The sequence below is a fragment of the Cyprinus carpio genome, chromosome A12 (genome assembly GCF_018340385.1).
Source record: "Cyprinus carpio isolate SPL01 chromosome A12, ASM1834038v1, whole genome shotgun sequence".
NCBI classification, from domain to species: Eukaryota; Metazoa; Chordata; class Actinopteri; order Cypriniformes; family Cyprinidae; genus Cyprinus; species Cyprinus carpio.
The window spans coordinates 10,950,678-11,094,856 of NC_056583.1; the positions used below are offsets into that span (position 1 = coordinate 10,950,678).

At 36.5% G+C, this 144,179-nt stretch overlaps 1 protein-coding gene across 3 annotated transcripts; it reads right to left on the bottom strand.

Annotated features, from left to right (window-relative positions):
• Nucleotides 1-14,860: 14,860 nt before the first annotated feature.
• On the bottom strand, nucleotides 14,861-112,638 carry LOC109075612 (sorting nexin-29-like). Of its 3 annotated transcripts, none has more exons than XM_042767497.1 (10): nucleotides 112,538-112,637; nucleotides 111,348-111,476; nucleotides 105,921-106,006; nucleotides 78,022-78,128; nucleotides 67,622-67,738; nucleotides 62,290-62,345; nucleotides 61,809-61,890; nucleotides 39,899-40,039; nucleotides 25,073-25,212; nucleotides 14,861-15,518 (listed from the first exon to the last, which is right to left on the bottom strand). In XM_042767497.1, the coding sequence occupies exons 2-10, from the start codon at nucleotides 111,446-111,448 to the stop codon at nucleotides 15,509-15,511; spliced, it is 840 nt and encodes a 279-aa protein (XP_042623431.1). In that variant the 5' UTR covers nucleotides 111,449-111,476; nucleotides 112,538-112,637; the 3' UTR covers nucleotides 14,861-15,508. The 3 variants fall into 3 exon arrangements, with proteins under 3 accessions (XP_042623431.1, XP_042623429.1, XP_042623430.1); XM_042767495.1 differs by lacking the exon at nucleotides 14,861-15,518 and adding an exon at nucleotides 18,365-19,072 and having other exon boundaries at nucleotides 112,538-112,636; XM_042767496.1 differs by lacking the exon at nucleotides 14,861-15,518 and adding an exon at nucleotides 23,910-24,242 and having other exon boundaries at nucleotides 112,538-112,638.
• Between the last annotated feature and the right edge of the window lie 31,541 nt (nucleotides 112,639-144,179).

Sequence of the window (144,179 nt, forward strand, 5' to 3'; positions counted from 1 at the left end):
TTAGGAGGGGGCTATGTCCCAGTCCCTGTCTGTGTTTCTTATGTCTCTGTTTGTGGACTCTTAATTTGTAGCTCTTTCTTTATTGTTGCCTTGTTCCCCTCATGTTTGCTGCTCTGCTCCCTTGTTTGTTGCCATGAACACTCATTGGATCACACCCATCTGCTTGTTAGTTTCCATAGTAACTCTTTAGTTCAGCTTAATATATATACCCCTGTATATAACTACTTGCATTTGGATCCACCTCGTCTCATCTCTGTCCCAGCATAATGGATTATGGATTGCTATTTTAGCCAGAAGCAAAAGCTTGAAGTTAAAAGGCCTTAATGATGGATTTGTTTCTTACAAGCACTAAGCTTTTCACTTCACAAGACATTCACTGATGTACTGGAGTCATGTTGTGGATTACTGTAATGTTTTTATCAGCTGTTTGAACACTCATTCTGACAGCACCCATTCACTGCACCATTGGTAAGCAAGTGATGTAATGCTAGTGAACTAGCCCTGCGTTAGACTGTGCCCTGCTATCTCCTACCATATGCTACATACTGTATGTGGACCAGACTTTATGCTGAATGCATGAGAACACTCAGTGGTTAAACTCTGTATTTTCTGCATTAAAACCATCTGCATAATTTGCTTAATGGTCATTTGTTGCGTCAGAGAAAAATCTAGAGAGCAACTGTGTTCAAAAATTATGTAAAGGAATTCAGGAATGATCTTCAACTGGTATTATCCTTAATTGATGTGTCAAACATATGACCTTCAATGAATTATGTGAAGTTTGTTGTAAACCTATTGACTTCACCTTTTTTTCCCCCCAAAAAAGCCAAAAGTCATTTCCATATTTATGGTCTTTAAGTGCTATGAATAAATCACAGACAGCTAATGGCCTTTGTGCGATGTAGTAAAACATGTTTTAATGAGCTTCATTAAGTTTCCTATTTGTGGTTGCAGGAAATGCCAGGAGTAATTCTTTTTTATTTGTATCACAATGTGCTTTTTTGCTCACCATTTTTTCTGAATTTTTTTTTGTACTTTGTCTTGCCAGAGGGCAACATACTAACCACCTTACAAGACTTGATCAAGAAGTAAAAACTTCAGAGAGGTACTGTACCATGTGATGACTTTTGTAAAGATATTCCTTCATCTAATCTCTCCAAATCTTGTCTGACAGTGAAATATGTAGACATAAAACTTTCAACAAAACTAGGTGCTTTATGGAAGTGGAGCAGCACATGAAGTACATCGCTCAACCGTGAAGAAAACGATGTATTCATTTGCCATGCCTCATGGGTCATTATTTTTAAAGTCTACATTACAGGGTGCAGTATGTGCAAAATCATTGAAACAGAAATGATCGGATTACATTTGTATCTGCGTTAAGGAAACTGACGGATTATACAAAAATGTAGAGGAAAGAGGCAGTGATGAGGACACACCTTTTGTACTGGCAGTAAGATGGGAAGTGGTGCTGTGTATTGTTGGAAAATAGAATGCCTCAGTGGACAGAGTGGCACAGACCAGCCCAGGTTTCAAAAGAGGCACAAGTTTCCCAGTCTTCGCTTCTGCATTCAAATGATCAAATGGAGAGCTGAGGAAGACAGGGAGAGAGAATAGAAAATATGAGGACAACTAAAGGACAGACAGAGATGAGAAGCAGTACATAAAAATTTGAGCTAGATGATAGTGGAACCTCCCCAGAAAAGATCATATTTTTCACTGATTGTAGATGGTAATGATTACTTGCAGTTAAAATGAGATACTGGAGTTTTCTGGAAAAGTGAGGCTCTGATACAATGGAAAACTTTTCGAAACTTTTTTAGAAAACTAAAATTAAAAAAAAAAATATATATATATATATATATATATATATATATATATATATATATATATAGATATATATATATATATATATATATATAACTACACTGTACTCTCTGGCTTTAGGTGCACAGAAGATATTTTTTCAGTTATTCATGAAATGTTTATTTCAGCAATGTTAGATAAACAAGAGTGTTTACATGCTGAAAACAGTTGTGCTGCTTAATTTTTTTGTGGAAACTGTGATTTTTCAGGATTCTTTAAGTTAAAAAAAACAGCATTTATTTTAAAACTAAAAAAAATAGCTTGAGTAGCTTTTATAATAAAGTTTCATTTGTACACATTAGTTAACCACATTAGTTAACATTAACTAATAATAAAAATTATTCTAAAGCATTTATTAATCTTAGTTAATGTTAATTTCAACATTTACTAATGCATTTTTAAAATGAAAACTTGTATCTGTTAATATTATTTAATGGACATGAGCTAACATGAACTAACAATGAACAGTTTTATTTTTATTAACTAATGCCAACGAAGAATAATAAATACAGTAGCAAATGTCTTGCTCATTGTTAGTTAATGCATTAACTAATATTAACTAATGGGACCTTACAGTAAAGTGTTACCGAATGTTTTCTCCAGTTAGTTCAAATATTTTTCTTCTACAATGAAAACAGCTCTGCTTCCTCTCTGCACCGCTCACATACTCTGGTTTAGAATTCTGCAAACACAGACAAGCAGACTGCTAAAAACAGTGAAGCGTTATATCAACACTCTTGCTATTTGACCAATCAGCATAGCACCTGTTTTATAATTAAAGAGGGTTCGTTGCTCCTCATTCATGGTCATTGTGTATCAAAAAGGTATATTCTGAGTCTGACACAGTTGAAGAATCCTCAGAAAGCAGAGGGCAATCCTACACAATGACTCACTCAGTGCTTCCATCCTCAGTGTCTGTGTCCTTCCAGGTCAGCTGTTCTGCTCCATTAGGTGGACATACAAAAGCTGTCATTTCTCAAACACATAATTACTTCAAGCCACAAATGGAACATTTCAGGTGCGAGTGGAATGACATGGTTTCATTTACCGATCTAATGTGCCGCTTCAGTAAACTAGACGCTTGAAAATCACAATGGATGTGGTTTGTTGGATAAAATTTTGTTGCAATAAAAAAACTTTCAACCAACCCAATTGTGGCCTTGGCCCACTCTGGGCAACCACCCACTAGCAAAACAAGTTTATCATGAATTTAAAAATTGTAATCACTATCGGTTGTTCATATATTAAAATTAAACAAATGTTGTAACTCTGGAAAGGAAATTGTGTTTTTTTTTTCTACTGTATGTTCAATAATATCTGATTCAATGAGGAGAAGAAGAGCTCTTAACATTCTTCAATAATGCACAAAAAAGAAACTACCCAAAGGGAGCAATTTAATGATCACTAAGGTGTTTCTTTTTTTCTTTCTTTCTTTCTTTTTTTTTGAAACAGGAACCGAGCAGAAGAATCTTAATGAAAATGTTCTGTACTCTCTGGAAAACCATCTGAAGAAAGCAGAACATCAAAGCTTGCAATTACACTGAAATGAGAATTATTTGCAATGATCTTATCAGACATAATAGGCACAAATATCAGTCTGCGTAAATAATGGTTTGCATTTACTGACAGTGTCTTATTCATGACTGAGCTTTGAACATGAACTACCCAGGAAAATCGCTGTATAGCTCTCTAACAGCTCAAGAGTTTCACTATAGTAAATATATTTTGACCTTTCTGTGACTGCTGATGTCATCTCAGTTGATCATATAGTGTACATAAGCTGTGAAACGTACAAAACTCTGATGGTCACCAAACGGTCAGCTTCCTACTGTATGTTATTGGACTCATTTTCTCCAGAGTAAATGGTACTTTAAAGCCACAGTGCCAAACAAATGACTGCCATACATTTAGTCTGTGCAGAGTGTAATGGTGTGCAATTGAATCTCAGGGTCCATCAGTGATTTGTGCTGAAAAATATATTATTGCCAATGTTTTTTTTTTTCATATCCCTTATCTTTCCTCATATGCGCCCTCAGATTTTGAGGCAAATGCAACTTGTCTCAAATGCTATGGCAGGATTCACTTGGCCAGTCCACTGAATCCAAGACCATTTGTTTTAAACAGAAAATTCAGTCATGCACCTTCATTTGTAATTTTGCATGTTATTTTAGATAAATAAAATAATAAATTATGCAGTTGTTTTCATACACTATAAACAAATGTGCCAATACACTGTCTTGTTGTACACTCACAGTACAAGTTGTTAAAAAGTATTTTCCCCTTTTATCATGTCTTATCTGACCATGGCATCAAGTGAGTCAAGACTACCACTAGTGGTCCCTATAAAAATTGAGAAAATTCTTTCAGATATATCTATACAATGGCAGACTACTTGAAACCTTATCCACATTAACAAGATCAGTGTAAAATGCAGTTTGGTATTTTTCTTTCTCTCTCCTATTTTCCCACAATGTAGAATCTTTGCATCTTTTCACATACAGCACGACAGTTGTAAAGTGTGGAAGATCACAAACAGATCGATGTTATGGACCTGTCTAAAATGGCACACTTGATGCTGACTTGCAATTCTAGCAAATCTAGTGATGTTTGCAAAGCCTGCACTAATCTATCAGGGATATGATAATTTTCGTCATAGTTGAAAGTAACCTCTGTATGTGAACAAAGAAATTACTTGTAGGTGAACTTCTATAGTGGTGAACCCAAACTACAACAAATATATTTTTTTGCATTCATATTCACTCCAATAGCAAAAGAAAAAAAATCCATGATAGTGTTTCTATGACTTTCTGTGAGGAAAAAAATATCAAGAGATTGATTTTGTTCAGAAGATGTCAAATTTGCCATCAATCCCTTAGCGGTTGCATCTCACACACCAGTGTTAACTAGTTTTCTGTAATTTAATACCAAGGAAATACAACCCAAAGTATTTTGTTAACATAAAAATCATGTGACCAAAGACAAACAAAGCCTCACTTCCTGTCCAATCACACGCTTGATTCACTTTGTGTCGGAATGTTCGAACCCCCAGATCTTACTTTATGAGTAAGTTTTCATTCAGACTTATTCAATTTTTAAATACCTAGTCATACAATTAACATGAAGAATACAAACTATTTCAGGAAAATAATATAGTGCAATTCATATAGCCTATGTCTACATTATTATTCTATTACATCATATTGATATTCATACTGGCATTAAATACCACAGTTTAATGGGTAAATGATCACAGAGAGAAATTCAACACACTGTTAGGCTTTTATTTGTGGGCGAAACATGAAATTTTCTATGAAATGTGTGGTGGATGCTTCATCTGACAAAATTTCTTTAACAGGTTTTTGGCTGCCAACCACTAGTTGAGACACTCTCAAAGCTTAGAATCATTTCTCAGAGCAATCAGGGAAAAGCATCAGTGCTTCTTGAGGCTTCATTTGCCCATCCCTACTTTAATGGGAATGCAGAAGTAGAACAACACATTACACAAGACAATAACAGACAAAGGACAGAACCAAATAGGGTGTATATATATATATATACACATAGTACATGAGGGAACTAAACAGGAACAGCTGGACAAGGAATAACTAATCAGTAACCAAAGAAACTAATGAGAACTCATAACAGACATAACAGAAACATGACAGAAGTAGACGGACAGGAGAAGAGAGGGTGGCGGCTTCGGTGGAGGATGTGGTGCTGGTGAAGGACAGGAACCTGGAGGAGTTGGAGGAGACCAACACCATGGTGGAACCAATGGTGGGAGGAACCAGGGTGGAGCTTTGGCCGAAGGACTGGGCGGCACCCGGAAGCCGATCAGTGGAGGCATAACCAGGGTGAGTGGAGGAAACGGCAGAGCAGAGATGCCGACGGTACAGGGCAACATACAGTAGAAGGTGGAGTGGCTGGCTCATATGACTGAGGCGGAGATGGAGATTCGGCTGACTGGGGTGACAGTGAGAGAGGACGATGAGACCTGGAAGAAGGAAGGAGCCCGGTGGAGCCAAAGGGGTGGTGGGTCGAGGTGTAGCCGGAGACCCGGATGTCTGTGGCTGAAGCTGAGTGATGTCTGACCGAGGCTTTTCCGGATGGACGAGGGTGCCCAGAGGAGTCCTAGGGCAGATGGGCCTCAGTGGAGATGAGGAAATGCAGAGCTGGAGCGGAGTTGGCGGGCTGACAGGCCGAGGTGCAGACATGGGCCTGGAGGCCTGAGGTGCGGCCAGGGACTCAGTGTTATACCGAGCTGGTGGAGGGGAAGTCCAAGACTAAGCTGACAAACCGCATGGAGCTAGAGGCGGAGGCAGAGATGAGGAGCTGGACAACACCAGCAGGGTAGACAGATCCAGGGAACTGGCCAAAACCAGGGGAGGAGAAGGGACCAGGAAATCAGAGAGAAGCATTGGAGGAGGAAGGTCTCTGGACAAGACCAGAACATCTAAAAATCTGGACAGGACCGGCAAAGAAGACAAGGGTTTGAGGGTAGATACTTAGGGTGTATTCTAGGAATACAGAGTGGACTGATCAGCACGCTTTGTCTCCGGGGCCTTGGTGGTATCCGGCTCTGGTTCCTGGACGAGCTTTTGACTATCTCAGGCTCACTGGCTGTAAGGGAGATGCCACCATTCTGGAGCATCCAGCCCAAATACCAGAACACCTTGGGTTCTCAAGCAGGATGAGGAGACATATCACTGGTGAGTCCATATTTTTCCCTGTTTTAGTGTGGTCGGTTATTTTATAATGTGTAGACACAAAATAAGTAATGTAAACATTGAATGCATTTACATGCACCCTCATAATGCGATTATAATGGGATTTTGGCAATATTGCGATTAAATTGCGTATTATTACAGCTCTGGCCAAAGTGTGCATGCTCAAACACACACTGATGTCATGTAGGCTATTCTTCACACTATTTCATGAATGAACTCCGTGACATTATTTTGAAGCAGTCCTGGTTCTACGGGTGTTTTAGGGTGCTAAGCACTCTCAAATGAAAGCAAGAGCACTCTCAGTTGAGGCTGCAAAAGTAGGATATTAACAGATTTGGCAAATGGTCCAAATGCGTATTTGTGTTTGCACTCAGGAGAGCTTCCTACATGTTTTTGCAACATTGAGCAGTGTATACAATCACAGACATATCTGTTGATTTCTCGAATGCAACGGCCAATCAGAGGTGTTTAAGTTTATGCGTCCTCTCACAGCTCAAAACACCGAAGTTTTGTTCAGTGCTGAGTGTGCAAGCTCTCGAATTCTCTCATTATAACAAACAAAGTACAGACACAATGTACAGTAAATAATAGATTCAATGATTATAACAGAACCTTGTGAGAATGCGATGTTCATCATGGTGCCATTTAACCTTCCAATACGTCTATAGTCATGTTTAGCATTTGATGTAAATGAATAGTGGCCAGTAACACGCCTAAATATGTGAGTTCAACATTTGTGCTGTGAAGTATGTGAATAATGATGGTAAAAATAATCATACTTCTTAGCGAATAATCAGAATAATGAAAATTGTATATAAACTGGAATGAAGAAATTCTTGTGTCATATAAACATCTAACTGCGATTAAGTCCTCACTCTGAAAATTGGAAATAATCACATTATTCGTGCTCATGTTAATGTAGTAAATGATTATTAACACTTCAGTAGAACAACACATTACAGAAGACAACCAACAAAGGACAGAACCGAATAGGATCTATACACATAGTAAATAAAGGAACTAAACAGGAACAGCTGGACAAGGAATAACCAACCAGTAACCATAGAAACTAATGAGAACTCATAACAGACATGACAGGAACTGAACTAAACTGAACTGTGACTACCTCAAGGCTGAGCTCATTATTTGGGTCAGGACATCCCGATGTTTCTTCCTCACATAGCAGGTCCTCAGCTGGGCTGTGTGTGTAGTCAGGGTGAAATAGATATTATTATTCTCATGGGTGAATCTGAGCAGACATGAAGTCTAACCTCTGGAAGAACGCAGATGTGATGATTTTTAACACCTGTGTGATCTGGACTATCCATGGTGCAGATGCATAGAAGTGGCATATTACTTTACTTATGCTGCACCATATGGCCATTTAAACAAATGCTCTAAAAAACTCTTATAATTAAATAAAACTTGAAGTAAAACTAAAACCATAAAAAACATTTTCTTTACATAAAATAAAAAACTTAAAATAAAATATATTAAAAAAACTTTTATTTCAGCTAGTTGACAAGCAACATTTCTAATTTTAGTTTAACTTGTACTAAATTAACTAAAACTGAAATAAAAATAATTATACAAACTATATAGACATTAAGTACAAACAACAAAAAGACCAAAACTTTAATCAGTTCATCAAACTATATTCACAACATTCACAAACAAGAACAATGCAAATAAGATTAGGATAACTAGAATAACCATAGCAGAAGAAAGCTTTATCTCGATGAGGGTTTGATCTTGGAGATTTTGAGGCAAAGAAAATATGAAGGATCTCTTGGTACAGTCGAGTGTGTACGGAATGTGGATGATTTTGATGAAGCTGTTTATTTCTTTGGTTAGAGGCATTTTTCTGCAAATTTTTATTCTACTGAAATATTTTTTCTTCTTCTTCTTTTTGTTGCTGCTGTATGTGTGGCTTGATGATAATCATGCAGAGACTCATCTGATTTTACATTCCTCACATACGCCCTCATACAAAAGAAAAATCACAGCATGAGATGTTTCCATGGTGACATACAGCAGCATGCAACATTGAGCCTGAATGTGATGCACATACATGCTAGACAGAGACCTGCATTCTATTTATCTTGGAAAATCTGTTAACATGACACAGCATAAAAATTATGCATGATCAAAACAAACTCTTTTCATTCACGTAAATCTATTATATCAAAGTGTTAATGTCTATAAAACACCTCGTGCTTGACAAGAGATGCATTAATGCACTCTAGAGAAACAATGAAGTATTCAAGAGGAAGAATTGAAGGGCTATCATGTAAATGCTCTTTGACTATGCAGGCATGTCAATGAAACGTGATGTGCACTACAAAAACAACAAAATGCCCAGCTTCCTGTGTCCCTATAGAGAGGATTACACTGAGATCTCACAGCCTCTGGAATATATCATGCAACTGGCCTTCAAGGACAAAGCAATCATGCACTTACAGGGAGTCCAGTCTGTCATCTGCTTGAAACTCCTACAGCAGGCACAGGACCAGATCAGAAACTCTGTGGGGTCTTAACATAAAAAATAAATTAAAAAAAACTTCATTTCAGTAAATCATGGCTGATTTAACTTAATGTTCAGGTACATCCGCTTGCATAGGCAATTAATCTGTTTACTGTTATCACAACATACAGATCTCAAAATAAATAGAGTGATTAAAGTTATACTTTAGAGAAAGTAACTTGCTACATTACAAGCTACATGATAAATACTTTTTATATTAAAAGTTTAGGACTTGATTTAAACCTAATGTTCAAGTGCATCTGCTTGCATAAGAAATGTGTTTATTGTTATCAGAACATAGACTATTGTCAAGGCCTTTAGAGAGCTACATTATAAGCTGATTTATAAGTGTTGGGGAAAGTTACTTTTAAAAGTAATGCATAACAATATTGCATTCCTCCATAAAAAAACAAAACAAAAAAACATTGTTACTTGGGCTTGTCTTTGTTTTGCCTGTAAGGCCCTTTCACACAAAAAGTACAATTGATATAATTCCAGCCTGAAGAAAGTGCCTCTGTACCTCACTCCAATTTATCTCAACCAGGAGAGGTTTCAGTGAACAAATGGCTAAACAGAGTAACTTGCGTTATGTATTTGAAAAAGTAACTCTCATATTTTGTTGTAAATTTAAAAGTAATGTTACTAGTGTCTTGGAAAAAGTAATCTGAAGCTACATGACAAATACTTAGCAAAGAACAGAAAGAAATATATTTGTTCAAAACATAGTAATAACACTTTTGGTCCGTTTTGGTATGTTTGTATAGTGCTTTGATTAAAACTGGTCTGGTCTTTACCTGTAGTCCAAAGTCATTCACTTGCTGTACGTGCAGACTGTTGAATGTGATGAAGAACTTCTTTGTCGCTTGTAAATGATATGTGCAGGATTGAATGCAGTGGATTGTAAAAAAAACAAAGTTGCTCTTTGTGTTCCCCGTTTTCTGAAGTACTGTAAACGTTAATGTTTTAAGTGTTTGAAAAGCCACTGTAAACAAATGAGTATGAGTGAGCTGTTTGAATGATTCTGACTGAATCGCGAATCATACGGTTACTAACCCATTTGACCAATTCATTAAAAAGAACTGAATAATTTGCTACTGGAAAGCTAAAAAAGATTTAAACTTGTAAAAACATTTTTTTTATTATTATTATTCCACAAATTTAAAAACACAAATGTATCCACAAATACCTTATTAACAAGACACAAAATCATTGTGATAATCAATATAATACAATGTCACAGTTCACTATTTTTCAGACACATCTGATTTCATTTTTAATTAATTCACTTTTTCTCTTCACCAAATATGGCTCAAACTCTCTTGTTGTCATGTCAACCGAACTGAATATCAACATTTGTGAGATTTACTCAGCCTGAACAGTTTTGAGGATAAAGTAATATCTTTGCTACTTGTAGCAACACTGCTTACACGTGGCTCTCAAACTAGGTTTGAAGAAAGTATTATAATTGAAAACCTGACACCTTTAAGAACACTTTCAACACCCTGAATACATACACAGTAACAGTATACCATTACTGCCTGTACAGCAGTTAGACATTAATAATGTCTCTTTGGTTTTAGGCTGTTTCTTCTTGATGATAATATATTGCCAGGGAATATGACCTGTGAGAGCTCTTATTACTGGCCCAGCTGTTCTGAACTGATTAGCACAACCTCACACTGCTACGAAGAACACAGAAGATTACAATCTGCTCCAAAAGTGCCAAAACTAACAGCCTGACATATTGCTACTGTTGACAGAAATCAAAATGTTGGCTTGTTCGTCTTTATTTACACATCCTTATTTGTCATCAGGGGTTTGATTTCACTAATAAAGTGGTGCGAGAGAGATGACAGTTTAAAGTGTTCCAGTAAGGTATCAGTATTCAGTGCCAATAAAAACATGCTCCTGCTAAGAGGAGACAGAGATGGTGTGATGCTGTAGAGACTGAAAAGAAAGTACCTTTTGTTTCATGCGCATTGAGAAGTGTGAGGAATCGTCCGCGCTGTGTAAGGACGGGAAAGTCCACGGTAAATGAGTGTGAAATGTAACACGTTTGTGTAACAATGCATGACTGCAGAGATGAGGGAACAGAACTTTGTTGGGCAAAACTTAGAATTTCTCTGAACTTTCGTCATGAAGACACAACCTACGGACCCCTGCGTTGCAAGCCTCGTTTAGCAAGGAAACATCCAAGAGCATCAATCTAAGGGCTGAAGGGAGATAAAAATAGAAGGGGGAAAAAGTAAACCTCTGTCGACTTGCACATCATCGTTCATGTGTCCTTTGCCATCAGACCAGGCACAAAGTGTTTGAAGTGCTAGATAAATGAAGTTTACCTCCATTTCTCAGATGAGTTCATACTGACAGCATTCTTGGAGTGTTGGTGGTTGACCTTCCCTGTCGTGGTTGTATTTCACAGCAAATGTAACATGTTTTAGGACGTGATGTGTTTGAGAAAGATGCAATCTACTCAAAAAGTATTTTAGGTTTTGTAAGTTGGCTTAGCAAGTGATATGTTATTAGGCTTTTAATGTAAAATCACAGAAAACTTGTGTTGTGGTTGACTTTCCTCCCAACTCTCTCTTCTTCTAGGGGTTTCAGCTTCCACCATCAGTCACTATTTGATGTGATTAAAAAAAGTCAGTTAGACCACAGGCTAAATGAAGAGCAAAGTGTCTTTTCATGACAGGAGAACTTTTATTATGGAGATGAATATGAAGAAATAACACTACATACCTCTCAAAACACTTCTAGACTTCCAGAACTGTAGTGTGTAAAAGAAAGCATCAGGGCAGAGTGGAGAAGTTGTCATACTTTTCACTCCAGTGACACTTTCTCATTTTGGAACATCAGTTTCTGGATAGACATTTGTGACTTTAAATCTATTAAACATTTCTATCATTATTGCTCAGGGGAAAAGATACAGTTTTACATACAGTATTACAAACTTAAAGGGATACTCCATCCCAAAATGAAAATTTTGTCATTAATCACTTACCCCCGTGTCGTTCCAAACCCGTAAAAGCTCCGTTCGTCTTCAGAACACAATTTAAGATTTTTTGGATGAAAACCTGGAGGCTTGAGACTGTCCCATAGACTGCCAAGAAAATAACAGTGTCAAGGTCCATAAAAGGTATGAAAGTCGTCATCAGAATACTCCATCTGCCATCAGACGTGCAATCTGGGTTATATGCGACGGGAACACTTTTTATAAGCGAAGAAAACAAAAATACAGAGACAACCCAATAATTCCTTTGTCAGCAGTCTCCTCTGTGTCTCTTCCTATCACCGTATGCTGTGTATGCTCTTCTGTGTCATCTGCACCACAAGGATGTGCTGTTTTATTTCATATCAAAGCTAAATACATGTAGAAACAGGAAAATCACTGTTTTGGTCAACTGAAGTTGAATATAACAGGTTGTATAAAATTACAAACAAACATTGTGACTACTTGCCCCAAATTGATGTTTATGAAAAATACCCTTGTCTGGAGAACAGTTCAACCATTCAGTTTAAATATACAGGACTTTATATAGATGCCTCTTGACCAAATGTACAGTATATGTCAGTGCTGTTTTAGTGTGTTCATTTGTTTCCTTATAGATATAGTCAAAATATATTTTAATGTATAGTTTTAGTTTATCGGCCAGAGTTAAAATGAAAGGTTCTTTTTTGGCAACTATTGTTTCATGAAGAAGCTTCAACAGCCATTAAACTTTTCCAATGCACAAAAGGTTCTTGACCACAGAAAAGGTTATTTTGATTTTAAAAATGTTCTTCACACTAAGAAACTTATTCTAAAAACTGGTCACTTTAAAGTTTTTTTGGGGAACCTAAAAAGGTTCTTCATTGGCTTCACTGTGAAAACCCCTTTAGGAACCTTTATTTTTAAGTACAGGTAGACTTTTGAAACAAACAGACAATAAAAAACAATAAAGTGATTGGACTATTGACTCAAAACCTTAAAGTTACTGAGATACAACCCTTCTGTAATGTGACATGTCTATTTGAGATATTATGAGGTTGGTTTAAAGAAAAGGGGCCTAAAGCAGTATTCTGGATTCATGGCAGGTTAATCTGGTGTGGTCATTCCGCCATATGTGTGAATAAATGGAAGCAGCATGTGCTGTGTGCTGCCATAAATCATCTCCATATCAGAGCTCTAGAGCTCACCTAGCAAGTCACTTCCTGTCTAGGTATATGGAAGGTGCTGGAGAATCCACTTGTAATTGCCAAATTAGACCCAGTTCATTTGCTTTCCTTCTTCAAGTACCTGTTGTTTGTTGTTGAGTGTTTGAGTGTGTGTGTGTGTGTCTCGATAAGACTTGTACACTCTAGATTAGCATAATCACAATAATTAAATCATAATTACATTTGCAATAAACACAAAGCCTCCATGCAAAACAGCATAGAAATAGCATGTTTCTAATGGGGCCAATCTCCTTGTGCTGCTACCTCCAGTTTCCGTTCTCAATCTTGATAGACTTGTAGGATAGGGACTCGATTGGGATGTTGGGTGACTGATGTTGTTTGTGTTCCTAAGATAAAATGACATATTGTGCCATGTTTTCTTATACGCAAGGCCCTTCTCTCTTACCTCGCTCCCAGATGGGCCAGATATGACGTCTCCTGCCAGCTTTTCCATCAAAGCAAACAGAGCCAACAGCAACAGATCATCCCCAAGCAATGCTGAATTACCATCTAAATCTGGTTTGTATTCCAGCCCCAACTGTTTATGGAAGCGACACATGTTGTATTTAAAACCTGTTGGCTGCTTCTGCTCATTAAGCATTTGATTTGGAATTGGGTGTGAATTTTGCGGGTGGTTAGTGAATGACAGCATGTTTCCTCCTGTTTTATCGACTGTTCCGCTTATGTGTTCACAGTAGGTGGATCCACAGTTTATATATATATATATATATATATATATATATATATATATATATATATATATATATATACTATATATATATACTGTACATATACTGTATATATATATATATATATATATATATATACATATATAGTCTATTGTTTTCTGACAAAAATATCCTTCCAATTTGTTCAATATTTTTTAGTCAGTTTTACTCAGAATAAAATGCCGTCTTATTTTAAATATGCCATTCAAAAAATGTAGTTGACAGAATGTGCTAAATTAATTATACATGAAACCATCTTATATTAACTGTTCTTATTGTGAAAACTTAATCTTCTGAAATAATGTTACAATAAACTATTGTCAAAATATAGTGAATTCTTCACGTCATTTATTTAGTTGTTGTTAAAAAGCATACCACATATTTTGATGAGCAAGTTTACATGCACATGTATTTTGTCAGTTGACATTATTGGTGTCATGAACTGCACTGAGACACTAAGGTATAGGATCCAAATGCAATAGTTTATTGAAGGGATAATCCACAAACATAATCCAACAGCAGGCACAGGTCATGCACAAACAGGCAATCTAAAACAACGACAAAGTATGGAGCCCCGCACATGACATGCAAGAAAAAATAAATAAATTGTGCACACGATTTACTAATTCATTCCCTCAATGTACTAAAACGTGCACACAATTACTATTGTGTTCCCTCGATTTACTAAATCATGCACACGATTTAGCAAATCGAGGGAACGAATTAGTAAATCGTGCGCACAATTTATAAATCGAGTGAACGAAATAGTAAATCGAGGGAACGCAATAGTAATCATGTGCACGTTTTAGTACATTGAGGGAACGAATTAGTAAATCGTGCGCATGATTTAGCCTACTATTTTTTCTGCATGCCATGTGCGGGGCTCCGTAACAAAGTAAGGGGCTAAGGCAAACGTAGTAATCCAGAAAACAGGCAGAATAACAAGACCAGGAACCAAGATACGGGAGAACCAGGATACCATTAGAATTGCAGTAATGACAAATACAATACTTAGCAAAGAATGACAGTAAGAATCGGGCTTATATAGGGTGAGCTAACCATGCTGAGACACAGGAGCAAACAATGAGTGCTGATGAGACCGGGTAAAGGATTATGGGGAATGAAATCCTTGCGGAGCCAGCAGAGCAGAAGACCACCAGGGTGGAGCCGGCAGAGCAGGAGACCACCAGAGTGGAGCCGGCAGAGCAGGAGACCAAGAGGGTGGAGCTGGAGACCACCAGGGCAGAGCAGGTGGAGCTGAAGACCCCCACAGCAGAGCAAATGGGACCAAAGATCACCACGGTGGAGCAGAAGGCCACCACAGCAGAGCAGACAGGACTGAAGATCCCCATGATGGAGCAGAAGACCACTTCAGCAGAGCTGATTGTGCAAGGGACCACCATGATGGCCCAAGCTGAGCAGATGTCCACCAAAGTGGAGCTTTCGAGGCAGATGACTACCAAGGTGGATCAGGCTGGACTGCAATAGAAAGCACAGAAAGGTTAACAACGGCCCCTGCGGCCATAACAAGACAGGCAGACAGTTCAGAGATGGCATCTTTGACCGTGACAGGACAGGTGATGAGTCCAGGGACTGCCTTCTTGGCCATGACAGGACAGGCAGGGAGCTCAACGGTGCTTGAGACAGGTCATGCAGGGAACTTACAGGCTGGCACCAACACAGGACTGAGCTCTAAGGCCTGAGTGCGGACTAGACTAGAGCAGGCTCTGGAGCGGAGCTTGGTGTACAGTGTATGGTGTCCAGGAACCAAGATACGGAAGAACCAAGATACAAGGATAAGAACTGCAGTAATGACAAAAACAAGACTTAGCAAAGAATGACAGTAAGAACTGGGCTTATATAGGGTGAGCTAACCATGCTAATGAGACACAGGTGCAAACAATGAGTGCTGATGAGACCGGGCAGAGAATTATGGGAAATAAAGTGTTTGATAGAGTGGCAGAAGTCTGGGATGAAGCGCTCTCTAGTGGACAACCAGTGGACTACAGCCAGTGATTGTGACAACTGGTTATAATTGGATTATATGAAACATTATTACTGTACTGTTAATATCTTGTGGCATCATTCTGTCTTGTCATTTTCAATAACAGTACAATTCAAGTAGCCTTAATTCTTTATCATCACGATTGCATCACGTCTCATTAAAATAAAATCTTTGATAACGATTAACTGTCAGTAATTTGATTGACAAGATTAACACTTTGTAAATCTTAAATGTCATTCAGGTTGAAAGTAAAAGTACACTCATGAATGTTCATACTACATAGACAAAAATAAATTAAGAAAACTAAGAACACCACAGAGGTCTTTGAATGAAGCAAAATAAAAATAAAAATAAAAAAAATAATTTAAACATCCATTTCTTAAAAGATATTTCAATAGTTTAAAATCCCTCCTTTATACATTGACAGCCAGAGTTTTGAGATACAAATCAAATCAACCATATAAAAAGAAAAGAGAAGAATACATGGCTGTTGTATTTGAATTCCCACTAAAATACTCAGGACTGTTTATACAACAGCCTCGACTTAAGTAAGGTCACTGCGCTCTGCAGAGAAATTCATGGAAATCATATTCAGCAGAACAATAAATGTTAGGAATGTATCACATGAATAAAACAGCTTATTTAAACGTAACAACTACACAGAGTGCTAAAGGTAAGTATTTTAATGTTTAGCTCACAGAATGACTACATCTTTGTAATGTAGATTTGACAGGGGCTTTTATAGTGCCTCCTATACAGTGAAATAAATTACTGTACCTGTGTTTTTCTGTTTTAAATGCTGCTAAGCTATGACCAGAAGCACAAGTAACATTATCTATATGTTCATCCAAGTGGAAGTGCACAGATTGTCTGGCCTGTATTCACTCAGCTGTGAATTTACTCTCTGTGCTAGACTGTGACGAGCAGTGATCTACTTCTGACTGCCAGCAAGGGACACCGGTGTTAGTTGACACAAGGACTGTAACTCAGTAATTATAAGGTTTGTGGCAAATTCTTTAGTTCTCTAAAATAGTTTTATATGTTGGTCTTAAATTAAAAAAAAAAAAAAAAAATTCCATATAGTGTGACAACATACCCCAGTATTGGGGGAAGTCATGGCCTAATGGTTAGAGAGTTTGACTCCTAACCCTAAGGTTGTGGGTTCGAGTCTTGGGCTCCGGGTGTGTGTTCACTGCTGTGTGTGTGCCCTTTGGATGGGTTAAATGAAGAGCACGAATTCTGAGTATGGGTCACCATACTTGGCTTTTTTTCACTTTCATTAGTCAATGCCTACCAGCAATGTGTTACCCACATTTGTCAAAATATCTTCTTTTGTGTAATACAGAAGAAAGAAACTCATACAGGTTTAGAACAACTTGAAAGTGAGTAAATTATGACAGAATTTTCAATTTTGGGTGAACTATTCCTAACACTATTCTTTTGCTGCCTTTCAAGCAACCATTTTTGGAATAAAAACCACATGTGACAGACACTTTGTATCACTTAAGGTGACAGAAATGACCAATAATTAGAGACAACCCATTTATTTCTTAGTGACCTGGAGGTGTCGTGTAAAATTCTTACCAGTTACCATGGCAACACAGCTCACAAGCTCACAATTACCAATGTTGACCACTTTTTTTTTAAAGTACATTAAGCCTTTAAAACACTTATTTTCTTTACTCGAAATGGAGCAAAATCAATCTTGTAGCATTGTGCTAATCTCAAGTTACCTTACAAATCTGACACAAAAACAGATTGTATGTTGGAACTTGAATTTATTTATGTATTAATTAAGCTCATGTATTCTTAAGGCTGCAAAACAGCTGCGTCCTGTCACATTTAGGACAAAAGATACACTGTTTAAGAAAAACCATAAAATACAGTTGCTTACTACTGTAGTACAAAAGGTTGCAAACAGACAAATATGCAAAGCACACAACAGATCTGCTACTGTATGTGTTACAGCTGAACAGAATCTCATGGCAATTATACATCACATTCAGTTTGATAGTGGACTATTTATTCATTTAAACACATCATGGTTCCTCTCTTTGACATTACAACATGTTAAAACCATAAATACTATTTATTAGTAATGAATCCCAATCATTATTGTGCTTGTATTTAAAATAGGCCAAAATGATCTCTCAGTGGAACCTCAGTGGAGGTTCCCCTGCAATGAAATTCTCTTCTGTTCAGTCCACACAATGCAATACGCCCCATCCGCGCCGGTTTCTGTGTAACAGGACTCTTGAGGACATACAGGATAATGGCAGCCTGGGAAATTTCCAATGAAAGGTTTTTTTAGGAACAGAAGACAAGGGCTCTGGAGCGCGAGAGCACAGACCCGACTAACGCATAATATTCTGACCATCACCGGACATTCATCTAAAATCTGAAATATGTTTTTCGGGTTTATTGTGAACAGGACAGAACTGAAAAGCGATTGTTTTATATATCTATTATATAAGTGCAGTCATAATAAAATTACATCTAACTTTGTGCCTCATACATAGCAGAGCGTGGCAACACAATGTATACAGACAGAAAGATAAAATTGAGTCCCATGTGTCAAATAATAAGATGATGTGCAAATTATTTCCAGACAATCGCACAATTCTCATCACAGTCTCATAAAAGTTTCATGTCACTGCTGTTAGTCAAAATGACATCCCGACTTTTCCCAAAAACAACATCTGTTATAAATCACTAGGCACAATAGTAACTGAAACTTCTGCCACTAAACCGATACACGCCACATTTTCTTGCTGATTTGTTCGTCATTTCTAGACCCAGCTAGTCTCCAAAAGTGGCGCTATGTACATCCATAATAGAAGAGAAGGTCCTTGGCTTGGTACATCCATACTGATGAGTTCTGAGGATTGCGCTCAGGGGTTAAAGGTCACCGCTCTGGGGTTCGGGGTTCCGGGCTTCACGGCCTGAGTTGCGGCCTAATCTGGGGAAGCGGCTGGAGGCTTTGGATCGGGCAGTTTTGGCACCACTCTCATTAGCTGTCGGGTTGTCCCTGTTAGAGAACAAACGCAAACATCTGTAAACCCCCTGGGCACTTTGGTCTTTCTTCTCCTGCCTGACTCCAGGTGTTCATTTGTGTTGTAATACCTTTGGAAAACAGATAGTTCCCACCAGGCACCTAAATGCTTAAACGGAGCAGGAAAGCATGGTTCGGAGATGTTCTCTATGCATTTACAATAACTAAATGCTACTGTGTGTCAGAGTCCCCACTGCAGGTAAATAAACAATGAAACAAGCTCTTTGCAAGAACATTTTTTCCTTACATCCTCACAGACCGCATACTGACATCACCCATAACTCAAGGCTAACAAACTGTAATTGAAAGATGTCTGTGAGTTGAGCCCCGAGCGGGAAGCCCCCGAGGCTGAATGTGTGTCAGAGACAGTGTGTGAGTCCTGAGGGAGGGCTGTATAGACATCAGCTGCTGTTGAGGGTTAGACACTATACATACACAGCTGCGGCTCACCGTACAGAGACAACTCCAGCCTGGATACCATGACAACTATGCCACTCATGAGCTGGAGGAGTCTAGGAGCCAGTGCCTGCTCCCAAACTACATATAAATATAAATAAACAATGTAAATAATTTAATAATGTACTGTAGACCTCTGTGTGCTATAAATTAAAATAATGATTAATTAAAAGCATTTAAAGATAAAATAATATAATTAAATACAAAATTAAATAAAAGAGTAAAAATGTAATTAAATTAAAAAGTTCCATGTTTTTGTAAAAAACAATTAAAATTGCAAATAACTATTAGTAAGTAACAGGGCAACATTTTCATTTGAAACTTGACTAAATTAACATTAAATAGAGTGCTTCAGGGATGACGTATTTTTGTCTGCCAAAACCAGGTAACAAGGCATTTCAGCACTTCCTGTTCCATCGTCCTGAAACTCAATGCGTTTTTTTTAAACTTAAAAAATACAAAATAAAATAAACAAATCCTTTATTTAACAAAATATCAATATAATTTGTCTTTAAAAATTAAAACAAAAACAGAAAAAGCTTTCAATTGTCTTGAAAAAAGATCTTGGCTCTGTGGTTAAATGAGACTACAGTGGTTGTTGGACATTAAACATCATCATGCCAAGCAGGTAAACTCATTCATTTATAGCCTACGTTTAGATGTTTACTTCTGCCGACTGTATTTATGCTTCAAAATTCATAAAAGTTGTGTTCATTTGTGAAGATCATAATGTATAAAATGAGTAAGAATTGTACATTTTTGTTGGTCACAGAGATTATTTTCTGCAATCTAAAAAAAATGGGTCTTCCTGTCGAGGTAACCAGGGTGATGCTACTGTAACTTCTGGGTTGGCCTAAAAATGACATCATCACTGTCGCACTATATAGATGAGGAGTGTTTTTTTTTTTTCAATTTTATTCTACAGCTTATTTTAATTTGCCTTGTTTTTATGGTGCCGATGGTGAGCAGAAAGTTGCACAAGGAAAAAATACACATTGGGTCACAATTAAAGGTGTCAGGTGAGAAGGATGTCAGTTGCAATGTCATGAGACTGCCATAGATGAGTGACAGAGAAGTGGTGTGTGTGTCTGAGTGCTGTGTGCCTGTATCAGTGATGTCAAAATCCAGAGCTGCACTAAGAATCATGGTTTTTGTGTGATTGTGGCTAAAGGAAAAAGCCAAGGAATCATAAACTTTGGACATATGGGATGGAAAGGGTGCGACTGCATCCAATCTAATTCACACAATGAAAGACAAAAAATAGCCTTATAATATATTTGTACATTTGATACGATCACACCGGTGTGATTATCATCAGCTCCTCAACTGAAATCTGCATTTGCGCTTTGGCTGGCGCTGAGCCAGAAACAGACTTGCTCATTTGTCATCTATCAAAACTTTTCACTGTTTTCAACCATATAATGTTTATTTTATGGTTCTCACGCTGTCGCAAATAAAGTAAAAAATGAAATGAAAAAGTGTTGATTGAGCAATGCAGCTTCTGTATTTCCTCTGTATGGAAAGATGGAGTTTGATACTGATTTCATTTGAATGGTAAACCATACAGTGTCTTATTATGCTAACTGAATGTATTGATAAAATTTAAGAATTTGACAAATGACGACACGATAAGGTTAGGAAAATATTGCCCTTCATAAAGTTAAAAAGTGTCCTAGAAATAAGTTTAAGGCGAATATCACAAATATGCTGATTAAAATAAGACCAGATAGAACACTGATGAGACTATTGCTTCAGAATAAATTACATTTATGCAAAAAAAAAAAAAAAAAAAAAACTTGGGTCTTGTGGCACACAGCAGCCACAATAGTGCTGTATAACTGATGTAGGCCTATTGGTTTTATTTCATTTCTCCTTTTTTTAATTTGAAATATTCCCCAACTTGTTAACTTCATGAATATCTTATAAGTAAATGAATTTTGCATCTATAACGAGCCCTGGGTTAATGACTAACTTAATTGGAGTCAACCGGAGTCAGAGCTTAAAAAAAAGAAGAAAAAAAATATTGAATCTAATCTATCTAATCTAATTGAATAATTATAATATGTTTAATATTAATATTCACTTTTTAATAAAATAAAATGCAATTTAATACATCCATAGGAAATGCACATCTTTTTTTTTCTTGAAAATGTAGGTGCATCAGATGAGAAAAGCAATTACTTGCTCTGTGCTGTGGTTCTTTATCACTAATGTCTGGCACTCACTTTGCATAAAACACAAAATAACTGTGTGAATTTGACTGGATACAGTCACACTCATTCTATCCCACAAGGCATCAAATTTTAATGACCAAATTATGCAAAAATCTATGGTTCACATACTTTTTCCTGCAACTGGATAATCTTAAAGTGGGGAGGAAAATATGAATTTCCTTCTCTGTTCTCAAAAAGGACCAAAAACAAGAGTTTCAAAGTAACTTTGTGAGAGTATGATGGAACAGCCACTTATGAAGCCGTTGGTCTGAGAGCAGGCTAATCTAGCTGTACTGATTACATATAACTAATAACGTTCAAGAGGTTTCAAAGGAAATGAAATTTGAACAGTAAGCCAGAAGTGTGGTTATGCAACACACAACACACCATGATCGGCTTCTCCTCTGCTGTATTGCTGCTGTCAGATTGGCACAGGGCTGTGAGAGAAAAGACGAGAACTGGGCGAGGGGAAAGAATGAGGGAGAGAGCTAAAAAAACATTAAAGAATGAAGTGCTGAGCAGCTTTCAATCAGGCTGGAGCAGCAGGGAAGAAGCTGGAAGCAGGTAAATGGGGTGCTGCGATGCCCCCCACCAGTAAATCTATCCATCTCTCCATCCATCCATTCTCAGCTCCTCAAAAAGCAACACACACACTCTCCCTCACGCAGATACTATTGAATGGGTCCATGCAGCAGGAGGCTGATCTGCAGTCTAAACAGTAGCTGCTGAAAGAGTGTCCACGTGTTACATAACCTCTAAGAACAGAGATTCAGCTCTTCATTTATCTATGGAACAAGCCCTCCTTATCTGTCTATCCCCTGCCCCTCTGCTGGAGAGGCTTCTTGTTATGGATTTAGGTGGGTAATATCTATAAAGGAAATTTTAAAATGGCTCAATCACATTGAAACTGAATCTAGCCTTACTTGAAGTGGCCCCTCTAAATAGGAAAAACACTGAGATAGTCAATAATTCTCTGTGTGAGACTAGAAGCAATGTCCAATCAACCTCTTCCCTAAGATTTTTGGGCCAGGTGGATTTTAAACAATACATAATAAATAAATGAATAAATAATCTATCTAAAAATATTATATGTATACTGTATACTGTATATGCATATATCTATATCTGTATGTGTATATATATATATATATATATATATATATATATATATATATATATATACACACACACACACACAGACACACACACACACAATAATGTACAAAATTATATGTACTGTACACTAATGTTTTTTTGAAAGACACCAAACTTTTAACTAAACTTTTATTTCAGCAAGGATGCAATAAATTAATCAAAAGTGACAGTAAAGGCATTTCTAAGATTTTACATTACATTCAAAATAATTTTATTTCAAATGAATAATAAATCCAGTAAAATTTCACTTTATCAACAAGTACACAATTTCACTTTATCAACTTTATCACAAAGTATCTATCTACATAAGGTACACACACTTACACAATAACCTGATTGTACCTGTATCCTAAACTTCAAGTTGCTAAAAAGTGTTTTTGTCTTTGGTCATGTCTGATATTGCCTAGAGCACCAAGTGAGTCAAGACTGCCACTAGAGCCCCATCAAAACCAAAACGATGACCCAGGGTGAGACCACCTTTGCTGGAAACTCTTTGAAGCAGCCCTGCACTGTAAAGATGTATAGACTTCAAGTGTCTTCCATTTCAGAGCTGATGTCTCTCAAAAGTCTGAAAACGTTTTTTGTTCTACAGAAACCTTCTCACAAGATTGTCTTTCAAAAGACCTTCGTCATCCTCACTCAAAACTGACAGTGACAGACAGGAGATGCCAGGAAAGGGCACACAAGAGCTGTTTTAACATGAAAGGATTCCCTAGTTGGCAAAGCGAGCTCACTATAACCTCTGTGTGACAGCTTTCCACTCTGTCTGTTTGCCAGGAGGCGGCTTTATTGGCATGGAATGGATATGTAATCACTAATGTGTTTAAAATGACTGTGAGCAGCTACTCCAGGTCTGAGTGCCGCTTCCAGACCACAAGAACAGAACTGTTAATCACATAAATCACACTGTTTATTATTGAGAATAAACACATTTCCTAGACAGCATTGCAGAAACATAACTGGTGAACGGTGAACTGTATCTACACAAAGGAAATCCAATCTACATAGAGTTTGTTCTCCTCAACTAAAAAGTAGCTGGACTCATCTGTCTGTAGCACTCAAATTATCTCCAGTCATGCCAAGCAAAGAGCCATTATCTTCTCACAATGTGACAAGGGTCTCTTTTAATTAAATCAGATTTGATGTGAGGGTAATTTTTTTTTATTTTTATGAATTTCCTGTATGTAATCGTGTCACGCTGCCAGACCCAGTGCTAACAATAAACCAATGAGATGCAGCATGTGAAAGGAAATCTGACCTGATAAATCAATGAGCCAATCAGAACAGACAATTGGCCGGTAAAATGCAGGATGTGAGTGGTCCTGTAAGCAAATCAAATTTCCTGTAAAAGAACAGCTGTGAGATGATTGGTGATGCAATTTGTTCTGTGTAAAATTGGCAGTGTGGGATTTCAGTGAAGAAACGCATGTCATATTCACAAACCATCGTAATCTAGCTTAACCAGGTGCTGCAATAGAGCCATGGGTATTTAAAATAAAGTCACTGTCATTCTTTTCAGCACAAACACACCTGTCTATGCAAATAAGGCTTTAGGAAGTTTGTAAAAGTGAGCGTTATATGCTTGCCGTAATTAACGGTATGCTATTACCGCCCACTGAAACCAGGCGGTAAATAGGGTTTATTAAAAAGTCATATTTGTGTACATTTCCTACTCATCATGGCAGTAGTAATTCATCAAATGATGATCAAATAATGGGGAATAGCATCATAATGGGGCATATATCCAGACAGCATGCAGTCGAGTACTCCTTCTGCATTTTATGCAAAACACTAAAATTGTGAATTTTAGCATGCAAACTGCATTCAATACAAACTTTTCACAGTCTTATTTGCTTAATTCCTCCTTTAGTGAATCATGTGCAGCACAAATGGCGAGTGTGAATGTGGCACTATAAGTGGATGCAATTCATTCTTGGTGAATTCCCCTTTGTATGTCATTTCTTTATTCAGCATGCATTTGTGGCATTTGCAAGTTTGACTGGATTGGCCTACTTGAGTGACAACTCAAAATGCCATGTATCATCCATCGAGGCACTTAAATACAGTGTCATATAGAGTTCAAGGAGCTGAATTACACAGAGTTGATGTTTATTGCATGTGAATTATTGTGTCAGTGTGTGTATGTACTCACTGGCAGAAAGGCAGCAACTGCAGTAAAGTTTCCTTTGTGGGCTGGGCAGTGAATTCAGGGAGTGCCTGGATCAGTTTATTCATCACCATACGCAGGTATGACTGCAGTTGTTTCCTCCTCTCCTCTACAAACTTTGCATCCTACAAATTGAAACAAATACATAATTCAAGTGTCTAAAATGGATAGTTCAGCTATAAAATCATCGTTCACTTCTCCTCATGTCATTCCAACCCTTGTGAAAAAGTCAAAACTCCAAACTTCAACTTCAAATCTTAAAAGTATATTTAAAAAAACAAACAAAAAAAAAACATTACTTGCAGACAACATATTAATTAAATAAAACGCCACTTAAATATACTCTCGGAGTGCACCTTCATGAATATGTTTCTTAACAATCTTAAGAACATCATTTAAAAAGTGCACTTTATAGTAATGCCAAATTAAAAGTTAAATCATTGTTTTAATAATCTTCAGTCATGCTTTAAAGACGTACTGTACATTTATTTTGATGTGGTTGTAAAGTACTTGATCATTTTAACTGCAGTGTTATTTTATATTACATTTAAAGTTAAAATATTTTACATGTACTAAATTTAAATTTAATCATTAGAAAGGTGTAATTACAAATTTATTTAAATGCATAACATACAAGTATCAATAGAAATTACATTAAAGTATATTTTAGTTCATCATAAAACCTGTTTTGTCAGTACATTCGACAGTACACTTTAACCATATTTCAAAGACAATAGAAGCAATTATGAAATTACATATAAAAATGAACTGAAGTCCTACTAAAGTGGGTCAAAAAGCACTAAGTTCAATTAATTGCATTAAATAATAATTGCCATATGAATATGCAAGCTTAAATGAGATTTGAGAGCTTTGGTGTAAATGAAGATTATGAGAGTCAAATATAGGTCTATACATAACAAAGATATTGTATGACTTCTGAAGATATCCATTATGTATATACACAATTTGTGTACACACACACACACACACACACACACACACACACACACACACACATATATATATTTATTAGAGTAGCATGAATAGTCTGCTAAATTTCTCCATGATTATATAGTTCATCCAAACATGATAATATCCCTCTAAAAACCTGTTTCATCAGGACTTGCTTTGAATTTACAGCATCAAAACATCAGCATCAACACTGTACCCAGCATCTCCAGCTGATGGATAACCAGATCAAAGTCAGCGCTGTGGCGGGGGTTACATCAAAAGCAAATGAGATAGAACAAGGGACAGTGGGAGAAAGATTGAAATGTTATTAACGTCCCCTTGATGGCTGATTAATTGGCCTTGATACTCAAGTTCATGCATCTGTACGCATGTGACATCAGTCATGTCTCACGTGCTGAGGGGAAGTGGACTACTCCAAATCCTCTGGCGTCACCCACTTCATCAGAGGGCAACGGCTCAATCACCCAACAATAATAAAGAGTATTAGGAAGTGTGTGAGTGTTGGCATGCCATCTAAACCACTGCCACCCTGCATTTCAGCATTAGTGTGTCACCAGGGCATGAAGTTCTAATAGTGATCTATCTCCAACAGGCATGAAAAGGCATAAAAGTTGATTATGATACGGGATATGTGGAGGAGATCACTGCTGTCAGATTAGCTTACCCATGAGGGCTGTGCCTGCCAGGGCTAATTTAATGCTCCGGCCCACGTCATGCCAGAACCCTCTTTAAAAGCGAGAACCATAACACCAAGTACAAATATTTGCTCTTTGTGCACTTTACAACAATAACATCAAGTAATATTCACTATAAAGTATATTAGAGGGTCTTCAAAAGGACAGAGACGAAGAGACGTAGTAGTGATTCCCCGTTTCATTATATATTAAAATTGGGATTTGAATTTTAGGCCTGACCTGTAGAAACATAAATATAGTACCAAATATATATATTTGCACACTTGATGCTCACATTGCAAAAACATTAAAACAATCACATCTAATAGGAAAACTACAACTAATAAGATAAACCGGCTCAAATATGATACAGTTTCCTTGAATAGAAATAGTTTGATATGACAGGCAAAAGAAACCCAAAGCCTTTGGTTTTCTTAGGAAAAGGCTTATTTCTAACACATTCTTAGTTTGACGAAGTATTATGCTACAAATTGGATTCTATCAGGATAACAAGATACTGAAACACCTTTTCACTGAGGGACCATTAAGGGCCAAACACCTTTATAAACAAGCCAAGCACACGGATGCACAGCATTATGGCAAGTGCATCTAATAACTGATGTTTTAAGCTGTTTATGCATGGAGCTTCAGTAGGACCTTCAGACAATCTGTTAACACAAACACCCGACTGCAATTCACACAAACAATTTGTGACAAAACCAACAAAGCACTTTGCAATCTCTTAAGAAAACAAGAGTGTTTCTCTGCAAATTATTTTCTCAGGCTTCTGTCTTTGGGCCAGTTTTGTTTCTTTCCTTAAACGACAGGCTCCTCTCCAAATTCCTCAAAGCACAGTTCTGCTGATCGTCTGTGTCTGACAGCGACAGGCAGTGAGACTGAGAAAATCACTGCCAGACGCTGCTATTATAGCCAGTAAAGACTTGCTGGAGTGCTTCTCCATCTTCACAGGCTACTGTCTGGACTAGGAGTTGGCTTTAACCAGCTGGTGCTACACAATGAGTTGTGTTTGTGTTCACTTTTGTCCAATCACACGTGCAGCATGTATGGACACGTGTGCAGATCTGAATGGAGGAGACACGTCGTCAAAATGACAAAGTGTGAGGGTGATTCAAGCTGGTACAGTGAAGCGCAGCACAACCCATCATACTCTGCCTGGGAATTAAACCGTTATGACTGAAAGAGGTGATTTATCACGCTGACCGTCCCACTGAAGGTTGCTGTAAAAGTGGTTGTACATTGCTTTTCGAATGGGGAAATAACCTCATTCATCCTAAAAACAAAACTGATGGTACATATTTACTCTAGTTTATCACCTTCTGTAGCCACTGCCCGCAACTGTCTGACAAATTGGATTTACTGTACCAAACAACATCAAGCCAATCAATCACTCTAGGCATATCTGCAGTAATTAATCAGGCATGATGTGAAAAGTTGCCTGATTGTTTAATCCAAAATGATTTACAAAGCATTCAGGATATAATCCTGTGACTCCATCTTTTGATGGAATCATTGCACAAGCCATGTTACAAAACCAGGGTTGTGCAAAATTCAGAATTGAGGATTGAACTGAACTGGCCAGGGGAGAAGAGATCCTCCACTGAGCCTGGTTTCTCCCAAGGTTTTCTTCACCATTTCTATCACCTGATGAAATCTGGATTCCTTGTGACTGTTTCTTTTGCCTTGCTTAGTTAGAGTTTAATATTCAGTTAATATTCAGTAATATTATCGATTCACTGCACCAGCACTATTGGATGAGAACAAAACTTGAATTGAGTTGAATAATAACAGTATTGTCTTCCTTAGAGCTGTTTTATAGCCCAAATTTGTTCAGAACTGACACATTTTGTGACTCTGTTATTGAACCAAACTGAATCAACATTGAACTGACTTGAGTTGAATAACGATGCTACTGTCTACAGTTGAGCTCCTATTCACGGAATTAAACTTGTTTGAAACTGACTGGAGCTGAATAATGACACTGTATTGTTTGAGCTACTTTACAGCAGAACATGTATTTAAAGTTTGCATCACCGATTATGCCACTTTCCTGTTTAATCCTGTTAAGCTGCTTTGAAGCAATTGCTATTGAATAAAGTGCTACAAAAATAAAGATGACTTGACATCCTACAAGAAGATGAACTGGAATTTATTGAATTGTAATTTACAGAAATTTAACAATGTTTTTTTCACCCTGGAACACAAAAGCAAATTTATTAGACAATATTAAATTCATTAGACAGTGAAACACATATTGTGCTTTATCAGAAAAGACAATTGAATTAATCAGTACTTATATGGTTGAAGAAGCAGAAAAGGTCTGAAGCCAGAAGATGACGAAAAATGAGTGTAAACATTTGTTTGTTATGAAGAAATTTGATTCAGCTACAGGATACACAAGATGGGAAGATCTAATGATGGATGAAAATCCTGAGTAGTGTTGCCTCTTTGTTGTTGGAAAGTTACTGATCATCTCTTTATCATTCTCTCTGTCCGCAAGGCCTATAAAGCTTCAAACTGTAAGCCTTTTAAACTTATTTTCGAAAGCCTTCAAACAAGGCTTTGTGAAGCTAATATTCAAATTTTGTCTTTACAAACTTTAGTATAAATTTACTTTCTTACATTCCCATTAAAAATGCATTTTGTGTGCTACCTCATTTCGAATTCAATTCTAATTTAGGAATTGAACTGGAATTCACAAGACATTTTTAATGCAATCCTGAATGGCACACAATCATTTACACAGTATTAATGCAACGACAAGCAATTTATCTGACTGCACTGAACACTGAACTCGTCACAGCTGGGCATTAAATTTTTACTGCCATTTTTTTTATTTGTCCTATCAGGATTGTTTAGGATATGGTCTAACAGTATAAGGTATCACACACTGACACCTTTTCATTAGGAAAGTTTACATAGGAACCAAGCAAATTATGAGAGATCACATGTGTTTCCTGTGTGTTCTCTGCACGTTTGGCACAAGAAACAACTGACACACGCATTAGCCATGTTGCATATGCATACAAAATACAGGAGTCATAATTTATTCACTTTGACTAGTGAAAGCAGAAATGGCAAACACTGCATTAATGAGAACAGGGCAGATCCTCCTGGGGCTGTCATCTTTAATGCAAAGATAATGTGGAGTTCAATTAAAGCTGCACCCAAGAAGCCCAAAGAGACAACAGACTGTCTTCTATTTCTGCACCTCCCTCAACCCTTTTTTAAGCCAAATGGTGGGAAATCAATAATGTATGATGCAGGTAGCCGGTCACACAATGACCATGTGTTATGAACCATAAAGAATCTTCCAGACTCTTGCACTCAAGAAAATATGGATACAAATGTCTCAAACCAGGTGTTGGGAAAAGCCAATGATGAGAACAAATGGGTCAGTAAATGTACAAGAACCTGCAGAGAGTCAGTGAATAATTCAGCACACACAGCAGACGGTGGGTCAGAAGAGGAAGTCTCAACCTCCACTCGAAGTCTGAATACGCGGGTCCAATGAATATAATATAATATAATATAATATAATATAATATAATATAATATAATATAATATAATATAATATAATATAATATAATATAATATAATATAATAAAAATTAGGGCTGTCAAGCAATTACCGTTTTTAATCTAATAATGTAATGTCCCGATTAGATAGGAATAGCATTAAAGAGGCATTACAAATATGTGTTTCCAAAAATATCTTAATTCAGATTTTCATAAATGAAAACAAAAACAAATAAATGAACTTGACCGAAAAAAAAAAATACTTTCAATAATCCCCTGCCTGGCCCCACCAGTTACGGAGGTCTAGAATCACCACTGAACTCCATATTTGCAATCATGCAGATATTCAGGAAAAACTACAGTCTTGCTTTTGTGTGATATTTCTAAAATATCATATAAAAAAAAAAAATCATCAGACAAAAATCCATACAGGCGCATTTTTCACCCTCATATCCTGAATTTTAGAGGCATATAACTGCATTCTAATAAGCTACATCATGCAGTCAGTCATTGTCCTGCATTGTGTTCATCAGGAAATGTATAATGCAGTGTGTAATGACATACAGGTCTGGGGGTGGGACAGGGTGCGCCTAATGTGTTCATTATTTTAACACATTATTTTTCCGTAATTAATCATACCAAATTAACATGTTAAATCCACAGCCCTACTCAAAATAAATGTAAATATATATATATATTATACCACAAGGTATACATTTTATCTTCAATATTTTTTGCCATCCAGACCATCTGACATACTGTTTTTGCATCCTGTGTAATAGGGAAGAAAGTATATTTGGACATGGGCTGTGCAACATCTAAGTATTCCCTCAAACTACCTCTGAATCTCTGCTCTCTTTCTGGCCTGTGGCTATTTAGTACAGTATCATCTCTCTCTACATCTGTGCAACCCAGCTGCAGTGAAGATCACACTGTATGTACCAAAGCGTTAAATAAAAAAAAAACATGAACATTTGCTCATTTTAATCATGGTAAATGTGGGTCACAGGGATGGTCAAAGGTCTGTAATTGTTCCCCATGGAGACAAGAGATGTGATGAACAATATGAGTAAAATGTGAGTGCACAGATAATCTAGATAAAGGTTATTAATTCGTAATGTGATGCTAGCAAGGTCCTCTAAGAAATAGTGCAACTAGACTTCCCAGCTTTGCCCTTTTATAGAACTCATTATTCTAATCAGATTAATATTCATAACCAGTGTTAGATTCATTCATTGACCACATTTACATACATTTTTCAGATTAAAGTCCATATTCTCATTAAACCTTTAATCTGAAAAGAGGTTTACATGTTCACTAGTGTATAACTACTTTATATTTCTGCATACATGGAAAACATTATATTTTAAATAAACTAAGACAAGCACTCCTTCCATGCTATTAATCTTTTCTACATCTCTAGCCACTTATTACTCCACATTTGAATAATTTATTCAAACAAATCATTTACATTCATATTTAATAGGATAAATTAAAAAGGTTTTCTTTTTGTTTCGTTTTTTTAAATAAAGTCGGTGCACCCTGGCATGCGAGTACATTAGCACAGAAAGGTTCTCTCATATTTTTCTTGTACATGTGTCTGTACATGAACATTTTTACATCAGTTTCTGCACTGATAAATTGCAATCCTCTTGCTTGTAAGTTTGGGGTGGTATGGAGTAGTGGTAATATATTTAGGCAGTGAAGTTAAAGATTGTAGATTTGAATACCGTAAGCGGAAATCAATGAACTAACGCCATTGCACCCTTGAGCAAAGCACATAAGAGATATTGTCCCTGTGAGAAGTGTACTGTAATAACTGTACCTTTAGATTAAAGCATCAGCTTAATAACTACTACTGTTGTAGAAATCACCTCCGCCACTTTCTGACAAGGAGTTTTTAAATGGCAATGAGTCATAATAGCAGAATAAATAAATGGTTCAATTACACAGTCTATAGCGCCGTGTTCTTAATACACAGAGCTGGGTTAAACGTGTGACAAGGAAGCATATTATACTCCAAACATCAATATATGCCTTTACTACAAAACACCCAGGAAAAAGCAATACATCGCTACACTTATCTGTCTGCATAAGCGAGCAGGTATTACACACTGGCATTGTCCTGTTTTGTTGTGAGGCTATCAGCTGAGAGCAGGGACAGCGAGCACGGTGCCTGGGGAGGATGTGCACATTATCTCTGTACTCACACCCTCTAAACAGCCAATCCCCAGACCGCAACAGGCCTCAGACAGACTCAATAAATCCCTCCATCAGCCTCTCAACCTATGAGTGGATGAAATAAACCTACCGCACAAGCACACACACGAAACAACACAGTCGCTTGGACGAACACTCAAATGATTGGAAATGAGCAATCTGGAACCAAACACAGACGCACAGACTTATACAAGAACACTAAAACTCTAGTGAGGGGCATAGAGAAAGCTTATTTTATTATATTACTAATATATTAAGAACATGTTAATTAAACAATTTAATATTTGATTAACAACTGAAAAGATGAAAGAGGCAACGACAAAAAGGAAGATGAACAAAAAGACAAAAACGAAGACGAAGACAAAGAACAAAAACTAGCACAACAACAGTTTATTTTATTGTATCTCTATAAATTTAGCAAGAAAAGCATATTAGTCTGGAAAAATCAATCATCATCATCATATAACTTATTTAATATATTAAATTGATATTATTATTATTAAATTACTTTGCATTTTACTAATGAATAATAGTAATTTTATAGTATCATATTTAATAATAATTGCCAAGTTATTATTAATATTTATTTATTATTACATTATTTTATTTTAATATCAAATAAAATATTTTTTACAAAAATTGGTAAATTATTTTAAAAAATGTTTTTGGCTGCATCCACAATAACAGCAAATTATACAACTATAAACAACAGCTAGCTAAAAAATGTTCCCTTGATGACATATTTCCATTGGTAAATAAAAAAGGAGGGGGGGGGTGAAAATCCCAGCAAAAAATGGTTTAAGTTTATAAGGACAGCAAAAGTGGACAACTGACTAAAATCCGTGTTACTCCAGCCCTGAACCTCTGGACCATCCCAGAGCTCTGAGAGTTTGACTTAAAGGTGCTGTATGTAAGATTTTGACTCTACTAAAGCATAAAAATACCATAATATGTTTGCAGATATTTAAGAAACATGCTACATTAACATACTTGTTTATCTGAAAAACAATGCTACAGTCAGTTATTCTCCTTTGAAAACATGCGTTCTGGGCCGGAATGTCTGTGTTTGTTTTGGTTTGTGAAACCCGCCCACTGCCAGTTTACCCAATTGTATTTCAGCACCCCGGGTTGCCAGTTGGCGGAAAACACAGCGTATTTCATTTCATTCATTGTCAAGTGCGCTCGTTCCTGTTTGTGTCATCAATCTGAGAACCTACGTGTGCATCAAGTCTGAGGAGGAGGGACCAGGTGGGAAAAAAACCCTCTCAAATATTTTGAATTTGGACTGCAATACCTAGTTCAACCACTCGGTGTCAATCCTACATACAGCACCTTTAAAACTATTTAAGAAAATCAGTGTGAATACAACTACTCATCCCAAGAGTTTTTAACAGGATAACACTGGCTACTTTACATGATCTCTCTATTACTAAAACAGCTCCCTAAAGATTTACCCCCCTTTAAAGTTCTGAAGCATGAACAAAAAAATGCAGACTCAAAATGGAGCCTATAAATGTGATCCTGATTAAAAAAAAAAAAAAAAAAAAAAACCTCAGCCATAAAAATGTAAATAAATAAATAAATCAAAACAGCTGAGGAGCTTATGAGGTGACAGTTTGACTGGAGTGCTGACAGTCGCCTCTCTTTGATGTCATCATTCTTCTTGTGATTGGCTGGGTTCAGCGCGGCTCTGCTTGGTATTCAGGACACATTTGACAGGTAGGCTGAGGAGCGTTTAGAGTGTTTGCCCGGCAAGCCTCTGACAAATCAGCTGTTTAGGAGCTGTCAGTATGGCTGATCAGCAATTGCAGATGGAGTCATGGACACAACAAGACACCAAATTCATATTCCACTCCAAAACACAGAGAGCTTCAAGACAATCCAGAAGGAATTAAAGAAAGTTACAGTCTCAGAGACTGAAGGATATTATACACACTAACACAATGTATGGAAGCTATGAGGAATCTTTTACATTTCAATTTTTCCCAAAGTGTCAGATTTTTATGCCCGGTGAATGAACAAAAGGACTAAAAAAAGTGTTATCTAGATTATTTAACATTGCATGGTTGGAATTTTTGTGCAATCACCAAAGTATCAAATCTATTTGATTCACTCAGTAGTGGAAAACAAAGCAACAGTTGAAAGAAAATTCAAGATCTTTAGACCAAATGTCAGAGGAGACGCTTGAGCAGGCCTAGTGTTGCACTGGTTTGAACGAGGCACATGAAAGGTAATTGCACAAGCTGCTGTCTCAAGATGAATGATGAGACTAGCAATGAGAGACTCACAGATGCAGATTAGACAAGGCTTGTTCATCCAGCAAGTGAAGATAACAAGCAGCACACACTTTCAAAGGGGCATAAGTTTTCTCAACCGAGGCATTATTTGCATTTCCTTATCATTACTCTTCTCATTGTAACTAGTGGCAGAGATTCAGGCCTGAAGAGAACACAACTATGTTACACAGTTCAAAGTTAGCTTTCAGTTCAAGCATGATATGGACTCTTACCACCAAGAGACATCAAGCAACATGGCTTAATGAGAGAGAGAGAGAGAGAAAGTCTTTATATGTTGTACATGCAATATAGTACAGTTAAATTAATACTGTGAAATATTTTTACAATTTTTACAATAACTGTTATATATTTGAATATACTTTAAAATGTAATTTATTTCTGTGATGGCTGAATTTCGTTACTCCAGTCTTCAGTGTCACATGATCATTCAGAATTAATTTGAATAGGCTGATTTGGTGCTCAGGAAACTTTTATTATTATTATTATTATTATTATTATTATTATTATTGTCACATTCTCACATTCAATAATAATAATAATGCAGAAATCTGCTTAATATTTTTTTTGTGGAAACCATGATACTTTTCCACAAAAAGAACAGCATTTATTTAAAAATATAATATTTTTGTAAAAATGTAAAAGTCTTAACTTTGATAAATTTGATGCAGCCTTGCTGAATAAAAGTTTCATTAATGTATAAAAATGTATATATTTAAAAACATATTTTCATATAAATATATAGAAAAAGAACAGTTTATTTTTTAATGAAATACATGAATTTTTTTTAAACCATTATTGATGATGTTAGTGAATATTTAAATTTTATTACATACAATTAAGAATTTTACTTACCACAAACACACATATAAGATATTAGAATAAAAATAAGCATACTCTGAATCTGCCTGTCTGTGACATGCAGACAAAAATATATTTATCGTGGCCACAAATTAAAAATTAATTCCCACTTCTTAATTCGTTCTCTCGTTTTAGTTAAATTGTGTTCACTAATTAAGAATTCATTCCCCCATTTGAGTAAATTGTGTCCATGTTAACTAAATAAATAAAAAAAAAAACATAAAGAATAACCACATAACAAATACTTAACAAACTCGAAATAATATACAATGATTTATCCAAAACGAGGGAACAAATTTCTAATTTGTGGGAACGATAGATATATTTTTGTCAGCATGGCATGTGCAGAGCTCTGTATTTCTGATAAGGAGAAGCCAATTAATAAAAGGAATAGTCCACCCAAAAATTTGAATTACCCCATGATTTACTCCCTCAAGCCATCCTAGGTGTACAGTGTATGACTTTCTTCTTTTAGACGAATACAATCAAAGTTACATTAAAAAATGTCCTGGCTATTCTAAGCTTTATAATGGCAGTGAATGGGGGTCGAGATTTTGAAGCAAAATAAAGTGCATCCATCCATCATAAAAAAGTGCTCCATACGGCTCCTAATAAAGACCTTCTGAAGTGAATTGATGTGTTTGTGTAAGAAAAATATCCATATTTAAAACTCTATAAACTGTAATGTCTAGCTTCCGCTAACTCCGTCTTATGCACGTTCACGAGAGAGTGGGATCCCTTTAATAAATCTGAAGTACCCTGCTAACCTTTGATTAAGTGGATCCAGGAAAAATGATTCTACAGGCCCTGTTTGAGCTCACAGCTCAGGACTGAGAAAGATCAGATATCATATTTGCATACGTGTGCAATGGCCTGTATCGCAAGGAAATAGAACGGAGCCCCTTTTTGACAATCTGCCACCGAGCTCCAGTAAAATAATAACAGAATTAACAATTACATGAAAGCTAATCACAACGGGCCAATGATTACCAACAAAAGCCCTGTCGCCATCAAAACCCTCCACAGTTGCAGTCATTTCGACTTTAAAAGTCTGCTCTCAACGCACCCTTTTCTCCCTGCTTTCTTGTTCTAACTGAGCCCTGAGGGTTTCCACACTCCAGTTGAATTTGCATGTCAAAGTTTCAGCTAAAACTTCATCGGAAGGCAGTTAGCAGCTCTCGGCTCTGAAAAAAACAAGAACAGAGAGGCTCCTTCTGTCATGTATATGTGCGCAGCTTCTGTACAGCACAAAAACGAAACCCGCTTCCCTGAGAGGTCAGGAACTTATAACTGAGCAGAGCGAGTTACTCGAGGACAGATGCAGACACATCTCCTAATTGACAATTGCTCAGCTGTTTTCACTCCTTGGTGATATGTTAAGAGCAAGATGGCAAAATGTGGCGCAGGGTTAAAAATAACTCTTTTTGAAGTCCAGAGCAACAACCGATTGCTGGTAGTGCAAAACTAATGTGCTTAGAGCAGGTACAAAGCGTGCTGTCTTCACGCCAGCACCGGGGTTGATTGACTCTTTTGATTGGCCGTCCTTGAGGTGGGACGCAGGCTGGCAGTCCCTGTCTGGGTCCTGGTAAATCAGGTCTGTCTTTCACGCTCTAAAAAGTCTACCTTTGAAGGGCCGCGCTGGGGCCAGTGGCTCTGCCTGGCACACTCTCAAAAATCACAGGCAGCGAGAGGAAGTGGTGTCACAAGCCAATTATCTGCCCCTCGGTGAACAGAGGGGGAAAAAAGGAAGGAAAATGAAAAGACAGGTGGGGGATCAGAGTGCTGTCAGAGTGGACTCTCCACAATAGTGCATACAGTGCTGCCCCGCAGATGATGCTGATGGGCACTGAGGCAGAGGGCAGGAACATATGACATAGCAATCTTGCCCTTATACTCACTGCACAGCAGCCTTGTAGATAAACTAGGAAAAAGTGTCAACACCTCCAAAGTGGCAAAATCAGTGGTGATAGAACTGAAGTTGGCCACCAAAACTCTATGTATCAATACATTACAGGGTCAAAAAAGGGGGCAAAAAATAACTCTGCACAGTTAAACTAAATCTATTACTGCATTTTTTATTAAAATGAAAGCTGAAAACGAATTGCAAGTGTCAATTGTGTTTACATCACACTTAAATCTGCTTATATTGCAATAGATTTCTTTTTTGGCAGCGCTGAGTATTATAACCAATCCAACCCTCAACATTGCGAGTAAATCACTCGCATATGCGACAAAATTTTCACTCTTGGCGATAAAAGGATGTCTGATATTAGCCTCTGGCTAATAAATTCTTAGATTTTACTCGCCAGTATGTGAGTGGGAGCCTAGTTATAAGTTTAGCACAGATATATTTTTACTCGTCGAAAACACTGACTAAGCACTTCGGACTTTGTCTCTCTGTCAAGCGATCTGTGATATATTTCAGTTCATCTGAATGGATGCATAGCACACCTGTGTTTGACGTACCGTAAACTCTAGTGCAACTGCACACGACTCGCCATCACTTTGTCTCACACACACGCAAAGAGAGAGCAAGCGAGAGGGTCTTGCATACCATGCAGAATTGACACGCTACATGTAAACGATATACTTTGTTGTTTTCCTGTCAAAATAACGGATTTCCTTAGGAATTCTTCAGCTTTAAGAACTGCCGGGTTTTCCGGTAGTGGGTGGAACTAATGCGCAAACGGTAATCTCATTGGCTGGCGCTGACTTATTATCATCCTTGTTTTGATTTCAGCAAATCAATTCAAGTGAACACACACAACCTGATTAATATTCAAGAATCCAGCAGCTTGTTAATCCTCAGTGTATTTTATATTGCTCTAATTAGTAGAATTCTAAGTATTATTATTACTATTATTATTATCTTATCAGTTTTAATGTTAGTTTCCCCATTTTTTTTTAACCAATGTGTAAAAAAAAAAAAAAAAAAAAAAAAAAAAAAAAAAAAAAAGGTCTTTGTCTTCTTGTGTTTGTGTAGCAAGAAAGTGCTGTGGCACTCCATATTTTATGTATACAATTAATCAACATTAATATTAAATATTACAACATCAAAAGCAGTAATCAACAATAATGATTTTTGTTGCAGCCCTACCCTGTAATGAGGTCCTGTTTTTTCTTATTAATGTACTTTATGTAGGTTGTTTACACAACTGTTGTGTAAATACATGTATGCCACCTTTGAGCAGCATTCAACATAAATGCTGCTGTTCCACCTTTGCAGTGCAAGGACGGCTTTTGTTGATGCTGATAAAATTTTATTGGACTGTCTTCTGTAGTATTCTGATTGATTGAAATAATTGCTTAAATTTAAATATTTGTCATAAAAGACTACACATTTAATAAGGCAATTTCCCTAACAAAGGTAAAACTAAAAGGAAAATCTTGCCCCTTAATGAAAAAGTTTATTTCTGCCCCTGGTACTGTGAGATCTTGTTGTGTGGTTCAGTCAGACCAGCCAGTCAGTGAACAGAGAACGATCAGTCCAGGAAGTGCTGAAGAAATAGCCAAAAACAGCAGATTACAGTATTGCAGCTTTGCAACACGTTTTGTTGCAAAACTACCTTTGTGAAATACTTCACAAAAATTGTGAGGGCTGAGATGTGGGCCCAGCCACTAACAGTGAAGTCATGCATGCTGGTAAGTAGCAGGTGGTGACAGTGGCACTGATGGAAAGTGTTTTTGGGGTGGCTCTGGTTCTCTTGTCAGTAGCATTCTCCTTAATTTGCCTTTTTGTGCTCTGCTGACATGTTTTCGTCTCATATTTTTGGATTACTGTCATTTAAAAAGTTTAAATGTTGCGGCCTACAAACTTTGCCATTGCCAATGTTTTCTGCCAGCTGTGCACAGAATCAACAATCAACTTTCGAGTGCATGATACACTGTTTCCCAAAACTGTGAATTCTTTGAAAATACATTTACATCAGATTAAAAGTTTGTAGATGCACCTTGTCATGCTGTTCTGGATGCAATTTTCTTTGCAGTGTAGAGTTGTGCCAAATTCTAAATTTAAGAAATGGATTCACAAGTGTGAATCTGGATTTCAACTTTCACACAAGGCTTTGTCAAGTTAACATTCAAAGTACGTCACTTACAGGAATTATAGAAATTTCTATTGAATATCAACACTTTTTAACTCATAATTACTACTAACCTGCCTACTAATCCTGTATTTTCAGGTGAGCCAGAAAATAGAAGGACAAGGAAAAACCTGAGAACCTGTCATTATAGAGAAAACCCGCATTACATACCTTGTTGCCGATGGCTTTTTTAGGTGGGAAATTGAATGTGTCGACTTGTGGGAATTGCGGCCGCAGGTAATTGTGCAGTGCCCTAAACTCAGCATAGCGCCGGTACACATTCCACTCATTGTCCAAGATTCTAATGTACACCTGAAAAAAATAAAATGCATAAAATGTCACGGGTTACAGTGATGAGTATCTGATGTGTCATTTTGCTGTTGTTGGTCTCATTATTATTTGCATCTGTTATAAACCAGGTTTCCCATGGTGCCATAGCCAGACAGACATAAGGGACTGCATCTAGAAGTGCACTGCAGGGACAACAACACAAGGAAGAGGAGGGAGATAGGAGGAGAGGGATGCTATTTTCACACCTCGCTTCCTCCTTCAGAGCAGGACAGAGGAGCCTGGCTCGAATTACCCAAGCAAGACCTCTGATCACAGCAAAGCGCATGCTTAAGTCTCTTGAACAGACAGCAGTGAGTCCACCAGGGATGCAAGGCAGAGTGTGTGCACGTCTGGCTTTAGTAACAGGATCTCATGAGAGGTTAGCCTGTAACAGCACGTTAGCACCTGTGAGGCCACGCTGACAGTGTCAAACTCAGGCTGTTAATAACAGCTGTGCAATAACCTAAAAAAATCATGCATGCAAACCAGACACCAAAATAACTTAAACGGCTTTAAAGACTAAAACAGTGTTCTACAGGCTATTGCAAATTTCCAATGTAATTCTTATATTGTTCATGCAACAGCATACAGCCAGTACCCATAGTAACAGTGACGAAAGGGTGACACTTTAGTTTAGGGACCTATTCTCACTATTAACTAGTTGCTTATTAGCAGGCATATTAATAGCATACAGGCTGATTATTATTACTTATAAATAGGGATGGCTCAGAACCGATCCCGATCCGATACCAGAAATTCTGAGTATCGGCCGATACCAATCCGATACCAGCGCAGTTTTTTTTTTTTTTTGAATCGGTGTAGAATTACTATACCTCAATGTGTTAACCGGATCATCACTCTTTTGTGTTTAAAACACAATCTACCACATATAAACAACTTAATTGTAAAGAAGAACAACAAACGAATAATCATCATCTATGACAAAATTACTACTATAAACAAGATTAGTGGATAATTCAGTAGCAAAAGTTACTCTAGAAAAATCATGAGTGCACATTAATTTTATAAAATAGAAAATTTAATGTGAAAAAAATCATTATTTAGTGGGGAACAAATAAAAGTGAATAAGTGTAGGGCTAAATCTGGTAAAATGTTACATATTGCTCTTTGCATTGTTGCAAAATACATTCATGAAAAACAAGAAATATATTTATATATTAATTAATATAGCCTATTATACAATTAAAAGACATTTCTTTTAAATGTATAGCACAGTAATGAGGCAGCAACATATGATAGATAAGACAACAAGAAAGGCTATTAATAATCTTTCATTACGCAAAAGTATTATAACATGAAAGGTTCCGTATTGTATACGGAGCAACACAAAGCGCTTATGCGCATCTCGTGTTCTTTGATAAATGGAAAGTTCAAAAGAACAGCATTTTATTTGAAACAGAAATCTTTTAACGTTATAAATGCCTTCACTGTCACTTTTGATCAATTTAATTTGTCCTTGCTGAATAAAAGTATGAATTTGTTTAAAATGATCTTTTAACGTTGGTGTATAAATCAAAGATGGTGACTTCTAAAACAATGAACACGATGTTCATTAATTAACTTTTCCATATGAACTACAAACGAGAGTTTATTCATCACAGGTTATAAATTTTGAATCGTTTTGAATTTTGCAGCATTCAAAAACACATTAACAAATACGTTGATGAAAAAACATCACTCGTGATCCATGACCCAGAAAAAAAATCCAGAAGTGTACCCACTCTTTCCCATAGTGCACTGGGAGAACAGACATGTAAAAAGCGCAGTGACTCTAAAAATCACATTGGAAGGTCTTGGGTGTTGAAGATAAGAGTGAGCAGAATAACAAATAAGGCTTAGTCACAAGCAGCAGGCCATTACAGTTTCACTCATAGCCATTATCTTTAATAGCTTGTGCTCTGTCTGGTTTGGCGATTTCATGAATATAGGATGTTGACGCTTTATAAAGTTTAATTTAATTCTCATTACAAATAAGCTCGATAGCAACTGGTTTATTCAAATCTTATTTATGATTAAACCTTGAAATTCTATAAACCTATTAATCAGAGGGATATTTCAAAGAAGCTGCCACAATCATATTAAGACACACAGAATGATGAACAGACACACTTAATCACACAAACACACACAAGAGAGGTTTCATAGCCTTAACTAAAGGAAATCAAAATGACGGTGTATTAAAGCTATCATAATCTTATAGAGGCGTTTTCATTAGCACACATATTTATGGAAACAAATCATTCTCTAAAGAGCAATCACTTCCCCCTCAATAATTGCAAATTAATACCAAGAAAAAGTGTTTCAGTAAATCCAGCTCTCACTTAAGACTCTTTCTTGACAAAAATAAAACCAACCTCAATTAAAATGAAAGCTTATGGCAACATGTCAAGAAATTTTGGAATTAGCCAAATCAAACAAAACAACATTCCCCCCATTCGGTTGCTAGGGTGATCTGAGTGGTTGCTATGCAGTGTTCCAAGTGGTTTTAGCATGCTGCTAAAGTGTTCTGAGAAGAACATTGCTATGAAGTTGATAGGGTGTTCTAAGTGGTTTAAGCAGAACACTGTTAAAGTGTTCTGACAAGTAAATTGACACATACAAAGAAAAAAGTGAAAGTGACGTGACATTCAGCCAAGTATGGTGACCCATACTCAGAATTAGTGCTCTGCATTTAACCCATCCGAAGTGCACACACACAGAGCAGTGAACACACACACACACTGTGAACACACACCCCGGAGCAGTGGGCAGCCATTTTATGCTGCGGCGCCCGGGGAGCAGTTGGGGGTTCGATGCCTTGCTCAAGGGCACCTAAGTCGTGGTATTGAAGGTGGAGAGAGAACTGTACATGCACTCCCCCCACCCACAATTCCTGCCGGCCCGAGACTCGAACTCACAACCCTACAATTACTATAAATACCAAATAAAAATAAAAAAAACACCCCAAAATAATGGTTGCTAGGGTGCTCTGAGTTAGAGGTCTTCACAGTGCACCCGAGACCCGTCGACCCGGGACCCGACCCGGGACCCGTACGGGTTCGGGTCTATATTTTAAATGATCAGCCGTGTCTGGGTCGGGTCCGAATCTATTACTTCGGGTCCCGGGTCTGTTTAACATTGTGTGTAATACCGGTGCGATCGGAGTCATCGGACTCGGAGAACACCCGGCCGTGATCAGACACTGCTTGTGTTTTTTGTGACACGCAACTTGTAAAATTAGGAAAAGAAAAGTGTGAGCCAAAAAAAAAAAAAAAAAAAAAAACGATCTCTCTCTCTCTCTCTCTGCCGTTAGAAGCAGAGAGCGCAGACTCAGAGTTAATGCAAGTGCACGCACGGTAATAATGAATATGTTCAAGAGCTATGTGCGTAAAAAGCTTCAAAACAACGAGTATAAAGAGATAAAACCTACGGGCACCTCTTCTGCCTGGGCATCCTTCAGCACCACTTTATTAAAGATAAAGACAAACACAGCTTAGCGAGCTGATGTTTTTTTTTTTATTGCATTGCATTGCATATTTAGCATTTAATATTAAATTTCTATTTTTTTGCAAGGCACAGATTGCACACTTCAAGAAGTTTTATGTTTATTTAATTAAGTCAGATAGCTTGCCATGCATGGTTTTGTGTGCAGTGGGGAATCAGATCATTATTTTCTATATAAGTTTATTTTATTTCTATGTTTTATGTTTTAAGTGTCATTTTCAGTTCCTGTTCCTACTATGTGAGATAGTAGTAAATAAAAGTGCAAATCTCAAAAACGCTTGCAGACTCGACACACTCATATTTAATATATTTCAAATCAGTAACAAAATCTGAGGTGAACTGTCACATGAATGTTTTCGATGACGCTCAAATTGCGTTAAAAAGCATATTTTAGGTTGATCCAGCTAGCACGCATGTGCAGTCTCAAGCGCGTGTCATGTTTCTATGGCAACCAGTGATGACTTCGACCGCCAAAGCACGCTTTACATTTTCTCCCATTTGTATAATAATATAAATGAACCGTTTAATCTTAAAGTTTTAGTGGTCAGATTCAGACTCCACACAGAGCAGAGAGCACAGAGATGATAGCAAATAAATAACGTCAGCGGCCATGGCACTGAACGAGCAGTCGTTATTATAGTTCAAAAGGGCAAACAGTCGAAGTTATTATGCGAGTTAACTCGAGTCATCCGTCACCGTGACATCAAGAGGACTTTTGAAGCTGAAATAATGAGTGGATTAAGCTTGGACTTGGAATAACGGGCAGGAAAAAGTGGAAAAGCCTCGATTGCTCGATCAACATCAGCCATCTTGCAAACAGACAACCGCCTAGCACTTGCCCCTCCCACAAGAAGCAGATTTCGCCTCGGACGCGCGTCAATTTCGCTTCAAACTCTTGCTTTCTACGGCGCGTCTATTTCACTCTAGACGCGCGAATGCATTCAAAATGTTCAAGCGGCAAACTAGACGCGGTAGACACTAATTTGACGCTCTATTCGCGTTTGGTATGAACACAGCATTAAAGTGTTCTGATTGGTGGAAGTACATTGCTAAGCTGTTGCTATAAGGTGTTTTGAGTTATTGCTATGTGATTTGTAGAGTGTTATGATTGGTGTTAGTACATTGCTACATTGAGCGTGTGCTCACTGGTGTTAGCATATTGCTATGCGGCTGCTAGGGTCTTCTGTCTGGTGTAAGAACATTGCTACATGGTCGATAAGGTGTTCTAAGTGCACCACCAGGGTTGGGAAGTAATGAAATTATATTATAGCCTACAACACAGTGCTGTTTGGTTCCTGAATGAATCCGCATTTTGAATGAATCAGTACAAATTCAGTTACATTCATAAAATCACTTCACGTCTTTTAGAACTGAATGATTCCATGACTCATTCATTAAGACTGTTATTTGCCAGCACCTACTGGCAGTTTTATTTAGAGGGGCTTAACATAAAAACAAGACATCAAAATGTTCCAAAGTATTTAGATTAAGTTACTAAAACTGAGTAATCTAATGAAATACATTACAAATTACTTTTTAAAGCATGTATTTTGTAATCTGGAGTGAAATACATTTTAAAAGTAACCTTCCCAACCCTGTTTAGCACACAGCTAAAGTGTTCTGATTGGTGTTTGCACAGTGCTATACGTTTGCAAGGTGTTGCTATTTGTTTTTCTAGCAACAAACTGTACTTTAAGTCCCAGTCAAAAGGTAAATAGGAGGGAAATTAAAAACAACTACATTAATCTGCTCTAATTAATCTAGCACTGTAATAACACTGTGGATAATTCATAATAATTTGCAAGTGTCACTAGGACACACTCACTGGTCATTGGTCAATTCATTTGTGCATTACTGTAAGGAGGAAATATGTTTTGATTGTGTACCTTTGGCAGATGTGTATTACTTCCACTATGGACAGTATAATGGAAAAGCCATTTATCTTTTTTGAGAAACAATGAAAGTAGAAAGAAAAGAGCAGCCAGTATATGATTCATACTAAAAGCAAATGTCAGCCGGGGGAGGATGCTAATATTTAGCCCTGCTATAAAAGCATTTACAATATCTCATTATATTCATATTGAGAGAAGAAGTGTTCCTTATGGAGAGACGACAAGATGCAGAAAAAAGGCATTTTCTGGCGATTTACCAATTACACACACACACACACACACACACAAACACTCGTCTGTGTTCCAGCTCAGATACCTCACACCATATTCTTCACCGCTGTAGCAGCGGGCAAGCATGCAATCTTGTCTGAAGGTAAAATGCAGCGAATTAATGTTGGTTTGGCAGCATGTCTAATTGGTGGTGCCCAGCTGTGGTAAAAGCTGCGGTTTGACCCCTTCTATTTTGGGTGGAATCATATAAGGAGACCTCCTCCTCATCTCACGAAGAGAGCAGCACCCTCTTTCTACCTACAGAGACTTACCTACAGAGAGCTTAACTGCAGTTGTCAGTGCACAAATAACTGGCTGCCGGAGTGCCGAGGTCTCTTCCTGGTGAGGGCTCCCCAGAGAGATTTGTCTTTTAGTCGATCCTAAAATTATGTGCATTATTCTAATTTGCCCACTAGGGACATTTTGAGCAAAAATGGAAATTCACAAACCACCCGCAGGGTTCATTTCACTCATTTTCCATCAACAAGCTTCAACCCTGCCATTCATGATGCTCTAACTGGCCTCAACCCACATCTAACTGATAGCGATGCAATATCATAGGAGCAAATGTGCTGTTGTATTTAATATTAGAGCTGCTGTGAATCGCCCACAGACAGGGTCATCTTTTGGGTGGGACAACAAGGAATACTGGGAGGACCACTAATGTTTTTGGCAACAATATTCAGTACAACTGCAAGACTTTGAGTGTGATCTAGCACAACAGTTCAGTAAGAAAAAAAAAAAAACACTTTACATGTATTCACTATAGAAACAGCAGTACATTATACATAATTACAAGCAACTACCACCAAACCTAATGGTAACCCTATAGTACATCTTGTTAATATTAGTCATTATTTTATTTATTGTTGAAAAGTTCATTTATTTCAGTAATTCAACTCAAATTGTGAAACTTGTGTATTAAATAAATTTAATGCACACAGACTGAAGTAGTTTAAGTCTTTGGTTATTTTAATTGTAATGATTTTGGCTCACATTTAACAAAAACCCACCCAATTGAATTGTTGTGAATTGTTGGCATTCTGGAAAGTATGTTCATTTACTGTACATGTACTCAATACTTGGTAGGGGCTCCTTTTGCTTTAATTACTGCCTCAATTTGGCGTGGCATGGAGGTGATCAGTTTGTGTCACTGCTGAGGTGGTATGGAAGCCCAGGTTTCTTTGACAGTGGCCTTTAGCTCATCTGGATTTTTTGGTCTCTTGTTTCTCATTTTCCTCTTGACAATACCCCATAGATTCTCTATGGGGTTCAGGTGTGGTGAGTTTGCTGGCTAGTCAAGCACACCAACACCATGGTCATTTAACCAACATTTGGTGCTTTTGGCAGTGTGGACAGGTGCCAAATCCTGCTGGAAAATGAATTCAGCATCTTCAAAAAGCTGGTCAGCAGAAGGAAGCATGAAGTGCTTCAAAATGTCTTGGTAAACGTGTGCAGTGACTTTGGTTTTCAAAAAACACAATGGACCAACACCAGCAGATGACATTGCACCCCAAATCATCACAGACTGTGGAAACTTAACACTGGACTTCAAGTTACTTGGGCTATGACCTTCTCCACCCTTCTTCCAGACTCTAGGACCTTGGTTTCCAAATGAAATACAAAACTTGCTCTCATCTGAAAAAGAGGACTTTGGACCACTGGGCAATAGTCCAGTTCTTCTTCTCCTTAGCCCAGGTAAGACGCCTCAGGAGTGGCTTAACAAGTGGAATACGACAACTGTCCTTGACACGTCTGTGTATGGTGGCTCTTGATGCCTTGACCCCAGCCTCAGTCCATTCCTTATGAAGTTCACTTAAATTCTTGAATCGATTTTGCTTGACAATCCTCATAAGGCTGCGGTTCTCTCAGTTGGTTGTTCTGGTTGATCTTTTTGTTCCACACTTTTTCCTTCCACTCATCTCTCTGTGAACAGCCAGCTTCTTTGGCAATGAATGTTTGTGGTTTACCCTCCTTGTGAAGGGTGTCAATGATTGTCTTCTGAACAACTGTCAGATCAGCAGTCTTCCCCATGATTGTTTAGCCTAGTGAACCAAACTGAGAGACCATTTTGAAGGCTCAGGAGACCTTTGCAGGTGTTTTGAGTTGATTAGCTGATTGGCATGTCACCATATTCTAATTTGTTGAGATTGGTGGGTTTTTGTTAAATGTGAGCCAAAATCATCACAATTAAAAGAACCAAAGACTTAAACTACTTCAGTCTGTGTGCATTGAATTTATTTAATACACAAGTTACACAATTTGAGTTGAATTACTGAAATAAATGAACTTTTCCACGACATTCTAATTTACTGAGATGCACCTGTATATAGTTACCCTTTTTTTTTACTTCTTTATTATTATTATTATTATTATTATTTTACTTGTTACTTTATAAAAAGAAAAAAAAATGTTGTATTTTCATACAATTTAACAAATTTTGAGTATAATTATATATTTAAAACTCATTAGGTAATTGTACATGTCTATATGTGACCCTGGACCACAAAACCAGTCTTAAGTGTAATTTTTTCTAAATAAATAAGCTTTTTATTATTGAATAAATAAGCTTTCCATTGATGTATGGTTTTGGGATCTGAAAATATTTGGCCAAGATATAACTATTGGAAAAATCTGGAATTAAAATTAAAATACTGAGAAAATCGCCTGTAAAGTTATCCAAATAAATTTTTAACAATGCATATTACTAATCAAAAATGAAGTTTTGATATATTTATGGTAGAAAATTAACAAAATATCTTCATGGAACATGATCTTTAATTAATATCCTAATAATTTTTGGCATAAAAGAAAAATCAATAATTTTGACCCATACAATGTTTTTTTTTGGCTATTGCTAAAAATACACCCCAGCAACTTAAAGCTGGTTTTGTGCTCCAGGGTCACATGTATTGTATAGACACTTGGATGCATGGATGTAAAAAAGCCAAGATGTAAAAGCCCTGTGTGACAAAGTTAGGACACCCTTACTGTTAACATGGGAATTAAGAGGGTAAGTAACAGTAAGACACTACTAATCAAATACCTTTGATTAACTGATCATCAGCCAGTGTGAGCAGCTCTATAAAAGCCGAAGTTTTTGGCAGCTGCTCTGGAGCCTTCAGGTGCATTTTAACAATGCCAAAGAGGAAAGACATCAGCAATAATCTTAGAGAAGCAATTGTTGCTGCCATCAATCTGGGAAGAGTAATATGGCCATTTCCAAACAATCTGAAGTCCATCATTCCACAGTGAGGAAGATTATTCACAAGTGGAAGACATTCAAAGCAGACATCAATCCTCCCAGAAGTGTAACGCTCAGAAAAATGGCAGACAACCCAAGAACCTCACCGCAGACTCTACAGGCCTCAGTTAACATGTTAAATGATAAAGTTCATGGCAGTTCAATTAGAAAAATATGGGACAAGTATGGCACATTTGGAAGGCTTGCCACAAGAAAGCCTCTTCTATCTAAAGAAACATGGCAGCAAGGTTTAGGTTTGCAAAGTTGCATCTGAACAAACCATAAGACTTCTAGAACGATGTCCTTTGACCAGATGAGACCAAAGTGGAGATGTTTGGCCATGTTTGGTGAAAGCCTAAAGAGCATATCAGCACAAACACCTCAAACCAAAAGTCACACATGCTGGTGAAGGGCTGATGATTTTAGGCTTGTTTTGTAGCCACAAGAACTGGGCACCTCATAGTCATTGAGTCGACCATAAACTCCTCAGTATACCAAAGTATTCTAGGCCATCAGTCCGACAGCTAAAGCTTGCCCAAGATTGGGTCATGCAACAGGACAATGATCCCAAGCACACCAGCAAATCTGAAGCAGCTGAAGCAGAAAATAATCAAGGTGTTGCTGCAGTCCAGTCAAAGTGCACCAGTCATCCTGACTGAAATGTTGTGGTGAGAGCTGTGCATAAATGCCCACAAACCTCAATAAACCTGAGCAACGCTGTAAAGAAGAGTGAGCCAAAATTCCTCCCGAACGATGTGAGAGACTGATAGTCATACAGAAAATGATTACTTCAAGTTATTGCTGCTAAAAGTGGATCTACAGGCAGCTGAATCATAGAGTGTCCTAACTTTGTCACACATGGCTTTTCCATCTTGGCTTAATTTTTGGTAAATAAATAATGGCACGGTGTGATATTTCATGTGATGTTGTTTTAAATAAAATGGTGAGAGTGTGAAAAGTGCATTTTAAGAGCATTTCTAAAAGTCCAACAGGGTCAAAAGTGATCAAATTAGAGGACCGGAACTAATTGTTGTATTATACTGAACTGAATTTTGATGGTGTGTCCAAAACCAGGTTGCACTAAGTAATGCATCTTTAATAACTCCATTCACAAGTAAAAATCTAATTATACAGTTTTGAGCACTGATTCTGGAAAGCACACTCATCATGGTACACGGCCGTACAATTTGACACCCACCCCCAAGTTCACTCTACACTCCAGTTCTACCGAGACAAAACATTTGCCAAATTAGGCAGAAAATAGAATCCATTTGGAAGATTGCTGTGCCAGAGTCATGGTGTAAAAGGAATTACAGAGCCAGAGAGAGAAATGAAAAGAGGAAGGAAAGGAGGAGAGGGAGCCATAAGGAGGGGTGAGAAGAGTTTTTCATTAGGAACATTCAGCCGCAACATCTGTCACCTGTGTGCAGAGTGCAAGCAGGTGTGTGTGTGTGTGTGTGTGTGTGTGTGTGTGTGTGTGTGTGTGTGTGTGCATGTCATGTTCAAAGTGTAACAATTATCCTTCCAGTAGACATTCAAGAAGTTAAACCCAGTAAGCACTGGTTACATGTATGAATGGTCAAATTCTCTTAGCTTTAATATGCTCTCTACAATCAAACAGGAAAATAGTCCTAATGCAACAAAGACCAAGTAGAGCAGCTAAAAGGTAGAAAGCACTGAATCAGTATTAATGTTATATCATACCTTTACACTGCCATTTTAAAGTTTGGGGTCAGTAATTAGTAATTACATAATTTTATTCAGCAAAGATGCATTAAATTGTTTAAAAAGTGACAGTAAAGACATCTGTAATGTTACGAAATGTTTCTATTTCAAAAAATGTTTCCTTTTTAATTTTTTATTAATCAAAGAGGCCTGAAAAAAATGTATCACCGTTTCAAACATAAATATTAAGCAGAGCAACTGTTTTCAACATTGATAATAAGAAATTTGCAGCACATCAGCACATTAGAATGATTTCTAAAAGATCATGTGACACTGAAGTCTGGAGTAACGATGCTGAAAATTCAGCTTTACATCGCAGGAATAAATTACATTTTAAAATTCATTCAAATAGAAAACAGTTATTTAAAACACTGTAATAATATTTTATAATATGACTGTTCTTACTGTATTTTTAATATAAAAAAAATATATAAAATATAGCATAAGAGACTTTAAACAATTCTTACCAACCCCAAAGTTTTGAACGTTAGTCTGTATGTAATAATCAGCAGTGAATAGAAATAATTACATAAAATAACTGAGAAAAAATATATAATTTTATTATTGTGATAAATCTAATACAATGAATGATCTGACCTTATCTGTCACCTTGAAAAATAATCAAAACAGCATACTACTAACCGTTGAAGGCTGCTGAAATAAAAAAGGCAAAAGGCAAAAATAATGTAGGCATGGAGCTGGTGTGCCATCCTCAGCCTGACCTTTCTTTCCAACATACATCGATCTTATTTGGTGTAAGATCTGAGGCGTGATGCCCTCTAAAACTCTGGCCACTATGGGTCGAGTCAAACAATGCCGAGAGTCAGCGTAGGCGCGAGGGAGCGATGTAGGCAAGACTGAGAAGACAGCGGCAGATGGGCCCATAAATACTGTTAGTCTGTGTTAGCGCGATCACACAGCAGCATGCGAGGAGGGCAATTACTGCTTGAGCTCTACTAAGAAGTTTATTAAAGGTAAGATTGCAGCTGATCACAGCTGGATTTCCAGGGAGATGTAAAAGATTCAATAGGAGAAATAACAGATGGGGAATAGTGGAAATAAGGCAGTGATTCACAACCAATGGGTCACGGGTCTATTCCGATTGGACAGCAAAAGTGGAAAAAAAAAAAAAAAAGCTACATGCAAATATAAACTGTAACAAACCAGAAGATCATGTATGGTTAGTACAGCAAAGTAAATTCCCTTATCAACTTTTTAAAAAGGAGATGAAATTCATCCCAGAAACCAAAGTTGTTGATGTCAAAGTTCATAGTCTCAATCAAACTGTAAGGCAGTGTTTTCCAACCTTTTTTCTGCCACGGCACAGTTCTGATATATATTAAAAAATCCCATAGCAGACCACTAAGCATGGAAATATATCAAAAAAAACATTGTTTTTTTAAATATTTTATACAATACTATATATATATATATATATATATATATATATATATATATATATATATATATATATATATATACACGTTTTCATCAACTTACAGGTTATAAAGTTTATTGTAGCTATATGGGAGCTCAGATTTTCTTGTTGTTTACTACACTTGGCCAAAACCACATGATATAAAAGATGAAGCACTATGCACAGGATATTTAAAACGTACAAAAGTAAACTGGTTACAACTAGACGGCAAAAGACTCTTCTCTCTTCAAACACACACAAAAAAACATTAGCCTTTACAGTCTTACCCCCGGTTTCACAGACAATGTTTAAGCCTAATCCCAGACTATAATGCATGTCTGGGCTGTTTTAACTGAAAGAAACTTGCACTGACTGATCTTAAAATCTGTCAGTGCCATTGATTTGTCTCAAGATGCACATCAGTAGTGTTTTTATCTAAGGCACATTTATAAAAGCTACTTAAATGTCCTATCTGACCTGTGGCCTAATCCTGGTTTAACCTAAGCCCTGTCTGTGAAATCAGGCCCTAGTGTTTACTGAGTAAAGAAAATGCTGTATTTATTCAAATATCAGTTCTTTATTGACTCTTGCATTGTGAACGATTCTGAATGGAGCCGGATGGGGATGCAAGGTTTTGCTGACAGTTTGAGGATCCAATGGAGTTACGAGGTTTAGTCATAAGCTCTTCTGAATGCTTTTCATTGGTACATTTTTTGTAAAACCCTCAAACAGATCTAAGGAAGACCAATAGCACTGATTTAAAATAGTAATAATGAAATATAATAGAGGAAGTTTGGATAATTTCCCAAGGCACACCTGACAAACTGTCACAGCACACTAGCATGTCGCAGCACAGTGGTAGGGAAACACTGCTCTAAAGTAACCAGATTTAGCCTACAGTTAGATGCCAATATGGACAGGTTGCTTGACCCATATTCACTGCAGTCTGGGTTGTTTTTTCTTTAAACATGAGGGGATCATCTTAAATATGGGTTCACTTACGTGGTCTTTGCTAGACTAAATATGTTTAGTGTGGTCAATTAATGGCTGCCGAAAGCATAAAACTATGAAAATTCAACCATGAAACCACAATCTTTCAATTTTTCCATTAATATATCCAGTTCCTGGTAATATTAATAAATGTCAATGCTTGATTGTTTACTTTTATATGATAACAGCATTAGGTGCAATATATAATCTGGGTCATGAAGCAAGACTAGTTGAGAGCCACTAAATAAGAAACAAGGTTATATTAGAAACAAAATATATTCATATATTCAAACAGAGAAGAACTTTCTACCACTGTCAAAAACCTGGACCAACACTGACCATACAGCCCATTCATACCCAGATTCATTCAGCAAGAAATGCAGACAGGTCATTTCACCTGTTGGTATTGACCATTTTCCTAAATTAGCTTGCTTCTGATATGCTACTATGCATCTCATATAGATTTCTTTCAATTCCCCGAGCCCCATCCTAGTTTATAGGCAATCTGCTCTGGGTGCACTGCCTTAAAGGTTAAGAGAGTGTGATAACTATAAAGATGCAATCTGGACTAGATGAGCACACAAACCATAAAAAACTCAAAAACAGCCAAAAACATTTAGATTCTTGTCCATTTAAATGTAGCTATATATATACACATACACACAAACACACACACACTTAGTATATATGGCATTTCCATCTTCATTCCGTCTTCATGTTTTAATGAGGAAGTTGCAATTACATTATATGGATTTTTGTGTCTCAACTGAAGCACAGAAAACTATATCCATGCAAATGCAGTTAAAAATGGCAAACGCAGATTCGATATTTCTCAAACACAGAGAAAATGCAAACACCAAACTCAATGCAAATCTGCAGTTATGGAATAATATCACATTTTTCCCAACATTTTCCATACAACAAAGATGTTTCTGTTCTGAGAGTGGTCCTCTCATTAAAGTTTGTACAAATGATGCCATCTTTCACTTATAGATTACATGTTATGCTTGTTGAGCCTCAATGATACTCCAATTGTGATTCGTTTTTCTCAAGCGTCCCATCTGGACTTCATTTATAATTAGCTGTCAGGTCTTTCTGCTCACAAAACACTCAAAACTTGTAATAGACAAACAAGCAATAATAAGGGCGAGGCAGCTACTTATTGGCAAGTTTGTTTGTTTTTACCCACAGTATTGATTGCATTTAAAAGGGCATCGCTGCAATAATTGGCCAATTTAGATCAAGCTAAAAAGATCTGCAGTGATATTTGATACTTTTTATATCGTAAAATGAACACATCTGGTTTTGTGTTGATTATGAGGTATGGTTAAAGGTATAGTATGGTTAAATACGACAAAAAAAGGCTTTGGGCTTTGGATACGCTGGTTTAGGACAACATACAAATATAGAGTGTATAAAAAGGTCCCTTTTGAAATGAAATACCCAACAATGTGAAATGAAATGAAAAAGGTCTCTTTTGAAATGAAATATCCAACAATGTGACACACATTGCTCGGGGCTCAAATCAAGCATCCGTGAAATACTGATAGCCACAATATTGCTATCAAATTTATTATATTTGTGAAAGGATTCGAAACTGCATTTGAGCAGCCAAGAGAGAAAAGCAGAGGAGGGAAAGGCAGGGGAAACTGAAAAAAGGGAGTTTCAGGGAACTGACATCTTGTCTCCTCAGCAAGCTATGATAAAGTCATTGAGGCTACCCAGTGTTCAGTGAGGTTCTGGACCCTGTGAACTCCAGCGGTCCGTTCTGTATGAATTAGTCATGAGTGCAGCTCCACAGCTGCCATAATGAGGATGAGTAGGAGATCAGTTCTGCTTTGTAACAAGCACCGTTCTAAAGGTTAAACATACATTCTCACACCTTCTCCCACTATTCAGACATGAGCAAATACCACAGGAAAAAGTGACCTGCCATAAACTCCTGGAAAACTCTCAGTATGATTGATAACACATGAAATAATGTAATGTCTCCACTCAAAAAATGTAGGCCTACATTTAAGATTTATGTATTTAAATTGCATATTAAATGTCCATCCATTTGGCTTATATTTCTTTAACATAAACTAATAAGCTTAATGTGATGCATATATAAAGCAAAAAAGATATAAAAACAGGTAAGATTTGTGCACTAAAAAATGACCGCATACAGCAGTTTATTATGAACTATTTCCATCTTTTTGCTTTTATTTAATAAATCTCATTTTCAAAATGCATTCCTTCAAATAGCTTAGACCCAGCAGAAATCTGTTGACTGTGATAACAATTAAATATATACATTTAAAAAGTATGAACACGGTTCAAATTGATAGCTGTGGAATAAGCTATATTAAATTAGTTCAAATGTATAAGATTGAAACAAATTGGATTTATTGACTGGTTATTGTGTATTTAAAACTCAACCAGTTTACTGGTATATCATTACAAAATCTTAACCGTTTCATTTCTGTATGGCTGACAAATATGCATCAAATTAAGCATATTACACTAGTTTATGTGAAAACTATATGTATATATATATATCTATCTATCTATATATATATATATATATGTGTATATATATATATATTATACATATATATATATATATATATCTATATCTATATCTATACACACACAAACACACATACATACACAAATATATATATATATAAAAAAAAAAAAAAAAAACATACAAAATACACTGTATGTGTGTGTGTGTGTGTGTGTGTGTGTGTGATAAATCACTAAAATCCAGTCCAGTGTTAATCATCTAAATCCAAATCCCAAAAAATTTCTCCTCATTCACAATTGTTTGCCTGAGGCTATGGACTACAGGTATAATGTTGTAAATAACATTCAGTTTCTTGAACAGACCAAACGTTTCACTTCATATGATGTCAATTTCCTGTACCTACTTTTTTAAATATCAAAGAGACAGAACCCATTGACATTTTATAAACTGCCAAGCACCATGGATTCAGTTAAAAAACGTCTTGAAGAATAGAAAAAAAATCACCAACATCTTCCATGGCCTAAGGGGGAGTAAATAAAAAAAAAATTATTTTCGGATGAACTATTCATTTAAATTTAGGCCTAAACATTTTTCTGAGTGTAATTTGCTGCATGAAAATGAGAAAACGTCAGAACAGCTGAATACTTTTCCGTAATACATCTAAGATGTCTCGTAAGATACAACCAAGAAAAATGAGCAACGATCCATTCATCACGAGTGCCCTCGCTGCCAGATTTCAATCAAATGGAGTGGCACAATAGCCGGCGGGCAATTTTTAATGTCGACGTGCAAAGTACTTTGCAATTAATAACAGCCCAGCGATGTTCTGACTGCAATGAGAATCATTATCTTAACCGTCATCGTGATTCTCATTATAATCATAATCACCGGCTTCACCATCCTGATCATCATTACACTATAATCAGCGTAATATCCTTCAAAATACATATGCAGGGTTCAGCTTTGCACATTGCGCCGTGCTCATGCATGCAGCATCTGTCATTTTCTTTTTTAAGTCAGGCAAGATTCATTTTAAATAAGACTCTTTTAATGGGCAGGAGACTGGAGGCTGTGATATTGATATTAGAGACTTCACTACATCCTCTCTGGGAAGAGACGGATGACATGAATTATGGAGATGTCCACTCTTCTACAGATTTCTACTAATTCAATAGTCACTTATGTGTGCATATTCAATGCTATCACTAGAGAAGTCATTTAGCATGAACTTACATAATAAGTTATTGTAGAGCATTCAGGTTAGAAGACACAAGTACAGGCACATCATTTGGTTGTGTTCTCACCCTGATCATTAGCTATAGGAAATATCCAGAATGGAAATAAAAGGGAGAGAAAAAAAAATCAAGAGTTATCAAAACTTATTAGTTCATAAAAACAAGAACTTTGTAGAGTTCAGAGGCACTGGGCTCAGCTGGTTTTGCTGATCAAAGGGAATAACTCATTTAAAAAAAAAAAAACTGAATTCTGACCGTCACTGAGGAGTTCAGTGCTTGTATATGTGCACTTCAGAAAGCTAAGAGCAAACCCAGAGCACTGGAACAGGAAAACGCACAGCAACATCAGGGAAAGCCTTGAAAAGCAAGCTATTCTAGCCCCTTTTTAAGTACTGAGGCAAAAGCACTATTACTTTGTAGAAGCCATCAGCGTGACAGGGCAGTCTACACTTAGAGTCTGTGCCAGGAGTATCTTAACATAATATAACACTTCTAAATAAGTAAAATGAAATGTACAGCTTGTTATACATACATATGTATACTTTTTAAGACAAACTGTTCAAAACACAAATTTATATATTTCAGATCACATTCCACAAAATCATCTGGAAGATAAACGGACACCAAAATGATGGACTTAAAAGCATCATAGAGGACTGTGAAGATACAGTATTTCACTGGTGTTCATCACATCTATTTTGTGTTTCTATTTTGTGTTTTACTTCATGTATTTATTCATGTCCAGTGTTAATTTTATTGATCAATGTATTCAGCTAGTTGAAAACAAAATATTTTTTTTATGTAAATCCTAATGGAGAGTTATTATAAGGCCAGGCAGATATAGAGGTTATAAAAAAAAATTTAAAAAGGGAATATATAATAGTTTGGTCAAAGCATTTTGGCTGACAACAGTGTGAGAAGCAGCCCTTGGAGGGTCCCCCATAGCGCTGTCTCTGTCTACTGTACATGTATGGAGCAATGTGAGGTTGCACTCCTTTCGTCTCCACCTCTGATGTCTTTGAAGAAAGGAGATATGAGGGAAGGATAAGGAGAAAAAAACAAGATGAAAAGAGAGAAAGGTGCATCCTGGAACCACGTGACCACTGATGAGAGCTGTGATCGCTGCCTGCCACCATAAAAAGTCCCTTTATAAGAGCAACACTGATTCACAGTGGACATTTACAAAAGCAGAGCAGCACCATTAACACTTGAGAATGAGACTACAGATCACACATACATCAACGTGCACAACCGTACACAAAATACTTCTGTGAGATATCACCAAGAAAACAGGAAAACAGCAGAATAACACAGCCCCTGTAAATCCACATTATAACAGTCATTACATTCGCTTTTTTAATAACCTTTTCTGGCTAAATTGTATAAGCTTGAATAAGTTGTTTTATGCAGCTGTTATATTTTTTCATTATGTGACACGAAACAGAGGCAGAATTCTTCACAGCAAAACAAAGCTCTGGTAATATTAGTGAAGATCAATAACATTCTTTCTATGGAATCCAACAGCAGTCTGATTTATTTAATAAATGGTAATTTGAAGCACAGACGAGAGGCAGAAACACAAAAGTGGGAAATGGAGTAGCTGCAATTTTGGACGGTGGTGGTAATGTGCCATAATCTGCTGCCAGGAGATGCCTGATGCAGGACTCCAGACATAAAAATTGACTCTGGAGCCATTAAATGAAACATTCAGGAGCCAGATGACTTTTTTTTTGTTGCTGAATAATAGAATCACTCAATATAGATCAGAAAGTACTGTCATCCGTGCTGATGTTCAGTTATGTCATTGAATTTTGATGATCTATTGCAGTGCATTCACACGGAGGTACATCACACTCTGTACTTTTTCCACTTTGACATTGACATCGAAGACCAGTTAGCATGTAGAATGGCTGTATATTTATAAAAATATGGTTTCATCAAATAATCCCGGAAAATCCATGTATCACAATGTCTGAAGGATCATGCAACACTGAAGACTTGAGAACTATTTAACAATATTTTACTGTATTTTGCGTAGTCTGTATTTTTACTGTATTTTAAATGAAGCCTTGGTAAGCTTATGAGACTTCTTTCAAAAACAAAAAAAATTGCTGACCAGAAACTTGGCAGTGCATATTTATTCAATAGAATAGAATAGAATAGAATAGAATAGAATTTGTAATTACATTAATATATACATAAATATAAATAAATGTATAAATATAGAGAAAGATGCTTACAGAGTGTGTATGCCATCTAATAGCAGGGGTTATCAGGTTAACCTTGGCTCCTTGGTGTACTCACCCTCACTCAACCTTATTTTTTCCCTGCCATCTCTATTTCTATGCACAAAAGGCTTGGGTAATGAACAGAACCCTGAAAACAGCAGTAAGGGTTGCCTTGACCCCTAAAACTACACTCTTCTGTTACTTTTCATGAATACATTGTAGACAAATGCCATATCTGGTTAGTACCTTGTTTCCCTGTGCTATTCCAATAATAAAACCACAATTGGAAATCTAATTGTTTGAACAATGGCTTACTAGACAGTAAGAAAAATCATGACAGGCTCTTAAAAAATTACACAGGTTTGTTACATGTAGCCGCTAGTGGACTCCTCTGTGCATGAAAGATTAGACGAATGCGGATATATTAAAATAAATATAAACATGCCAATGTCATTAGTGCTCACGTGGGAAGCACTCCACCTGCAGTCATCAATCATATCAGAAAATGAGAAGCCCTGATATACTGGGTTAAATCTGAAATAATGGAAAGCATTATCCATCAGTCATGCCTTGAAAAAACAATGGATCCGTTTCCATAGATATCCATTTCCAGGCCAGTCTTAAGCGAGCACTCAAGAGAAAATTGAAAAACACTGTCAAAACCAATTCACTCAGCAAAATCAACTAATATGTGGGGGCACTAGCACTACTTAGTAGGGTCTCTTGGTAATACTGCTACAGAAAGTGCATGGGTCACTATCGTATCAAAAAAACAAAATTACAAAGGTGTCATATCACCCGTTTAAACTATGACAACATTCCAGGTAAATTTTTTCAAGCCAAACACTGGGTTGAGACTGTTGGGCAAAGAGGCTTTGTTAATGTGACCCAATTTAGGTTGATAATTGTTCATAATCAGTAACCCAACAATGCTGGGATGGGAATGCGAAAGTGAAAGAGACCATGTATGTCACACTCAAATGCAAGCGATTCAGTTTGTGGGAACTGAACAAGTGGGAATGGCACTTAAGGGAACTGATTAAGCCTTAGTGTGTTCACTGACAACAGAAAAAAAAAAGAATTAAATAACTGGACAAATTTATTCGAAAACAAACTATTCAGTGATTAATGTGTGGTGTGTTTGTTTAACAGCATAAGCTGTATAACTGTCGAGTTACCTCACATACATGCAGTTTTAATTTTGCATATGCGTTTGTACATTTGTAGATGTTCTTGCTTATCAATAAATTTTCACCTTTTGATATTATTGTTTCCTGTGTTGCTGCTGTAGTGATTTAATCACACAGATTTTCATTTCTATTTAATTTCCCATTTCGGGTTCATTTGAACTCATTACAGTAATTTTTCAACAATAGTTGAGTTAAATAAAACAGCCCAACATGATGGGTCAAACATTTAACCTAACACTTTTTGACCCAGTGCTGGGTTGCCAAAAAAACGAACAACAATCAAACAAAATAATAAAACAAACAAAAAAAAAAAAAAGACCGAACTAAAAAAAAAACCAACACTCATTCAAAAAGAAAAGCACTGAACTCTTCTGTTTCAGATGTACTTTTCTATTTACTGTGTTTACGTGTACAGTGTATTTTCTCACTATAAACCATAGCTATCGCTTTACAGTAACTTTCAATTAACATTAATAAACATTGTAAGTTTATATAACACTTAACAGATCAGTACAATACTATGCCAACACTAAAACTTGCTTGTCTGAACAATCCAGAAGCGCAGTTTATGCATGTGTGACATCACAGTAAATTTCAACACATAAAACTGTAAATATTCTAACAGTCAATAGTAATATGACAAAAAGATAAAACTTATTCTCAAAGTAAGTTTGGTTCCGATTTTCAAATTCATTCTTACAAAAAAGAAAAACTGTCATGCAGTGGTTCTTGCCCTTTTTTACTCAAATGACCCGCATTGTTCTATACAGTATTCCCTCTCACCCTACAGTATACAGGCTATGGTATATCAACTGTAATTTTGACAAATTAATTAATTAATGTAATTATGACTACTTTTTTAACAGAAACCAGAAGTATTGATATTATATTAAATTAATCAACTATGATTTATTTTGTGATTGCAGAAATTTCTAGGAATGCTATGTTCCTTAATAAAAACAATACTTACTGACGATGGGAAAATATATGAATGCAGTTTAGATTTGATGTGTTTTGTAGCATTTACATTAAGGTTAGTGTTTGATTTTTATAATACATTTATAATAATCTATTAACTTAAATACTTTTAAGTCATCCTGAGACCCTCTGGTTAAGAACCACCAGGGACTTGGCTTAAGTCAGCTAACTTTCTGTAATAATAATTACAAAAAAATAACAAAAAAAACAACAACAACAAAAATATTGTCAGCTTAAAATGTCAAAGACAGAGGCTTTTTTACTCAAATGAGCTGCATTATTCAACACAATATTCCCTCTCCCTCCACACAGGCCTATGGTATTTTGGGTATTTCATCTGTAAGTATGACAAAGCTACTTTTTTTAACTAACAGAAACCGAGAGTGTTGATGTTATGTTAAATTAATTAATCATAAATCCTACAAGTTTGCTTAAGTCAGCTAACTTTCCGTCCAGTCCAGCTGACAGAGCATTTTAATTACATACTGTGAGGAAAAAGGTGGTTAAGAGAAGATTATTAATTTTCAGGAGTACATGGTAGATTAAATTCTGATTAAAAGAACTACCTGATATACGTGATAGGCGTTGGCAGCCCGACCTTGAAGGAACACAGAGGGGATCCACACGTTGACAAGCGCACGTTGAGTTCTTAGAGAGACAAGGAAGGAGAAAACAAATGAGGAAAGTCTAATTAGAGGACCTCAACAGAAGAGTAATTTAGCAATAGATTAATATTGCCCAGGGGTATGAAAAAGCACTGCTTTGACAAACAGAGGGGAAAAAATTACAAAATATTGACACCATTAGCCATCTTCTCATGTACAAAGGTTATAGCTGTGTGATAGAGGTGCATTATGGCTCTAAATATAAAAACAGAAGCAGCATTCAACCTCCCTATTCTTAGCACAGTCTTCTTCGTCAGATCACGGATATCGCTTTATGGAATTGAATACCATTGATTTGATTCTCAAAAGAGACTCGCTGTACACCACCTCCAATATAAATACATACAAATATAAAAAGAACAGCGAGTAGGAAGCCACTTACGTCTCGAAGTCAGATAGGCTGGGATCGTCAGAGGTCTGGCTCAGGTCCCCTGGCACCTGTCCAAAAGCAGAGCGCATGTGGCCATAGTGAGCGTTTCCTTTTGCATCCAGCTGAGTTTGCTGATTAACACTGTACTATTACATAAACTTCCAAACCAGCTACATTCTGTAGTTTACTTTCCTTTCTGTTAACAGCGTGACAGTCCAGTAATATTTACTGGGGAAAAAATGCATTTGGAACTGTATTTTTGCAACACATTTTGCAACACATTTTACTTTCATAATATACTGCAACATATTTCTGAATGAAACAAGATATTCAACTTGTTTCATTTATTCACTGTATGCATCAGGAATTGAATTGAATTTAATTGAATGGTGAAAAGTAAAAAACAAAAAAACATACTCATTAGGGCTGTGCGATTTGGGGAAAATATCTGATTGTGATTTTTTTTTATATTGCGATTTGATTTGCAATTTGATTTTTGCAAAGTCAAGCTTCAGCTTAATTTGTCAAAAGTGTGCAGCACAGTATGTGTATCATTACCCTGCTGAAAAAAAGACAAAACAATAGAAACCATCACAGAAATTCTTATGGTTTCCATTAAAACAAGTACAAAATTCCTTTTTGTAGTGTGTTTTGGCCATTATTCCAATAGGAATTACTGTTGTTCTGTTGTTTCCCATCTGCCAGATTATATCCCACCAATAGAATCCATCAAATACCATATAGTTTACATTAAAGCCAATATATTTCCTATTATAACCGTAAAATCCATTAAATAATCTATTGTGTTTTGGGAGGGGTTCTATTGTTTTTTTGTTTTTTTTTTTTTGGTGGGGGGGGGGGGTTCAGCAGGGTTTATAATGCCATAACTACTTTTACAGAATTTACTTAATTACTGAATTTCACAGAAAAGATTAGTTTATTTTGTGCAAATGAACTGTATTACTACATTCAGTTATTAAAGTATTACAAACATAGGATGATTTATTAATTTTTAAGCATTTGGGATTTTAAGAACAAGTGTGCTAAATGTTTCATTTCATCCAAGTGAAATTAGCAAAGCAGTTAGACTAAATTTACAATTATTTTAAACGTGGAGCCAGGCGCGAGTTGCCACAGGTTGCACGCGTGCATCAGCCTCGTCCTTATTGCCAGATGCGCTCGTGGAGACGTGTGTTGTGGAGCCACACGCGAGTATAACAGAGCATTACGAGACAGGTTGCATGTGTGCGGTGAGTGTAAACGGCTCCTCCATGAGATGCGGCAGAGAGGAGCGAGTGTGAGAATCATTCAGAGACAAAGGCTGTGTGTGCGGTCTTCTGAATTGGAAATAGCGAACATGCATTATAAACTTCTTTCAAATTAGAATCTGTTGGTAGATAAAATGTGCAAGATAACATTCATGTACTAATAAAACATCTTAGAATGTATCTTTTATTCTCCAGTACTGAAAGCAGAATCGATAAGGGAGCTCTTGATATGTGTTGTGATGCAGCTCTTGCTATTAACGTTACCTTTTTGGTATCTGTCATTTCGAAGCTGAAGTAATCTCATATTACATTAGTTTTTCTATAGCATTAATTTACCAACTATCAATCTGACCATGTAGACGCCATAATCACATACTCTCTCTCTCCTGCTTTCTGGTTTTTTTTTTTTATGGTGGGCATTTACGCAGTTTGTTAGAGCAGAGCTGATTGGGGACAACAGAGGTGCGCTCACTCTATTGGTTAGTAAGAATGTCACTCAAGGCTGGCAGTCATGCAAATGCTTTGGAACAGAGTAATATCGCATCCACATCGCAGGCTTTGCGATTAGAAAAACCTCAAAGTCTCAAATCGAGATTGCGATTCGATTGCGATTAATCACACAGCCCTAATACTCATTATAACAATGAACATGCCTTGATAGACTGATTTAATTGATGTGTCTTAATAAAACAGATATAAATAGAATCCATTACTTCTGGATTGTGTGACAATGAATATTGGAGCAATGGCTGCTGAAAATTCAGCTTTGCCGTCACAGAAATAAATTACATTTTAAAATATATTAAAATAGAAAAGTTATTTTAAATTGTAATATTATTTCACAATATTACGCTATCTATTGTATGTTTGATGAAATAAATGCAGCCTTGATAAACAAAAAAAATACCTTTTTCAAAAACAGGTTTTTACTTATCAACCTCAAATTTTATATAACCTATAAAATTTAGTAAAATATAAAATCACAAAGCTATTTTAGTGTACTGCAATGCTGATGGAAAATTACTGTGCTACTCAGATAACCTATATAAAGCTCTCAATGACTGGACATTTAGCCCTCATTCCTGAAAACACTCAAGCACAAACAGGAACAACGCACTAATCCTATTTGAGAGTGTTTCTTATCTCTTGGTGAAACTGTGGTAATGTCAGCATTTACAGGGGCCACAGGCTACTGCATCTTGGCAGGCAGTGGCACCAGAGAGGAACAGGCACATGAGCCATGGAGGCTAGATAAACCATCCAAAGTATACAGTTCAGCACAGTTACAGAAGGCCATGGTTCAATGCCACTGCCATCAGATGTATCAAAAAGTAATCAGTGGCCAACAGATAAGCAGTGAACAGGAAAGAGCACAATGTGACCGAGTGTGCCACTAGAGACAGCCTGGTCAAATTAAATGGATACTTCATCTAAAAAAACAAAAGCTTTGTGGAAGGAAAATTTTTAATAGTTATTCACTGAACATTTTCCCCTGCCAAGGCTCTTAAATCTACATTGAAACTAAAAAAAAAAATCTGTCCTGTTTTTCACACAAAGCTTGGCTTCAGAAGACTTGGACTTGGTTCTCTCATGAACACAACATGGAAGAGAAAAAACTGTTGAATTAAGTCATTATTTTTGTCTTCTTTGTTTACACTAAGTACTCTCGTAGCTTCATATCATTACGGTTGAACCACTGATGTCACATGGACTATTTTGTCAATGTCCTTACTACTTTTCTGGGCCTTAAATGTGCTAGTTATGTTGCTGTCTATGCAGGGTTAAAAAGCTCTCGGATTTCATCAAAAATATCTTAATTTGTGATATTGAATCACACCAAGACCTTGCGAATCAGAATCAGAATTTAATCAAATTTTAATTTTGGCCAAGAGTTAACCCTCTGGAGTCGATTAACGCGTATACGCGTTTTGGGGTATTTTCTCCTGATAACCCCGAAAAGAACTTAAATTACACTTTCAGTTTTGATCGTACAGATAAGTGCAATACATCAATCGAATCTGTAAAGGGTCTACTTTTTTTTGTATACAGACATAATAACAACAAAACTTTGTGCACTTATAAAATAAAGATAACAAACAAGGAGTGCTGTCTGCAGCCTTTGTCTGCGCTGATCTTCAGATACAAATGCGTCATTAAAATGAACTGTAACTCAGTGAATACTCAAGGAAGAGACATGAGAGAGATATCTATAGAAAGCCTGACATGTCTACTTTTAAACTAAACAAGTGCTGCTGAAAACAAATATTCTGTGATAAAGTAATCCATATGAAAACAACGCGATGTCCGTTTTTCACGTCTCCCTTAATTATCTTCTAATGCGACCACGCCCCCGCGCCGAGCGCGCTTTTGAGATTCAAATGTTTCACTGAAGCGCGCGGCTTTTGAATACGCCCACACAACAGAAGACAACGCAGCGAGATTGTTCTTCAAGTTTTTTTTTATTTTACTGTTTTCTTCGCGATGAGAGGAATAAGACATAATTCACCCCAAAAAGATGTGATGTGGTTGAGGATCTGAGATTTGGATTTCCTCAGAAAAAAGAATGAAGCACTTTATTCAGCAGAGTTCATAAACATGAGTAAGTCTCTTTTTATTTATATACTTGTACTAGTTTTCACATAACGTGTAAACATTTTTACTAGTTAGACTTTTTCCAAAGACTTTTTCCAAACTATAATTCCTGACTAAATGTATAATCAAGTGAAATATTATGAAGTTTCAATAACAATATACACTACTATACCATTCTAAAAAGCTTGATGTAAATAATATAAATGTACCAATAAATGTAACTGTAACAAATGTAACAATCATTGCTGTTCTTTAAATTTATCCCCCCCTAAAAAACCTAAAAAAAATATTCTCAGCTCTTTTCAACATTAATAATAATAATAATAATAATAATAATGATGATGATAATAATAACAATAATTGTTTTTTTGTAGAAAATAAGATTGTTAAAAGTATTTCTGAAGGATTGTGTGACTGGAGTAATGATGCAAAAAATTTCAATTTGAAAGTCAGCTTTGATTGTTCCTAATAAACTGTTTAACTGCACTCACAAGTGAATATTAAATTATGTTGTGGGATAATTAAATATATTCTAAATAAACTACAAACATAAAATTATATAGATTTATTTTGTCCTCACATTCTTTCTTGTAACTCATCCCTCTCAGTGACACAGCTGACTGAATGGCTCATTATGCAGCTCATTATGCAGGCCTTTGTCTTCTCAGGTGTGAATTCATGATAGTTGACGCCTACTCGCATATGACTTTTACCAACAAAAAGTGTCTTAGAAAATTTAAATCAATATATTGTTTTCTGTAAGTGAGTAAACAAGATGATTTTCACATCATTTAGAAAAACAAAATTCTAGGCTACAAGCTCCAGTTCTCAAAATTCCTGGGAACCAATGTTCTGTATGTGTTTTATTGCCTTTTTTCAAGTGATTTAACATTTTTAGTTTTTCACTAACCACGCATAACATTTTTTTTCTCAAAAACACAATCATGTACATACATGCTGCTCACATATTATTATAGCCTAGTTTGTGCTGATTACAGTGAGATTAGACTTTAGCCATTTAGATATTTATAAGAAACTGAAAAAAGCACAAATGTCAGGGCATGACAAAACTTCTCCAGGCCCCAAAAATACCCTTAGACTCCAGAGGGTTAAAAAAGAGTAAAAACTCCTTTTAAAAAATTAGTTCACATAAAAACAAATCATCATTTTGTCAACTTGATATAAAACCACAAACAATGTTTTATTTTATTTGAAAACAGCTCTATCTAAAATGCAAAAAAAGATTTGTAGTGTGCCCTTGTTTATCTAGCTAGGTAAATGTGTGCGTCTGAGAAACGGGAAGGTAATGGTGTATTGGCACAGACAGACACTTAAAGATGGAAGAGTGGGCAGACCTATGGAAGCAGACAGCGATCTGCCCAGAGAGCCTGGACTGCAGAGATAGAGAAGAGAGAACAACCACTCGATGAAGGTACGGTTTCACACACCCACAGAGAGGAGTGTGTGTGCTTGCATGTGCTTACCGGGCCACGCAGGTCGATGAGTTCCTGTCTCATCTGTCCGATCAGGTTGTCTTTGGCCATGAGGGAGCGGTACAGCCTCTCGTTAAACTCTATCAGCTCTCCGTGCATCTCAGCAACCTAAAAAAACACACATTGACAAACTCGCATCAAACTTTAAGAAGCATGTTTAAAAAGCACTAGTGCTCGGCAGCTGTCGTGAAGCAGGTTGTAGTATGTGACATTTCTTAAAGGCATGTGAATATGAGTTAGCTTGGTTTTGACTCTCAGGTGTGAAAGTGTTCAGCTGCTCGTTACAGTGAGTCCCACACCTGCCCGGCGACTCGTCAGCTGTCACTTAGAGTAAGCGACACAGACATGGAGGCAGGCTCCAGTCTGCTATTCAGAACTTGCATTCATTTGTTTATGGAAATCATATGTCAGGGTATATTTGGGTTAGCGGCGGTTTGCCTGACAGACGCATCATGTCACTTTTTGACATGTTTGTCCTGGTTGCAAGGCCGCACCTGGCCAGAAAAACAGGCATGAATGAGTCAAAAAAAAATTTAATGCAAAATCCTGACCTTGAAAGTGAATGCAAATGCCGTAAGACTGCAAATTCAAATGCATTTTTGGAAAAGGATGGACCCAAAAGAAAAAAATCTATATAAATAAAGTAAAGTTTGTGTTTTAGGATACTCTACTTACATGTGGTAATGCAACCAAAATTAAATTAAACTCCATTAACCGTCCTGATTGCTTGAACTAAACTTGTACGGTGAATCATATCCAGATGCAACTGTTGTTAAGTCTCATGTATTTAAAATTTTTTTTGTTTTGTTTTGTCCTGACAATTTGTCAGTGGCAGGTTTCTATTCTGACTCTCACTGGTCCAATATCCTGCTCCACATAAAAAAAATATAAAAAAAATTATATATATATATATATATATATAAATATAAATCTATTTTTTGTGAAAAGACAAAAAAGATAAATTATGTTGCATTAGTGCTGTCTCCAAGTACACCAAGTGTAGTATTTCAGAGTTAGACATTTGTTATTATGACATGTATTGCATTCAAGTTGAAATAAATAGCACAATTTCTATATCATTTTTTTCCTATACCATTTTTTTATATTTCCAGATCTTTCTCTAATTTAGGCATGCTATCTTTCACAAACATTTATTTTTCATAATTTATTCATTTTTATTTTTTTACAATTTATAATCATTTTTATCATTTTCATTTCTACTACTTTTTTATGCATGGCATCTAACAAAATATTAATTTAGCATGTTTTATATTTTACTTTTATTGCTTTTGCATTTTAATTTCTCTCTTTTGCATGCAAAACATTTTTACATATTATACATTTTATACATACAGGATTTTATCATTTTTATAGCATTTTAATTTCTACATCTTATGCATGGTATCTTACAAAAAAATGTATTTAGCATATTTTACATTTTATATTTTACATGTATTTAATGTCATTTAGCAAACTGTGAAAGTGGGTGATTAACTTTACATTTGTTGTGTGTTCATCAGTGCATATTCCCATAGTACCAAGTTCTTAGCAGCATTACTTCACATTAAAAATACATCACATTGCATCTGATGTAGACATGGTGCTTAGGCATTCCAAAAAAAAATGTAATAAAATTAATTTCAAACAGTGCTGAACGAGTGGGTAGCAGTCTCAAAGATTCTCACAAAGCAGTTTGAACTCCAGAAATAGCAAAAACTTGTCAGACACGGTCCTCAATCTGGCTACTTCACTGCCTAATGCAGTGCTTTATATAGCACCTAACTGTTTGACAGCATAAAATTCATTTCTTTAAGTCTTTTTTTAGTAGCTTGTGTGACAACTTCAAAAATAGTGACCCTTTCAACTTGTTAAAAGAGCGTCAAGCTTCAAAACACATATAATACAAAAAACATCTCTTGTCATGAAAGTGATCGCGGGTACTGAAACACAAGCACGTACAACAATCAATCAAGCAAGCACAAACATACACAACACTCCATCAAGCTGGATACAAACAGGGGAAATTACGCCACTTCTGCCATATTTACACACCCAGATCGATACACACCCTGTGAGACCATCCACGGTTTCAGGTTTCATTCATCTCGCCGCGGCTCCGGATGGCACACCGCTCGTAGTATTCTCATTCATCACATTTATTTATCTGTGGCCCAGCTTTCGAACAGGACATTAAAAAATGGAAATTAATTTTAAGCGTCAAGGAACCCAATTAATTCTCTGCTAGGAAGCGAGCTTATCAGTTTGTTGTTCAGTAAGCAATACGCTGTTTGCGTCCTTCCAGCTCGCTGGGTGAATTTTCCGACCTGCCATGGCGGGTGTTAGCACTTTGGATTTATCTAAACAGGTGACAGGTTCACGCACTTCAGACAACGTATCAAACCTCGTTACTGGGCCTTAGCAGAAATCCGAGTGTGTGACTGTATCTGTATTCACTCATTGTAATTACAGGCCGCCCTAGTGCTCCAGTACAGATATCAAAAACAGTGTATTCCCAATTATCCCTAGTCATTAATTCCATGAAGGAAAAGAAAACAATTGTGCAGAACACAAACAACACACAAGCACAGCATCACTGAAATAAGCCAAGGTGAAAGTGAATTAATGTCAAGAAGGATGAAACGCACGTGTGTGTTTTCATAACACGCTCATAAGCAGTATCCCAAATAGATGGGAGCATATTAATGAGAGGAGAGTTAGAGGCGTCGATTTTTCATTTTTTAGATGCACAACGAGAGAGAAGGATTTGCAACTGGACTTGGTTCATAAAACTGCAAAAAATACGAATTTTAAGGAATGGATGAAAGCAGCAAATTTATTTATAAAGGTTCGTTTTTTTTTTTTTTTTTTTTACTTATGACTTCTACTGAGAAAAAAAAAAATACATTTAATATTCACTTGGCTATCTCCAAACTCAAACTTGAATTTGCTTTAGATCATTAGACATGAAGGTGCTCTGGAAGCCTTCTGAAACCAGGAGGAACCTTCATACATAGTCATTGACTAACAGCAGCGAGACAGCACGGCTTCTTTTGGATTCAAATTCAATGCTTTGTGTATGGGAAGCTTCGAGACACCCAATGGGTCTTGGGGTTACGTGAGACCCAAAAAATAAAATAAAATAAAATATTCCCAAAACCGGCATGTTATATTGCAGGTCTCTGGTCTTCTGAGGTAAAGCTGTTGCTAGCTTTTTGGAGCAGTGCTGCTTTCAGAAGCAGGTGCTGCTGACAGCTCGTCTGCATGGCTGTCAGTGCGTTCAGAAACGAGTGCTGAGCCAGGTGTCCTGAATGAAAAAGACTTGGTCAAAGCAGAACGGGGGATGGGGGAGCGTGGCACGCTGAAGCACTAATGCTCGTAATTGGATGTGAAACAAGTTTGAGAAGTGAGCTTAGAAGACAGGCTTAGCAAACACAAACAGACTTGAAGTGTCAGAGGAAGAGCGAGGGACTGGGGAGGGTGTAGAGATGGAGGAAGGGGGATAAGTGTGACAGTGAATGTGCTGCTATCACTTTCTTCCCCAGGCACTCGCTGACAGAGGGAGAGTTCGGCCACCTCCAAACTTATGGGTAAAAATGCAGCGGGGATAAAACAAGGATGGAAAAACCAATAGGACAAAGCCAGAATAAAAGAACTAGAGAGTATAAAAAGATTTGAACTTTAAAATCTGTTAAGTGAGAGAATGATCATTATTATTATTTGATATTGGAGTTCATCACACAAAGTACATCAAACTAAGTAAATGAACCTCACATCCAACACTAAAACATCTATACCACTTCTCTTCTCTATCTGGGTTCTGTCATTCAGAAACATGGTTTTTCATATCACTGCTATGCTGATGACACTCAACTCTACCTCTCATTGCATCCTGATGATCATCATGTCTAACAGACGTTTCTTGCTGGATGAAGAACTATCACCTTCAACTCAACCTTGCCAAGACAGAACTGCTTGTGGTTCCATCAAACCCATCGTTTCATCACAATTTCACCATCCAGTTAGGCACATCAAACATATCTCCTTCAAAAACAGCCAGAAACCTTGGAATTGTGCTTGATGATCAGATGACTTTCTCAGACCACGTTGCTAAAACTGCCCGATCCTGCAGATTTGCTTTATTCAACATCAAAAACATCAGGCCCTTTCTTTTGGAACATGCTTCACAACTCCTTGTTCAAGCTCTTGATCTGTCCAGTCTGGACTATTGAAATGTTCTCTTGGCGGGTCTTCCAGCTAGTTCTGTCAAACCTTTACAATTAATCCAGAACGCTGCAGCAAGATTAATTTTTAATGAGACAAAAAGAATGCACGTCACACCTCTGTTTATCAGTTTGCACTGGCTACCAATAGCTGCTCGCATAAAATTCAAGGCATTACTATTTCCCTACAAAACTACCAGTGGCTCTGCACCCCTTTACCTAAATTCATTACTTCAGACTTATCTGCCCTCTAGAAGCTTGCGTTCTGCAAGTGAACGTTGCTTTATTGTGCCATCCCAAAGGACTTTTAAATTAAATGTTCCCTCCTGGTGGAATGACCTGCCCAACTCAACCCCATCTTGGCTAAAAACACATCTCTTCCATCTTTATTTGAACCTCTAACTCTAGCACTCTCTATTCTTATTCTATTCTTTAAAAAAACTTTTTAACCCTTTTAGACTTGCACTCTATTCATTTACTAACTGCTTGTTTTCTTAAAAAAAAAAAAACACTTGCTTCTCTATTTTTGTATTCTATCAAGCGGTTTTCTTTTTATTTATTATACAATTAACAAAAGCAAAAAAGGCCTCTAACACCAGCTTGCTCTATTATTTTTCTATTCTATCTGTTTTCTTTTTATTTATTATATAATTAAAACAAACCTTGCTATGTGCACTGCGTTAAGCTAACAGAGACTTGCTATAGCACTTGTGTATTATTGCTCTCTTGTTGATTTTGATTGCTTCCATTGTCCTCATTTGTAAGTAGCTTTGGAAAAAAACGTCTGCTAAATGACTAAATGTAAATGTAATTACTGTACATATATATGTGTGTGTGTGTGTGTGTGTGTGTGTGTGTGTGTGTGTGTGTGTGTGTGTGTGTGTGTGTGTGTGTGTATTCAAAGTCATTGTATACATAGATACATAGAATGAGTACATATACTCATACATAAATACATAGATATAATAATACATAAATACATAGATATAATCTTGAAAAGTTGTTCTAAACTTTTAACTTGTTTTCAACATTGGTATTGGTAATAAGAAGAAATGATTCTTGAGCACCAAATCAGCATTAGAATGATTTCTAAAGGATCATATAACACTGAATACTGAAGTGATGGCTACTGAAAATCACAGGAATAAAAGACATTTTAAAATATTATAATTATTATATTAAAATAGAAAAAACATTATTTTAAATTGTAATAATATTTCACAATATTATTGTTTTACTGTATTTTTGATCAAATATAGCTTTGGTGAGCGCAACAGACTTCTTTCAAAACGTTAAACTAATCTTACCAACTCCAAACATTTGATAGTTTATTATTGTGTTTGCGTATGTATATATATTTACATAATAATATGGTTAGAACCAAAGACAACTCAAATTATAATACCAAAGACCAGATACACAATAAAATAAAAATTCAGATGAATAGAAAAAATTATGTAGCTCTGGAGTGTGTCAGGAGCTTTAAGTGTAGACGGTTCTGTTGATTATAATGGAAGCAATCTAGTTTGATCACATCACAATGTCTGATTGCAAGTACTTTACATATATCATGTCTAAATGGCATGACACACAGCATCCAAATTTCAACAACATTATGACCAGAGTCTGCCTAAAGTCGGCCTAGTGACAGAATCAGATGCATTTACCAGTGCAGAGAACTTTGCCAACAAAACATCAACATATTATATTATTCCTAATGCGTTTCTCATAATATGGTCAATGTCATGACCGACCTATTGTCCCAAATCCAGACAGTATAATGTGAGCAGGTGGTGCTACGAGGTAGGTCACAGCTATGAAGTTCTTAAGTCTGGTCTCCTCCGAGCACAAGGTGTCCTGATGGACACAGGTGGCCACTAAACAGATGTAACACCTCCATAGCAATGACCTCCTGATTCAGTGTCTCTGGACCTACTGCACTCAGCATGGCACAAACTGTAGTTCCATCACCACTCAAGGACGCCACACCACATGGACACATAAATCCCTTTTAATTTGCATTTAAAATAAAAGACCCTGAGAGTCACATACACTCCTTTCCCACTCTATCCATCCACATGTCAGTACTTAGAACTGGCAAAATGACAACAGACCTTTTTCACAGACTGTGCTTAGGTTTTTCCATTGTTACCACTGTTGTAAATGTAGAAAAAAAATGTGTTATTGTGTTTTTTTTTTATTATTTTATTGTTTTATTATTATTTAATGTAAATTTATAATACTATACTTTGTGTTTTCTTAATTTAATGTCAAGTGTTTCTAATACAACAGCTAAGGGAGTGAATGCAGATTTGATATCTTTCTCTCATCTGACCAACATAATCAATCTCTCGATATTTTATCCCCTTTTGGAAAGTCATAGAAAGGCTATTGTGGACTTATTTTTTGTTTTTGTTTTTGCTATTGGGGCCATTCGCCAGAAATTTACCCAACTATAACAACTTCTGCCTCTGAGAAACTGGGAGATGTGAAAAAGGTCCATACAAAGGCAAGGGTTATGACTGGGCAGCCATTTCTTTATTAATGTGCATTTAGAATAGTAGAATTGCTGTTTTGGTTGCCTCTGATTGATAAAAAACTTCATTATATATATATATATTTACTGTAAGCATTTTTAACTATAATCGCCAAGCCCTAATGACAAATTACTTAATTATTAATGTGCCACACGGTGCTCTAAAATGCCATCAGTGAAAGCTTCCAAAAATAAAACCACAAACAAAGCATGAATGAGAATCAAATGCATAAAGAATGAGAAAGAGAGAGCGAGCAAGTGAAAAACAAGCAGATCTGCTTGAACTATGTGAGCCAGTGGAACAGTGAAGCGGCTTTAATGTAATGCCTCTGACAGTCTGACGTGACGCTGGTTGAAATTCCCACAGTCCTTTAATCACTCTAACCACCTGACTGGAGTCATTAGCCTGTACTCACCTGGAGTGGTAAAGCAACTTTAAGAGACCTTCAGGTGTGAAGACTGTAGACCAGAGGTTCAGTAATCATGCTAACCCTGCAGTGATCATACATCACATCCCTAATAAAGACTCAGATCAAAGAGATTTTCAGCAGCTCTCACCATTACTAGGACCTTTCCTGCTCGAAACAGAACAGTTCTCCAGACTTCAAAGGACCTCCAAGAGGTGGGGATCATCTTATTCATCACTGGTTTTCAATTCAAAATTGTTGAGCCATGAAGAAAAAAAAAACAGTTGAGGCTGGACACTCCAAAAACTCTCAATTTTCTTCTTAATGGTTTTCTTGAAGTTGGCATTAAAGGCAAGTAGTGACAGATATTTTCTTCCACATTGTGACATACATCTGAGTGTAACAGAATGTTTAAAAAGTGGTTGGTTCTATACATCAGTTGCTGATTGGATTTTGAGATACAAGCATTGCACCCAATAATTACCTTTTTTACATTTCCAAGGTTCTCAGAAGAATAAGTCGTTATAGTTGGGTACATTTCTGGTGAATGGAAACTACAGCATGTTTGTTGTTCTTTTCTACTACTACTATGACAATGTCAGAAACTGTTATGGCTGAAAAAATTACAACCTTAAGCATTTTTCAAAAATTGCACTTAATTATGAACTTCTCACAGTTTATCCTAAGAACTGTCATTTCTGTCTCAAGACTTCTGTGAAATGGGAAGTGAATCTATAGCACTAAAGTTATGAGTTATAAGTCACAGTACTAAAGAATGGGAACCTGAACTGCTTGGTTAGCAACATTTTTCAAAATACTGTATCTTTTTTTTTTTTGCACCTCTATCGGTGCTTTTTCTACCCAAGTATAGTGGCTTTCTTTACTTAGGGCCCATTTATAGAGTTCATGATTGTCTTTCTTCCTGATCTTGGAAATACAGGATATAGGCCAGCTTGTTTTTCCAAAAAACTTACACTACTATAAATTAAACTTTAAGAAGAACTCATCAACCTTGGGAAGTTGGTCACTGGTATATACACGATAAGATAATAAAAGACCATTATAAAACGCATTTACTTTCCAAATGTTTTTAGGAACTTGCTTGCATGTATGTCAAACTACGTCCTGCAGTACGTTTCATTCTTTTCCACAGTCCATCTGAGGTTACAGTGCAAGAGCTCACAGCAAAACAGGCAGTCTGAACACTTTCTGTGCCTGAAGTCCCACAGGGCTATTAACTGGTGTGTGATAGTATTACAACAGCTTCCAAGATAGAGGAAGAGTATTCCAGTGATAATTTGAAGGAAGACTGGGAGAGGAAGTGTGTGGGTTGCAGAGAGAGAGAAGATGCGAGGATCCTTTGGTGTTACTTCAAAGGAATGATGGCATCTTCAAATCATCTGATGCATTTAGGACGATGCAAGTACACACTTACAGTGCTTCTGGCATACGTGAAACACCAGTACACTCAACTGTACACTCATAGCGGAACCAGATTATAGAAGTTTAAACAGCCTTGTAGATGTACATGTAGGTCTTTACAGTATAGCATTTCATGCAATGACTCACAACTGCAGTCGAGATCCCATTGCTTTTACTTTGTGTAGCAGCAGAACTTATAAATGAAAATATTAATTTAGCCACATAAATACACCACAAATGTAATAAAACTTCCATATGGTCCATATTCATTGCTGCTCTTGTAGAAACTGAAATAAATATGCTAAATTTGTCAGCAGAGAAAAATTGCAACTCCTTTACATATCTGGGCAGGAGCAAAAAGGGATTCCTGCTTGCCAACCAAAGAGCTCTGTATGTAAATTTAAAACTATAAGGAGGCAGCCCTGGCACCCATTTTTGAAAAACCCTATTGAGGCAGACAGCTAAGCAAAAGAGTCCATAAATAAATGACATGCTCAAAAATACACACTACTGTAAATACATAAATAAGTTAAAAGATACTCCCCCCAAAGCATAAGCAGAATATGAAGTTATTACAGCATAGAGACCTACATATGAATTATTCCTACTTCCTCCATTATATATTGTCCAGCCTCTTCTGTAGATGTTTGACAAATCAATATGAGCTCACTGCACATATACACCAATTCAAGATGTCTTTCAAAATGTCAGTACCTTTTTAAAATGATCCTAAACAGCATATAAAGTATGTAATGTTGAATCTACACATTTCACCTTTCATAGAAATCACACACAAAATGCCGCAAGAAATCTAAATCTAGTCATCAGTGATGTTATACTGAACCTGTTTGCTGAAATTTGGAATGGTAAATGTAGGGCCCTATGAAATCAGTTTTATTTTTTCCCAAATTCCATTTAATTTTTTTTCTAAATTCCGTTTTTTCTGTTTTAACTGTTTAATTAAATGTTATTAATCAAAAGCATGTCTAATTCATTGAAATCATGTAACTTACACAATTTAACAGCAATTTGTTAAATATTTAACAAAAATTAAATTTTTTCTAAAAAATCATTTCATATTTTACTTTTTTACCAAATTCTATGTTTTTATTTTTATTTTTTTCCAGAAATACTCTGTTTTTTTATTTTTCTGGTAAATAATTTCTAGGGTAAAAATTATGTTTTAATAATAATTTTATTATTATTAGTAGTAGTAGTAGTAGTATCATTACATTAAGAAATATATTTCTGTCACAGTTTCTTCAAGTTAAACCAAACTTTTTATTTTGATGGGTTGCTGTGAAGACCTTAAAGTTTCTTTTAGTACATGTATATGATATAACGAAAGGTAAAATTTTCTCAAAATGGTAAAAGGCTCATGAATGACTCTCAGAGCAGCTCTGGAGATTATGTTCATGTACTCATATACTGAGGTGGCAAAGGCTGAATACACTGCGTGCATCACGTGCACTTCAGTATGTGTGTAGTAAATTAAACCTCGTGTCTGCGCCATTCATTCACACAGAGACACGCAGAGCATGCAAGATTCATATTAAAATAGTATATTTGCAGCTTAATATTCACAGAAATTAGTCCATATTGGATTTTCATTCAAGTGTACTGACCTAGTTTTGATTTATTCATCCACATTTTGGCAAATGTGACATTCCGCGTTATACAGTAAATTCCATTTTTATGAATCGCATTGCGGAAATCATAGGGCCCTATGTTGGTTTACATGACATGACATTGAGGTCACAGAAGGAAAGGGCAAGTGCTGCTTGCTTTGGTAGCTCCAGTACTCACCTCAATGAGTTTTCGCTCATAGCTGGCAGCCAGTTCCTCTATATCAGCCACAGACCGGTTTTGCGGGGCTGGAGGGGGACCGTCACAATTCCTTTGAATGGTTAATGCTGGGGAAAAAAATTTAATGCACATTAGGAAGTGCAATCAAATGAAAACAATAAATAAAATAAAAACAAGTTTTAAAAGTCTAATTTTTTAAATACTTTCTCCCACTCCAGTTCATTGTGCACAGTCAAATAAAAAGAGTGTAAATGTTGTGACACTTTCAACATTGCCTGTTCCAGCTCAACCAATGGCATGAGTTGAGGCATGTCTAACTGTTTGATGAACACAGAAGACAAGGAGCAGAAGATGCAGTATAAGATGTCTGGAAACAATTATTTTTGCAATCTGCAATTTGGTTGCACTAAAGGTGGAGAAATTACACACTTCAGCTTTAAGGCAAATTAGATTCAGAAATTTCCTTTATATGATTTTGTCTTGTAAAGGTTTGAGAAAAACAATAAAATTTGAGATGCTTGTTCACACCAGCAAACTTGGGCTTCCTCCAGTGCTGCGGAGCTATAGCCTTTAAATCCGGTGTAATCTAGTTTTAGTTGAGCCGCCTGTGACGGCTGAGATCCGCTGAGTTCATAAGCAGCAGAACAGAATCTTTTACCAATTGAAAACTCAATTAAAATCTGCAACTTTTCACAACACAAATGTTGCTTGAGGCACCACAGAGTTGAGGAAAGCAATAAGAAAATAAACGCACCCTGGACCTGGCCGACTTTCAACTGAACAGATGTTAGACTCTCTTATTTCTTCATTCTCAAAGGAGAAAGAAAATCCAGATATTTCCAGGGCAGAAACAAAATTACATGCAAAAAGTTTTTTTTGTTTTTTTTTTTTTGTGAAAAGCCAAAAGATTTTTTTGAGCAATAGAGGATGTAAAAGTCACAAATTGGCTGTCACTGGTGTTCTTAGTCAGGGCAGAAGCAATTTTCCATGCTAAAAGTCTAGTGTCACCACATCTTAACACCAATTTGCTGATAAAGTGGATCTGGATCATCAGAATGGTGGAAATACGCTCACAAAGGATCCAGAGGACAAAAATGATGGCGACGAGGAGGTGGTGCTCAGCTGAAAAGTTTGTCATAAAGCCATGAATAAGTCTATGGAGTACAAGTCAACAATCCTGAACAGTATCAGCTCACCCGCACACAGCCGCCCATCACTTCAGTGCTGAATCTTATCAGTGCTCTGCCAATAGTCTATGCGTCCCACTAACTCACACACCACTACTTTCAGCAAGAGTGGACTGCACTCAAATTAGAGCTCAACCACCACAGTCATGCATGAATGTATTAATAATAAATACATTTATATATAATTGTTGTGTGTGAAGTTTATCACACTGTGGGAGATAGGGCATCTATACACAAGTTTATGCTATAACGAGTTTATGCTGTCTCAGAGAATTAAAAAAATATATATTTAGACATGCCACAGCAGATTTTACATCATATATGGGGTCCAAAACTTGACATTCAAAAATCAACTGAGAAATAAATGAATTGAAGAACTGATGCATCATTTCCAATATTAATTAAAAAAGTGGATACATTTATCCACACTAGACTTTGATTGTACAATCAAAATAATAAATAAAAATGCAAAACAATAAGTTTAAAAATGACTAATAGAAATAATAATAAAAAAAATTAAAATGGTTTTAATTTGTGACCACAAAGTGACCGATTTATTTATATCCTCAAACTCTCTATTAACGATTTCATTACAAGGCAGCAAGCTACTGTCAATCACTGCAATGATGTAATATAAGCTGACATTTGTTGAGACCATTTCATGTGTAAGGTTTATAAAAAGCAATTTAGGTCTTCATGATCATATAAAAGGTTATACAATTTATAAAATATAACAGCAGATGAGATCTGTGTCTAAGTAAGGGTAATTTATTTTAAAGCAAAAGTTATATTTATATTTTTTAATCCTATTTCTGTCAAAAAAGTTCTTCGAGAGCTTTCATCTCAAGAAACCAGGAAGAAAAAAAGTAAGTCTTACAAGTCTACTATGCGAGTGAATGAACGTAGGTTTGACAGACATATGCAAAATTAGTGTCTTGTTTACGTGCTGTAGAGAAAAAAAAGAAAAGAAAAAAAAGAAGAGAGTTAATGAGAGTGTTGATCAAAGTAATCTCCATTCATTTTCCCATCATGCAGCAATCGCTTCCTGCAAGACAGCTTGAGATAACAACAGCGTATCATTCCATCAGCGAGCGATCTCTACTAAGTACAGGACGCAGTCAATTTGACGCCCAGACGTGAAATTGCATACCAAACACCCGTCACACCTTAGAGGGCAAGCGCAGAGGGTTCTGAAGAGCAAATTTGCTCATAATCTTCCAACTTACACATCTGATCTCCTCATTTCTCCATCAACATCTGACTATTATTGAGAAATTAGCCAGGTGATAGATGATTTAAAAGACAAAGGAGGCACAGACTGAATTGTTCTGCTTTTCACTTGATGCAGGGACCTCAATAATTTAATCCTGTGTATGTTTCAGTAAAGGTACTCGACTGGGTTCATATTTTTTGTGCAGTTTTGAGTTTGTCATGGCCATTGTTACCATTTTCCCCCAGTACTTGACTATTTTTATATCACAAAATAAAATCCTTGAGGCAATTTCTAAATCTAATTATGACGCAAACTGCTGTATCACTAGGTGCTTTTTCTGCATCAAAGAAAGGGCATTTGCTGTGTAATCAGGCCCTTGAATAAAGATCAGACATCTGAAATTTATAATACATCAGTGAATGAGTAAACAATGATAACATTATATCACACATCTTTATACAGAAAGTGATAAAGCAAGACTAACAGGAAGGAGGTCGGAGATGGTTCTCTGGCAGGTGCTGAAAAAATAAGTGTGTGTGTGTGTGTGTGTGTGTGTGTGTGTGTGTGTGTGTGTGTGTGTGTGTGTGTGTGTGTGTGTGTGTGAGAGAGAGAGTGAGTGTCTGTCTGTGTGTGTGTGTGTGTGTGTGTATGTATATATATATATATATAGCTTAGCTATGATTCAGCGAAAAATCATTTATATCAAATATTTATATCCAACATTTTAATGTTTGATTTAAATTTTAAATTTAAGAAATTAAAAGAGAGATTACTAAGCAACATGGTAATGCTATGCCCTACAATTTTAAAATAACCAGGCCTGATTTAGCTTGTAATCTGCCAATGGCTTTCTTGCAAAAATCCTCTTGCTTTTCTGGATCAGTAAGAGAAAATATGCAATGAATCAAACAAAACCAACCCTTGTTTCTAGTAAAAACCAAACAAACTGATGTATTTACAAAGTGATCTTTGAGAAAACTTAATCATTTTCATAAAAATGACCATCTATATATCTCAGAGTCAGCATGTCTAATGGAGTACATAACACAGAACAAACTTCAGTTTTGTTATTCTAAGGTGTACAGCGCCAGTAAAAATCTTCTAAAACATTAGGAAGAGGACTACATAATATCACCCACGATTTCCCACTTGACTTCACATATAGTTGTACCATTCCTTAACATAAATTTAAAAGTGTATACTTATCTGTGTGTGTGTGTGTGTGTGTGTGTGTGTGTGTGTGTGTGTGTGTGTGTGGGTTGGAAATAAAATCCTCATTATTCACATTAAGATCAAAGCTATTAGCTTAAGAAACTTGACCTGATAACGTCGTCTGCACTGAAAACATGGAACCAGCCTTGTTGTGGCTCATTAATTGTGAAAGTCTGAAAACATCACAGGCTAGAAGCCATAATGAGGATTCAAATCACCCCCCCTTCAGTGGCCTTAATATAACCCATGAATGACACATTCATTGATGGCCAGTTATTAGCCGCCACAAGTCTCACCTTGACCGTAGACTTGAGGTAGACAGAGTGCCCCTAAACCAGTGCTTTTTGGTAATTTAACTCATCCTGTGTTGCTAAAGTGAGAGGGGTGGTGGGGATGCTTGTTTTTATTAGTGGAACGCTACATTATTGGACACTCAACAATCTAGTTCCAGTCAGTGTAATTGAGTGCCATTTCTAAAAGTCAATCTAATTGCTTTTTCGTTATTGTGTTAATAGTCCTGACAGAGGTAAAGGGAAATCCCTCTCCCCATGAGAGGTTCCAGAGCCTACAGACGATTCATTTGCCTCTTCGCCATAATTAAATGCACTGTGTCTGATAAACTTGCAGATGACTTATGACAAATGTTAAAGTAGGTCAAATCAATTATTTCAACATCCAGCCACCAAAAAAACAAAAAAAACAAAGGGGAAAAAGCAGCATTCAAGCAGTCTCAAGAGGCAACATTAGACAAGTTCTTCAGTGTGGTGGGGGAGTCCTACACAACGTGTGAATACGAATCATGGCATCATGCCTGGATAGTTTTTTTGTTTACATCTGTCAGCCCCAAGGACTGATGAGAAAAAGAGAATGTGGGAATATACTATGATTCTTCCAAGAGATATTCCCATCATGGTTTGGTAATAATACAGTGATAATGTATAAAATGATTCAATTGAGAATTTTGACTGAAATGTTTTTTTAAAAAGGATGTTGTGTGGGAATTCACAACATTCAATTCAAGTTTATTTGTATAGTGCTTTTCACGATGCAAATCGTTGCAAAGCAGCTTTACAGAAAATTAAAGTATCTACATTATATTTAGTAATAGCTTATAGTGGTGACTATCTCAAGTTAATGTCCATATGGCAGAAATTTACGGTAAAAAGCAAGCAGTTAGTTAATTGCATGTAATCAAACAGATGGCGAACACTATTAACAGCAATGACTATTTGTTGCGATCAAACTTATAGCAAAATTTGGTCTTTTGTATGTTCTCATACAACATCGTCAACACAACATCACCCTTGTTCATTGCTCAATTTTATACAATAAGGGCTAAAAAAATGTAAAGTTAATTTTTATGCTTCGCTTAGGGTTAAAAAGAACTTGAAGAACTTGAACTTGAAAGACTTAAGCAGAAGTATACTGTTAGCGAATGCCTTGAGGTCGTCCATGCTGCTGGGACAAACATTTAGTTGAATATTTAAATATGTTATGTGCGCTCCCTCTCAAAAACAAGATAAACTATACAGCTGGCTTTAGCAAGCTTGTTCAAACTCCTGAACAGACGCCAATTAAATTTGTTTTGGCCTGATTTTGTTCAAAATTACCAATTTGTTCATCATTTTTGTTTGAAGTATATTGGGACCTTAAATAACAATCCAGGCTCACTGGAATATACATCACTAGCTGGGTTTCTATCCAAAGTTGCAAATTTCATTTATGCGCAAAACTGAAATATCACATAAAACATTTGCGAATAAGCACTGTTTCCATCCAACGAGTCGAAGAGAACAAAATATCACTTTCCTAATATATAGACACTAAATATCACTAAGAAAAGTAGGAGAAGATACTGAATATAATAATTTTCATATATAATAAATGACTTGTGCCTCAGAGCGAGCAGACGAAACACAATACATGCGGTCACTGCTTTAAGAGGTGGATGCTGCTGGTTGGGAACGCAGATGTTGAAGACGGTTCTGGGAGGCAATTATACAGAAATACTTTGACGACTTTGCTCAAACATTTCAAAATGACCATAACAACATTTCAGATGCTGTGCAACAAGATCATTCCGCTGGTTAGTCAAGTTATGCCATCAAATAGCGCAAAGTCACATGGCTTTTTTGATGCGCATGAAGGAATTTATTTGACAAATGAGTTTCCATCTCCCGTTATTCGCATTAACCCTTTTTCACACAAGTCAAAATCCACCACAAGCGAGCTTAAAAACGTTTTTTTCTCTCTGAATCACTCGTTTCTGATGCGATACTTCAAAATGCGCATAAAAACAGGGTGATGGAAACATAGCTAGTGTGCCCATATTTTTGCTAAATATTATTACATTGCTTTATGCACATTTTTCAACACTTTCAAAGTAAAATGTCCAGTGTTTGTGGCTAAAACTGTGTTCAGTTTTATCCAAAACAAGATTAATGTGAATATGGCAACGTTTTATTATGTTGATTGTTGTACATATTGCACCAGTTCAGAAATCAACGAGTGGCGCTAAAAATACTCAACAACACCTACACTAAACCCCACCCATAGTGTTAACAAAAGCAAAGATGAGAAAAAAATGCATTAGCTGAAGCAACCATATTGCAAGTGCAATGCTGTACCGGATGAGCTTCCGAGCAAGTTTCCTGCATTAGTAAAGCTATGTGAAGTTGGTAATGTGATGTAAACATGAAAATATATTAGGTTATAAACCATTTACTAAGGTAAAAACATTTTGAGGTCATAGAATAGCATATGCAAAGGATCACACAAAAATAAATAAATGTGACCTGTGCTGGCAAAATGAGTCGCAATGAGCAAATTTTCAAAAAAAAATTATTTTTATTTTCACAGTCTCCATAAAAACCTTCAAAATAGTGTAAGAGTTTTGACAAATGAGTTTCCATCTCCCATTATTCACATTAACACTTTTTTTTTTTGAGTCAAAATCCACCTCGAGCGAGCGTAAAAACTTTTTTGCGAAAAAACGATGTTTGAAGTTGACAGAGTCAAAGCCAATTTTGAGAAAAATCGAGGTAAAGTTTTCTGAGGGTTCCAAAGCAAAATCACCTAGCAATGTTGCATCTTTTCCTCCACTTCTTTTCTTAATAATAATTACTATATTAATAATCACAATATAGGTTTATTTTATCTTTGTTATTAAAAAATTTGAACAAAGAAGCAAATAAACAGTAGAACAAATATAATATAATAAAGAAACAAATGAATTAGTGCCTAACTTTTTTCATCTTACATCTAAACAGAAGCATTCACGTAAGAAATACAAATAGGCTAATCAAATGTAAAAATCATATTGGTGTATTCATTATAAATAAACAGATTATTAAAACTACAATAGCAGTTCAATCAAGAGCAGCGAGTGATTCCCTCTTTTCTTTTATAGTTAGATCAACATTAATGATGCGACAGGCAGCCTATAAATTAAGACCTATACTGTAAAGCACGGATCTAATATAATTTTACACATCAGTTGTTTTTCCCCCAACAGTTAACCAAATGTTCACTTACAACATATTCTGAAGTACCGTAATTCTGTATAGCGGGATCGCGTGCTGTCAGAATAACTTCAAAATAATTCAATTATATTACAAAAACTTAATTAAAATGCTAAAAACACACAAAAAATCTATATTTAAACTGCAATCATATTTATTTTTTCCTCAATAACTGCTGATTTACTGGAGAACATGCAGAGAATCTTGAGTATTCTGGAATCAAAACATGAATCATGGTTCATTAACTTAAACTATAAATATATTATTAGTATATCAACAAATTCCCAGTTTACTGTTAATAAAAAAAAGTTTGAAAACAAGCAACACTGACATATTAATTACAGCAGAAATACGAAAGGAAATATTTTTGGACAATGGGAGGTCTTTGAGTCAAAAGGTTTGAGAACTGCTGCACCACACCAATCATTGCAGCCCTAAATAATAACATGCAGAGAACTGAGCCAAATTTTGCATTTGATTAGTATATAAATCACTTCCTTTAATCATTCAAAAATGGTAAGTGCGGTGTGCATAAAGCCCTGATATTCCCATCTGTTCATAAAAAGACAGGAGCTTGGATGTCTGTGACGTGGCCGCATGCAAAAGTCCCCTCCTGCCCCCCGCTACTCTTTTTTTTCAAATTGTTGATAAGAGAAAGCCTTTCATTTCATATCAAATGAGATGTGCTCTGTTCCTGATAGAGAGGGAATTAAAAACCAAGCGGAGGGAGGGCAAAATAGAAGAATCGCCATCTCTGTATGCCATTAGCAAGTTTAATTTAGACATTTCCTATTTTGAGGAAAGAGAAAAAATGAAGAGGAGGAGGCCATATCTTGGCTGGCAGAGGTGAACAGTGCTAGTCTGATGCTATCATGCTCTATTATGAGAGCTAGCTGCCTGACACTGGCTACAATACTCTCCTCACTACCCCAGCATTCATCAGCAGGGACAGAGAGTACGTTCCTCTGGAGGGAGCTGAAATGAATCCCGCTGGAGAGGCCATCAGTGCGCCACCTCTGACCCACAGTAATATCCGATGAGCAGAGGACAGCTCCACCTCAGTCCTCGGGGGATTCAGAGGCGGCTGGCTACAGGTTATGAGATACGAATTAATCTCAACTCACATGCATCCAAATCAGCTGTACATACTGGACACAGCACATACTAGAGGAATTTACAACATGGCCTAATCGATTACTTAACAAATTAAAATAACTCTTTTCTATTTGAATATATAATGTTTAAAATGTTATTTATTCTTGTGATGGCAAAACTTAATTTTCAGCAGCCATTAGTCTTCAGTGTCTTTTGTCTTTTGTATCTCTTTATTGTCATGCTGAATAAATGTGTTAAAAATCTCACTGACCCTAAAGGGTAGAATGCATTCACTATCAGTGATAGTGAACATTGCCTCCAAATGCAGGAAGTACTATTACATTTTGAAGTGGGGCAACATTTCTTCAAAGATTCTGTGGGAGCTCTGACAAAGAAAAACCCATTGTTCCAAGAAAACGATCAAGGATTTTTTTTTCCTGCCCCAAAAAAAGTTAAAGAAGCTTCTTCAGCCTTTCAAATTTTGGGAGCTGCAAGGAGGAAGCAGCAACATTTCATATTTCCCTGCAGCACTGACGCTTGGTGCTGTATTTTGAATAATAATGTTCTAGTTTGATCAATCAAATTTTTTTACCTTTTTTTTTTACTTTCAAGATCTTAACATTGTTTCAAAAAAAAAAAAAGAAAAACCACAGTATTAATGAAAACCACAATTGTTTCACTATATTAAAAAAAACTTTTTTTTTTCTAGTATAAGGATATTTTAAGAATATTCAAATATGTTACAAAAAGACTTTATAATGGGACAATTTGTGCATCATTAAAAAGATCATTGCATAAATAACACATTTATGTTTATATTTTATTTATTTGAAATATAAATCATAATCCCTAATGGCTTAATTTAGCCTTAATACAGGGCAAGTCGTGTCACTGGACCACATTTTTAAAGTCGCTTTACTTTTATCCTACATTATAGATGCTTCTACGTGCCTCAGTTTTTATTTCTCTCCCACATTTCCCTTTTTTTTTAAAAAAAACCCCACTCTCCCCAGTTTAGTGAGCAATCCCATAAACATATAGGGTTAAACATAGTGATCAAGAAACCTATTAAAGGACGGGCTGTAATTACTGAATGGCTGGTGTCTCCCCCGGAGCAAATGCATGTAAATCACAATGACCACAATCAAGGACAGAATTTACAAGAAGCATTTCTCCATTCCAACAGGCGTCATATACAACGCTGTGGGCTTTTTCATCTTGTGCAACCTGAACTGAGACACCAGCATATTAAAAATGACACCTTCACTAACCAAATATGGTCTCAAATACTCGCTGCACAAGCATCCACCTCAAGTCTAATTTTCAAGCAACTCAACGCAATTTAAATTCCACAATCATGTTCAATCAACAGTGTCATGTAGCCATTATTTTCCCCAGCCTTACTTAGAATATTGATGAAACTAATAAAAACAAAACATGTCAAAAAAAAAAAACCCTTGTCTTGTCAGCGAATCATTTTCCTATTGTTGAAAAATAATGCAGAAATGAGTCAGAACACCTTCCACTATCCATTAAAAACATTTCCTGACAGCAGATGGCAGAGTGATTTTCCATCTTTAAATCGTTATGAATAAAGGACTGCAAGGTTACCACAAAACAACTCCTGGGGAAGATGTTATTCTGTGCAATTTCTCTGAGAATCACGTTTTCCCCGTGGGCAGATTACAGTCCATCCACACTAGGATGAGCTGTAAACGCATAGCTGCTCATTTCTCAGAGCATCTTTATGTGATGAATCTAAATATCCAGAGGCTCTCAGCACTGAACAGTCAAATCCAAAAATATCATCTAGAGGAAACGAACGGCTGTAGAAATTACGAGGCCTGTGACATTATGACTCCTTATGTCATGCACATTTTTGATGCAGATTAATGTCTGCAACACAAAACAATTCAAGGGATTGTTCACCAGAAAATGAATATTTTGCCATTATTTATTCCAAACAGTATGCTGTACTTCAAAAAAAGGTCTACAATGCTTCAATAAATTAATATTTATATAAATGATGAATAAGCATTCCCATGAAGCATTTGGTGCCAGGTTAAAAGTCAAACAACCAAACTGAACCCAGATAAAACAACCAAGATAAAAAAAAAAAAAAAACAATAAAAAAAACATAAACCAGACCCAAAACAAACAATCTCTGAAGTCTAAAGTCCAATAAAATTGTCTCAGATTGTTCACAGACACTCAACTAAAAGGAAGAACTTGTGCAATGAACTGCCATATTGATGGAGAACATCAGACTTTACTGAGAAGCTCTTCAAGGCTGAGGATAGACATTCCCTTGCAGGAAATTGAGTCAACCTCCTCCCCTGGCATCCATGCAAATATATAAATAAGCTTAAACATGCATATCCGATTTAATCAGCCAAGCATCTAATTGCTGTTCAGATTAAACTACCATTAGATATTAAGTCACCAGTGGCAAAGTGTTAATAAGATTGAGTATTGTGATGCAAACTTTAGATTCCTCACACTCATATGGCACATGTTTCTGATAAACCTGTCTAACATGAGCTGGACGTGATTAGTCATGTCAAACGCTCCTCAGCACAACATGATGAGTCCGAACCAAACTGACCTCAAGCATTTCAATAAATGTTCATCTGATTTGGCAGCACATGAATATTTTCCCTTGAAAACCCATTGTAGTCCAAAAATTAGCACAAGGAGAAGAGTATGAATCAGAAATAATACAGTCACATTTGAAAAGCCTGTAGGTCTAATGATGCTGGAACAATTTCTTTTCTGTGTAATAGCGATGGCAGCTGCTGTCTGAGACGTTTATGAGGCGAGCTCAGCTGGAGCAAACAGATGGTCCAATAGTTCCTGGTTTTGGCTAAATTTATATCAGATGTCACACTGATGAACTCAGAGATGCAAGGAACAACGTAAATCAGCTCAAACAGTTTGCTGCGAGAAAGAGGGGAGGAAAACCTTCTCGCATTGTACTTTGCATAAAAGATTTCAGTGTGTCAGCAGTAAGGGAGCACTAAATCATGAGGTCAGCTGCATCAAAACGTGCATGAAAAAACCATGTCAAAATGTCTGTTTACATAATTAATGCACAGACCCCATTATGCAGCCTAAAATATGAGGGCAAGGGTACTGCTTCACGTTACAGACAAGAGCAACTGGAAATCTTTGAAAATGGAAGCTTATGTAACCCTTAGCAAGGGAAGCTTTTCAAGTGAGCATCAGGTTGCTCTGAGACAAGCAAAGAAACTCTTTGTTTCAGTATCTTGGAGAAGGGCTCGCTGATCTTTCTCAGTTTGCTGCTGCATATTTTCCAGCCTGTAGAACTGGAATGAGAAAAATCATTAAATCATTGTTAAACACAGGTTTTTACAAAAACACTGCAAATTATTATATTAAAAAACTAAGCAGCACACAGAACCAATTAGTCTTGAAAGCCTTATTAAAGTTCTGTCATAATTCAACTGTAGAAAAAGTGTTCTCATTATTCATCTCAAAAACCCCAAAATGTTACATAATTTTAGCCTAATCAATCATCACAGATCAACAAATTTAGATTTGTCTTGTCCCAGCAAGACACTACATCAACATTCTGGAATTAATGAGTATTACTTCTGAAACTATGGCCTTTAAACTACGTTACTTTTAAATATTATTAACCTGCAAAATTGATAAGTATAGTAGCCAGCAAAACATATACAATATTACACTAAAACTGTACTGAATAACTGTTGTTTTAATTCATTGGTAACACTTTACAATCAAGTGTACAATAAACGTATTATTAGCTAATGCAATCATTAACTATCATGAACTAACTATTTTTGTAGTCTTTATGCATCTAGGTTAATCGTAATGGAATACAATACTGCATTTTTAACGTCAAGTAGTGCAAATGAAAAGTTATATGAACAAACTGAATTAAAAAAAAAAAGAATAATAGTATATATTTATGAACACTAACCTACACTCTTGGGCAACAAAAAAATAAATTAATAAAAAAATAGACCAAGCCAAAAATAGCTAAAACTAATCTTTTAATTGTCTTAACCACAAATTCACTACTTAAAAATCTGTTGCTATCTCGGAAAAACATCAAAGATGGAATTAAGTGTTGGGCAGAAAATGGGAAGTTTGATTTTGTGGAGCGATGAATCACGATAAAACACAAGTTGCATATTAATGTTCCAAAGCGGTGTCTCCTAAGAACATATGATAAAAAAAATAACTAAAACAACACATACCAAACACAATATAGATTAAATAAATAAGTCTCATTGTGTGGGGAGCCTTTTTAGCTGCTAGTGTTGGTGAGCTACTTCACTGTAAAAAGTCAGTTAATGCTTTGGAGAACAGGAGAATATTACAGAATGGCTTGCTTGCCACAGCTGAAAAGTTCTTTTCTAAAAAGTAATGATCAGGTGTTATTTTTCAACAAGTCAATGCTCCTGCCAAAATTGCAAAAACAATCAAAAAGTGGCTTACAGTACGAAAAAGCCCATCAGGCTCATGTTTTGGCCCGGTCAGAGTCTATAAGAACCCTTTAGTGAATATTTGGTCTTACATTAATCCCAAACAAACCGGGAGCCATTTTTCAACTACTCATGAACTGTTTGAAGCCATTAACATTGATTGGAACACTCACTCTTCTTTCTGTAAAAAGCTGTCTGCAAGTTTACCCCACATGGCTTAAACATTTAAATAAAACAAAGGGGAAGGCTATTCTGTGCTAAGTTACTTTATTTACAGTAGCTGGGTAATTCTTGCTAATTTCCTAACCAGTGATTTGTGATTAAACTGATTAAGGCCATTAAAAGGCCATCACTAAATATTTTTTTTATATTTTTTATTTTAAAGGCTGTAAAAAGTTTTTATGCTATAGCTGGGTTTCAATCACCCTGCTTTTATGCTCATTTTAAAGTATCGCATCAGAATCGAGTGATGGAAACGCTGAATTTCGAATAAAAACACTTAATTCGCAAAAAAGTTTTTAGGCTCGCTTGAGGTGGTTTTTGACTTGTGACGAAAAAGGGTTAATGCAAATAATGGGAGATGGAAATGCATTTTGGGAATAAATTCCTCCAAGCGCATCAAAAAAGTCATGTGACTTTGCGCTATGGGACAGTAAATCCTGACTAAACCAGCAGACCAATCTTGTTCCACAGCATCTGAAATGTTGTTTTTATGGTGATTTGGAAATGCCCAAGCAAAGTCTGTCATCATAGTATCTCTGTATAATTGCCTCCCAGAACTTTTAAACAACTGTGTTCCCATTTAGCAGCATCCACCTCCGAAAGCAATAAACGCATTCATTGTGTTTCATCTGCTCATTCTGAGGTGCAAGTTATTTATTATATAGGAAAATTCTTATATTCGGTAGCTTCTCCTAATTTTCTTAGTGATGTATAGTGCCAGTTTATCAGGAAGTGACAATTTTGTTCTCTTTGACTCGTTGGATGGAAACGGTGCTTGTTGGTAAATATTTTGTGCGATATTCCAATTTTGCGCATAAGTTAAATTCGCAAATTTGGATAGAAACCCAGCTTATGATACCTAATGCAATTAAGAATGTTAACAAATTGAACCTTTTTGTAAAGTGTTACCAATTAATAACGAGCAAATAGTGGAACTGATAAAACTTAATGAAACAATCAAATTCAGGCTATGGTGACCCAGGAAGACTTTCATAATGTTAAAACTGACCCCATGTACTTTCCTAATACTGCACATTTTTGGTGTTATTGTGCTCCAATCAGGCACGTGCACAGGTAGGGCTCAACCTGTGCAGAGCACATGCCCTTTTTGCCCTTACACTCCGAAGTGCCCTTTTTTGGTGGTGTTTTTTTTTTTAATCAATGCTATTGGTCATCCTTTACGTCTGTCTGTCTGTTTAACAAATATTTAGCAAATGAAAGTTCTTACGAACGGCTTGTGTAAATCTTATTCGATCCTCAAGCTGTCAGTAAACTGATAACTCTGCCCCCTCTATATTCATTGAATCAACTGAAGTTCCACAGCAGCCGCACAGTAGACAACAGCTGAGCTGAACAAAGTTTTGCGAAGGGTAAATAAATATCTTGTTGTTTGAATAAGTACTACTAAACACTATGTCTATAAAGGCTCACTATTTTATTTATTTGATGTCTGACTGACTCAATGACTGAGACATGTGGGACGTCGCCTGAGAGAGAGGGCTAGCATTTGCCATCTAGTCATAGCCAATACATAGCCAACACTTAAATAGCCTGTGCATACAGTAGCATGTCATCTTTTATAAAATGCGATTTTGGCCAAATGCATTTTACCACAGGAAAAACTGAGCGCTCCTTCGACATAGCTACAAAAACTAGTTTGTAACCTGTAGATGAAAATGAAATGTGAGGCGCCGTCGCCGTTTTAATGACGGACAAAAAAACTAAATTCACATTTGCACACATTCGCTGGTCAAAAACTATATATTGATAAGTAATACAACAACATATAATTTGTTTTTACCATCGGAAAAATCATAACAGGTGCGCCCCCGCGCTGTTTCGTACTGGAACTTACACACAGCGACGAGTGATCCCCGTCACCTAGATAACATATTAAGAAATTTCTCTTTGATTTATGATTGCTGATACACACTTAATTTATTAACATTTAGGCTAATCATGTTATGGTATACTCTCCGCTCATCCTCACATGTATAAAATGTAGTAAAACATGGTTTTTCTACAGTAATGTAGTAGTAACTAAAAAAAAAATTACAGAAGAGCACTGTGAAATCTTTATATTTTATCATGCAGAATGTAATTCATGATTCATTCCAAGGCTTCATTTATTTGATCCAAAATACAGCAAAAACAGTAATATTGTGTAATATTTTTACAATTTTAAATAACTGTTTTCTATTTGAATATATTTTAAAATGTAATTTATTTTTGTGACTCAAAGCTGAATTTTTCAGCATCATTACTCCAGTTCAGTACTCTTCAGTGTCACGTGATCCTCAGAAATGCTTTTCACTGCAACTGTACTTTTCACACTATTTTTATTTATTTTTTTCATTGCTGGCTTATTTTAGGGAAAGTGTAGTGAATAAGAAACCTTCAAGAGACCAACATCCCTGGTCCACCACAGTATCAAATTTTTGCCAGGTAGGCGGATGTTACATGTTGGATATGTTATAGTAACGGTATGGCTATAGTTTCTTATAATCTGGAATTGAGTTGGACATAATTACTTAAATTATATTTCAAAAAAGTTTGTCAAAAATACTTCAAGTTCAAGTTCAAGTCTGCTTTATTGTCAATTTCCACATGTACAGTACATACATACAGAGAATCGAAATTGCGTTACTCTCAGTCTCCGGTGCATACAGATAACATTAACATTAAAGCCTAAAAAAAATAACTAGATCAAATATAAAATGTAGATACAATTATACAATAAGGGATTTATAAAATATAAAAGACATATAATAAAAATACAAGTTAAAAATAAAGTTAAATAAAGCAGCGCAAGGTAAATGACAGATATAGTGCAAATCAATGAAGTGAACAACAGTGCAGTTAAAAGATTTTTAGTGCAAAAAAAATCACTTATTAAAAATATCTTAAGTCTGATTAAAGTGACAAGTGACAAGTGACCAAGAGCAGTTATTTAACTGACTGATGAGGTAGTTCCATGCCGAATGAGGTAGTGAGCGGTGAGTGAGCAGACCAATGCTGCACAAGTGACTCGTGCATGTCATCATATAATTAGTGTGTGTGTGTGTGTGTGGGGGTGGGGGGGGTTCATAGTTCAGTGGTGCCTGGGGAAGAAGAGGGGAGGGGGGGCAGGTTCGGGAGGGAGTTCAGCTTCCTGACAGCCTGGTGGATGAAGCTGTCCTTCAGTCTGCTGGTCCTGGCCTGGAGACTCCGCAGTCTCCTCCCTGATGGTAGCAGGCTGAAGAAGCTGTGTGATGGGTGAGTGGGAGTGGGATCACCTGTGATGCAGAGGGCTTTGCGGGTGAGACGTGTTCCATAAATGTCACTGGAGGGAGGGTAGAGAGACACCAATGATCTTCTCAGCTGCTCTCACTATGCGTTGTAGAGTCTTTCGGCAGGACGCGTTGCAGGCGCCATACCACACAGTGATGCAGCTCGTCAGGATGCTCTCGATGGTGCCTCTGTAGAATGTGTACATGATGGGGGGTGGGGCTCTGGCTCTCCTCAGTTTTGCGGAGGAAAGTAGAGACGCTGCTGTGATTTCTTGGCCAGTGCTGGCAGTGTTGTCGGTCCCAGGAGAGGTCCTCTGTGATGTGCACACCCAGGAACTTGGTGCTGCTCACTCTCTCCACAGTCGCACCGTTGATGGTCAGAGGAACGTGCTGAGTGTGTGCTCTCCTGAAGTCTACAACAATCTCCTTCGTCTTCTCCCACGTTCAGAGAGAGATTGTTGTCACTGCACCACCCGGCCAGGCGGCTCACCTCGCGCCTGTAGTTTGTCTCATCTCTTTTGCTAATGAGACCCACCACAGTCGTGTCATCCGCAAACTTAATGAAGAGGTTGGAGCTGTGTGACGGTGTGCAGTCATGGGTCAGCAGAGTGAAGAGGAGGGGGCTCAGCACACATCCTTGGGGGGCCCCAGTGTTCAGTGTGATGGTGCTGGATATGTTTGCTGCCGACCCGTACTGCCTGAGGTCTTCCAGTCAGAAAGTCCAACAGCCAGTTGCACAGCGAAGTGTTGAGCCCCAGCTCGACCAGTTTGTGAATGAGCTGTTTGAGGGATGATTGTGTTGAATGCTGAACTGAAGTCTATGAACAGCATTCTGACATAAGAGTCCTTTTTATTCAGATGGGTGAGTGCTGAGTGGACGGCAGTGGAGATGGCATCATCGGTCGACCTGTTGGACCGATATGCAAACTGGAAGGGGTCCAGGGAGGGGGGGGAGGGCAGACTTGATGTGGTGCATGACTAGCCGTTCAAAGCACTTCATGAGGATGGGGGTAAGTGCAACAGGACGGTAGTCATTGAAGCAGGATGGAGATGGCTTCTTCGGGACTGGGATGATAGTGGTAGTTTTAAAGCATGTGGGAATAACAGCCCGACTCAGTGAGATGTTAAAAATGTCTGTGAAGACATCAGTGAGTTCTGCTGCACAGTCTTTCAGTACACGCCCAGGGATGTTGTCAGGACCCGGAGCTTTGCGGGGCATTGATCCTGCTGAAGGATCTCCTCACACTGTCAGGGGTCAGAGTCATCACCTGGTCGCCGGGAGGAGGTGGAGTCTTCTGTGCAGTGGTGCTGTTTTGTTGCTCAAAGCGAGCGAAGAAGGTGTTCAGCTCGTTCAGCAGAGAGATGTTGTTGTCACAGGTCCGTGGTGGGGGCTTGTAGTCCCGTAATGGTCTGTATTCCCTGCCACAGGCTCCTAGTGTCTCTGCTGTCGCTGAATTGGTGAGCTATCCTCCTGGAGTGCTGTCTCTTAGCCTCTCTGATGCCGCGGACAGGTTGGCCCTAGCTGTTCTCAGGCCCACCTCATCTCCAGCTCTGAAGGCAGCATTCCGTGTCTTCAGGAGTCTGTAGACCTCCCCCGTCATCCCATGGCTTCCGGTTGGCCCGGACAGTGATAGTTTTTGTGATCGTTACATCATCAATACACTTATTGATGTAGGCAGTAACAGTCTCTGAGTACTCCTGGAGGTCAGTGGTGTTATTGCATGTGGCAGCCTGTTTAAACATGTCCCAGGCAGTTGTGTTGAAGCAGTCCTGAAGAATCTCTGATGATCCTTCTGGCCACACTTTAATCTGTTTGGTAAAACTGGTTTGGCGACTTTAATGAGTGGTCTGTATGCAGGCATTAGCATAACAGTGATGTGATCTGAGGCTCCGAGGTGGGGGAGGGGGGGCTTTGTAAGCTCCTCTCTGTGTGGTGTAAACAAAAAGTCCAAAATGTTATTACCTCGTGTTGGAAAGTTGATGTGCTGGTGTATTTTTGGAAACACACTCTTAAGGTCAGCATGGTTTGAAATCCCAGCTATGATGAGAAAAGCATCCGGGTGTGCTGTCTGCTGCTCACTGATGTGTTGGTACAGTTCATTAAGTGCGTCGTTCCTGTTGCTGGTGATGTTGAATGGGGGAATGTACACTGAAATGAGCAGTATAGCAGTATATTCCCTCGGCATATACTGACTCATTGCTCACCTTCCCCTCTTCTCAATGTCATTCATAATCATGTTAACCAAATAATACAAATTAGCTTATAAAACCAAACAGAATAGCTAAAAAAGAGAATATATATGGGAGAGGGACATCCCAGTGGATCACAGTGAAGTCATAAAACATCTTCAAGCACATGGCTCACAGAAGGTTGCTGTTTTAATTAGGTTTAAAGAATCCCTTAAAACCCTGTTTATCTATATTATCTAATTATCTAATATTATTATTATGGTTGTTATAATCGTGAATAAATCTAAAGCTTTTGAGACTATTATTTTGTGTTATTGAGTTTGTCATGAAGATGTGACCATTTCTTCCTTTTATGCAGGCTTACTAAATAATCTTGATATTAAAAAAGGGAGGGGGGTGCCCTTTTTCAGTTTCAGCACATGCCCCTCAAAAGGTCTGTGCACAGCCCTGGCTCCAATCATCAGAGCCATTCCAAAGAAAGTCAAAGAAACAAATAAAGTCCTCAAACTCTTCATTCAGCATGTACTGTAATAATTTCTTCTTTTAAAAATACTTGTGTTTCAGTTATTCCTGATGGATAAACTCCCCCTACATTTTCTTTTTGTCATATATCCCGTTTCACTCGAAAAATGCAAGTAAAATAGATTGCATACAGCAATGCACACAATTCATTTCAAATTCATGTTATGGCGACCCACAAACCATTTTTTAATTTTGTCTGTAGTTTGATGCAGCTATAATGCAACAGAACTCTCATGCTTATTAGTTTACAATTAGTAATGCATAAAAAGACAACAAACACAAAAGTTCTGTCTCCTAAAAGCTTATCAAGTGCAAAACTTGCCGGCAGCTATCACCTCCTCAGTCTGGCTGCTAGGTTAACAAGAAACGGTTCAATTAATCACGATAACCATCATGCATGTTGAAGAGCTTAAGTCACCACGCTGAGAGGCACATTAGCATGGGCCAGATACAAGCAGCACCTGCGTTTACTCTTTATCTCCTCACACCTTTTGAAGGAGGGCCTGGGGAAAGGCAGAACAGCCAGCCCTGCTTTGATAAGAGCAGAAGCACCAAGCTGCTTCTCTGATGAGCGCAGGTCTGTTCAAGCGCAGAGCATTCCTGGAGGGCCTCAGCATGGTATAGGCCTCTGAAGTCCGACTTCATCTGAATAATGTCAGATAAGCAGCTGCTACTCACCAGAAGCAACTGTTGCATTGGTTCCTTGTGCTGTGTACAATCTGTTGCCCTCTACTTCACCCTCACTGTATAGCTGTCATTGTGCAAGACAACACAAAGTCAGTGATGCTACAGAGAGAAAACAGCCAAGTCATAAACATAACAACTTAAAGATCTTGTTCGTACTAGATGGTGTTGAGAGATGGGATGAGAACATGCAGTGAGCAAGACTCCAAACCACACAAACAATGCAAAGAAGAAGCCCATATTTCAAACAATATGCTACAAATATTTTGTACATTTCACCTGACAACAATTTACTTTGTGTGTGAAGTAAATAGCTTTTATTTTCTTGCACAATTACAGTATATAATGATTGCATCTTGAAATATCTGGATAAATACAGTATCTAGATATTTATGTCTTGAAATACATGCACTGATATTAAAACTGAGGCAGATACCAATAAGCTGATCATTATTTTCTTGTTATGGTGAATAACCAATAAATGACCAATTTTAAATTCTTTACTATTATGTAAAATAATAGTTTATTATTATATAAAATAAAACACTAAACACTAAAATCAATTTATTTAAAATGTTACCACTTAATTAAGGTAGGTATCACAACATTATAATGTATAGTATGAAAAATGGATATTCATTTTAGGATTGCATGTTAAAATAATTAATTTAATAAATCATTAAATTTTTTTTTTTTTAAAGATTAACTTTAAGTAAGAATTAGATTGTGGCAAAGGTAATCTACATAAAAAAAAGAGGAAATGAGAATATACATTAAATATCCAATATCGGCCAATACTGATTTATTAGTACATTATTAAACGATAACTCATATACTACAGGCAAATCTGGAAATATACACTTTCAAAAGTCTTTCAAAAGTTTGGGTTAGAATAACTTAAATCAATGCATGGTAGCAAGATAAAATTCTAATTTATTCATTGTATTAAACCGTTTAACTAGCAACATTATTTTGATATATATTATTATACTAACTTAATACTATAAACCCACTGCGCAATTTTAAGTTACTACAATATTTTTTTTTTTTTTTTTTTTTTTTTTTTTTTTTTTTTTTTTTTTTTACGAAAGTCATTAAACCCAGAATTTTGAATTTAGAAAATTCTGTGTTTGATGACTTTTTTTTTTTTTTTTAGTGAGAGTAAAGACCTGCTAGTGTTTATTGCTGTTATGTTTACCATTTGAAAGAGTTTCTGTAAGCACTAGACAGACCAATATTGTTCAATAGCTGAAGATCAGGAATGTCCAAACCTACAGAGTTTAGCTCCAACTCTAATTAAAGAGCAAATAAAGGTTTTCATACTCATTAGAAACTTGAGAAGCTTGTAGTTGTTAGAGTTGTTTGTAGCTAAACTCTGATGGATCTTGGTCCTCCAGGAGCAGGATAGACAGACCTGCTCTAGATCTAAAATAAATGAAAATTTTATGTCGGTTCAATTTTTTTTTATGATGGTTTTATGTTGGTTCAACTCTTTTTTTTATGTAAAAGACCCTAAGTTGTTAAGATGACAACTTGAATTTACTTAGTAAAGAATAGAATGTATATATGAATAAATAGAATGTAATAGATAGGAAAGAATGTTGAATGAACTCATATATTTGTGTACTTATAACAAAGGTTTTCTCATTTATTTTACATAAAAATGCTTCAAGCTGAATTTACTTGGGTCATGAAATAGAAAAGCAATTTAAGTGATTTGGCAAATTTCAGATATCAGTGATTTGCTGAAATAATTGCTTAATTTCTAGGGGTGCACAATAAATATCGGCCAATAATTAATGTGCATCTCGTCAGTAAAGCCGGTTCTCTAATCAGCGGTAAATTCCATCAGGTGCGTGATTTCACATAGAACAGCTGTTACTACACAGAGCCGTTGTTAACTGACAAGCTGCGCAAATCCACGCTGATAATGAACTTGGATTTGCGCAGCTTGTCAGTTAACAATGGCTCTGTGTAGTAACAGCTGATGCGCACTAATTATCGGCTGATATTTATCGTGCGCCCCTACTTATTTCATATTTCACATGCAAAAATGTTAAAATTAACACAGATTCGAAGCTAGGATTATTTAGCTAGGAGCCAAAATGTGATGTCTGTTAATCAAAGAACAAAAGAAAGAAAGAAAAAAAAAAAATTTTGACCAATAACTGATAATTCTTTGTCTTTGAATGCCAAAAAACACAGCATCTTCTCGACATGATGTAAACACACTAACTAACAGAGGTTTGTTTGTGGGCAGGTCAGAGTGTTTGTATTTCACAGGAAGGCAGGGATTATGCAGATAAGTTACCTTGTGACATATTTTTTTGGATCCCACTTTTTTTGAGAGACAATATCTTTATTTATCATGCACTTTTTTGATTAACAACTTTGCAGACTGTTTACATTGAATGATAGCTACGTTACAAACTCCAAAACAAAAAGATATTTTTCGAAACCCCATATGACCTGCTCTTTAATTTATCAGCAAATTTTCTTATTTGGTCAATAACGATAACAGTAAAAATGTACATTTACTGGCTGATACCGATATGGTGGCAGATATGGTGCATCCCTAAAAAACAGAGGAAATCAATAACTTTTGTAGCTTTAAGGATTTATCTATATTTAATCTTATTTAATTTATTGTTTGATAACTTTATTAAATTTCTGTTTATTTCATACTTGTTGAAGGGCACAGGTAGCTAAATATGACATTTATTATGATGGGTTTATGTGAAGTTCACTTAAATTAGAAGTTATTTTTCTAATAAGTCTAATAAATGTTAAAATTGATAGCTCTCAATTATACTGTAATGTTGAATAGCTATAATCAATGGTTAAATATTAGAAAGAAAAAAATTATTTCATAGAAACATCAGTAGTATTGTAATCAGTGATACTCACCTTCAGTCATAAAAAAAGATGCCATTAAACAAATATAAAAAATATACTTTCTTTATGTTGTTTCTACATTAATTTAAAGATTTAAATGTGAAATTATTGCAATATAGAAGTATATTAAAAACGTTAATGTTAGACGGAATCAATCACGATTAATCGCGATTACAGGAAAAAATGTGATTAATTAGTTGATTTATTTTTATCGATTGACAGCACCAACTATAATTGCACATCAGGAAACATTATAAAATAACTGTAAAAAAGCATTTCTTGAACATTTTGAAAAATGTGATGCAAAAATAGTGCATTTATAATTTAAGTAAATCCAACACATTATTTTTACCAATGAAGATTTTATGATTAATACTCGTTTAAAGTTTTATATCCTATTAATAGATGTTTTTTTATCAATTCAGAGTTGTCAGAGCTGGCATCATGCAGAAGAATAGTGTAGTGTTTAAAAAATCCTGTTACACTACTTCTGTAACAGCTCAGACAAAAGAGTTTTCATTCTGATGTCTTTATTCACCTGTCTCGCCTTGTGCTTTTTATTTGAGATTGAACCTCACTGAGATAACGGCTTGAGTAATGATGGGCAAATGTAGTCCACCCTCTGCCCTTTTTACTCGCCTGTCTGATTCTCTCTCTCTCTGGTGGCACAGCAGGACCGAATTACAAATTAGTGCCGGCATCACACTCTGACTGTCAGTGGAGATCTCGAGGTCCACCATAGCCAAGAACTAGAGCGCCCGCTCTGTCGCCGGAGGGGCGCATCTGTGGAGATGTCGGAGGATGGCTTGACAGCAAATGAAAAATAACCACAGGCAATAAAAGCCATCGCTGTCCAGGGGCTCCCACCGAGGTATCTGGTGTACACCTGCCCGGCCTCTCCATCTTCAGGCACGACGGCAGTGCAATAACGGACATGACTTGAGCCGAGAGTTATGAGGTCCCTTTTTAACCTGCGGGCGATGATTAAAATGTTCATTAACACCGTTCATTAACAGGTGATCAGGTACGTCATCCCCCTTGCCGAAGACCACCTGGCCCCACCTACGCCGCCGCTCATCTCCGCTCTGCTGTGAACGCACCCCTCTGATTAATAAAGACCAAGCTCTCTCACACACAATGGGGAGCCGCATTAAGTCAAAGTAAACACAATAACCCACATTACCCACACACGGCTGCACACTCATCTACACCTCTCTACCAAAGCAGAGGCGCGAACAACAAAACGGCTTCACTTCCCAACAGGGAAGAGTAAATACAATCCGCCGTGTAATGAATTTGAAACATGAAATTATTAACGCTTTTCTGGCTGCACTAGTGAAGAATGGCCTTCACTGACTCATTAACTGTGGCTGTCATTGGAGACAGGCGAAAGCCCGGCACGTTTATTCATTTTTAAATAGCACCCAGATCCATTTCCTGAGCTAAGATTCATGTAGCCTGTCAGAGGCTCTGTAATGAATGCATAACAAGTCAAAGAGGGGTGATGAAGCAAGGATTCCATTGCAATTTGAGTGCCAAAATCTCATACTGTGATAGACCTGGGCAGCATATGAATAGTTTGAGAGTGTACACTACAATTGATGAAGAACTAACTACTTACTGTGAAGTATACACCGAAAAAAAAAAAGATTAAAAATTATCAGGCTACAAAAGATTGAATTTACAAGCAATCTGTTTATCAACTTGTTTTCTTTCAATTAGCACAGGTTTGGTATTTTTAAAAGGCCGATCACTTTTGACTGCAAACACCAAATTAGGTAAAGGATTTCAGCACAGTATAATTTAACCACAAGAAACAACTTTCAAAGTGCATTTAAAAACATTTATGTAAATTAAAGTGATATTAATTTAGTGTGGTTAATTACATATCTACATACTGAAAGAAAAAAAAATACACAATTAATCATGCCCCCCAACTCATACATTACCATTCAAATGTTTGAGGTTGGTAAAATTTTAAAATGTTTTTGAAAGAAGTCTCTAAAGCTAACAAAGGCTGCATTTATTGGATAAAAAATACAGTAAAAACAGTAATATTGTGAAATATTATTACAATTTTAATACATTTTGAAATGTCATTTATTCCAGTGAAGGCAAAGCGGAATTTTCAGCAGCCATTACTCCAGTTTTCACACGATCCTTCAGAAATCATACTAATATGCTCATTTGGTGCACAAGAAATATTAACATTAATTTTTATTACCAATGTTGAAAACGGCTGTTGCTTAATTGTTTTCTTTTTTTTTTCTTTAAAAATAAAAATTTAAAAAGAACAACAATGTAAATGTCATTACTCTCACTTTTGATCATTGTCCTTGCTGAATATAAGTATAAATGTCTTAAAAAAAAAAAAAAGTTGCAAAAGTCCCTAATAAGGGGCTCTTGTGTTCAAAAAAAGCTAGACTAACAGAATGGAAAAGTATGAAACAATTTTTTAACTTTTCTGAAATGATGCCAACTGTCAGCTAAAAAAAAAAAAAAAAAAAAAACAGCACAGTGTTAGAATGCTAATTAGAGAACGACTGCTAAAAATATTTATATATATAAAAAAAAAAGGGCAAGGGATCTAGATCAAACTGCTGACCACAATAATCGACTAGTTGGTTGTTGGACAACTAGTCAAGCACTGTGACCCATTCCTGTAGATTCTTATTTCACCCTACACAGACAAAGATTTATTTATTGTAACGAGCCGCAGAACTACAATCCATCATCTGAGACAAATGTAGGGTTCTCTCAGCCCAGAACATACCACAACCCATTACACCCACATTTCACCAGAAATAAAAAGAGAAAACCCCAAAAAAAAACGAAAAACCCCAGCTGTTTCTGCTCTCTTTGCAGCCTCTGCAAGTGTCAAGACACTTAACCTCTCTTCATTTGCATGATTTCCTGTTCACTTCCAATGCCTAATAAAAGGATATTTGATATGGGAATGAAAAAGATTCTTTAATTTCACATTTTGGTGGAGCGAGGCATTTATCTAATTGCATGCTCTAATCAAACACTTGCAATAACCTGATAGCAGTTCAACATTAGGGAGTCACAAGGAATTCTTTTTAAAAATATCATGATCTCAGAAGCGTGGGTTCACCTAAGATCACATCGGGAGCACACTATCATTAAAGCTAAACTTTCAAAAGAGCTCATATCATGTGCGCACAGTCTGACAGGACATGAAAAAGTCTTGTATTGTGTGCTTGTGTATCAGTTTGATGTGTCCCTACCATCCTTTTCAGTTGCTGTTCAACATCAAAGTCAGAGTACAGTACGGACACATCATTAGCCCAGAAGACATGGAGGGAGGAATCATTTAAGCCCTGTTTACTACAATCTAGTGAGCTGCAATGCTGTATACAGCCTACACAGACCAGCATCCTAACAGTCACAGAACCTCACATCTGAGTGCTCTACATAGGCAGTGATCCATATGAATAGTGTAGACTTAAATAGTTTGATGCTAGTACTATGCAAAGTTATGATAGCTCAGTAATAAGCATTACAACAAATCAAACACCTGAAAATGAAAATTCAGTCATTATTTACTTAAAACAGTATGCTGTATTAAAACAAAAAACAAAAAATTTTCATATTAGAGTAACCAAGTATGGAAGCTTTTTTCCACCACAGGACAAATAAATGAAAGAGGTAACTGCAACTTTTTATCAATTATACTTTTTACAATTCAGACTTTTTCCTCACAATTCAGAACTGCAAATATAAAGTCGAAAATATAAAGAGATATAAATGCAGAATTGCGCGATTGCAAGATATCAACACATTATTTAGAGATGAAGGCAGAAGTGTGAGATATAAACTTGCGACTGCGAGGAAAAAAAGAATTGTGATATAAAAAGTCACAATTACCTTTTTTTACTTTTTGTTTTGTGGTGAAAACAAAAAAAACTGAATTGAGAAATTTCTACTTGGAATTACTGAAGTCATTCAGAAATTGACTTTCACAAATTTCACAAAAAAAGAAAAACTGCAAAAAAAAACACAACAAAACAAAATTTATTAGATACATGTTTTGATAATTAAATTAATTTTAAAAGAAATTAATAGTTTAATTAAATTAAATTTTCACAAACATTTGAAAAATCATTTGTTTACACTGAACTACTTTAATCGAGTTCACTTGAGCTGGTCACAATGCATTCTGGGAATGCATCTTCTGTGAAGGATACATGCAATGCTATGATAAAATGTGTCTAAAACATAACATTTGGTTAAAGGCAAGGAACTACAATGCCTAACATCAAGTTGGGAGCACATCTTCAATGCTTTAAAATGCAGCCTCCATAGGCAGCTCACTAGGTTTTTGAATAGAGCATTAGACTCGCATGTAGTCACCTCTATTATTCTAGTATTATTTCTTGCAACCATGGAGAGAGAGAGTAAGCCAGAGAGAAAGCAAATGGGGAAATATGCATCAATAGAGCTGTTGGTGCATTATGGTGGAGCCATAATAGAGCAGGCACACGTAGCATGATCCAGCAGTATAAAACTCTTTATTAGGCATCCGTTGGGGGTTTCTCTGAGGCTTACTCTCCTGTGGGACCTCACTTCCACACACAGATCTGACTGATACTGTAATACCGCAACGCAATGACGAGCTGTAAGAGCTGCAACTACTGATCTGTGAAGATGAGCATGTTTGTCAAATCCATTAAAGAGATATAAAGCGCAATCATAAAGGTTCACAACCAGTTGGTGATGGGTGTGCATCGCCCAGTTAGCTGGATTTATAGGAGGGCTGAGACGTAAACAACCCAAAAGGAATTTTGAAAAACGCTTCGCATTTCAGCTCCTGTAAGGCACACTTTTACTTTGCATATAAGAGCGTGCTACCACACTGAATTTACTGCATGGAAAAATCTTACAATATTCATCTGATGCAAGCTGTTGATGAAATGATGTAGAGATAATTGAAATTACCACCAAATCGCAGAAAAAACTGTGAAATTATAGACACAGGCTGTTCAAACATATGACAGCATCCCACTGAGGGTTGTCATGTCATTCATCACACACATGCTAATAGTCTGCAGAAGCGAAAAAACAACTGCAATCCAATATTTCAAAAAAAATTTTAATTAGGAAAATTTTGGGACCCTTCTAAGCCCTCCAGGGGCTTGGGATGTCTGCACATCCAACGCATCACTGCACAGATAACTGTTTTTTGGTTTTTTTTTACACAAAAATATAATTAACAGTCTTTTTCCCCACAAAATCTTTCATGTTAATGTGTCTGACTTTGATAAGGTGGTTTTTATTAGGTTACAAGTTTTAAAAGTTTTAAAGCTACTATCCACCAAAAGTATATGAAAATGGCTGTATGTTATGAATTGGCCACATTTCATCAAACATGCTATCGTATGAGAGCACTGCCTTACCGTCATTGCCTTGGCTGCCTTCCCTTTTCAGCATTTGGACAGCTCCAACATATTTCTTCAGCTGGACCTTCAGAACCTCATTTTCCCTAAAATAATAAAAATAAAAATTATAAAAGAAATCAAATGGGCATAAAAGCTGCTGAGTTCAAAAAGAAGATATTTTATATTTATAAACATGTTAATTTAACATAAAATTAAAAAAATGAGCAGGCTCTCAGAGAACAATAAATAAAGGCAAAGATAAACATGCAATTAATTGAAATTCTTAAATAGGTTACTTTTTTATTAAAGTTTGTTATAAGTTTGATCATGTTCTGTAATTGTTCATTGTTAATAAATTACTAAAAAAAGTGCCTGATAATTTGGAGTTTAGGCCTATTTATTAGGGATGTATCGATCAGCTTTCTTTTGTCTCTCCCACTCAAATTCAAATCAAAACCAAAACCATACCAACATCAAAATACAACAACAACAAAGACACACATATTCATTACTAAAGACCAAAATTAAATAAAAAAAAAAAAAAAAAAGAAAAAAAAAAAAGAAAAATATCAGCCCAGATTCCAACCCTAGAGATCACCTTGGCACATCCCTGCTATTTATGTTAAAAATGACTTCCAAATATAATGCTGAATGGCTCTAAATATTGATTTTATTCCCAGAAACTGAAAAATATTAAATTAATACAGTTAGCAGTATCGGCTTGTTGTATTCCTCATAAGTCAAGTCACTTGCGTCTGATAAATGAATAAATGTTAATGTTTTAGTATTGACATCAGTAATATTGTCCTTGACAGCAGTTGGTAATAAGACACTGTTAAACAAATATTATTTTAAAATCCTTTATGATGATTCTACACCAACTGGAGGATTCAGTGTTTAAATATGTTTATGATCATACATTTTTAATGTTAGGTGTGATAAACTGCACTTAACATGATTATTTGCTATTAAATCACAGAAAACCGTGAGATTTCAAAACAAATTTTTTTTTTACATTTTTATTGCTTCACAGCCGTGCTTTAAATATAATTTCCCCATTTTTTGTAATAACAGTGCTTTCTCTTTTCATGCTCTTTGAGTTTGGAATTGCAAAATGTACTCAAACTGGATGTAGTTCCACCCTTGAATACTTTTAAATGTCTTTTGCAAACTCTTTTATTGGAGATTTGGAGATGTTTCTTCACTTGTTAGTGACTGAGCATTTGTAATGTTGTTTTATGATTTGTCTTGTGTGAAACTTTATGTGCTGCCGTCTTGACCAGGTCTCTCTGGAAGAAGAGATTTTAATATCTCAATGAGATTTTCCTAGCTAAATAAAGGAAACAAATAAAAATAAATAAACCGCTGCATCTTCCATAACATTAAACAGAACTGCACCGCTGAAACTAATTTAATCCAGTTTGACATTACAGAAAAATAATGCATAAAGGATTACTAACATCATCTTACACTATCCTGACATTCAGGATGTTTGTGCAGTATGCACGAGGAGCCCACTGAGAGACTACCACAGCAAGCCCCCCCACTGAATTCAATTCCAAGAACTGCTTTACTCAAAGTGTAATAAGGCTGTTCTGGGGAGTGAGGTGTGTGCGTGTGCGTGTGTGTGTGTGTGTGTGTGTGTGTGTGTGTGTGTGTGTGTGTGCGTGCGTGTGTGAGCTTGCTTACAAGGCTTGTTACTGGTGGTTTGGGAAAATCAATCAGAATCAATCCAGGTTGTGTTACTGTGAAAAACATCCCTTCCTATTCCTCCAGGACGCCTTTTGTAACTCGCTTATCACTGCCCATTTCATACCCTACAATAGAGGGAGAGAATGAAGGAGATTCAAAGGCGTCTGGCAGGCTCTCAAAGGAGGGGACTCGGTCGTTTTTCGCACTGGCGAGCTGCGCACGATTCCGCGGCGATTTAATTAAAGTTAATAAGTGACAGCTTCTCTATAGGGAGGACTCGGCAAGTCAGGTGTGCCACATTGATCTCTTCCATTGCCCCTGCAGAGCGAGTCACAGTATGCACACATGCTAGTGTATTCATATTAGAAGACTAACATCTAGCACAAGAGGGGGACTGCTGGTGTCCCTCTGAAGGGCTTATAGGTCATTCAGTGGTCTACTTAATGAGTGCCACCTTGAACATTAAAATAATGTCATTCTCTTCAAAGTAATAGTTGCATTAGTCTGAAAGTTCTAGAATTAATGCAAAAAGGCCACTGTTCTTAATACACCAGGTCAGTGTTTTCTCACTTTAAAGCCTTGTAACAATTAATACCTGAAATAGGTCTTTCTTTTTGTATTCAAAAACACTCTGCTATGTGCTCTATACATGTACTCATGAGCACCAAGAAGAGAAAGTTATTTTAAAAACCATTCTTCCACAATGAACCACCTAAATGTCAATGTAGTAGAAAAATTGGATCATAGAAAAACTATAAGAAGCATGAGCTACGAAGGATTTGCTAGACAATCTTCTGGTTGCAGAACTCAAAGTTCGACAGATGCCCATAATTCCCAATAATTCATAAAATTCAATCATTCAATTCATCATACATTTCTATAATGTATTCTATAAATTTAATAATTTGTTTATTACGTATTTTGGCTTATTTAACTTTCTGATGCATAATTTATAAAAATCACATCAAAATATAATCTTTATATATATGTATTATATATATAATCTGCATAATATTATTTAATTAAAATTTCCTCTGCATCAAGAAAATTTAGTCTTTATTTCATTTAATAGTTATTTATTTACTTTATTAATTAAGTCACATGAATATGAAATAAACTGCCTAATGAAGATATGCACTTCTGATTAATTTACAATAAATGCATCATTAATATTTGAACAAAAGTGTTCCTTATGATCTAGTTCTATTGAAAATATTTGTATTAAATCATAAAAATAATAATTAAAAAAACCTATTAAAATAAACCACTGTAAAGTAAAACCCTTATTAATGAAGTAGTTTGGAAATCCCTGCTCTAGAGGTATGTGGTGCCTCGCCAACTTAAATCAACCTTGCTGAATGCAAAATTATATTTTGCAGAAATCCACAGATGCTCCTTCTGCACAGCAAATATACGGCCTAGACATGACTATGCATGACAGCAGTCTCGCTGCCCTTCCCAGAACCTATTTCCATCTCCCTAAGGCTACAGGTAAATAAAATGTCAAACACAGAACCGGCATTATGCAGCAGCTGCTATTATCTTAAGTGTTACAAAATGTGACGATTACTGAGCCAAAACAGAGTTCAAATACAATTCAATGCCAATCAGAAGAGAACATTCTCCAAGACTAAACCAAATGGAAGATACAATACAGCTGGCTGGCGGCCCCTTCAGAATCAGATACATGACTTGTAAACAAGACCAACCCTGTGTCAGTTTGTCTAAACAGGCTGATGAAGAGCAAGTGGAGGGATGCACCATCCAGGCATGATGCAGATGTCACCAGCATGATACCGAGTGTGGTATTCTCCCCCCATAATCCTCTCTTTGACACAGCGTCATACTGACAATCCTGCCTCCTGCTCTCGGCCGCTGTCCTCCTACTGAGCTAAATTAACTTGTTCATTCACTCCCCACATTATCCCCCTGAGGAACCACTACATGAGAGTTGATGAAATGCTCACAAAAGCAAGATGTCTCTTCCAATAATGCAGCAGCACTTCAGAAAGACAAAAACCCTGGCAGCTCTGCAGCATTCTGTAAAGTATTATTCTGACTGTCAGACGCTGCCACAACCATCCCTTCGTCTGCTTCTGCTCGTCCGGCTGAACCTGGACGTGACGGCGTGGGAGAGCTTTGTGTTGACTGTAGCCTGAGTGTGAGTATGAGAGCATTTTGGCCTCTTGCTGTATGGATCCTGCTTCTTAAATACTGCCCACTGAGCCAGGCTGAATCAATGGAGCTAAGCCCAAGAGCACGGCTCATAGGTGCTTCCTCTGAGCACACAGCCGCACCGAGCATTTCCACACCTTATTTTTAGTCTCTATTGACCGGGACAGATTAGGTTCGAGACAGAAAAACCGACTGGACTCTTAACATTTGAGTTTGCAAGACTCTGAGACAGGAAGCAACGAGACAGGAAAACATGTTTACTTAAGTAGTGGTAATCAATTTGATGACGCTCATCCTTGAAGTGAATTAATACACAAAATGTTTAATGGTTTTCTGATCATCTTATAGTGAATAAACTGCATCAGTGTTTAACATTTGTCATTCTTTTTGGTTAGTCTCAGCGAGACCTTGTCTGACATTGATTTGTACCACAGGCATTTTAAAATGCTTCGACAAAGAGTTATAAGCCTTACTTAAAAGACCACAACACAAAATATTATCACCACATTTGATTTGACCATGAAGAAAGAATTTTAAAAAATGTTGTAAAAAAGAAAAAATAAGGTATATAAGATATAAGTACTACACAAGGACTGCAAATAATGTATTCTACCATTTAAAAGTTGGTGGTCAGTATATATGTATATATATATATATATATATACATACACACACACACACACACAGTTACAAAACATTTGTTTCAAATAAATTTTTAACTTTCTATTCATCAATGAATTCAAACAAAGTATCATGATTTCAAAAATTAATAATAGTACTGTTTTCAACATTGATAATAATATATGTTAATATGTTTTGCACCAAATAATCATATTAGAATGATTTCTGAAGGATTATGTGACACTGAATTAATGGCTAGTCAATGGTTCAGTTAAAATCACATTTTAAATGTAAGTTGTACTGAAATAGAAAACAGTATAAATTGAAACACAATTTCACAATTATGGTTGTTTTTACTGTATTTATGCTCAAATAAGTGCAGCCTCAGGGAGCATAAGACACCTCTTAAAAAACATCAGAAAATCCTAAACCCCCTCATTTCATATTAAGCAATGCTAACATTAGCCAGCAATTAACCTGTAGCTAGCCTCTAACAGGTATATATCTATCTTCTTTAGGATCATGATACATACATTAACCAACATAAAGTGAGTAGCCTCATATATGGTTGTTTGACAACCTCAAAGCTCAAGTCTTTGAAGTTTGTGACATCGAATGTATGATTTTTTTTTGTTGTTGTTGCAAGCTGCAAGTTAGTGAGATAAATTAAAAAAGGTCCATAAAATAAATGCTCGGCTACATTGTACATTTGGTCAGATGAAAAATCACAATAAGCACAAATTTTTCAATTATTTCTTTGATATTGTTCAGCATAGATATTGTTGTGCAATTTAATTTTTTTAACTAAAAAAAAAAAGGATCTACAGTGCTTCACATGTAGGTCAGATAGCTGTTTTTCCTGTCTAAGTAGGTGGTGTTTTGGTTTAAAATGCATTGTGGACTAGACTGAGAGTCGGTCTCAAGTGAGACTGTTCGATTAGTTTCTAGTGACATTACCTCATGAGAGCTTGGACTTTGGCTGCATGTCTCTCCTCTAGTTCAGTCAGTCTCTTCTTCAAGCTGTCCACCTCCTGTCTGAGCCCAGCAGAGTGCTCCATCTCTCCATCCAGGAGACTGCGCAGAGACCTGTGCCAAAGAGCATAACAACAGTAAGACACACACACACACATCTGACCCATTTTCAATGACTAGAAGTGCACATGATAATTACCCATCTTGGCACTTTTCACAAATAGGGTACAAAAAAGGTTTCGACATTCATTGAAACTCAAGTTTTGTTTTGTTTCTTGTTTTTCAGTGAAATCTCAGTATTATATATTTAGGTTATGATGCAAGTTATTTTTTATTTTCTATTTCTATTTATCATATAGTTAAAAACCCTGATATACACAACCGTTCAAATATTTGGGGTTGGGAATGTTTCTAAAAGAATGCTCACCAAGAGTGTATTTATTTGATAAAAAATACCAAAAAAACATCAATCTTATAAAATATATTACAATTTAAAATAACTTTTTTCATTTTAATATATATTAAAATATCATTTATTCCTTTAATGACAAGCCACCGCTACAGTCTTTAGAAATCATTCTAATATGCTAACATGGCACTCAAGAAATATTTATTATTATGAGTTAAAAAACAGTTTTGTAAAAATAATTTTTCATTTTAATAAAAGTTCACTGTTACCTTTTGATCAAATCAATGCATCTTTGCAAAATAATAATAAAAATTTCTTTAAAAAAATAAAAAAAAATTACTGACACAAAACATTTAAAAAATAGTGTTCAGTTTGTCAGCAATACACATCCTATAAAATATTAATATCAACAAATTAAAAATTAAATAATCAAATAAAATACATGAAATTATCATTATTTTATAAATTATTATTCTAACAGATTTTAGTACAAGGAATTGAATATCAGTTCTAAAGATTATATTATAATTAATATACTGTATCGTTTTAAAAAAAAAATCGTTTGAATACAGTTAAGAAAGTCAACACCAAGGTGGGACATGCCAAAAAAAACATCTATGAAAACACAAGCAGAACAAATTTCTGAAAAAATCATTCAAATCACTCCCAACTAAAATAACTCTTTTTAAGAACAGATTTTCCATACAAATTTGTTAGGCTCATGTTTCAGAATAACGAAAACGATCTATGATCAGTAAAATCTTACGTGTTCTGCTCAGTGAGTTTTCATCTTTTCCTGTTCATCATGGCCACAATGGCTTGCCGCAGTTCAGCTAAGAAGAAAAAAAAAATTGATGTTACAAGGGTACCAAAACCTACTCAAAATGAACAATGGCTTTTGTCCTCACCCGACTCAGAAAAAAAACATGACTTCTGAACAATAAGACTCAATATCTCAGTGGGATTTAATGTCCCACACCTGTCTTCTTCATTCTTTCAATAAGGGTTACTGTTTTATACCACTGACATTTTTCATTTGTGTAGCACCACAGAACTAAAAAGAGAACTGTGCGAGGCTTAAAAATACCAGCTAGACTTTAATTTCTTTAAAATGAAGGTGACGTGAAAGGGTAAGGCATTTATAACACAGCCGTAAGGGGAGCCTCAGCAGATTTAGCCTCAAAACACATTAGCCTTGTGAAAACATAAAGCTCTGACTGGGAAGCATTATTACAGCATTTCAAAACATTATGGAAAAAATGGCAACAATCGGTTACAGTCTAATACAGACTGGTGAGCGAAAAGGAAAGAGAGAATCAGTTTCTTTGTTGTTTGCACTCTTAAAGCTGGATGACCTGGCACTGGGTAACCAAGATAACCCCAAAAACACGGCTCCAAAGACAAAGTCTGAAACGCTTCCTATCAGTCTGCTATTATCATTTAATGAATCTCAGAGGAACCGCAGGCTTGGACAGAGCCATATATATATGAACCTGGCTGGTCTGATCCACATTTAACAAGCTTAAAGTACTTTCAGCAAAAGAAAGTCAAAGATGTCTTGTGTTATTTTTTGAGGAACAACAAACATTGGTATCTTTGAACAGCTGATATAGCTCAATTACTGTCGCTCTAAGAGAAAGAGCTTATCAGACCACCAGAGATCAATTTGGCAGCCATATGCGTAATCAGAAACCGCTTCACTTATATGCAATGTCCCTTTCAAAACGAATTGCAGTAAATGGTTACAACAAAAGGATGACATTTGTTTTAAGGAGTCTTTTTTTCAGTCTGGTTACTGTAATAAATCTGGCCAAGTGATACACTCAGGAAATGAGTTGTTGGAAAAGGGGATAGAAATTAGATCACAAAAAAAAAAAAAAAAAAAAAAAAACATACAGCGGTAGGCATGCAAAATATTGTCCCTGTAAATTAAAGAAACCAAAAACCTGAGGCTAAAAGCAACTCCTGAAAATTACAAATTACATCTTTCACACAAAAATGTAACTTCAACCCTTGAGGGAGAAATAAACTCAAAGGCAAAAAAAAACCCATCAATTCAATAATAATAACCCCAAACCAAGACACACTCCAAAAAAAATTATATTTACAAGACCATACAAAGGTACCCATAATTAAAATAATATGTAAATTAACAATCAAAAATAATTTAAATAGTTTTTTTGAACTAAGTAAACATTGCTTAAAGAATTAAAGTGTTCAAGTTAGTAAAAAAAATAATAATAATAAAGAATCATATTACACAGAACAAGCGTGCTCGATCTAATTTTAATATATTTTTCAACCATCCATTGCTATGGTTATCACTTTGTCAATCACATCCATTGCTATGGTTATCACTTTGTCAATCAGTGCAATTTCAAGTTATTCATTTAAATACAGTTGTTACTCCCATAACTTAAAGCGTGTTAAAACTTTTCTTCAAAAAAAGTGAACAAAGAGCATGTGCTTCATAATCACTGAAGCACTCAATCACTTCAGTTCAGTGGAATCTCACTGAGTTACACACTCTTGAGAAATTTCCTGTTATAATCAAAAAAAGCTGTTTGCACTGCACAATTAATCTCTCATTTACATCATGTTTACACTTTGTTGGTTATAATGAAACAATTAGTGAGCGTGCCGAATTTGTTCTATGAGCTTAAGCTGAACTTTGAGGGGATTCTGACTAACAAGCACGTCTGTTCATCATTGCATTAATGCACTCAACATATATGTCTGTGATTATCTACAGTGCTCAATGCTACAAAAAAAAACACTGTAAACGGAAGCCTTTGATGCCCTTAACAGAATGCACATACAAATAGTTACTATTGCTAACAAAACTGTAGGTATACAAATTTACTGCAATCATATTACTTATGAATAGGAGAAAGTGCAAGGCACAATATGGTAAAGTCATTGCATCATTGCAGCTGCCATTAGAAGTTCCGGTTACTATACACCTTATTTAGCCCCCGCCCCTTCATAGATCTGCGATTGTTTGTGTTCCTTCCGGTTTTGTATTCCGAGATTTGTTATGACATCCGCTTAAAACACTACAATGCACATGATAACTTTTGTTAACTCTACAATAAGTAAGTAAATCCACTTCACCAGCTAATTGCTTTTTAAAGCTCTTTGAGCATAAGAAACAAAACATACGAGAACTTGTTGTTGTCATATTTCATTGGTGATTTCAAATATGAAACTGTAAGTTTGGTTAACAAGTTACACATTCTGACTAAGTAACTTAGTTTAAATTTCACTTGGGCCTAAATTTCGCTGAGGGATTGAAGGCATTGTGTATAATTCTGCACGTTTTGCGATAATTATGCGGGAAATTTCCCGCAAACATTTCTGCACTATAGGTTGAATCCAAACAGATTATCAGAGCAGATCAGTCATTTTAAAACTTTCTATGAGACGGAATTTCACAAACTGTGTGTGTGATTGGGATTGAGTGGTACTGCATCTTTGCCACTCTCTCAAAATACACAAAAATGGCCTCACATCCATAATATCCACGTTGAGTTTGCTCTGCAAGTGAGCTACACGCTGCAATACAAGACTAACGTGTTTTCGGACAGTTGACGTGACTTGTCACTTACCCGTCATCTTAAGTCATGCCAATGTAAAACATTCAAGCTATTTTAACCCATAAAGTAGGGGAGAGTGGGGGCGGTTGCAACATGGTTTATTTCATCAATCAGTAATGAGCTACAGTAAATAAAGTAATACTCAATTAGCCCCTCATCCTCCCTGGAAGAAATCAGCCACATGTGACCATTCCTTCTATAAAAAATTATTTTCATGGTAAAAAAGTATTTTTTTTTAATGATCAGATTTTTTGTCATACTTAAGTTTTTCTTTGAAGCATTGTAAAGTCATATCATTTTAATCTGCGTTTTCTTCGTTTTTTTTTAATAGGCATAGCTTACATACGTCAAAGATACACGGTGTTGCAACCATCCCAACATGTCCCTTACCACAAAATTGATGTAAAAGCTTGCCATAACATTACATAATTGTAATTTTATGGATTAATAAAGAATCCCATTCAATAGTTGGTATCGCTCCCTTTTTATAGTAGTCTCTGAGAAAGTAAAAGAAGTGTTGCAACCGTCCCAACTCTTCCCTACTCACGCATTCTCTGAGAGACACTTACAGCATCCCAATTTGCCTACTTATACTATGCCCTAAAAGGCAAGCTTTGGGACATACTACTTCGTCATAGCTGCGTCTTTAACAGACGTTCTGTTGCTTAGCTACATGCATCCTATCACCACTAAAACTGCCCTGTCAATCATCTTGTCAAAGTTAACATTATCCATATTTCGTTAAATTTAATTTGCTACCATATTGGAGAGAAATGAAGAGGCACGTTGATCTGACAGTCGCGGGTCTATCATGCCGAGAACTCTGCTCATATGTTTATATAATGATGCATTTAATGTTAATGACCAAACCATTCGGTAATCTCTGGCATACTCATTTCAACATACCACGATTTGGGATATACTAATTCTAATTTCGTATACTATTTAGGATGGATATTTTGCGAATTGGGACACAGCAACTGTCTTTAATGCACTCTCAGCTGCCTCAAACAGCTCACGACTCTCGAGTGTCAGATTGAGCCATTATATATTTGATTAAAATAATTTCCCTTATTGTCCGGCTATTCCATTTTATTTATCCATGGCAAATTCATTTTTTATATGTAGCCTAGTGATGATGTCCAATGACTTGTTTGCATTATTTAAGCATTATTAAGGGCCTTTTTTAAGGCAATAGGGGTCACCAAACTCGGCCCCTGGAGGGCCGGTGTCCTGCACAGTTTAGCTCCAACTTGCCTCAGCACACCTGCCTGGAAGTTTCTAGTATGCCTAGTACAACCATAATTACCTGTTCAGGTGTGTTTAATTAGGGTTGGAGCTAAACTCTGCAGGACACGAGCCCTCCAGGACCGAGTTTCGAGACCCCTGCAATAGATTTTTTGTAAACACTTCACAAAGCAACAATTTTTAAAGTCTCATTTGTTAATGCATTAATTACACATAAACTAAAAGAGAGCATTTATTGTTGTTGTTATTATAATTAAGTTAAAAGTAAATCTAGTGTTCTTTAGCATTGCTGGTGCCATGGCATGAACCCTACCCCCACAGGCAATCAGAAACTAACCATATCGTAGCCTCCAAAAAACATAATATGAACCCAAACCGTGGCATTGGTGTTATCGCTATACCCCTTATCACACATTTTACCAAACCAATCTGTTGATAAGGCTGTTTTCCACACCCACACAAAGGATTATAAATAGTTGTTCCACTATGCACCTGTCATGGTTACTCTACACAGGAGCACAGAAGTGTGTGTGTGTGTGTATGTGTGTATGTGTGTGTGTGTGTGTGTGTGTGTGAGAGAGAGAGAGAGAGAGAGAGAGAGAGAGATGGATCTCCCTCTCCCAGAGCCCCTCAACTGGAGAAGGAGAAACACACCAGAGTGAGGTGGTCCAAGTATGTTTGTAATCCTGAGAGAAAGCAGGCAAGTATAGGAGGCGAAGCTTTGACTTCCTTCCCAGGAAGCAAGGTTCACAGACAGCAGTCTGATACACCGGGCACTGGTTCACATTTAGCACAGGCGTTTCATCAAAGGCGGATAATACGGTGCATTATCTGCATGGAGATTCCCTCTGGAGTAACCTGGGATTAAGTGTCTGCTTAAAGGCACAGCGGGGTCACCCCTACTTGGGACTGAACCTGCAGGTATGTGTTACAAGTAAGGGTGTAACTATACACTCATGTCGCCATTCGGTTCGATACACATAATGATCTCATTTGATACAGATCTTACAAAAGGGTTACTCTTAGATACTTTACACAAAAAGCTAAATAAATGTGAAGGGGGTTATTACTATTATTTAGTAGTAGTATTTATAAGACAAAAGACATATGATAAAGTTTACAAAACATATTCATAAAATGCTAAAATTGGTATTCTATCAGGGGTGGACCTGAACAGGCTTGACTTTTGTCCTGGTGCCCAAAGGTAACACCAAAATAGAAATGTTTCATGATTCTGCTTAGCTGAAAATACAGAATTATGTTAGACTGTCAATGATTACATACATTTAAAAAGTTTCAATTTTCTTAAACTAATAACTATATTCTAGTTTAATTTTTTTTACATACTTTATGTTAATTTACTGGTAAAACCAGACAAGTGGTTTAGAGAGTTTAACTCCTAACCCTAAGGTTGTGGGGTTCGAGTCTCGGGCCAACAATACCACGACTGAGGTGCCCTTGAGTTGACAGAATTTTCATTTTTAAGTGGAGTATCTCTTTAAGAATGGCTTACTTACAGTTTTTTCTTCATATTAAACAAACTATAGTGGTTAACAAACCCCCAACTGTTTTAGCACTGAATAAATAAAAAGTCTGTGAAATACATAAATGCACATAAATATTATGATCCCGGTCAAAAAGCTATCTACATTTACATTCATGCATTTAGCAGACGCTTGACTGACAATGCATTCAGGCTAACATTTTTTTATTTTATTTACCTAACATGTGTTCCCTGGGAATCGAACCAACAACCTTTTTCGCTGCTAATGCAATGCTCTACCACTGGAGCCACAGGAACACACTCTACTATATAGCTCATAAAAACAAATCTAAGGGGAAAATAACACTTTCAAGCCTTAAAGGTAATGTTCCTTGTATCCATAATTAATAGCAGTTAATAGGTTATTAAGGCATGTGAGAAAAGCCATGTTTGATCTGAAATTGAATTTTATTACCTGGTCTGAGGCACAAGCAGATTCGGGGCACTCAGCATAGAGCGCATTTTTCTTGCTTTCATCTTTTCCCTCTTTTTTATTTTTGAAAGCTGAAGTATAACTGGATCAGTCACCTCCAGCCCCCATCCCTCAAAGTTGTGTTTTGTGTCCAGTACAAAAGACAGAGACAGAGAAAGAGGAATAACATGAGAGTTGTTTCACACTGAACCAACAGTGCCCTCATCTGGAAAGAGGAAGTATGTCATAGTGAATCAAAAAGAACAGAAATCCTATTTAAGTCCGAATGCTGTCTGTCCCTACAAGCATAGCATGTCTCAACAGCACAAAACCAGTAAAGTGTTAGATCACCATCATAATTTCCAGTTTCAAAGTCATGTTTTCAAAGGTAAATTCATATGGCCAATATTTATTTGATGATTAAACCTTTTTGCTGCTCAAGGAACATTTCTTATAATTATTGTGGAGGAAATTTTATTTTTATCTGAAATATTTGTATTATTTGCTTCATTGTACTAAAGAGTGTTCTTTAGACTGTCTCTCAGTTTGCTTCAGTATGCTTGCGTTTCGATGAGCTGAGAGATAACTGATCTTTTTGATGTGTGTGTGTGTGCAAGACAAGTGTGAGACAGAGATGTTATTTTAGTTTCTTAGATGTCCTGGCTACTTAGATAATGATTTGCATTTAATTCTTAGAAACTCATCGGTGAGTGATTATGGACTTTTAGTATGGAGTCAGTTCCAGCCCTACCCTGTGGATAGTTTTTAGGGAAGAGGATGCTGACTGTCGAGGCCCAAAGGAACACCACTGGCAAACTAGAGAGAGAAAAAGTGGTAGGAGACATTAAGTTTTTGAAATTTGTGATGTTTGTTCTGGAATTAACTCATTTAAGTCAGCGGTTTCAGTGTTTGCTCCTAGTTGATTAAGAATTTTTTTAAGATCAAAATTGAGATCAACTAGTATATAGAGGTTGATTAAGATTTTTTTTTTTTAAGAACAACAATTGAAATCAACTAGTGGATCTTCAGAAGGAGGATCTGGAAAGAGGTTTTTGGAAGGATAACCACCTGTTCAGTTGGGCAAGACTGTACAGAAAAAAAAAAAGGTTATTGGTAGAATAACCATTTGTTCAGTTGGAAAGACTGAACCAACTTATTCAGTCGGAAGGACTGAAACCACCACAGAGACGTCTGGAGGTGGCCTAATAGACGCAACAGGCACCTGAAAACTCAGAGTGCTGGGTGAGGATGGGAAAGTCTCAGAGCAAACAAAGAAATAACAAACATGATAATCCTGTGTATCATCAGGAAAGTGTAGGGTATATGGCTATGGCTTTAAATGAATGATAGGAGTGCCACAGTGGCTTGATTTATCATAATAGGTTCCCTGTTGTTGGAATAATGATTCTGTTGTTTAGCTGTTTAGCCTTGAAATTTGAGTTGAAAAAAAAAAACTGTTACTCAAGGTGATAAATTAGAAACATGACTGAAACTAAAGACTGAGAAATGTTAGAAAATTTAATAAGATCTATAGATCAATATTGATTATCCTGAGATTTTTGAATGTATTATTTTTGAAATAGTTTAATAAACAGAAGCCATAATTATCATATTATAAATAATAAGATTTAACTGCACATGTTTAAATATTCTGTGTATCTGAAGATGTCTAGAATTTATATTCCATATTCCTGGGAGACAGCATGAAAAGTTGATCCATTGCAGAGATTGGGGTTTATGTTAACTAAAATAGAGCTTGTGCATTGTTTTGAATGAGAACGAGACTGGGGTGAGCAAGTCAAATACATATAACAGACATCTCACAGTAAAGCACATAACAGGAAAGACCAATTATTGTTTACTATTACAACATATACATTATTCTACATGAAGTAATTACTGAGGTTAATGCTGTTTTACGCATTTTTGCAAAGAAGCAACTGCTTGCTTTTTTCTGCAAAGAAGATCTGCTAATTAAATTCTGAAAACAGAATGAGGAACTGCCGTTGACCCGATGGAGACTTATAAAATGTTGAGAAGGTTAAGAATTGGACTTTGGATGAAGAGCTGAATGCCTCCGAGACACAATTGTGGTCAGAATTCACAAAGGTTCAATTTGATTCATGCGGTTTTCCCTGAGTGTTTAAGTTCTAGATGTGACCAAGCAGGTCCACCTTGACTAATGGAAGTCAACGGACTGTAGTCTGCTCAAGGGTGAGAGAGAGCAGAGACATGACTGCAGACAAGAGGAAGTGGTTTGATGGGCCTTCTCCGCTCATGAAGAGGAAGCTGAGACTTCTGAGACTCATCATGGAGGCAGACTGATTGCAGGAAAAGGTGAAGTTTTCACTTGAGACATTTCTTAAAGACTAACAGAACTTTCTGCCATTTGCTAAAATTCATCAAATGGCTGAGAAGTGGCAGAGAAAAAACAGAGGCAACAACAGACAACGACACCAGGCCTTTGAGTGCCACCAACTGGCTGACAATCCAATGCAACAGCATGAGGAGTTTAACTGCCTGACGATCCACACAGAAGGACTTGCAATTTCATCCCTTGTGGGCACAGGTGCTGCACTATTAATAATCACTACAGAAAACCGCTTCAGATTTTGGTTAAGTATTCACTGTGTCTCACACTAGGTTTTTTTTTGTATTATTATTTTTTCACTATTTTGTTTGCATTTCTTCTGTTAAAGACTAAGACTACATACTCAATCAATGCTTTAATAGTACCAGTCCAGGAACTATTGTATATCTTAATGTGAAGGGGTAAAAAATGACAGCAAAAATTGACATAAGTGGTGAGGAGTGTGACTTTAGTTTAAATCTGGGCTGGAATTTGGCATATAGTGAGGGCTATTGATAAGACATAAATAGATACACACGAGACTTTTGGTAGAGTTCTCTGGTAAAAAACGTGCAAAGAAAAAATGGGAAGGAAGATGAACTTTTGATTAGGCGACAATAGTCCACTCCATTTTATTTAAAAGATATTTTTCTAAATTAATGAAAATAAAAACTCCAGATTTCCCAACTTTTTGAACTCACAAATGCTTTCATCACCAGGGGTACGAGATGTCGAATCTTTTGTTTTTTGGCCCATGGATCCCAGGATTTTCGTGGAGATCTCCAATCAACTGTTTGAAAAGTTGCGCAAAGAAGGAAAATTGCATTTTAGAAATTGGCTCACTCGAATGCAGGCATAGGTCTATTAGATTATTGAAAACCATTTAATGGGTTCAATTTTGAAAAGTTAGATTTATCTCAGTGGTGTTAAAAGTTAACACCATGGTGACCGACATCGGATAATCATTATCCTAACATTTTTAGACACTGTCGCACGGGGAAATGACACAGTGCCTACGTTCAGTAACTTCTGCTGTCATCAAAGTTGTGTTACCCGTTCAGATTTAGTGGTTTTCCACGTCTAACACTACGTTCCCCATTTAGCTCAAATCTGCTGTGGCAGACAAAAGTTAGGAAGCTCTGGCCAGGAGGGGAGTAATAGAAAAGTGTGGGAGTAGTGTGTGTAAAAGTGTGTGGTCTTGTGTGTAAGGAATGAGAGACAGTGTTTGAAGAGCCACTTAGACAAATAAATCATTCCATCAAAACAGCTGTTTATTAAAAATGTAAACAAGTGGGCCCACATGTCAAAAAACGACCAATAACATAATGGGGCCATGAATGAACTGGTTACATATCCTGGTCAATTTCAAGGTTATTACTGTGGCAGAAATAAAACAAGGCCACATTTGTGCAGCAATTCGTTTGCTTTGTCCACCCTACATTTAATTTTCTGTTTTAAGATTTCAGCATGTCATGACACAGACTTCATCAGCACTGATTGTGTATTGTGAATCCCACGTGTTGTGTCAAAATGTATCAGATATGCGATCTGTTTATTGCTAACATGAATAAAGTGGGTTTGAGAGTTTTCCAGGTAAAAAACAGGGCTGTTGTAACAGAGGTGAATTGTTTAATTGTGCTTGTGAAGTTACATTCGTGGATGAAGGTATTTCCAGTTGCGTAAGAGCCGGAGGGGGGGAGCGCGGAGGGGGAAATAAGGGGGGGGGGGAAACCCAAAGTTTAACTTGGGCTCCTTCTTTCCTAAAATTTTGAAATTCATTATGCCTAGTGGTGGCAAGGATAATATTGGCCAGCCCAACAAAGAAGCAGCAGCCCACGCTTTTTTATCCCCCTATGTCACTTTTTCATCAGGTCCCACCAGCAACTTTTCGCACCAAAAGGCCAGAGCAAGCTAATGAGGTACTACATGTTTGTGGCACTCACAAAATATCTTAACGGTCTCCATTGACATGTGAACACAGCAGCTCTATCAACTATCAGTGCCAGTGTTTTCGAGTTCACTCCATCAATTAAGGGACTCGCAGCAATGCTAGCTGGGTTTGACTGTTTAGAAAAAAGATCCTGCCATGTAATCAGCAAACTGGTTCTGTTGGGAGCTGACGAAAATACCTGTCATTCAAGTTTCTCACAACCTTCTCTAAACTATCACACAAGCCCGTTTGCTATACACCGCAATTCAAGGCCAGTGTAGCGAATCCAGGGCGTGCTAATAACGGACCTCCCGTGCCCACACGGGAATCACACCCATGTGCAAACGGCTGTCGCAAAAGAGCTCCACCCTGTTTGACGTGGGGATAGTGTGAACTACCGAGTTTTCACTTCGCCGACGTATACCATTTGTGTGATGGGGTTTTTGACTGATATGCCTTAGCTTTAACTCAACGTAGGGCTGAGTGCTTGATATATCGATTTTTTTCAAGGTATTGAACTTGTTCATGTAAACATGTAAAAACAATTGGACTCGTGAGGAAAATTCCTTAATGCTGTTAGCCTCTACTGGACTCTTTAGTGGATACATTTATGTAACAAGTACTATCAATTCTAGTGCCTCTTTTGAAGCTTGGTTGCGGATTCTTCCGTTCCTAAATATCGATGTTCCAAGTATACAATGCTATCGTTTTTAAATCGCTGACAGTCGTTCTTTCTTTCTGCGTGGCCAGTTTTTGTCCCCCCCCCCCCCCCCAGTGTCTTCTCTCAAGCCTTTAATATGATATCAGGACTTCTTTGGGATTTTTACTCCGTTCCCGTGGGGTTTGGTGTTCTCCCAATCGTCCATAGGACAACCCCGTGGAGCCCTAACTGCGGCCTTCTTCTATTTCGCAGGAGCATGGTGGTAAGCACTTCCGCACTAGTAAGATTCAGATCTTCTCGACCCTCGATTTAATCGCAAATAACAATCCAAGGCAGAAAGTAAAAAGGAAAAATAATAATCTTATTGTATACATGGGTAAAGGGAATGACAACCCATGTTTCTAAGAACTCTAGAGTTGTGAGTTGTAAGATTACAATACAACCTGCAAATCAGTTTATTCATTTCCTAACAGACCAATATGACCTGAAATCCAGCAGAAGATGATACTAAGAATTGACTCTGTAAAAGGTCTGTTATAGCAGTTGACTATGGAGTATTCGGTTTCTAATTTTATAGTTAGAGAAAGCCAATACATTCAGATGATCTGGTATACACCTCATCAGAGGAGGAAATTTTATTAAGAATAAATGCATGAAGAAATAAAATTGAGGGTTCTAAACAGGTCTTGCCCATGATTTGAGACTGAGCGAAGAAGTGTGTAAATAGAAGTTATAATCAGTTTGCTATATGATTAAGTGATATTGAGATATCTATGTCTCATGAAGAACAACTGTCTGATTTATGACCTCAGGTGGAAAAAAAATGGAAAGAAAGAAGGAAAATTTTCAGCGCGATGTAAGATGTCATTTTATTTTTCTTCTATGGTTGCGAAAATGAACACAAAAACAAAGAGGGAGATTTATTTTTCTCTAAATATTCATAATATTTTTATTATATTTGCTTCAATTTATTAAAAGGAAAGGTTGTTCTGTTGGGGGGGAACCACTAGATAAGCGAGAGTGTCTCCGCTTGGCATTCAGCCCATGCTTGAGTTTCCGATTTGAGCGGAGGAGGTAAACAAAGGGAAAAATCTTATTTGGATTAGGTGTGTGTCTGTAGTTGTGGTTGTGTGTGCCCCCAAAGGGGGAAAGTGTTGAGACAGAGGATGTTTATTTTTAGTTTTGCTTTGGATATTGTTCCTGGGCGACATATACAAATGCTTGGACATTACAATTTCTTAGGAAACCTTTATGGAGGACATAGACTGAAACACATTACAATGGAATTAAGATAATACTAACTTGTATATGCATCATGGATTGGATTGAGGATCAAATCATCAGGCATCCCACAAGGTTTAGAAATGTTGAGTTTGGGTGTCTCATCGGGTGCAATCAACGGACAACCCACGCCCCGCCAATGACTGTATGAAATGTAGGACTTCTGTCCTGCAGGGGGAAAAAATTAAATTTGGCAACATACCTTTGTCTCCTTACTTGTACCTTTTTAGGGGGAATTCTTTAAGGAAAACAGGGAATTGTTTAAAAACGGGGGGGCCATTTATTTGAAAACGGAGGATATCTGGTTACAAACCGTTAAAAAAGGTCTTTTACTTTTGATTCACCTGCATTTGCTGATCCATTAAACGTGCATTGTTTTTGGATGTTATTTAAAACAAAAAACATTTTTTTTCCTGAGGATTTAACTTTTTAAAGAGGGGGCACAGTTTTCGCCACAAAATGCAAGGTCTTCCAAATTGTTTGGCTCCTTGGAAATTACCATTACATTTTGGGATGGAAAACTAATCCCCCTTTAAATTGGTTAAAAATTTGTTTCCTTTTAAAAGGGGGCTATACAACCATTCAAAAAATAAAATTTAAAAAAGGGACCCAAAAGGGGGGAAAGATCACCAAGCAGACCATATTTAACTGAACAACTGAAATCTTACAAAAGATAAAATAAGTTTGTATTGCCAAACTGGAATTGGTTATTCAGGATACCCCCTAAACTGGGGGGTGGGGCTTTGGTTTTGTTTTTTCCCCCACCTGGGTCAGTTCTGGTTGGGCCTTTGGAGGGGCTCTCCCTTACTGTCCCCATGAAAATTCGGGAATTCTGTCAAGATTGGAGGCGGAGAACGGAACCAGATGTAAGCACCCAAAAAGGTAGTTGCTATATAAAGGGCTAATTTGGGGGGACACAAATAGGGGGAAAAATTCCAGCCAGGGAGAGGATAAAGAATTAATTGGCCAAAAAATTCTCGGTGGGTGAAAGACATGGATAAAACATAAAGATGGTCCCTGGGGGAAGGTGGGCCAGGGAACAGCGGTTATGCCCAGGCGTTGGATTGACTTGGTTGTCCACGCTAGTAACACTGACCATTCCGGCGGTGTTAGGGGGGGGTCACTTAGGGGAGGGGGGCCAGGGGAGGGTATGGGAAATGGGATGCGGTGTTATTGTCATTGTAATTGGTCAGATGATAATAATGATTTTGGGCCTGCCTGGGGGAAATTCCATGGTGGACAAAACAATGGAATTTTATATAAAAATCCCCCCAACCAAACAAATTTTCCTAATGCAGGGGGGCAGAAATGCTTTATTATGTTCCACCACATTTAAAAAGCTAACATTAATGTGGGTTCGTATTACCATGTAAACATTCACCAGCGTAAGTTTCTAAGTCAATATTAATTCAAAACAGGAGATAACTTTCGTGGCCTTACTTAGTACGAGGGGTTGGTATGTTTGGCTGTTGGCTGGGTTACCGTTTGACTTCAGATGGGGGGGTAGAAAGGCATTGTCGTTAAACCCAGGCGTCAAAAGCGGTTTGGTGGGTTCAATTTCCACGGGGAACACATGGTTGTGTTAGGTTTAAAAAAAAATGGGTTTTTTAGTTGAAATCGCAACTGTAAAGTGCCCGTTGGATAAACACAATATATAAAAAGTCGGTCTGCCCCCTTAACTAACTGGCATATAAATGCTAAAGGACATGGAATATGGTAATTAGGCATATAGTTACCTAATACAATAAATGCATTTAAAGATCTTTCAAAGTTGAGTACATAAAGATTTTTTATGTTTGTATTTTTGACAGAAGTTATACTAAGGGGACTCCACCCAAGGGGGGTAGGCCAATTCATTAAATCAACAAATTACAGTGGTAATAAAATTCCAGTATTTTTGCTATTTTCAGTATTTTCTGTTTCGTTTTTTGTACCAATCGAAAGCCATTTATATCCCGGTGTGCTGATGGAATAGCCTGAGCTTTTTATTTTAGCAGCCCAAATTACTGTGGTTTTTTTTTCAGGGTCAGATAGATCTTTTAGGCAAAGCAATTACATCGCTGAATATTATGTTGAAAACGTTTTGAAGAACAGTTGTGCTTTATCATGGAGTCCCTGCCAGAAACTTGTGGAGATTACTGGAATTATATTTTATTGGGAATTCAGAATCCTCTCCAATGAATAGAAATGTGGAGGAACACTTCCCCGCATCACGTTCTGCATCCTCAATATAACTTCTTTTTTTTTCCGAAATTTTTTTTCCGTCTTTACATGGAATAGAAGAAAGTTAGTACAAAAGTGGATGAAAAGGAGACATACTTTTTTCTCCCGTGTCCCAACTATTATGATTTCGCAATACGTTAGTCAAATGGTTGCTATTTGTGTTTGAAGAATGAATTTTTATTAAGGCAAACGGCTCATGTCAATTCGTTTCCCAAAATACTATCATGTGGGGGGGGAGGATTACTGGCAACAAATTAAGGCAAGGACTTCAAAGAAAACTCAGGGACTTCCATTTAGATGGTAAACTCTTCCAAGGGAGCTGCCCCAGGGGCACATGGACGATAAATATCAGGGGGGGACTCGGGGGGGGGTCGGGGATCTCTTGGCCCAGAAAGGGACAAACTCTCCGTTAATTTTCTGCGCGGGGGTTTCAGCCCCAGGGGTCCAAACGATCCCCACAGGTTTTCAGGTCAGGGGGCCGTTATGGAATGGGGGATAGATGGGCGGGGGAGTGGCCGGAGGAAGGGGGTTCACCAGAGCATCTTCAGAAACTACACATCGACCCGCCTTGTGTTATGTACTCTTCCGTGAGACTCCTCACAAAAAGTCCCTCACCAGGCCTCGTCCCTCATCTTCCAACGGGGCCCACGTCCCAAAAGTTCATCATTTCAAAAAGAGATATTCGATGTTCGTGATCTTCTTTTTAAACGTCTGCGCTCTTTTCTTAAAACCTGTTGCCCCATCTTAAAAATGCAAAACGTTGCAAGACTTCTAAATAATCTTCTATTGACATCTTAATCACCAATATTTATTTAGTAAAAAAAAAATAGGAAAAAAAAAAAAAAAAAAAAAAAAAAAATAGGAGAAAAAAGAAAAAAGAAAAAAAAAAAAAAAAAAAAAATGGACTCAACCAAAAATAAAAATTTAACTACAATTTTTTTTTTATTAAGAAAAAATGATGGCAACAAAAAATTTTATTTATGGTGTACAGCAAACCTGTCAGTGGGAATAGTGATCGTGCTGTAAAGGGACATCTTTGGGACCATACCTTCATTTACACCTAAAGGGTCCAAAAGGGTCATACTTAAAAAGAAAACCTGATGGAAAAGCCCACACCCAAAAAAAAAAAAAAAAAAAAAAAAGAAAATATAAAAACGAAAATCAAAAAAAATATGGGGCCGGAAAAAAGTGCCCAATTAAAATGCTAAATAAAAGACATGACGTGATTTTTGTGCAATACCTATAGTGACCAAGTAGTTGGCAGAGCTCATGCAAACTTATTCCAACATCGTTATCATCAGATGCTTTCTTAACTGCCCCTCTTTCTCACTATTGCTCATTTGGTGCCGGGTTTTATTTTGTCTTTTAATGAAAGAGGAGGTGAAGTGTTGTTATGGCAGCGCATATTTACAGATCTTAACGACGCCGCTCTCAGCAGTGGTGTGTGCGATGCTGGGGATGCTTCCAGAAGACCAGTTATAACGCCGTGATTGGGTAATATTTCAGCTATAACTTCTTTTTACCCCAAAAAAATGGAATGTGGCTGTAAGTATATCAGGGCCTAAGAGTACTTAAGAGTATAATTACTAACTCTACAGTTTTAAAAGTGTTTTTGGCTTACCGCCCTAAAAAGTGGACAATGTCTGTGGCACCATATTTTTAACAGTGCAATGTTGGAATTCTGTTAAAGGTTACAGCTGGACCACTCACAGTACCTGCAGAAACGGTGGTGGGGGGCTCAGGACAGGGACAGCCGGTGTCTGATGGAGCATCCTGATGTTCTATGGAGCCCGTCGCAGGGATTAAAATGGCGGATAATAATAATATTTCATTTGTTTAGTAAAACCAGGGGAACCAGCAGTGACGCAGGTACCGATACCCGCCGATTTCCCGCAGAGAAGAGTGCCTGACACCTTGAGTTAGACTCTGTCCACAAGAAAATGCTAATGCCCTGTGTTGGGGGGTTGGATGGACCTCCTTTAAGTAGGTTGGGACACAGACGACCCTCCGCGGTTTGCCTGACCATTTAGGGTCCGTGATTGTTGCTTCGATTTTATGTGATGGCTAAACAGTTATGGAATGAGCCCCTGGTGACACATGAACTGAATTTCAGACTCTGAAACAGGGAAAAGGACGCCAAAATAACTACATGTGACTCCTAGACAAGGCAAATCTGGCAAATAACTCATTTAAAAATATTACCGGCAGCCATTGGTGGGGCAGCATAATGTCTCTCTTCTCATCCAGCGACAACAAGCCCTAAGTCTGTCATAGAAAGGCACACTCTAATATTGGGCACAGATTCAGATATATTTATTTTTATTTTTTTTGCTTTTAAAGAACTTTACCACAATAACTCACATTATTAAACTTTGTGAACAGCCCTCTGCCTCAAAAGCTGGTTTACTGATATGTTAAGGAGAAAAACACTCAAAAGGAGGATTTTAAAAAAAAGAGAAAGAATCTAAAAAAAGACGACATCCACAACTGTGAATCATAGGGTGTTTTGTACTAAAGGCGGGACATGGTCTGCCCAAAAGCAATGTGAAGATAGCGCTATCTAAGCCGACACTCTTGTGTATGTGTTCGTTTCAGGGCCCCACAGCCGACAGCCCATGCCTGGCCCCCGGCGCCCTGCTCAGATTGGGCATATTTCCGCCAGGAGTGATTAGAAGAAGGAAAGCGCCGCAAACTCATGATGGTTGAGGGTGTCTCCTTCAACCCATAAAACCAGAACGATCAGCTCTGCAACACACAAAAAGGGGGAGCCTGTAGGGAACTAGACACGTTGAATTGGTTAAGCAGTCTCGCATAAGTAGGAGACATACAGGACAGACAGAGGAGATATTACAGAAGTTAGAAGCGCAAGAGAAGTTATATAGATTATTTACAAACATACGTTTTTAGTTCGGATATTGACAGTCCCCCTTCTTTGCAGATCTTTTTTTCTGCATGTTGCCTGGTTTCTTCACCAAGAAATGTTGGGACCAAAAACACCGGTTGTTGTTGTATTTTACTTTGGTCAGCTGTTGTTACATAAAAAGTGTGTCTTTCAAATAGCTAACTTGTAGGGGCTCAGGAGGGGCTACTTGTGCGGGGCTCTATCTCCTGTTGACATTTTGGTTAAGCAACAGGATACACGGGTGGTGGGCAGCCTCCATGGTTTTAAAAGATCTGGGATGAAAACCAAAAGGTTGGGGTGTTTTTTCCAGATGTGAACCACTTTTCAACAAAAAGATTCTCTTATGCTCACCCAGGAATTGGATTTGATCAAAATACTGTGTAAGTTTTACAAAACAGTAATACTGTGCTTTGATTACTACAAGTAAGACTAACTGTGTGTTTCTATTCATACAATTTTTCAATATTATTTACTCCTCTGATGCCAAAAGGCTGAATTTTAGCAGGCGAATTTTACTCCAGTTCATGTGATCACTAAGAAATTCTTTCCAATAGCACAAGGGAAAACATGTTGTTATAATATAGAAAATCAAAACCAGCATTTATGTAAAACAGGACAACACTTTTGCAACACTATATAAATGGATTTACTGTTCACATGTGATCCAATTCAAGGTAGTGATGTAATAATTTATATTTTCTTTTACACAACAATTCATATGATATTTTTCAAATAACAAAAATAAAATTATAAATTATTACTTTGATTAAAGGATGCATTGAAACTGATCAAAAATTGTGGTGGATAGCATGTGAAACGTAAACAATTTTTAGTAAATGTTTGCCAAAAGAGTTTCGGTTTACCCTTTAATGCTGTTTATTTTATATTATTTTAATTTAAAAAAAATGTTTCTTGCTTTATATATATAGCTCCTATATATATCTATGCTACATATATAGATATATAATTATATATATAATATATATATATAGACAGTTAAAGCGGTTTTTTTTAAGCATCAAAACATTTTGTTTTTTGGAGTTTTATAGATAGGGTTTGTAGATTATTAATTTATCCTGTTTTTATTTGTTTTTTTCTTCTGAGCAAAAAGATTTATGACAAATGTTTTTACCACTGATTACAAGGGAAGGAAAACGCACGCGTAAATGGTCAGTTGTAACCACTCGTTCATATGCTAAAAATTTTTTTTCAGGCCATATTTCGAACAAGAAATTCAATTGACTCTTGATATTTAAAACACTCAGGATAACAATTCAGCCCCCAAAAAATGAAATATAATAGTAATTTTTAATCTATGCTGCGATCCTTCAAAACACTAGCGTTTACCCATTTGTCACACCAATGTAAAAATAGAAACAATTTATTTAGTTACAATCACCGTTTTCTTGATGTATAGGAATTGAAAACGGTATACACCAATTTTTACTTGAATTATCAACATTATGAAATTTCTGGTGTCATATAGTTGCTGTTTGTGGTTTTTAATTTTTTAAAAAAAAAAAAAAATGTGTCTAAAAAAAAAAAAAAAAAAAAAAAAAAAAAACAAAAAATAAAAAAAAAAAAAACCAGTTACCACAACTAAAAATATCTAAACAAAAAAAAAAAATTCACATACAAAAAGTTTTTGGTTTTGCATAAGATATGTATGGTCTGTGTTATTGATTATGTATATTATGTACTGATATATATTAACACACACATACTAGGTTATAGTATTTGAAAAAAATTACAGTGCAGTGTACGTTTTTGTTTTTATATCAATAAAATGTATATTATAAATATAATCTATTTAATATTTTAACAGTTTTATGAATTATTATACATTGAAATGTGTGTGTATTATTAATCTCCCTAATAAATATAAAACAGGCATACATACATATATTATGTAAACAAAAACTTTTATTTTGGATGCGAATAGGTCGCGATTTTAATCGTGAATCGATTCGGACCAGCACTAATATAAAATCACTTTTGAAATTTTAGTTAGATGCGGCCAGCTTGTTCTGATGTTTCGTCTTTGACAAAAACATCTTGCAAGATTAAAACTTGGCACAACAGTTACACCGTGAACTCTTTCAGCTAGGAATTTCTTCAAGTAGTATGTTTGTTAAGGACTTGAGTTTCGAGCAGAGTTCATTCAACTACGTAACAATTATTTACAACAGAAAACTCAAGCTTAATGAAACATCACTCAAAAACCCCACCTACTCGCTCTGAGTGGCAATCAACTTTCTACTCTTCAAAAGCTTAAAAAGTACTCAGCACTGATTCATAGTATCATTCTTAGTTCTGCTGTTAATTTTAAACAGCTCAAAAACCACAGCAGGTGCAAAGACTAACCTCAGAAAAACCTTGTTTCTCTTTTTTGCCATTTTACAAGGCTTGTGCATAACCATCTGGTTTCATAAGCAGTATCAGCACCTGGTTTTCCTGTATGAGCACTTATGAGCATCTGTTTCCTCTATGGACAGAACCAGAGTAGAAACACCACATGTGCTCTTTGTACTAGGGAAATCTCTCCGGCAATGTCTCTCAGGGGTTACCAACTAAGGACAAACTCATTAAGTAGGGCAAAGAGTTTCAGCGAGTAAGCACTTGGAAAAAAACACTTTTCGGTATGTTCTTTCAGAAAATAGATTAAGAAACGGGATAGAGCTTCTAAAAAGGGATAGAAAGTAATGTCCATTATTTAGAATGGAATCGGTTACAGTACCTGCTTCAGTTTTACTAGTGAATCCAGCAGCATGTTTAAATGGCAGCTGCTGTGAGAGCTAAACCGCGACTTTTCCTCAAGCCGTGTTTGAAGTACTGCTTCAAACTGGGCACATAAGCATATGACTCTGTGACAGCAAAATAAGAAAAGAATTTAAAATTAATTTAAATCACACAAATTTGGCATAGTCTTATTAAACCATTTACAGGTTTCTAAAATAAATTAGGCAATATTTTTATGGCACCTGCTATCAGAATCTGAGGCAATCTCCTTCCTGCACCAAAGCGAATGGAATTTGGCATGATGAGGAGAGAAAAAATAATCGATTAGAAAAAAGCAATGTTCAGCCTTAACTAACATTATTTTATTTCAAAATTCCAATTATTCAAACCGTTGGAAATGTTCATAATTTTCTTTAAAAAGTTTTATAATGCATTATATATCTTCTTTATAGACCCCCTGCAGCACTTTCATGGGAAACCATGGATAAATATTAATATTTAATAACCAGATCTACCAAACTCACTTACTAAATAAAACAGCTGGTAAAATGGGAGAAAACATAAACAGTTTTTCTGCACTCAAAATAAAAAGGGAACAGCGCAAAAGGGAATTATGTTGCCACTGTCTGCTTTTTGCGTTTCATAAAAAAAAAAATAAATAAAAAAAAATAAAAAAAAAAAAAAAATAAATAAAAAAAAATAAAAAAAAAAGGAGTAGATGTTTATCACCAGAAGATTTATCATTCTTTCTATGTCAGGATATTGGCTGATGAATTAACTGGCCTAAATCACTTCTGCTTTTAAATGATTTGTGAATGATATCTATATCTAGCTCTAGATGTCATCAGAATTGGACACTGCTGTCTGAAAAACCTAATAAAACACTTCTTTACTTGTTTAAAGCCAGCACTGTCGAAGAGCAGACGGTAGCCAGCACTGTCGAAGAGCAGAGAAACGTAATTGAATACATGTAATTAAATTACTGTACTTGAGTATATTTTTTGGTATTCTGTCATTTTACTTAGTATAAAAGATATTAGAAACTTTTACTCTCTACTTCACTAAATTTTCTACAAAGTATCTTTACTCTTTACTCCCATGTACATTTTTGTAATGAGTGCAGCAATTACACATTACATTTTGCATGGCACCTAGTTTTTTCTGCAGCAGTTTTATTTCTGCTACAAAAAGAAGTGATTATCGCCAACTACAGGGCACTGAAAGGACTGTGTTTTAGCCCTTAACACACTCAAACTTGTCAACAAGGGCTACTTAATGTGAATGTGAGTTCCTTAGCCACGACAATGAGGCCAGAAACCAACTCATCCAGTGCAAGACTTCTTTGACTTTTTAATTTTACTTAACATTATTTTTTCCATATACTTCTGTATACTTATCCCTGTTTTGTAATTTTGTAAATGGTACAATAAATAAAGCAAAATACTTAACATTATTTCTGATTTATGAGTTAGTACTGAAGAGACCTTTTTGAAGGATATTGTTTTTATTTTTTGTTGCAATTTTGTGAGGTGTTCAGTTTTATTCCAACATGATTGCTCTGTCTCAAAAAAATCAACTTTTTCTTGTTTTTTACTGGCATGTCTCTTTGACTAGTGCATCTTTGAAGTATATATATATACTATATATATATATAATATATATATGAGGGTATATTATATATATATATATATATAAATAATATGTAGTATAAGTAAAATACTGTTTAAATTCAGATACTCTCAAACCTTTACTGTCAAGTTGTTTAGAAAATTGGTGACTTTAATTTTCACTGTAAGGGTACCTGTACTTTTACTCGAGTATTGTTTTCAGGTACTCTTTACACCTCTATCAAAGAGGAAGAAATGTTTTATGTTAGCAATGGAAAACAAAATAAGTTGATCAAATAGTCAATGACAACTACCCTCAGTGTTTACCTTACTGTGTAACTGCATCAAGAAGTCTCTCTAACAGGTTTTGTCTTTTCAGGTCATTTTGCTGCGTGCCTGTAAGGTACAGTGTCCGGAGATATCACTGATATTAAAACAGCATAATCACAGTTAAAAATATAACTAAAACACACATAAAAATCACAGAGCAATGAAAATGGATAACAATAAATTAACAATTGGTAAAAGATTGACTGCATAGAGAAGCACAAGAAGTTCTTAATAGTGGTAGGCACTGTCAGTTTAAATATAATGATCTATCCCTTCTTCATATATACACGATTATATAACCATATATTTGTGTGTGTGTGGTGTGTGTGTGTGTGTGTGTGTGTGTACTTATATATGTATGCAGTCAATCTTCTGCCATAATTTTAAACTGTTTTTCATTTCATGCACTGTGAATGATTTTGGTCCTGAATGAAGCCCATTTGACACACATTTCGACATGACCAGTCAAAACAACAGATAAAGAAAATTAGGAAGTTGTTGCAGATGCTGTACATATGAAGATATGAAGACAGACCCGACTCGCAAAGAATTACTCTTAAAAATTTATAAAATTTTAAAATTTGCTCTATTTTATTCCATTTTAAATGCTCTTGTCATAAATAACACATGACGTTCTCGGATCTGCATATTCACGCCACAGTGACACAGACCTGAATGTTTTTTTGAAACCTCTGGCTGCCTCACCCAAACAATATATCGATAACAATAAGGTGTTGCGGGCATGTACAAATAAACAAACATAACAGCATAAATCCATCATCTCGCATTAACTCACCGGTCATTCTGAAATTCCAAGATCAAACGGTTTTTAGTTTAGCAAGCGACATGAATCGCGGTTGTGTTTTTGGTTGTGTAGCTCCCCAAAAAAAAGGAAATCAGATTAATCCCCAAAGATCTTTAACAAACAGTCACTGTTTACAATTTTGGGTCGTTCTCCATAGTTTAATTTGCAGAGCAGTTAAACGTTACAGTACAAGCGAAGCCTAGCTTAGACAACACACTAACACTTTTTGTAAAACCGCTTAACGGCGTCACAAACTATGAATACTACTCATAGTTTTATGAAGTTGCCCTAAGGGGGGTTTCGCATGAGTTAACGGTTTCTGCACGAGTTAAAACTGTTATCGTTGTGCAACGATAGAGCCTCGCTAAATACCCAGTGTTACAGCGCTCGGGTCAGGACACATGACGGTGCCCTGGTGTCACGTGACAGCAACATTGTCACGGGGGTCAAAGCTACATAGCCTAATAATAAAAAAACAAAAAAACTAGCATCTAAAAATATTTTTGAAGTCGAAGTTCGATTTACGTCAGTGGATTCAATTTTGGGGGGGATACAATGTCATACATCGTTTGGAAAAAAAAAAGTTAAAGTAGGTAAATGATGGCAGATTAAAAAATGGATGAATGTGATCTATTTTAAGCATTTATTACATAAATGTAATGCATTTATTTTCTTTTTCTTTAAGTATATGTTTACAAAAGTAGTAAGACTGTCATAATTGAATGTAAGTAACACACATTTTTAATTTACACAAAGATACCAGCAATAGATTTGTATTGGGTTTTAGCATTGATTTAAAAACAAAAGTAAAAAGTGACCTGGTCTGGACACAAAAGTATGGTGAAAAATATTTTATAAAATTCCTAAGATAGCGCAGATAATTATTTACATCTAAATAAACCACTGAGATGTTCACTTCTGACCGTCAAAGATCATCATAAGCATCCTGTGTTCAAGTCCTGTGTCACCATTGTTTACTTAGGATCCCATGCACATACTGCAGTGACATGTACCATAACAGTTTTTTACCCAGTCTGGCAGAAGGGGAAGTTTGAGGCGATAGGTTTGCATTTTGTAATCACTGTTAACCAGATGATGTGCAGTGTTTTCTGAGTCAAGCTTGCTGTTATAGGTAACAAGTTCCAGTGATTCTCCTCCCTATTGTGGCATAGTGTAAGTTGGTACAGTTGACTGTCTTTGGGGAGGGACCAGATCTTTGTTTGGTGCCTTCCTCAGGTGGAGGGAAGAGGAGGGAGAAAAAAGGGCCAGGTTGGAGTTGTAGTTGTAGATGTGTGGGTTCAGTCCATCTGGCAAAAGAGTCAGTTGAGTAGCATATCATCGCATGTATCTTCAGATTGCTCTGTTGGACATTTAAAGCCTCTCTCGCTGTCAGATGTCTTTGGCTCTAGAAACCTATTCACTGAAGTGACATTTCATTGACTTTAGTCGCATTAGTTTCCCACACAAATTAATGTCACCTCTCTAGAAAAAAACACCTGGGACTACTTAGAAGCTAAGGCATCAGAGTTAGGAAATACAAATCTTAGTAGCCTCTGAAATGAAATAATATATTACATCTTGCAATAATGTCATACATCCCAAATCAACTAAAAATAGAATGTGTGCCATGGGCGATATGATTAATGATTTAAAAGTGCTAACATTTCAACCAAGTACTGATATAATTTGTACAAAAGTGACTCTAACCTACTAAAATTGTTCTGAATATAGATCCAGGAAAGTCTTTCACCTGTGGGTTCATGATGGGCGCTTACAGGTTTTTTTTCTGCGTATATAACTCGCAGAATAGCTGGTCAGTTCAGAGTGCTCGTGTGAAAAGCTCCCAGGAACACAAAAAAAAAAAAACACGATCAAAAATTAAACGACGAATATTTTGATTTCTTTTCAACTTGTTTTTTCTCTGGGGACCTGAAAAGGACACAAATGAGGCACTGAAAAATAAGAGACTGAAATCATATGACATTGTGGATTTCAGTGAAACATGATACAGTTTCTAACTCATGAATTGGTCATATCTTTTGCACGAGAATTTAAATAATTTTATTTTGAAAATAATAGTATTTAAATAATGATTTACAGTTTGGTATTTTATTTTGTCCTGCCCTAAGGAACCTAATTGAGGCATTTATATATTACACAAGACCAAAATAACTTTTTTACAACAATTTTCTTAAGTGTACATCCTCGAGGGTTGTTAATATACAACATGATCATTTGTGTAAAGATCAAGGTAAAATTGTCTTTGTAGAATAATATATGATATATTGACAACTATTTCTATTATACCTTGAATGTTGAATATGTTAGGTAGCTTCTCCAGGGCAGTAAAACATTGAAAATCATTTTATTTTTTTCGTTTATATGTTGGACATACGATACCGACTATTACATTTAGGTAAAATCATTGGGCTTATACAGGAGATCATAGTCTTAGTTTCATATGAAAAAATGAAAATTGAAAGTAAATTGAAAAAAAAAAAAAAAAAAAAAGTTTTGAAGCAGATATTAGAAACATAAAAAACAATTACTTATCCCACTTGAGCCCGTGACAAAAATGTTTTGACAAATATTTGGTGGGGGAGTTTTGCATCACCTGATGAGGCAAGCAACGGTGGGACACTCCTAAAGAAGTCCATCGTAAATAATAATGCTTTGCACATTTTTCCGATTTCTCAGCATAAATAATCAGTTGAGTAAAGCAAGCAATATAACGAAAAGAGAAGCATCTTCCGCTGAGGTGGCTAGAGGCGTCAAAGACAATGAAACTACCGCAGCAGGCAACATTTTATTAATGCCCAGTATTGTAAATAATGTGCTTAAGGAGGGGAATGTCCCTTTGGGTTTTGCTGGCACATGGCATCAATTTAAAATTTTAGTCACATTTTCGTGCATAACAAAACAAAACGATTCTTCAACCAAATCCCCAATTTTTGTTTAATTGTTAATGTAATGTAACTACACTGTCAAAAACAATTATAAAAAAACCTGTACTTTTTTTACAGACAAAAACTGGAAGTTTCAGGAATAATTCTGTAAAAATGGTTCCTCATATTTGCAATAACAACCCATAAATATAGTTAAAAACTGTCATTTATTTTTTAAAATTACAAATTATTTTTTTTTAATCCAGTAAAGTCCACACACTTCTTCTAAAATCTGTTTTGTATCTTCATTTAACAATTTTTATTGACTTGCTATTAAACCATGTAACATTTTTACAGCACATATTGGACCAAATTGTGTATGTTTTTGTATCTTCAACATATGACAGATAAGAATCAAGGTTCATCACCTGATCGTCTTGGCACAAAACTGAGGGCGGAAATACTAATATGTAGAAGTTTGTACAAATAACAAAAACCCATCATGGTAATAAACATGACACTAAAATAATGCAATAAAATATGAAATAAATTACATCAATTTTAAAACAATAAAAATCCCTGATGATAAATAACCTGAGAACAAAAACTAATAAGCAGCACAATTGTTTTAATGAAAACTACCATCAAATGTTTTGAGTTTAGGTTAGAAAGAAATGTGCAGTTTGCAACTTTTTTCAGTGGTTACATTATAATTTTATAAGATTACTGGTGCTGTACCAAACCGCATTTTACCTTGTTTTAGAAACTTACAATTACATGTATATTGTTTAGAGCGTGGTATGGGTTCCGGCGCATAATATGGAACTTACTGTTACCAATTTTAACACCCACAGGTATTGTTATGGGATTTAGTCATTGACACATAATATACCAATACAAATCAATAATTGTTTCCTCCTTTCAATTAGAGAAAGCTTCAAATAAAAACAATATCGCTTGAGCCTCACAGGACCTAATATAAAATCGTGCCTTAAAAGTGTGGTGTAAGCCATAGAAACACAAATAATATTTTCCTTCTACTGTTATACAACACATGCGGAGTAAGTAAGATGCTTATTAAATTATAGTGGGACAACATATACGAGATTAGTTTTATTCTATAATAATAAATGGATTTCTAGATGTTAATGTATATATAATATAAAACAGTAGTATACACAAAAGTAGCTGAAAACCACTGACGATCTTAAAGATCCTATAAAAAGAAGGTCTACAGGCGAAGTCATGTCTAGGTGCCGGCATGGATTTTCTGCAGAGATGAGATGTGAAGGGGAGGGTCTCTGCCACAGAAGCACTGTGGGAAATTATAAATAAATATAAAAGAATTGCAAAATCAGAGGCCAGCCAGGATAATCATCGAGCCAAAAGTTCGTCGTTGTGTGGTGTCTTACCAAAAAAAGATGCGTTGCTTATTGATTCTCTCTACCTGTCCCAATAAGCACCGTCCTCCTAAAGACCAAGATATGCTATTCTAACTGATGGACCAAGCCGCACACCGTGCACGATCATTTTTTTAACAAAAGCAGAAGACTCATGCTTATTAGGATTTAACTTAGAACCACATGGACAGATCAAACGTTGTATTCATTTTTTTTTAAAATAAAAACATGGTTCTCTATTTTGTGTGTATTATTTGAGGTTACCTGTATGTATGATCACCAAAGGATTCTAGGTTTTTTTTTGTCAGTGGTGGTTGGTCTCGTCCCCAGTGGGTTGTTGTTGATTGAACAATAGGGAGCCTCATGGGGCACCTTGCCATGATAGACACCTGGGTTTTTTTTTGATTCTGGCTCTGGCCCGTTGCGGGTTTGATGGAGGTTGGGAGAGCCTTCGAGGCCTGAGGGTTGTAATTTCGTCCATTTCTCCTGAAGGAATCCTCAGCTTGGTTGGAGAAGGAGAGACCTACTCTGGAGCGACCTTACGACAGGGGTAATGGCCTGAAATTTCTTCACTGCATTTGGATATTGTTGAGCAATGTCATTCCTCCAGGTCTTCGAGGAGAGGGGGGGGGGGATCACCCAAAACACACCAAACACACAACAAGAAGGAGGACAACAGTGTCCCACAAAAACAATTGTTGTGAGGGTTAAAGTTACACGGACCGGGAAAAACAAACAAGTAGGTGAAGAAGAACTTAGATGTCGTTGCAAGGCAGTAATTGTAATGCTTTTTATCAGGGAGAAAAAGTTCGACAGGATCACAAATCATGAGTGATTACGGAATTGACCCATCAAAAATCACACTGCATTGTGATGCAAGAATGTATAGTACGTAACAGGATACAGTCAAGACTCGGTACTATTGCAAAAAAATTGTACCAGAAATGGTGTTCAAAAAGTGACATTGTGTCGGCTTAGTATTTCATACCCACTTTTTTTTTTTAAAATTCATCTGCATTTTGGGGTGTGTTCACGATTGATTGTTCTTTAATGATCCAAAACCCAGACCACACCAAGAACAGCACAAAACATCATCCCAACTCGAACTGAAAAACCAGCAACGGGCCCAGGTTTATTAGCACTCAGGATGTTTGTGTTTTGAGCAAGTGACGCCCTTTTTTAAATCATCGACTAGAATTGCGGATTATCACTAAAAACAGTAGCTAATGGCTGTAAGCCCGCCAAAGGCGGTCAAAGTGAAAGATGGGTTGTGTGGGTAGAGGGCTTAGTGTAAGGTTCCATGCAAGCTGGGGATCTACGCTGGGTGCAGGGTCCCGAAACAGAAGGCGAAACAGTTCTGGTGAAACAGTTGTTGAGTCATCATATTCTCTAAATAACCATTAAATCCACAGAGTCCATGCCTGGACCCCACCTAACATTTAACAAAAGAAAGGGGAAAAGGGGGAAAAGGAAAAAAAAAGAAGAAAAAAATTACCAGAATAACGTGAAAATGTCAACTCGCTTTTGTCGTGTTCTATCTGCAGAGTTGATCAATTATAAATAATATTCTTACGAAAGGGATTAGTTTCACACAAAAAAAATGAAAAAATTTATGTCCATGTATTTCAGCCTCGTTTTGTTCCAAAAAACCTGTGATTTTCAGTGTATTGGTAAAACTTATGCAATCCTTATTCTAAGCACTGTTCTTTGGAAGGAAAAAGTTTGTGGCCTCCCCTAGAGTGGGTTTTAGGAGCGCTTGGGACTTCCTAACCCTAAAGGATGTGGGTTCGAGTCCTTCGGGACCGGCGGCCCATTACCACAACGGGGGTGCCATTGAGGCAATGGCACAGAACCCCCACATGCTCACTGGGGTGTTTGCAGCATAAAATGGGCACGCCACTTGCTACCGGTGTGGGTTAGTGTGTTCCACAGTTGTGTTTGTATCACCTGATGTGGTGTTGACTTACTTTGGATGTGGCGTTAATGGAGGGAGGAAGGGGAGAACTGAGGAAATTTCTGAGGTATGGGTCACCATTACTTGGTCGCTGGTACTGTTTCCACTGTTGCAACTTACTTTTTTCATCTTGTTTGTTTTTTTTTTTGAGACTATCCTGGTAGCACATCAGAAATTAGTGTTTTACGTGCCTTCTGGTTTGGTCTCTAGGAAGGCGTCGGTTGATGTTGTGAGCTGAGGCCGTAGGATGTTTACATCCAGGGAAAGTTAATACTCTCAGAAAGAGGGGGAGGGAGAAGGAGACGAGAACGATTTCAAAGCTTTTCTCAAAAGGAACTCCTTAGACTAAATAGGAGAGGTCTTTAAAAGCTCTTGGGGGGGGAAAAAAAAAAAAAAAAACCCCAATAAAAAAAAAAAAAAAAAAAAAAAAAAAAAAAAAAAAAAAAAAAACAAATTTAATTTATTATAATTTATTAAACAAACAAGATGAACCATTATACAACCCAAAATGGACAGAAACTCAAAAAACCAAACCGATTGTCAAAATACAACCACTTCTGTTAAGCAAGGCGGGGGAACAACATCACAAACAGAAAGAGCAGCTTGGGTGTCAAAAAACACATCATTATAGCTCGAACAAAAAACATGTAAATCTAATATAACTGCCAAGAGCACAACAGGACAGCCAGTTGCAGGACAGAGCTGGAAGAAAGACAGACAACAAAAAATAGGAGAATCAGAAAATGTATTGTAAATGATAGATTTAGATATAGTTCCAAGAAGAGATTCAGAAGAGGGTTAAAATGGGAGTGTAAAGAAGAGAGTAAAAAAAAAAAAAAAAAAAAGGTAAGAGGTAAAAAAAAAAAAAAAAAAAAAAAAAAAAAAAAAAAAAAAAAAAAAAATAAAAAACACAAAAAAAAAAAACACATTTAGCCCACATATTTGGCATCATTGCACAACGGAATCCATAGCACACCTTAGAGATCCTGAATTGTTTTGCAGGACAAAAACTGTTCAAAAAGTTTTTTGCCCCCCAAAAAAAAAACAAAAAAAAAAAAGGAAAAAAAGAAAAAAGACAAAAAGAAAAAAAAAAAATAGGTGATAAAAAAGAACAAAAAAAAAAAAATATTCGGCCTGAACACCCTTCTTCAGATCATTCATTTGATTTTAAAAGAGTCCCACGTTTCATTTTCCATCCAAAGGTATTTCTGGAGAGAAAACACCGTCGGCTGAATTCAAATTTTGGTCAGCATCAACGTTGCATCACGTTTCTGTTAGGGCTTCCTCAGTAACCGTCACCCATCTTATCCAACTTGGTAAGTTAGGAAGTGTACGAAATTGTAAGATACCTCGCACAGACACTTTTGGTATTTAGATGGCAGAAAAAGAAGAAGTAGAAAGAGGAGAAAAGAACAAAAAAAAAAAAAAAAATGAAATGACTGGACCTATTCCAAATTGGGTGGACAACATGTAACAGGCAGAGGTGGTACTTGCTAAATGTGACAAGGCTGTCCTTGGCATGTGATCCCCCCGAAGGAGAGGCAGTCTCCGCCCCTCCCTTCAGCCGTTCATGCCCCACAGCCCAACTGGTTTCTGCCTTCAGTTCTAGAAAGCCTGGCTGTGTGAGACCTCCCTCCTCCTCCCCCCCTATAAGGGGAGCTATAACATGGGTGAATATGTTGTATTAATTTTTCGATAACTATGATGTGGGGCCCCTACTGGGAAATGTTTCTTTTTCTACAGACCCCAAAGTTCGGGTACGCTGAGATACATTTCGGAACCATCACTAATAAGTGTGCTGCAGTTTTCATTATTTGTTCCTACCTTACGAGTTCCTTAGGGCTTGCCATCCCATAGGGGACTTCCCATTGAGGAGGAGAAGAAAGAAAGAAGAAGGAAGAAGAGAAACCAACAAAATAGCAAAAAAGGGCTCTTACAGCACGTCTTTTCCGTGGTTGGCTTGTATAACCACAGACCTTCTGTTACTAGGAAATTAACTCTCATTTTAGACGCTGGACACAAACCAAAAACGGGGACGTTGTCTTCATTTTTGAGATTAGTGCACACCGAAAAAAAAAAAAAAGTGGCTGTGGTTTTTTTTTTTTTTTTTTTTTTAAAAACTTAGGGACTAGTCAGATTTATTTAGAAATTCTTTTAATTGACGTTTTTCACATGGAAATCAGAACAAATGTTCACCAGGTGAACCTCATAAGCAACGTTTTTTTTTAATACAAATTCGTGATCCATGTATATCAACATCAACTGTTTAACAAGGCATGAGAGAAATTATTATATTGGATTATTTTACAGTTTTTATTTATCTTATTTGTTTTTAGCTTTTCTCTTCAGATCACATTTATTGCGGGAACTTTGGTATTTTCTTGGTCAGTTTTGTGTCTTTTATGGTTTTCTTTAGTCCTTTGCCAGCAGCAGGCCTTGGGTACTTTTTGTTTTTCAGTCCTTTTTTTAGATATGATTAAACTGCCAAAACAAAAATATTTTAATTAAAAAAAAAAAAAAAAAAACACCATTATGACATTAC

Coding starts and splice junctions, on each gene's coding strand:
- LOC109075612 (XM_042767495.1), bottom strand. CDS start 111,448: ATGGAGCACTCTGCTGGGCTCAGACAGGAGGTGGACAGCTTGAAGAAG. Junction 106,007..111,347: donor AAAGTCCAAGCTCTCATGAG/GTAATGTCACTA, acceptor TTATTATTTTAG/GGAAAATGAGGTTCTGAAGG. Junction 19,073..25,072: donor CAGTTGCTGCCTTTCTGCCA/GTGAGTACATAC, acceptor GTTCTCTAACAG/GGACAACCCGACAGCTAATG.